This window comes from Gouania willdenowi, chromosome 11 (genome assembly GCF_900634775.1).
Source record: "Gouania willdenowi chromosome 11, fGouWil2.1, whole genome shotgun sequence".
Classification (NCBI taxonomy): Eukaryota; Metazoa; Chordata; class Actinopteri; order Blenniiformes; family Gobiesocidae; genus Gouania; species Gouania willdenowi.
Window position 1 is genome coordinate 18,895,637 of NC_041054.1, and position 117,489 is coordinate 19,013,125.

The 117,489-nt window shown below is 37.4% G+C and overlaps 1 protein-coding gene across 3 annotated transcripts; it reads right to left on the reverse strand.

Moving 5' to 3' along the window:
• Positions 1 to 3,355: 3,355 nt before the first annotated feature.
• fhod3a (formin homology 2 domain containing 3a) lies at positions 3,356 to 116,832 on the reverse strand. Of its 3 annotated transcripts, XM_028461953.1 has the most exons (28): positions 116,459 to 116,832; positions 105,201 to 105,310; positions 96,574 to 96,641; positions 70,695 to 70,762; positions 70,144 to 70,249; positions 50,584 to 50,678; positions 49,054 to 49,165; positions 48,844 to 48,938; positions 48,294 to 48,437; positions 47,979 to 48,214; positions 42,900 to 43,280; positions 41,481 to 41,540; positions 37,181 to 37,315; positions 36,289 to 36,339; positions 32,706 to 32,923; positions 29,642 to 29,968; positions 26,873 to 27,579; positions 25,150 to 25,290; positions 22,302 to 22,460; positions 22,036 to 22,218; positions 15,855 to 15,974; positions 14,736 to 14,897; positions 11,028 to 11,218; positions 10,738 to 10,942; positions 9,630 to 9,653; positions 6,976 to 7,180; positions 6,052 to 6,216; positions 3,356 to 4,349 (listed from the first exon to the last, which is right to left on the reverse strand). In XM_028461953.1, exons 1-28 carry the CDS (start codon positions 116,621 to 116,623, stop codon positions 4,267 to 4,269), a joined length of 4,716 nt encoding a protein of 1,571 aa, XP_028317754.1. In that variant the 5' UTR covers positions 116,624 to 116,832; the 3' UTR covers positions 3,356 to 4,266. The 3 variants fall into 3 exon arrangements, with proteins under 3 accessions (XP_028317754.1, XP_028317756.1, XP_028317755.1); XM_028461955.1 differs by lacking the exon at positions 42,900 to 43,280; XM_028461954.1 differs by lacking the exon at positions 9,630 to 9,653.
• Positions 116,833 to 117,489: the final 657 nt, after the last annotated feature.

The window sequence follows — 117,489 nt, forward strand, 5'->3', positions numbered from 1 at the left end:
CATTGAAAATGTGCTATTGCTCAAAGTCTCAGATTTCACTCATTAAGCTTGTTGAGGACATACCATTGTTTTCATACTAAATGCAAACAGAAAGGATTATACACAATTTCATACATATTTAATTTATTTGAAATTATTATTGTTATTTAAAGTCAGTCCAAAACCAAAAAAATGTGAATTTACACTACAGGCTAAAGTAACTGAATCCAATATTTTGCTCCTTTGTGACTCTTATCTGATATTTTATTGTTTTTTTTTTTGTTTGTTTTTTTTTTTTTCATGAGCCACTCACATGGAATGTAATATTTTCAAATCAGGTTATAGGCCATTTTACTATTTTTCCACTTTCCTAGCTGTTGTCGTGGCAGTAGTTTAACATATTATAACTTTAAACATGTATAAAGCTTTGTGTGTTTTCTGTTTTCTGTTCATTTATTTGACATTTGATCCACACACAGATATGATAAACTGTTTTATTGCATTAACAAACATTTTTTTTCTTCTTTAGATGTTTAACACGTTTTGTTGCTTCAACATATAAGGGAAATACCCATGTTGCAATTAATTCTATCATTTAGGGGAAACGGTATTATTACAGTGTTAGTTTTTTTTTTTTTTTTTTTTAATTTAGTGTGCCATCTTAATCCGAGTCTGAGCCCCCCTAACCAAAATTTCCTAGACCCTAGGACCTACTACAGTTAAAAACAGGTTTTCTATTCTTCACTGTTGCTTGGAGAGCATAATAAGCTCTTCCTTTACTGTCATTTGCCCAACAGTTTTGCCAACTATCATTTATTAAAGCGTTTATTATTTCTGAATATTCTGGGAGTCAATAAGTAATTGAAATATCAACATTGTCATTCATTAATGCCATTTTAGCAGTATACTCAGCCCCCTCATTGGTCCTCTACCCCCACATGAGAGCTGGTACTCATACAAACCCCATTTCAAACTCCACCACCAAAGCAGGAATTGTGTTAGTATGAAAGGCTCCACTACACACTTAAGGATCTCTGAGCTTTGAAAGCGCTTTCTCCTAAAAACAACAATTGGTGCCTAATTTCCATATGGAGGGGAATAAATTCAAAACACAAGGTAGAGCCTATTTGAAAGTCAAATATTGATGCTAACCTTTAGAGATTAGAAAACGTCCACACTTGACGATGTGTTCTCCAAAATCCACGTCCAAATCCCCAGAATTTCAAGTTTTTGAGGGAAAAATGGACGAAATCCCAGTTTTCATTTTTGTCCTTTGTTAAATACCAATACCTCTTTATTTCTTTTTTTTTTTAATACCATGTTTGCATATGTCATCAAAGATTAACATTATATGTTGTGCAATCTTGTTGCGACAGCTTTTTTCTTGCAAAAAAAGTTATGATTTTTTTACTAATTTGCTTAAGTCACCTCAGACCAGACTTTATAAAAACAGGAGGGCAATGTCACCCCAAACTTCAATTCGGAATTACTATTTCTATGTAAACACAAAGCATAACACTTTAATTCGGAATAATTTAATTTGTAAAAAATATTATTAAGACCACGCCAAAAAAACACACAGGAAGTTCAGAATCTTGAATTGAAAATTGTTGTATTTTAACGCATTTCTCCTCGGGCGTTTCACTGACAGGATTCAAAATCGCTGGAGATCATCTAGAGAAGTGGGACACAAAAAATAATCCAAGGATTTTTGATAACTTTTGGGGTGTTTGCAGGGCGGAGCCGTGAATTTTGGCCAAGAATGACAAAATATTTAATTTTTGGAAAATGCTCCCATTTGCACATACGAACTCCGATTTGCGTCAAATGTGAATCAGTTGTTAAACTCCAGGCACCTAGACCAGCTCAATGTGAAAAAAAGGACATTGACGCGTTCGCGCCCCCAACAGAGTGAAAATAATTTCATTATGAGACAAATGTCCTAATTTAGCACGCTTTTCCTTGGGCGTTTCACCGACAGGGCTCAACATTGCTGGAGATCATCTAGAGAAGTGGGAAATCAAAAGTCAACCATGGATTTTTGATAACTTTTATGGTGTTTGCAGGGCGGAGCCGTGAATCTTGGCCTTTTTTTTTTTTTTTTTTTTTTTTTAAATCTGAGCATTAACAGGAAAGAACTAAGAGTTTGGTCTGTATTTCTTGTCATTTTGTGAGTTCTTGGAGTCTGTTTGTATATTTTTCTCCAAGTTGTGTATTTCTTGTGTATTTTTCTGTCATTTTGTATGTTTTTAGGAGTCATTTTGTGTGCTTTTGTATATTTTTCTGATTTTTTTTTTTGTAGTAGGTTTGTGCACATTTATATTTTTGCAAGCTTTTTTGTTTGGTTTGTGTCTCACTTTTATTATCTTCGTGTCTTTTTTCTGTAAATTTGTGTTTTCTGGAGTCGTTATTGTATGTTTTGAGAGTATTTTGCTGTTTTGTTATTCTATACGTTTATTTTGGGGGCCACATTTTCGAGCCGCCAGTGGACTCTGACAATGATTCCAGTACAGCTGCAACTACACAATTTCTCCACTAGATGTCAGTAAAGTAGAACGAAAGGTGAGCTGTGGAGGATAGGTTTGTAGCCTCTCACCTCATTCCTCTGAGTTGAGCTTAAATCCAAATGCAGGCTTTGTTTGCCAAGTTCTTTGTAGAATAAGTTAACAATGTCAACATCAAACACTTTGGGATCCCAAATAACAAAATGTCATAACTTAACACAACAACAGCCCTGTTTTTTATCTGCAATTTTAATAAAAAAATTTAAAAAAACTGAGCCGGCTCCCGTCGTTCACGTCAAAGCTCTCAGAGTCGTTTCGTTTGCAACAGACACATCACTACTCCTTTGATTCCTCCGTGCGGCTGGTATAAGTCCACACACCGAGTACTGAGGCCAGGAGGTGGGGCGCGGGGGTGGGCTTTCCAGTGATTGGCTCTGGCGTGCACGTGGCTACGGCAACGGCATTTTCTGAAATCATTTCCTAATGGTATCATTGCAGTCCAAACAAATTCCACGTTGCACAACCTTGAACCAAGCAGCAGCCATGTTGAAAGTCTCATGGCATGAACAGAGCTCCCTTGCTTTTATCTAGAGATGGCAATTAATGTGCCCTTGGTTCCAAAATGAACAGGTGTGACAGCAGATTGGTGTCACAGATTAAAAGTGTAAGTTTGTTTGTGTGTCAGAAAACAATGACAAGAATCCACTTCATCAAAATCAGCCGACAGGGTCAGATTTCTTTTATTTGTCAGATGTCGGTTGTGACTTTGTCTCCATCAACCGGTTCAAGTCCAAACAAACCACAAAGTGACCACAAGTTTACAGGAATTGTTCAAATCCAGTCAAAAATAACAGCTTTCTGTCACAACAGCATTATCTTAAAAGTTTACTTTATTACAATTCACAGAAATACCCTTTTTTTGTACCGTCTATTACAAAAATAAAACAACACAAACCGCACTAAACATGCACACAGTAGGACTGAAGGATTTAGTAACTGGCAGCCGACATTCATTTACACATTTGATGCAGAACAATCTGCAAGTCCTTCAAAATAGTGTTTAATTTCTATGAAAAATCCATATTTATCTTGTTTTTTTTGTACAATATACAGACGCTTCCTTTGAGATAAAAAACAAAACAAAACTTCTTTTTATGTTTTTGTCATTGTTCGATCCAGCATGAGAGAATGCTGAGGTGGTTTAAGGTGCACGATGTCAGAGCTTTGTAAATAAATACTGAAAACGGCAACACTTCATAGATGAGAATTTAAAAAAAAAAAAAAACATCCAGCATTGTCCCTATTTTTTTTCTTCATTGAAAGGCACTCGGTTTGAAAACCTTTCGCGATGTTGGAAATCAGTGCCTCACACCTGTCATTTTTATCACCCACGCAGCTGCTGCTGCTGCTGCAAAAAGGGTTTCTCATACAGGCAAACGCTTCATAAGCCACTCTGTTAGCACGACCCATTGGGCTTCTCCATTCATTACATTTCACAGCTTAGATCATTGAAATATGGTGACATCACAGCTGCAGAAAGAAGCCAATCTCCCTCTGGATGAATTAGACCTTTAAAAATCTGTCTTTTATAAATACAAACATTTTACAATTCAGTGTGCACAGAATTCAGCCTATGTCGGTTTATTTCCCAAATTGCAAGCATCGGTCCTGATGCGACTCCGTAGAAAACACCAGGAAGGATGCAGATTCTTCTTCACTCGGGGACGTCATCAGGTCAGAGCAGCAGGTTCAGAGTTCAAACACCACGCTGAAGTAGTGGACGTTACATTTGCCCATCTGGAGAGTCCGTCAGGCCTAAAGCCAACGCCTCCTCTGGTGTGAGACCGTTTTTCAGAGTCCGCCTCACTGACAGGAGACACAGAGAGAGACACATTGTTATTATATGGTCATTAATCAACGCTTGGATTCAGGAGTGGACTTGCCATCTGGCATACTGGGCATTGTCCCGGTGGGCCGGGCCGGGCCGGTCCGCTACGTGTTTTTTTTTTTTTTTTTTATGAGCGAGTGAAGGCAGACATGGTTACAGGTGGCCAAAAATGGTCCAAAAGTGACAAAAACATGGTAAGAAAAAAGTGAAAAGTGACTAAAATGGGCCAAAAGCAGTCAAGAATGGCAAAAAAATGGGCAAATAAAGAGGAACCAGGTGGTATGTAATGGCAAAGGGTAGTTTTAATGAGCGAAATGTGGCAAACAATAGTGAAAAAAGACAAAAATGTTGCTCAAAAAAAAAGGCAAAATGTAGGGAAAAACTGAAACGAGTGGTATTTAATGGACAAAAGTTAGCTTACTTGGATTAAAAAGTGGCCCCAAAAATTGAATAAGGGTCAAACTTACAAAAAATAGGAAAAAAGGGGTATTCATTGGCAAAAGGAAGCTAAAGTCTGAAAAAGTGACCCATTAAAGAATCTAAGTTTGCTCATTTAAGAAGGAAAACAGTAACGTTTCAGATTCTTTTTGATTTGTCAGTAGTCATATACATCGGTAAATATGAACATAGGCACAAGGAGTGAAATTCTTATTTAATTTATAAAAATGCTTTTTTTTAAAAAAAATTAATATTAATTTTGAGAAAATCATCCCACAGCCCAAATTAGATGCTCTGGCAGGCAAGATTTAGCCCCTGAGCCTTTAATTTGAAATGCTTATAAAAAGCGGCTAGAGAAGCTGTGCATTTTTAACTTTCAATGAAATGAAAATGTGCTTAAAAACCAAATAAATTAGTTTATTAAGTCTTTTTCATGAAAATAGGATTACCTTAATTATTACATAAAATGAGAAAATAGGAACTTAGATGATGAATACTAACTGTATTTGGTTAAAAATGTAATTGTTGCTTGGCAATTTTTTATTTATTGTTGCCATGGTTACGGTAAATTAAATACGCATGGGTCATATGACAGAGAAAAACAAAAAAGGAAAAGTAACATTTTAATGACATAAAAATGCAGAAATAATATTTTAATATTTAATCAATTTAAGAAAAATGATTAGTTTAAAATGTATTTGTTTTACCATTTCGTCGATTTAAAGTGAAATAACACAAACTACAAGAACTTCACATAGAAAATATTTAACTCTTGTCATAAAGCCAGTAAAGTTTAAATTAAGATGTCGTGAAAGCAGCGTTTTTAAACCGTGGGGTCGGGACCCCATGTGGGGTCGGGACCCCATGTGGGGTTGCCTGGAGTTTAGATTGGGTCCCCTGAAAAGTCTAGTAACTGAAAAAAAAGTCAATTTGACATTATTATTTTTTCAAAATTAAAACACAAAATCTTAAACAACTGTATTTTATACTTTCACTTTGTCAAATATATGTAGTTAAATAAAAAACATATATCTAAGCTGACACAACTGTATTTCTAATACAGTATTACAAACATGATCAAAAATGAATTCTCGGAAGAAAAAAAAAGTCTTTGGGTTATAAAAAAATTATTGACATCACCTTCCAGAAAAGGTTGGGAACACGAAAGGTGAAAAAGTAAGATTTCCACATTAGTTTTTCTATGTTGCCACTGAAATGTTGAGTGTGCTCAGACAGCCGTACGTGATTTACGGTTGGCCCTGGACCTCCTCCTCTCTCTGGGCTGGGCTCTGGTTCCTGGCCCCTGAGTGGCCGATCGGACGATTCGCTCCATTATTTCATCCGCTGCCTCGTCTCCGCAGATCTGTGTGTCCTCGACGGGCGGCGTCCACGCCTGCATGCTGCGCCCTGCGTCAAACACACGACTAGGTTTTAACTAAATAATACTCAAAATAAAAGTTACTTTCACACCCCACTTGCATACAGTAAACATCTCATGTATAAACTTAAAAAGGAACAGACCAAATATTACACAATTTGAACTTAATTTAAAAAAAAAAAAATTGTATAAAATAAAAGATTTGTCAAAAAGTGCAATTTTTATTTATTTATTTTTTATAAAATACCACCAATTAATTCAATTCATAATAAAAAAAACTCTCAGGCTGAAATCAATGATAAATAATAATAATTATATAAACTATTTAAAAAGAAATAATAATAATAATAAAATTAATACATATATAATAAATACAAAATAATAATTAAATAAATAATAAAACATAATAACATATAAAATAATAATAACCGGCATGCAATGGTGTTCTGGTGCAGTGCATTACGTTTAATCTGATTGGTCGGCTATGATGTGATGCATTTAATTGTTGTCTGGTAATTTTATTTTTTGTAGTTTCACAATGTCCGTTAATCAATTTAAAACAAAAAATAATAATTTACTCAGTAATGGTTGGGTGTAGAAATGTAACTTATTACTTTACTTCTTTTAAAACATACTTAAGTACAATTAAAAGTACAAAAAAGTAAAAGTACCCATAAAAAAACTCAATTACAGTAACGTGAGTAATTGTAATCTGTTACTTTCACTTCTGGTTTTAACTCAAGTGATAATTTTTAGACTTCTGTGTCCACTGTCTGGCTCAGGCTCACCTCCCCGTCCGGGCCTGGATCTGGTGCGTGTCCGTAATCCGGGCACTGCGCTGCTTTCCTTATCGCTGCCACCGAGGCTGGTCCTCAGCATGGCCTTCATGTGTTCATGCTCTGCGGCGTCCTCTGCGTGACTCAAACCCTGAGGCTGCGTGCTGTCCACGCTCTCACCGGGAGCGCTGGTGCTGGTGGAACCCCTGCGACCACTCTGAGACACACAGCACAGAGGATCACACACCAGCCCCAATAACACCCAATTAAAGGGTAGCTGAAGTGGAAAAGTATGGACCAAAAAATGTGTTGAATGTATTACCAATAAACTAAATATGTGCACCTTTTTGTTAAAAAAAAAAACACAATAAAAGAACTTTTTAGAATGACTTTATACAATGCGGCTTAAACTATGGGGAGACGCAGTTTTGGACAGGATATGATGCACGTTCGTTGATTCCTGTTGGTCTACAGCAGTCATCAGGCAACTGGCAGCCCAGGGGCCACATGCGGCCCTCGGTCATATTTGGTGCGGTCCCCAAAACATAATTGTAATTTATGAAGTTGGAAGTTATATGAAGCCCAACATAACACACAAATCTCCAGAAACACAGAAAACTACAGCAAAATTCACAAATAGTCAACAAAAATTCACAAAATGATAACAAAGACACACTAATGAAACCGCTTAAACACAAAATGACTACAAAAACAACAACATAAACAAAAGGACTTTAAAGACAAACAAAATGCCAACAAAATTGCACAAAATGACAGAAAAATACACAAAAAGGTGATAAAAATTTGCCATATTGACAAGAAAATAGACAAAAACAAATTCAAAAACACACAAAATGTCTAAAAACTCAAAAAAACACCAAGAAAACCCATGGAAAAAGACAACAAAGACAAAACCCTTTGTTTTTTTCCTGTATTAATGCTCAGATTGGTCATTTTTCTAAACGATAACATTGCCCTCGGATCAGACAATCACATTTTTGTGGGTCCTGCTCTGGTCTACAGTGTAAAGCTAATGGTTGCTATAACAACAAGATAAAAAAACCCACAGAAACATTACTTTTGTATCTTTAAGCCACATAACGACACTAAGTCTGAGTTATCCAGAGGTTGGCTCCATAACATCGGTACGTGATACACACAAAACTTTTCTGTTCGGACAAAATTTGGTGATATGCGAGGACTGCTTCAAGCTGAGCTGCAATGAAAGGGATCTGTGGGCTAAGCTAATGGGCAAAGCTAATGGGCAAAGCTAATGGGCTAAGCTAATGGGCTAAGCTAATGGTCTAAGCCAATGGGCTAAGCTAATGGGATAAACTAATGGGCTAAACCAGGGGTGTCCAATTCCGGTCCTCGAGGGCCACTATCCAGCATGTTTTAGATGTTTCCCTCTTCCAACACACCTGATTAAAATGATTAGGATCGTTATCAGGCTTCTACAGAGCTGGATGAGGAGTTGATCATTTGAATCAGGTGTGTTGGAAGAGGGAAACATCTAAAACATGCTGGATAGTGGCCCTCGAAGACCGGAATTGGACACCCCTGGTCTAAACTAATGGTCTAAGCCAATGGACTAAGCTAATGGGATAAACTACTGGGCTAAGCTAATGGTCTAAGCCAATGGACTAAGCTAATGGGATAAACTACTGGGCTAAGCTAATGGTCTAAGCCAATGGCCTAAGCTAATGGGCTAAGCTAATGGGATAAACTAATGGGCTAAGCCAATAGGCTAAGCTAATGGGCTAAGCTAATGGGATAGACTAATGGGCTAAGCCAATAGGCTAAGCTAATGGCCAAAGTGAATGGTCTAAGCCAATGGACTAAGCTAATGGGATAAACTACTGGGCTAAGCTAATGGTCTAAGCCAATGGTCTAAGCCAATGGCCTAAGATAATGGGCTAAGCTAATGGGATAAACTAATGGGCTAAGCCAATAGGCTAAGCTAATGGGATAGACTAATGGGCTAAGCCAATAGGCTAAGCTAATGGCCAAAGTGAATGGTCTAAGGTAATGGTCTAAGCTAATGGGCACAAAGCCAAAGTTACTTAATTTCTTCACAGAAAGTCTCAGTGCAACTTGTGAACATATTCATTATTCAGATCACTACTACGTTTCTGGGTGTAATGGCACTGACCGCACCTCTTATTTCACTAAATGACAAACCATCAGGAGAACTTACCTGTTCGTTAGGCCTACTTTGCGCCAAAAGCCAACAGAAAAACTACACTTCCCACAATGTAAGCAGACCTATTATGCCTACCTCCTACAATGCACCATTTATTTAAAGCGACAGGCCAACGTCGATCAACAAACGTGCGTCATATCCTGACCAAAATGGCGACTCTCCATAGTTTGTCCCCAAAGATATAAAATCGTTCTAGAAAGTCCTTTTAATGTGTTTTTTTTTTTAATAAAAAAGGTGCATATATTTAGTTTATTGGTAGTAAATTATTAAACACATTTTTTGTTAAATACATTTTAACTACAGATTCCCTTTAATCAACATTAAAACATGCCGACTCACTGATTGGATGATTGGTTTAGTCAGACATGAATATGGAAACCAAACCAGAGTATGTGATTTATTAAAGAAGTCATGCACACACACACACACACACACACGCGAGCAGATTGGCACACACTAATACCTCCCGCTCCTCTTCATCATCAGACTACAGAGGAAAACAAAGAGTGTCAGTCAGAGGAAGAGCAGAGAGACGTGGAAAAGAAGAGAGAAAACGTGTGTGTGTGTGTCAGGGTCAATTATAATTGTAATCGAGTAATTGATATAATTACAATTAGGACGTAATAATAATTGCAATTGCAATTGAAAAATCTGTTGCTGTTTTAATCGTTATTGAAATTGGTAATTGAGTTCAGACTTTGTAATTGTCATGGAAATCCTATAAAAACTGTAATTTACAATTTCATTAAACACAAACCTGTGGAACCATGATACAGTTCTATGCAGGGTTGGGGTCAATTATAATTGTAATGACGTAATTGATAATTAATTGAAATTGTAATTGTAATTAAAAAAAAATCTGCTGCTGTCGTAATTGTAATTGAGTTTAGATAATTGACTTTGTAATTGTAATTGTCATGAAAATCCTATAAAACGTTATACATGTAAATTTACCACAAAATGGGGCAACCCTGTTACAGTTCTATGTACAGTTCTACAAATATGTAGTGAACAATTATTAAAATATGTTTCAAATCAAACTTTCCCACATATTACTATTTTAAAAAATTTGAAATCTAGGGGTGTACTAACAAAAAAAGCTCAGACGCCCACACCAAAAACATTAAAATCTATATTTTCATTGATTAGGAAGCCTAACAAGGTAATCAATAAATAGGAAAAAAATTAGATGATAGATATTTGTTTTTAGTGTATTTTAAAGCTGATTTAGGACCAGTTATCATTAGAGATGCTAACAGAAAGCTAACACAAGAGGAAGGTTAACTTTTATTAGGTTATTTGTTTCAGGCTCAGTAATTGAGATTAATTGTAATTGAACTTTTGTAATTGAGAACGTACAGTAATTGTAATTTACTTTAAGGGGAAAAATAATTGTAATTGGAAAAAATGGCGTCACATAATCGTAATTGAGTTGTAATTGTACATGGATAATTAAAGACGTAATTGACCCCAACCCTGGAGTGTGAGTGTGTGTGCGTGTGTGTGTGTGTGTGTGCGTGTGTGTGTGTGTGTGTGTGTGTGTGTGTGTGTGTGTGTGTGTGAGAGCTTACAGGAGAGTTCACGTCCATGATCATCTTTCCCCGCGTTTTGTTGCGTTCTCGATGATCCGCACGTTTCTGCTTCTGCTGCAGCACTCGGTCTCTGGTGGTCCGGTACTCCAGTGCAAACTCGCTGAGGATTTTACTGAACCTGTGCACGCTGATCTCCCTCACGCTATAGGCCGGATGGCCGAGGAACAGCAGGAACGAGTGGAACCTGCAGAAGTGGTGATGGTGATGACGAGGCGATGAAAAAAAGACGTTTCCTCCGCCGACTGCAGAGTCTCAGCTGGACCTCCTACCTGTTGATGATCCTGCGGTGGACGATCTTAAGGATGATGATTCTTTCGGCGCAGTCTTTGAGGAAGTCGGACATCTTCTGCTTCAGCTGCGGCTTCATCTCGTGCTTGGCGATGACCTTCAGGTGGTCCCATGAGGCTTTGCAACGCCGTTCCATCTGACACAAGTTCTCCTGCAGCTGGTCGAAATCCACCTGGTGGAAGAGACGTTAACACACAACAGAAGATAAACGAAAAACACAGAAAGCGTGCTCTGTCTGTGTTTTTATTCAGATTTTAAATAATCTGGATGTCAAACATGATAATCCTAAAATAAGCTCGTTGTCGACACTTTGCTACTTAAACCAGTTGTTCCCAAGCTTTTTTGGATCATTACCCAATTTCCATATCAGAAATGTCTGGCGACCCCAAAATCATTTTTTTCCTTCTTAAAAATAGTTTTTAATTCATGTTTGTTATACTGTGTTACGAATACAGAGTAGTCAGGATTATAGTGCACAAAGTGACAAGATGTGCCAATTCAGACATTTTTATGCTGCTTTTATTTGAACTATATTCATATTTGAGAAAGTATAAAATAGTAATAATAATAATATAATAATAATAATAATGTATTTTTAATCAGTAGTTGTTTTTTTTCATTTATCAAATACTAGACATGTCAGGCAACCCCACATGGGGTCACGACCCCAAGGTTGAAAAACACTGACTTAAACACTTTGCTATGTAAAGCTGTGTAAACTGTACCCGTATTTAATTCTCATCCAATACTAGGCATTTTTACCAACCAAATTCCTTCGGTACTACCTGGTACCGATTCACGTAAAATCATGATTAGAACCAACAAAGCTCCGGCACTAGTAATGGAACAGAACGGAAACTCAGTTCTTTTGGCCGAAAAAGGGTAAACGAGAGAGCTGTGTGCATAAAATGCACGTGAAATACTTGCATTTTTAATTTGTGCATTACTAAAAAAAAAAGAAAAAAAAAAAAAAAATGTGTAGTTGTAGTTAAGAGTTTTTTATGATGAAGAAATCTGTGAAACAAATGTTGCTACAATACAAACAGTTGAAAGTTGTTCTGATGCATTTGTTAAAGTTTGTTATTATTATTATCGTTATTATGAGAAACAAATATGGTAAAATGGGACATCTTGAGATTTTATTATATACCATTCATTACCACACAAAAGTGCCGAAAATTGGTGCTGTTGAGAACCAATCCACTACTGATGCCAACGTGCTCACAAACACGCATTGTGACAACTTTCAGATGTTGATATAGTATAGTGGTGTTCCACAGAAACACTGAACATGCCCGAAATGTAATGTCTCATGGAGTGACTTCATGCAACAGGGATTGCAATACACAATGCCAATCACACTAAGAATGAAGTAAGAACACTTCTTAAAGACAATTTCCTCACTTTGGTGCCATCTTTGCATTCTTCTCAGGGACTGAAAATCCCACAATGCATGAAACTTTTCCAAAGTTTAGGTCACATCATTTGTCAACAACAAACCCATTGTTTGCGAAAGCAGTGAAAAAGAAACTTGCGAGCGGCTATTTCAATCTTTAACATTTGTTTGTGAGTAAATTCTCACTTTTTCCGGAAGAAAAACCTTTGATTTATTGATCTATGAGGAATACACTGTGGGGTGGATTCACTAAAGATTTAGTGGTATTAAAACGTGCTAATAAGGAGTAAAAATCACGTACTGTATAACTGTATGGTACGGGAGCTGCACTGAGGCAGATAGGAGGAGGCTTCAGAGGGTAATAAAAACGGCTCAAAGGATTGTTGGCTGCCCTCTCCCCTCCCTGACGGACATCTACACCTCACGCTGCCTCAACCGAGCACATAGCATCATCAAGGACAGTTCACACCCTGGTTTCCACATGTTCAACCTGTTGCCCTCTGGTAGGCGCTACAGATGTATCAAAGCTAGAACAAACAGACTCAAGAACAGTTTCTTTCCGAAAGGCATAACCACTCTGAACTCTCATATGCACTAAATCTACAATACCATACACTGTTATGCAATATTATCTGACTGGTGCAATATACTGGGCAAAGTGCAATAGTTTTTATGCAATACGCTGGCACAGTATTATGTTAATACTGATATGAGTGTATGTGAACTTTTTTTAAATCTATTTATATTGTATATACATTGTTTATTCTTATGTTTGTATTTTTATGGGGAGCTCTATCTCATTACATGTTATGTAATGATAATAAAAGGCTATCCAATTCTATTCTATTCTATTCTAAAAGCCCAGGGTATCAGGAGTGCGCTGCTGCAATTCCCAATGCGCCCTCAATCCATTTAGTGCATTTCCCCAAAATGAATATGCATAGTAAGCGGATCTCCCAGGGGGAGCAAAAATATGGGAGGAGGAAATGCAAAAAAAAATGTATGCAGGGGGAGCAATGCCATTCATGAAATCTGGAACTGTTTGAGGTGATAGTTTTAGTATGAAAAAGCAGGTGCAAACACACACGCAACGATCACTGCTGCTGTAAATGTGGACAGAAAACACAGTGGAGATAAAAAAATAAAAAATAAAAAAAAATGTTTTAGTTTTGTGTGTGTGTGAGACAGAGAGAGAAAGCTGGATGTGCGTCCATCTCTCTTCCGCAGGTCACTGTCTCACAGAAGTAATCAGCCGCACACACATATGCACATCTCTCCTCCGTGGATCACTGTCTCACACAAACGCACGCAATCGGCCGCGCGCATGCGCCTATCCTTCACTTACAGTCACATCCACGCACATTTCTCCACTGCAGGATGAATAAAGAATATCTATTTATGTATCTATCTGCTGTAATTCATCCATTTTGTTATTTGTTTCTTCTACTAACACCTCCAACACCAACTCATGTTCATCCTCCATGTTCAACACGTACAAAACGCTCATTTAAATAAGGGCGGTCTGCACCAGCTCTGAACGTGCACTAAGCATTGCTTCAATCTTAGTGAATTCCGCGCAGCAGGTGAGGAAACCGCATCACTAAAGGATTTAGGGAAGCAACTGGTTTACCACCCTTTATTTCAGATCTTAGTGACTCCACCCCTGAGTCTCTATCTGTGTTAAAAAACAAACAGTTATCATCTCCAGCAGCTTTAAATACTTACATTTATCTTAAATAGGCACTAGGTGATGCTATACAATACATACATTAGTTTACATATTTGAGACACATATAGACCATAAACTGTAAAAAGAATGGAAGGGAAGCTTTTATTTTTAGAGCTCCCCCTGCTGACTGGCTGCAGTATAGGTCATAAACCCCGCTGTTGGTCGAATTTCCAGCGGGAAAGACACTTAAGTTCTTGGCGTAGCTGGGCTGCGTAAGTCATCAGGGCAATACACTAAATGGGTGGGGCATGTTACCAGGGCTCCTCCTGCCAGACCCGACTGGACAGACTTCAGAATGATGTTCCAAATGACGTCAAATTTGAACGATGGAAGCGCCCCTAAGTGCCGTATTTTGGCTTCAAGAACGATGAGTGGGAACAGCTACAGTGCACGCCCACAGATCTGGACCACCACTATCCTTCTATAAGTCCACCAGGCTCCGAAAACAAACTTTCTCTGTTTAAAATTCAATATTTCAGGAAATATAAAACTAAATGCACAGACTTTGCTGTTTTTTAGGGTTTCTATCATACGTTAAATCTAACTGGTGCATGTGAGGCGTACTTTTGCAGAACGTGTGATGGCTCCAATCTCCGAGTAGAGGTCGGTGCTGTGAGGGAAGTTTTCCACCACTGATGAGCAGGCGTGATGGAGCAGAGACTGTTTATGGACCGTGTCCTTCACTTCTGGAACCTTCTCCAGATACGTCAGCTCGAAGCCTTTTGCCTAAACACACAAACATGAGACAACGATGCGTCAGTCATCCAAAAATATCTAAGCACGAGTGTTGGCATTAACAGTCCATTAAAGTCACTTTTTTTGGGTGTTCCCCACTTTGACTTAAGGTGAACTTTCAAATCCCACCTGCCATTGCCCAAAAAAAAATCCTGCCAAATAACACATTTTCAAATGTATTGAACTAACAGGGAACAATTAACATCATGTTTCAAAATAAATCAAAAACTAAATTACACTAATCACTAAGGGTGTGACTAGTGCGTTAAAAGTCTGTCTCGCGAGAGGAGAAAATTATAGTTCGAGTTTCAATTTGTGGAAGAAAAAGTTTATTAACAGTTAAAAGAACATGGCTGTGTAGTTGCTGCATGTTGTTAATGACATACTTGGTCAGGCTCTGTTTGCACTATTTGCACTCTGTATTGACTTTGGTTTGGTTTTGCACATAATTTTGTTTGCACTTGAAAAAAAAGAAGGAAATGTAAAATATTTTAACTTTTATAAATTTTTGTTTTAGCTTCAATTTGCGGCAGAAGAAATTTATTAAAAGCTCATGCTTACATCATGCATGTAAAGAGTTATCATGCATGTGCAACTTGGTTAAATAAAAGTCTGTTCGTCCAGTCATATATACAGTATTGTCATTGTAGTTTTCTTAAACTCTCGTCCCGTCTCGTTTTCGTGAACCCAATATCGTGTCTCATCTCGTCTCCTGAGCTCCTCTACTCACCCCCAGTTCAATTTTTGGAAGGTTTTTTTTTTACAGTTTCCAAAAAATGTGCGTTTCCCCGCCAACGGGCCAAAATCAGACTCTACCTTCATGAGAGGCATATTTCTGGACTCGGGAGGACCAGGCCTATCCACTGATACCACTCACTTTGAGAAGCACTGCTTTAAGGTAACGCTCTTCTGTTGCACGATATTTGAACGTGTGATGTCAGGACTCACGTTTGTGCTGTTCAGGAAGTTTCCTATCGAGAGCAGCGTGGAGAGAATGTAGCGTAAAGTTTTGTTCTTCTCCAGTTGGTCCATTCCTTCTTTCAGATCTTGCAGTGGCTCAGCAACCTCCTGGAAAACACATACACACACACATAAATACACAAATACAATAAGGTGACTGACAGAAGAATATGGGCTGAGATTTTTGCCACGAGAAACTGAATTTCAATAGTTGGTATTGAATTTGAAAGTAATAACTTGAAATTGAATGTACTGTTTTGAAACACTACATTCCAAAATATTCAATATATTTCTGCTTTTCAAATTCAGATTCACTGAACATAATTCAATTACACTACACAGAGACACAATTCCGGTTTACGTCTACAAAAAAATCCTTTACGTCCCATTGAAGGTGTGACCATAGATTAGGGATGTAATGGTTAATCGTAAGGCAGTTGATTCATAGGTATCACGATTCACATCGATAGTGTGAAAATTGAATCGCAGTACTTTTAACTTTTTTTAATCCAGAAGTGTTGGCGGCGGGTGGAATCTGCTAATATTTTCTTTCTGGCTGCCATCTACTTTTAAACATGTTCATAAATGATTCATTACCCCTTTAGCACCAAAAAATATCTGTAATATTACGTGAATATCTGTAAAAGTCAAGTTTTTCTATTAGCTCTGTTTGCTAGCATAGCATCTCTTCTTCACTGCAAGAATATCTGCATGCCAACCGACCACTGGGTTACCAGCGCCCTCTGCTGGTCCAAACAAATATCTGACCTAAATACAGTGAAATTACTTTTTTTTTTTTTTAAAGTGCAATTGTTAAGGCACAAAATACATTTTCATTTGCACTTTTAAAAAGAACTATTATGCAGTTTTGCATTGTTTACTATAGGACCAGAATTTAAATTAATAGGCTTCTTCTTCATTTGTATTATTCCTTTATTTATTTCATTCAAGATTTATTTTTAGTTAAATTGCATTGTTTTGAATAGTTTATCAAGGGATTCCTTTGACAATGAAAAATAAAAGGCAAACAGTATAGTTTTTTTCCCCCAAAAATAAAGGAATATTTTTCAGTCATTTTTTTACAGTCCCATTTTGTAAAATAAATCGTGAGAGAATCGTATCATGAACCAGCATCGTGAATCGAATCGTATCGGGAGTTGAGTGAATCGTTACATCCCTACCATAGATACAAATATTGATCTCAATGATGATAATAAACTTAACTTCTAACAAAGAACAAAAAACAAAACAAAAGGGCGTAAGATAAAGGAAAACAAAAAACAAAATATTGCAAATCAACAAATAAGGTGCATCAGGGCACCCATATGAGTTGGACATGCAAAAAAAAAAAAAAAAAAAAAAAAAAATATATATATATATATATATATATAAATATAAAAATATAAATCAGTGCAGAGGCACATCAGGGTTGAATATATCAACAAATGGTTAGTCTGTAAACAAAAACTGATAAATCTGGGGCAATGGGACATAAAATGTAGTTGTGAGGGAAAAAAGCATATATGCACATAAACATAATTATATACATACACAGGTGAAGATAAACACACTTCAAAATAAAACAATAAATTATTAAGTCTAAACGTAACTTCCATGCAAATTTACTAGTCTGGAGTTTTTTCAGGGATGTATATATATATATATATATATATATATATATAGATATAATAAAGTGTAGTGACATTGAACTGCTGCAGTGAATCTGAATTTGAGAAGCAGAAATATATGGAATTTTTGGAATGTACGAAGAACAAAACTTTTTTTTTACAGAAAAATAATAATAAAAATTCAGTTTCAAAATAGTAAATTCAACTTCAAGTTGTAACTTTCAAATTCAATACCAACTATTCAAATTCAGTTTCTAGTGGCACAGATCTCAGCCCATAGTAGTAGACCATGTAGTCAGCAGTGAGCAGGTGCACATCATCTGCTTTCATTTATGCACACATGGTAAGAAGTTCACTCCTTGCTATAAAAGCTGTTACGGGGTTGCACAAATCATCTTCTTCTTCTTGTTTTTTTGTGCACGACAGTAACTGTGCATTCGTTCATGATGTGTTGCCCTTTATTTTATCCTGTGATCTGGGTCAAGAACGCTCTGCCTCGCTGAGGACTCGTTCCTCCCAGACAACTACATCCTGCTGGAAGTCGTAAAGTTTACAGCCACACTTTGAACCTTTCCTCCTGGATCTGATCTCTGCTCAGACAAACCAGGAGGAGGGGGAGGAGGAGAACAGGGCTTTGCTAATAAGCAGGCATATTTGCTTATGATGTGATGTCGTAGTTATGTTGTTGTTTTGCGGATGTTTGCACCGAGGGGAAGTTGATCCTTACTGATGGGAATAGAAAACACACACACACGCGCACACACGTGTTGTGCACATTTTGCAAAGCCTCTTGGGTACAGATCCATTAGAACAAGACTGTTTTTGATTTATTAAGTCTGCTTTTATTTCTTTTGTTCAATTTGGCATTTGGTAATGAGCGCAGTTTGATCCTCTCAGCAAGAGGTTTTTTTTAAAAAAAAAAACATCCATCCTTTATCTCAGCCTTTCCATGCCACAAAGCAGCACAAACACACAGCATGCAACGACTGGACTAAAACCTACAGTTTGCATGCATAGCACAAAGAACATCCTTAATGTAAAATTAACAAAACCACTGATTTATAAAAGGAATACCGTCATTTCCGGGCTATAAAGCGCACTGTTTTATTGGCTGTGTTAAAATAATTTAGCAATTTTCTAAGAAAACACAAATGTCGGATGTAAACATAGGCCGCACCCTATTGGCTGATGAGGGAGCCCTTCAGACAACTTGGCCAATCAGAACGGACAGGTAGGCGGGCTGCTGTACTCCAGTTAAGTTGCAGAGAAATGTTCGTGTTTAAACAGATAAGTTTCCTTTACTACATGAAGTCTCCTCCTCACTGCCCCACGTCTACATATCAGTCCATTTACAGCGAGTCGGACTCTGAGTCAGAAACGGATGCGATCGCTTCTGAACAAATCCAACGTGGTGATTTGCCAACTTCATGCTGTTATGATACTATTACAAACTGGCTGACTTTTACTATAGACGGAGCGGAGATCAGAAGAGCCTGGATCCAGGCTGTTCTGATGTCCGCTCCGTCTGTCCGTCGTCTCCATCAGCCTCAGAGTCCAGAGCACCGATCAATGCTGAACAAACCTAACGTGGTGATTTAACAACTTTATGCTGTTTATCTTTCTATTACAAACTGGTTGACTTTTACTTCATCCATGCTGATGCTGCAGCGGGCGCTCGCTCGCTCTCTCTCTCTCTGACAACATTTCTCCACGTCGTTGCTATGACGAGGCTGTGTGCATCATGACAAAATGAGTGATCAGAATGATTCAGTGAGAGCAAGAACGATTTAAATGTTAACAATTTCATTGTTCCACCTGGTCTAATGTGACGGAGCTCATTTTTGTGGCGGCATGAAGCTTATAAAACTGAGACAAATCCACAATTTAGCCGCGTCATTGTTTAAGCCTCAGGGTTCAAAGTGTGAGAAAAAAGTAGCGGTTTATAATTCGTAAATTACGGTATTTAACTCATTGAATTGCACTCAATGGGTTAAATTTGTTCAAAGTATTGGCCTTTCACTTTGTTAGTTAGGTGTTACTATGGCAACAACACATTATCAGTAGGGTAAACTAACCCGTAGTGTAAATTTTGAACAATGTTCAATATTTAGTAGGTAAAAAAAATCAAAGAGCTGACATCCAGCTTTAACTAAATTTTATTTTAACGCTTATTGGTTCCCTTATCCCTTCTGGAGCCCTATAGGTTTTTTTTGAATGAAGTTATTCGGGGTTCGAACAGTTTTAGTGAAACTACATTTTTATTGCTTTTTATTGACATTTGAAATTAAATTTAGGACCAACTTCACAGTAATCATAATTGGGGGGAAAAAAACGCTACATTAATGACATAGGGTTAGGGTAAGATGACACAAGATGACTACAAAATAGCCAGAAATCTATGGAATAACAAAAATTAAAATCATTAAGAAAAGCCATGAAGAATAATCTTTATTGGCAATTTTCTTTAAATTTACATTTCCCCATGTTGGTAAAAGTTGCTACAAGCATGACGCACATCTGCACAGACTCCTACTGCAACCACGTCACTGTTTTGTAGTTGGTTCCGCTGTCGTTATTGCGCAATGTTACGGTAAATTAAATATCTTTCAAAAAACAAATGTTACCATTTATTTTGAAACGTGAGACTAATTACAATCATAAAATCATACTTCTGTGTTAAAATTCAAGACTTTTGAAACCTTGATTTAAGACATTTTAATGACAATTAAGGCCTTATTTTTAGATTCATGAATTGAATGCGTTTTAAGACTTTTTAAGGATCCGCAGGAACCCTACTACAAAAATAGCCAGAAATCTCTAAAACAACAACAAAAATACAAAATTGTTGGACAATTTTTTTTAAACGGGCAGTATTATGGAAAAATCTACATTGCTACAGTGATATACATTCCTTTAACCTCATTCAGAGGGCTAAAGCTGAAAAAGTTTTGTTTCCTTCCTCCCTTGCTATTCCACATTTTGTAAAAAGTCAGTTCCAAACTGCAAGTTTAATTTTTGACCACTTTTGAGTCATTAAACCGTCCTTAACCTAGTGGTTAAGGGACGCTGGCCTTGTAATCAGAGGGTTCTCGGTTCAAGCCTCACCTGGGTCATCACTGTGGGATGTTGAGCAAGTCCCTTGACCCCGAACAGCTCCCCAGGCGCCACAAAATGGCTGCCAACTGTTCCCCAGGGATGGTTAGTGAATTTCTCCATTGTGAAATGTATATAAAAATTTAAATTGATATTACAGTTAATATCTTTACGTTCAGTATATAGATAAACCTAAGAGCGCTCACAATCAGTTTCACTTTTAGTAGCTGTTACACCGCCTTGTATCACCTTCATGGGATGCTCTGATGTGTTTGTGACCCAATGCGATATAGCAGTGGACTATCGTCTGAAATAGACTATTCCTGTGGTCAGAAGTGGTGCGTTTGAAAAGAAAGCAGCGTAGCAGCACATGTGGGTTTACTTCCCCGCTGCGCTGGGCGAGCGGTTACAATCACTTCCATTTTTAATAGCCATTATACCGCCTTGTATTACCTTCATGGGATGATCTGACGTGTTTGTGACCTAATGCGACACAGCGGTCGGAAAAAACAATGGACTATCATTTTAAAAGGACTATTTCTGTGGTTAGAAAAGGTGAGGAGGAGAGGGAAGACTGTTAAAGATTTACTGCTGCTGCTGCTGCTGCTGTTGCTGCTGCTGCGGTGATAAACACATGCTGAAGCAGCGCCTGAAGTCGCGTGAGTTTACGCCCACTCATGCATATGCATGAAGGCCCAAAACACAGCCTGTTTTTTGGAGCGCTCTGAAAGTGCCTCTTCAGAGGGCTAAAACTCCAGAAAAAAGGCAAGTTTGGGAAAAAAAACCTCATACCACGTTGGTGGGATTCTTAGAACAATTGGAGATGGGTGAAAACTTTTAAAACATTTTAATGACAATTAAGGCCTTATTTTTAAATTCATGAATTTAAAGCTAGGGTAGGCGATTTTCTCCAGATACACTTTTTAAGTTTTTGGTTGAAATTGTCTTTATGTCCTGACAGAAATTAAGATCTTATGTGCTCTGAAAAAGGAACGGAGAAAATCCATCAGCTATAAAACTGTAATAACTTAGACCAATGGAAATAAAGAACCGTTTTTTTTAACCAATCACGTCTCCTGGTCTCCCTGCTCGTTCTCGATCTCTCGCATGCAGAAGCTCACTACGTGACGTATATACGTCACTACATATATAATGGTAAAGTTTATTGTTTACTGACTGCTGAATGAGACATGAGACAACTAAGTTTCTACACAATACAAGCGATGAGCTGAGGTCTGCTTCTGGCGCAGTAGTGCTCATGCATGTGAGTGAGACAGAGCACAGAGGGGAGGGGCAAAAGTGTAAATTCAGAACCATCAGGGAGGCTACATTCAAAATCATGCTAGCTTTGGAAAATCGCCTACCCTACCTTTAAGCTCTTGTAAGACTTTTTAAGGATTGGCGGGAACCCTGTTATTATTGTAAATAAAAAATCAACTCTTGTGTACCTTCTCTGTTGCCTCGTAGTCCATCTTGAAGGCCCAGAGCTGCAGCCTGGCTGAGAGCTCACTGATGGAGGACAGCGTGAGGAGGAACTGCTCTGCAGAGCCCAGTGGGACGTCAGGGTTAGCCAGCTGAGCCTCCTGGATCCTCTGCTTCTCCTCCTCGGTTGGGATCATCGTCAGGATTTTCTAATAATGGAAGAATGACCGTGCAGGGAGGAGGGAGAGGTAATGCTAACTGTGTGTTTTAACATTGTGTTTAAATCGCTCACCTCGATGCCCTCCTTGTTAAGCGCGTACTCGTCAAAGTTGAGGATGGCGGTCTTGATGGTGCGAGGTGGAGGCAGGACTGTGAGGCCGATGTTGATGGCGTTACTTCTCTTAGAGTCCAGAACAATGATCTCCTGACGCTTGCCGTCCGCCGCTGTTTTCTAGGAAACCAAAACAGAGCGTGTGTGAGCGCTTAAGCAGCTCCAACTTTGGTTCTTCGCTCCCTGTGGTCGTAAAGATTAGAGGCATCATCACTCGGGTTACATTGGCTGCAGCTGTGACAACTATACGGCTTAGAGAAGCAGGAAATACCATTACAGGTCGGATAGACCTGATGATGAAGCCAGAATAAACTGTTTCAGGGAGGAAGTCTTACTATGTCACCACTACAGAGTGGCAGCCTCACTTGAACTGAGCAACTTAAATGGATTTTAGAGACATGCTACAATTTATTTTAAACCTGGTGAAAAAAACCAAAGGAAACTAATAATTATTTTGCGTAATTAACGTTAAAGTTATTTTAAAAAGTTTTATTTAAAACAGATGTCTAACTTCTATAACAGCAGAGGATACAACACTGTGATTGTCTAATATGAGGGCCACATTGTCAACATTCATGTGAGCATTTAGAGGGATGATCAATCAGCATTAATAAAAAGAATAAACAAAGGGTTTCTGTAAGTTTGTGGAGTGATTTTCTATAGTTTTTGGCTATTTTGTGGTGTTTTTGGCACATTTGTTTATTGGAGTAATTTTGTGAATTTTTGTTTTCCTCTTGTGTATTATTCTGTCATTTTGTGTGTTTTTGGAGTCATTTTTATATATTTTTGCTGTCCTTGTGTATTCTGCCGATCTTTGTGCGTTTTTGGAGCCATTTTGTGTATATTTGTTGTCCTTTTGAGTATTTTTCTGTCATTTTGTGTGATTTTGAAATCATTTTGTGTATTTACTTTGGCTGCATGCTGTTGTTGATAGCCAGAGGTGAAAGTAATGGATTACAAGTACTCACATTACTATAATTGAGTTGCTTTTATGGGTACCTGTACTTTTTTTAGTATATTTCTAAAACAGTAGTTTTACTTGTACTTAAAGCTGCGGTATGCAGAATCCTCCCTCCGCTCTGTTTTGAAACCTAAACTAAAACTCAACTTCCCATACCGTGTCTTTTGTGAACGCTCTTAGCAACTTTTTCTCAATATAGACTAGTGACAAATGCATGGAATTTATCTTGGGTTACTGGAGATTTTGTTGGTGTTTTAGAGACTAACATGAATGCACCAATGACTGTGTAGTTACTGCTCTGAGCAGCGGCTGATGCCGCCGGCTCGTCCCCGCCATAAGCACACACAGAGGGGGCTGTGATCCCAGCTGCCAGCCACTCTGAGCGGACTGATAACCATCACTCCACATCCAGACTATAACTGTGTCTTTAAACGGTTGCTTCTCCACCTCAGTCTGCCTTTTTCCTCTTGATTTGCTGTGAAACTGTTGTGACCCACGCTGTGATGGAGACTTTTGCTGGAACGTCCGTCATTTGACTTTTACTACCGAGGGTACCTGAACACGTCTGACTTCAGATGAGCAGCCAATAGCGACGTCAAAAACAGCCCACATGTTTGTAGAAAGCTCTTTGATTGGCTGACATCCAGATTCTAGGAGCGTCACGCTCCTGGATTTATAAAGTTCTTTTCACAAAGCCAGGAGAAGGAGATGAGAATCACTGTCCACTCAGAACACTTTGATTACAATGTGCTCAAAGATGATTATGGATTTTCTAACCAATTAAAACCAAAAAAAAAACTTACAGACCCCAGCTTTAAATATGCTTTTAAAGAAGTCAAGTGATTTCCTACATTTCTACACCTAAACATTACTGACTAAATTCTTAATTTTTGTTTTAAAATGATCAACGGACATTGTGTGTACATTTTGACAAAACTTTCATTTTATAAATAAATTAAGTCCCAATTGTGCAAGATTTCATCTCTTCTTTTTTAAGTATATACATGAGATGTTTACTGTATGCAAGGAAACCGTGGCAAGATTTATTACCAAAAAATGGGGGTGAAAGTAACTAGTAACTTTTACTTTGAGTACTATTTAATTGAGCTTCTTTTTAATTGTACTAGAGTATTTTATGTATGACTTACTTGTATTTGAACTTGTACTTGAGTACAATTTCAATCCAGTAATAGTACTTCTACTTGAGTAGGATATAGCAGTACTCTTTACACCTCTGTTGAAAGCTAATATAAATCCAAAACAAGGTCAGTAAACAATCAAGAAGAGGCAACATCTGATCGTTGATTATTCCATTACCTGGGCGGTCCTCGAAATCTTGCTTTACCTGACAAACATAGAGCTGTGCTTGATCTTTTCCCATCCCTTACAGACCACCATCACACTGTAGCTGGGGAGTTTTCAAGCTGATCCTAGGTGAGCTGCTACCTGGCTTTGAAAATTGTGACCATAAAGCACCAGCTTAGGAGCTCAAAGGGTGAGAGGTCTGGCTTTAGTTCCCCCAATCTTTGCAGGCTGTACTTATCCTATTCAGAGGCTTTGGGGGGAATCATGAAGCCTTTAAAACTCTCGCTGTGTGATCAAGATCAAAAACACACGTGGTCCTACTCAGTCATTAGAGCTAATGCAGATAACTGATGCAGATAGTTGACAGTTAGTCAAAGGAGATCATGATAAAGCTAAGTTTGTGTCATATTTCAGGGTATCACAGAGATGCCGTTGAGTGGAAACTGTGCCAACTTTGATCTTCAAAGGCGTTTTTTTTAAAAGGTTTTTGAAGCCACATTTACACTAACCATATTTGGTCGTGTCTGTTGTTCAGCTGCTTACCTTTGTCACTGGTATTTCTTTGGACTTGGTTTCAAACAGGTGCTCCAGTTTGGCTGTGTCTAGCTTGACCGGCTCCAGTTTGGTCCAGAATGAGTCTCCACTCAGCTTGTAGTCCCTGAACTGGGAGTCGGATGGACGCACCTGTTCAGGAAAGAATAGATTATTGCTTTTCAAATTAAAACATCACACACAGTCCCAAGCAACTGTATTCTATTCTTACACTTCCTCTAATATAACTATTAAAAACAATACAGTATAAAACTAGAATTAAATAGTTAATGAAATAATAAAAATAACAATTATATTTTTGTACATTTCTTATTCATTACTTTTTCAAATTAAAACACCACACACAATCTCAAGCAACTGTGTTCTATATTAATAGTTAATTAACTAATGATGAAAATAAAAATAATGTTTTTGTAATGTTTTTATTTTATTTTTTTCAAATTAAAATACCACATACAATCTCAAGCAACTGTATTCTATATTTTTACGTCCTCAAATATAAATCTAGTTAAAAAAAATACAGTATAAAAATGTAATAATGAATCTGACAGATTATCAACGTCCTGTGGGGTTCCTCAGGGCTCTGTTCTAAGACCTTCTGTTTAGCCTTTATATGTTTCCTTTAGGATAAATTTTACAGAACCGTAAGGTTGATTATTAGAGCTACGCAGATGACAAACAACTATATCTATCACTGAACCCAGATGACTATGGTCCCATTGGTCCCATTGTGACTGCTTAGAAAAAATAAACTGCTGGATGAGTGAAAACTTCCTTCAACTAAATCATGATAAGATGGAGGTGATTGTCTTTGGTAACAAGGAAAAGAGGACTGCTGTCAGCAAGTATCTTGAGTCTCAATCTTTAAAAGCCAAAGACCAAGTCAAAAACCTTGGTGTTCTGATTGATTCAGATCTGACATTCAGCAATCAGATCAAATCTATGGCAAAAACAGCTTCTACCACCTAAAGAACATCTCCAGAGTGAAAGGTTTAATGACTCAGAAAGATCAGGAGAAACTGGTTCCATGCTTTTATCTCCAGCAGACTGGACTAATATAATGGTCTTCATCAAACAGCTACAGCTGGTTCAGAACGCTGCAGCTCGGGTCTTAACCAGAACAAAATAAGAAATAAATATTTTTACTGATGATTTTAAATGTTTCTACTGCTGATTTTAATGTTCTTATTGATTATTAGGCTGTTAAATGTTTTCTGTTGCACTTTTTGATCATGTAAAGAACATTGAGTTGCCTTGTGTGTGAAAGGCACTATACAAATAAATTTGCATTGCCTAAAAAATAATACAAATAAAAAATACATTGTATTTTTGCATTTTTTCATTATTATTATTTTTCAATATAAAACACTACTTTCACTTCCTCAAATATAAATGCAGTTTAAAAAAAAATCAGTATAAAATCTTCACAATTAAATATTTAAATCATTTTTCAAATGAAAACACCACACATAATCTCAAGCAACTGTATTCTTTACTTTCACTTCTTCAAATAAAAATCTAGTTGAAAAAAAACAAAAAAAAAAAAACACTATAAAAACATTTTAGCTGGCGAATCACGTCACTATAGTGCTACTCGTAACACTATATCACAAACATGATCAAAAAGTAATTTAAAAAAAGTTAGTGATATCAAAATGAAGTCACGACACAAAAAAAAGTTGGGAACCACTGGACTAAGTACCGGTAGTCTCACCTCACTCCAGAAGAGCCTGATGGTCTTCTTCTTCTTGTTGAACATTGGTGGCTCTGGAGGTGGAGGTACTGGCATCGAAGCGCTAAAGGACGGTGGAGGAGGAGGCCTGGAGATGCCTATCATTGGAGGGGGTGGGGGACAGCTACCAAACATAGGCGGTGGTGGAGGTAAGTGTGGGAAGCAGGTCAAAGGAGGCGGAGGAGGAGGGAGGTCACCACACCCTCCCATCAACACTGCATCCAGAATGTCCTTGTCGTCCTCCTCGGTCAGATCAGTAAAGTTTATGTCCCTGATGCGCAGCTCTCGAGGGCTGGCCAGCAGCTGGTCCCAGATGGTGTCTGATTCCTTCTTAGGTGGAGGAGGGGGAGGGGGTGGAGGGGGCTCGGTGGCTGGGCCGTCCATGTGAGGGTGGGCTAAGTTCAGGTCTTTGATCAGGTCCCCAAATCTTTCCGCTAATGGACGGATTCCCTTGCGAACGTCAGATTGGCCGTCTTTGTTGTCGTCGTCGTCCTGCTCTACCTCCGGCTGTGCCTTGGCATCCTGCTGGTTCACTCCGTCCTCTCCCACTTCTTTCTCTTTTTCTACTTCTTCTTCCTCTTCGTCCTCATCGCTGGGCTTTTTGTTCTGGGAGTACAACATGTCCAGCATGAAGAGCTTGCTGTCTAGAAGTTTGCTGCACTTCTCATTTACCTCTGCCTCATTAATGCCTGGAAAAAAACAATTGTGGTCAGTGCAAGTAAAGGGGGCAATAAATGAATAAAGGGGCATTATTATGAAAAAATCACTTTACAATGATTTTGCTGATATAAATCCCTTTAGCCTCATTCAGAGGGCCAAAGTTGAAAAAGTTATGTTTCCTCCCTCCTTTGTTATTGCACATTTAGTAAAAAGTCAGCTCCGTATAGGCAAGTTGAATTGTTCTCACTTTGTGACGTCACAATGCGGAAACTCCTCCTCCTGACACTCCTAATACCCTATAAAAATGTGAGCTCCTCCTTCTCAAACTACCTCACAGGTAAAACAAACACTGCATTTTAATAAAGAATATACATTATACTTTATTGTAATATATGTAAAGCTACATACACAAAATGTGTTCTCTGCATTTAACCCCTCCCCGAGAAGCAGTGGGCAGCAACGGTCTAGCGCCCAGGGAGGAGTTAGGGTTAATATAAGGGACTGATCAACATCCTACAGTGATAGACCAGGGAGCCTTTGATTACAAACCTGCTCCCTTAACCACTAGTAATATATTTACATTCAGTATATAGATTATCTAGTATATAGATAATCCGAAACGCAGTGTGAGCGCTCACAATCAGTTCCATTTTTAGTAGCTGTTATATTGCCTCGTATCAATTGTAACATGATCTGACATGTTTTTGACCCAATGCAATGCGGTGATTGGATAAAACAGTGGACTATCGTTTTAACAATCATCTTAAATGGACTATTCCTGAGGTCAGAATAGGTGAGGATGAGAAAAAAGCGATGTAGCAGCTCTGGTGAGTGTTTAAACACACCGTGGAGCAGCATTTTGTCGGACTCGCGATCACAATAGCTCCTTAAATAGCCATGTGTTTTACTGTAATGTGCAGGGTTTTTTTTTTGGCTGAAAAGAATAACGAGTGTGTGAATAGCAAAAGACAATCACTGTGGTGATCAGCTGTGGTATGGACTCTGCGTCTACAGACACACCCACTCATGCATATGCATAAAGGCCCCAAAACAGGCTGTTTTTAGAAGAAGAAAAATAAACCTTCAATACTATGTTGTTGGGGTCCTTAGAACAAAAATAGCATAATACTGGACCTTTAAAACACTGGGAAAAAAAACTTTTATGATCGATTATTTCTGCAAACAAATTCCCCTTGCTCTGAACAGATATAGATCTATTTTATCTTGTTTACATTTCAGAATTATAACCTGGCAAACGGTAGGTAGCAAGGGCATTTACAGCATATTTTTCTACCATACATTTACTTTCACTGACCAAATATTACAGTTGAGCAGCTGTTCCCCATGTAATATACAGAATAATTTATTTTTAAAACCACATTTTCATTTAGTTTTAAAAATTCTATTTGATTCAGGGATGAGACAATGAATAAATGCACAAAAGAATGGATGAATGACTACATTAACAAAATAAATATATGTGTGACCAAGCCTATGGTTTGTTTCAAAAGCCCATGAAAATATAAAACAAAACAAACAGAAGCCAGAGAAGAAAGGTTCTAGAGCTGCTGATTAGTGTGTGTGTCTACGGCTACCCCTCAATTTTATTCTTGTTTTTAATGCATAGCAATATTAGTAGATAAATAATAATATCAATAATACATTTTATTTGTATTGCATTTTACATTTAAACAATCTCAAAGTGATAAAATATAATTAGATTTATTACTCTTTTTTTTCTTACCACTTAAACCAATGACCAATTAGCAATGCAATAAGCAAAACAATGGATTATAACTATTTTCCAACACAGATACAGAGGCTTCTATGTCTGTGTTATGATCGCAAACTGGGAAATGACACCAGTGACACGTTTATTTCTCCCTCAGCACAAATTCCAACCACATCCTAATAGTTTGTACATTTTTGTGCTATTCTGTGTATTTGGGTAGTGTTGAGTGTCATTTTTGTATATTTTCTATATTATAGAAGCCCCCCCCCCCCCACCACCAGCTGCCATTTGCCCATGTCTGCTTTACAGGATGAGCACTGCAGGTAAAGAAGATGAATGAGTGAATGTAAGCTACCCACCATCCTCAGCGCTCCCCCTCTCCTCCCTCTCCAGAGTGCTACTGGCTGAGGAGATGCTGGAGGCCGAGCAGTTGTCCTTCTCGTTCACTTCTTCATTCTGTCGCTCCTTGTCGCTCAGTATGCCGCTGTCATCCTCCGCCTCCTCTCTGTCCTTCTCAGGCTCCTGCTCGCGTTCCTCAACCTCTTCTTCCTTTTCTTCTGCTGCCACCGCTTCCTGAACTTCCTCTGCCTCCTCTTCTTTTTCTTCTTCTTTTTCTTCCTCTTCACCTGTGACTTCCGGCTCTTTTTCCTCTGTCTCTACACTGGCACTGGAGTCGTCTGCATCTCCTGTAACAACAAAGTCAGTGTTACATTTTGTTTCTCATGCAGTCATTTCATGGTCCACAGCAGAGATGTAAAGAGTTCTGATGTATCTTACTCAAGTAGAAGTACTGTTACTTGATTGAAATTGTACTCATCTACAAGTAAGTCATACATAAAATACTGAAGTACAAGCAAAAAGTAGCTCAATTAAATTGTACTTAAAGTAAAAGTTATTACTTTTACCCCCCCATGTTTATTTTTGATAATACATCTTGCAACGGTTCCCTTGCATACAGTAAACATCTCATGTATAAACTTAAAAAGGAAGAGAACAAATCTTGCACAATTCGAATAAAAGGTATGTCAAAATGTGCAATTGTTTTAAAAATAAAACAAGACCAATGAATTAAATTCGAAATTAAAAAAAAAAAAGTCTCGGGCTGTAAGTATAGCTACATTTATGAACTCTAAAAATGAGAAAACGTTTTGGTGAGGTGCATTGTTGTCTGGTCATTTCATTTTTTGTAGTTTTACAATGTCCATTGACCATTTTAAAGCAAAAAATTATAATTTACTCTTTTAAAACCTACTTCAGTACAAGTAAAATTACTAATTTAGAAATATACTCAAAAAAGTATCCATAAAAGCAACTCAATTACAGTAATGAGTACTTCTGTTACTTTCACCACTAGTTCACAGTACTTTTATGTTTAAACAAGTTACTTTTCCATATTTGATTTCAAGGCGTCCTTGTTCATGCCGCACATGGCAGAGCCTTTGATAAGCGCTCAGAAAAACAAAAACACACACACATGCACGCTCTAATGTAATCAATATGGAGCGTGCACAGAGTCAGGATGGTATACGAGCAGGAAATGAAGAATTAGATTCCTGTTGATGTCAAAAACACACTCGGATACCTGGTGCACAGAGCACTACAGTACAGTCCCTGCAGTGATGCAGGTAGGGTTAGAATAACATGACACGATGGGGCCTCCTACACTCCCATGTTTGAGCACAAGTCGCTCCACTCGGGGCTTTACATGCTACCCAAACAAGGCTGTTTTCTTGCACTACATGTTTGGGCATCAAACTTTCAAAAAGGTCTTTCAAACACACATTTGGCCCTTTCACCCACATCCTCCCTGTGTGACTTCCTTTCGTTATTCTTAGCATCCTAAAGTTATCCCCTTACTGTCCACCCACGACAGTATGTCTACCTAATCTGAACCTAAACTTTATTGTTGGATTATGACTCAAAAAGAATTACTGAAGATGACCCTGAAAGGTCTTTAATATTATAAAGTCAAACCTGATAATTCATCATAATCAAAACACAAACAGTTAGTTACAATAGAACATAAAGTACCCAGTTTGTACTAAAACATGAAGAAACTAATGATCATTGTTTTGTTTTTTTTGTCACATACAAACATGGCTAAAGTCCCAAAAATACTGAAAACCCCTCAGAAAAAATGTGTAAACATTTTATTTTCAAAATGTTTCCCTGTTAAAAGTAAAACGATCGTCAAATAAAAGAAAACATGAGGTAACCCGAGATATCTTATTAGCATTAACATTAGCATTAGCATTAGCATATCTAGCAACTGTAGTTGTTTTTAAGCCACAAAAACTTAAGTTTGTGGTCGGTTTTCCCTCCATGTGATGTGAACTGCAATTTTTTTAAGTAAATATACATTGCAGAATTTAGCAAGAAAGCTAAGCTACTGTAGCTAGCTAGCTTTACAGCCGATTAGCATAGGTCTAGGTAGTAGCGTCACCTCCTACAGAAGCACTATAATATCTAGTTCACATCTTACATTTTCAAATTAACTTTAGCTTCACTTCTAATACTTTTAAAGCTGCTACCCTCAATATTTTTAATTAGATAAAATCATAGTTTATGCCTCATAGATCAATGAATCGAACATCATTTTAAAGTTTGTTGTCATTTTCACCATAAACACTGTTTGTTGACATATTCACACATTGCATTCTGGGATGTGGTGTGCTTAGAAGGTTTTTTACTTCATTGTAATTTCACAGGAAATATCGGGAACAAACCAGAACAAAAATGGCATCGAGTCAATCAATTTTTTTTTTATGAAGAAGAAAAACAAGCAATTACGGTAAGAATCTCGGATAAACACATCCATGCATTCGTTTATGGGACTTCACACCCCACAATGCAATGCGCGAAAATATCATTTAAAGGAGTGTTTATGGTGGACATAACACCAAACTTTCATGCGGCAATTTAAACTTTTTCCTTTCTTTTTAGAGTAAATGATGTTCGATTCATTGATCTATGAGGCATGCATACATGGACTATGATAAATAATAAAAAAATAAATAAAAAATTAAACTATGAAAATAATAAATCAATAAAAATGAATGGGGTAGCAGAGCAAAAATATAAAAATACCAAATTTAGAGCCAAGTGACTTCAGTTCCTCATCCTTTGCCACACTTTTCAATGCATGAGGGTAGTGAGAGCCTTGTTGAAAGCATGGGGTGAAAAAGTGGCTCTCTGAGAGGAGTGACAAAGTTGTCACACAAAAAGCTCGGTTTTGACCGAAAACGTTGCTTCAAATTCCATGTCATCTGACACGATGATGAGTCACTAAAATTATTACTTTTACGCAAATATTGACAAGTTTTATTGAATTTACAATACCGTAATTTTTGTTACCTGGCATGTTATTACATCCACACGGCTACATCTACCTTCTTCGACTACATCTGTGGTCTTATACTGTACCTGTCTCTGGTGGTGAGTGGTCGCGAGCAGGAGTCTCAGTTTCCAGATCAGCCTCTGTGTCGTCCTGGGAGGCAAAAGACGACGGCGTGCTGCTGCGTGATGATGAGGGCCAGGCCTCCACGGGGTCATAGGTCGGGTTGGGGTCAGGGCGAGTCCTTGACACCTTGACGCGGTCCCTCTCGAACTCCTCTGCCGCCAGACGCTCAACGGTCTTATACCTGAGAGGGAAACGGAGCAAAAACAGAGTCTGAGGCACCATATGACTGTTACGGATACTAGATTTAAAGGATGGTTGTTTTTCAATCGCTGGAATACTTATACAGGGCTCCTACAGCTTCATTCAAATTAAATTCAAGACTTTTTAAGACTTTTTATTGCCAACTTCACAGTAAACATGATTGGGGGCAAAAACGCTACATCAATTACATAGGGTTAGGGTACATTTATTCCAGTGCAGACGTGCAACTGGCAGCCCCCAAAGTAAACACAATAATACACAACATGGCAGTAAAATACACACACACACAAAAAAAGAAAAATAATCAAAATCACTCCAAAAACACACAAAATTACTACAAAAATAGCCAGAAATCTATTAAAAAACAAAAATACAAAAAAAAAAAAAAAAAAATTAAGGAAAACCATTAAGAAAAATCTTCATTGGACAGGCAATTTTTGTTGAATTTACATTTCCCCGTGTTGTTAAAATGATGTTATGGTAAATTATCATTATCATTATTTATTTTGAAACGTGAGACTAATTACAATCATAAAATCATACTCGTGTGTTAAAATGTAAGACTTTTGAAACGTTTACTTAAGACATTTTAATGACACTTAAGGCCTTGTTTTCAGATTCATGAGTTTAATGCCTTTTAAGACTTTTCAAGGATCCGCAGGAACCCAGTTATAGAGAACTGATCTTTAAAAGGATACTTACATTTAAAACCAGATATTACCTGCATCCTGTGACTTTTTACACATATTTCAATTTTTAGCACGCAGAGCTGCTTTATCTCCTCATATCCTCAGTGATCAAATCATTCAGGAACATTTTCAACCCAGTTCTGTAAGATTCCTTCCCAATTCTGTCTAACAAAATCCAAAGACTCCACAAAAAAACTTATACAAATGTTGTTCTTGGTTTAGCTGCTGAGAGATTAACATGCGTAAGAATTCAGAGTAAACCTGTTCAACGATGGGCCTCAATTAATCCGTCCTCTCTGGTCCATGTCTTGCTTCCTCGTGCTGCTTCTCCCTCTACACAACTTCTACATTTAACCTGCTGAACTAGAGCTGAGATTTAGGGCAACGAGTCAACCTCCCACCATCTCCCTCTCTCTCTCTCTCTCTCTCCTTTCTTTGTAGCGTAACTCTCTTTCCCACCAAACCATGAATGTGTGGAGCTTCTGTTATGAGTTCATTAGCATTGGGCCACTTCAGATGTCTGAAGAAACCAGATATCTCCATATACGAGTGTGTGTGTGTGTGCGCAGTGAGGTAGGCGGCCAGCTGTGTCCATGTGCTTGAAGCGCTCTTTAATGATGATGATACGAGATAATGAGCTTGTGTGTTTTTAATTAGAGCGCAGCCTCTGCTTTATCGTGTTGCAGAACCAGACCCTGTATTTAGCGTTGTAATGCTAACGTTAATGTTTATTTTTGTAACTGATCACTTCATAGGATATACAGGAGGGGGGGGGGGGACTCATTTTCAGTAATATTGCTATTCTAGATCAGGGTATCCCCTTTCTCTTTGTCCGACTACAACATTTTTCTCAGAATTCTATTAAAAAAACAACAACTATAGAGCATAATGATGGCATGAATGAGTGATAACACACATTTTAAAGAATCTCATTGTAAATAAGTGGAATGAAACAGTATTTAGTGCCTCTTGAATAGATTTATTTCTATAATCTTTATCATTTACAGTCCTTTCCCTCCTGATGTGGGACCAACACTGACCTTTGTATTTTAGGTTCATGTTCTAATTAGGATCATTTTTATCATAATTTTGTGTCATTTTGGGTATTTTGTTGTTGTTTGTCTGTTTTTTTTTTTATTGTTCAGTATATTTTTCTCTCATTTTGTGTGTTTTTGTTGTCGTTTTTGTGTGTTGTTTGTATTATTTAAATGATTCTCTCTCAGCGTGTGTGTTTTTGGTGTCGTTTGGTCGTTTCTCATGTTGTTTTGTAGGTTTCTCTGTTATTTTTGTGAATTTGGATCTTTGTGTGTTTTTCTCTCATTCCGTGGGTCTTTGTTGTTGTTTGTGTGTTGCTGGTAATAGTAAGTAATTATCTCTCTTAGTGTGTGTGTTTTTGGTGTCCTCGTATTTTGTTCTTGTCTGTTCTCTTTATTATTCAGTATATTTTCCTTCTTATTTTGTGTGTTTTTGTTGTCATTTTGTGAGTTGCTGATAATATTCAGTCTGATTATATTTTTTTCAAATAAAAATAAACATGACAAAACCCCATAATTTTTATGTTTTCATTTGTACTATTTTCACTTTCTGTCTCTTAAGTACCCCCCGTATTTCTGATTTAACGGACTATAAATTATGTCATCATTCAACATCTGATAAGGTTAACTAACTTTTACAACCGCTATGCATGCTTTGTTCTTGCAGCAACTAAAAAACATATGGCATTTATTATATTGGTTTTTTAACTAAAAATAAACATTACAAAAGCTTATAATTATTTGTTATTTTCCACTTTCTCTCTCTCAAGTACCCCCTGTAGTGCCATCGCGTACCCCCATTTGAGAAACACTGTTTTAGATTATGTGAATAAGTAAAAAAAAAACTAAATAAAAACTAAATGCTACATCTGCTGACGCACAAAACCTCTATAAAGGACCGCCTGAAGCGTTTTTTTCCTACGTTTTGCTCGCCTTGGTTTGAGAATCCATTTTTTTTCCCACATCGACTTATTGAACCACTATATTATCTTAAGCATTGCTTTAAATGAAAACAAGTGTGAGGTAAAGCTAACACAGCAGCATTTGGCACACGTTGCTAAACTGTCGACCAAAGTCAAAAAGAAAAAGGAGCTCTTCCTCTTTTGAAACATGCAATGCATTTGGCTCTTCCATAGCCGTCATCAGTCCTGGTGAACACATGGTAGAATGAAGCGTAATCCATCCTAAATATGACCTCACATAGACCGTCAAAGTGAAATCTCTTCTTTCCCGTGATTCCCACATGCACACAGACGGGAATTTATTAGCCTCATGAAAATTCATCCTGAGTTTGAGGAAGTCTTTGGTTTAAAAAAAAAAAAAAAAAAAAAAAAAATGTTTATGTTTGCATTGAGTGCGAAAAAAGCTTGACAAATTTAAGAATCTGGATTTCTCTCAGCCAAAACAATCAGGCCCTTGGCTGCAGCACAGCTTCTTATAGCAGTGAGGAAAAGCAGAGAAAACCAGCGCAGCTCCCCCTCCCCAGCTTTTAGCATCAAGGACCACCTTTTAAACCCAAAACAATTACGCTATTACTGACCCAAGCGACCCCCCCATAGGAGAACCGTAATCCCAGTGGGTTGAGCTGCTCAGTGTTGTTTTGATTTAGTGCACACACTTACCGCTCCTCCCGCGCAAGCCGGGCCTCTTCCATTTTATCCACATGGTCACGGCTGGAAACACACACACACAAATAGAACAGTGTAGAAGACAATATTCAACTGTATCCAACGATACTTTAGTTAGTTAAGTACATAGGTTCCCAAAGTGGGGTACGGGTACCAAATCTTCATGAGGGTACGTGAATAGAAATTAAAAACAGCTTGACAACATAGGGAACCCCAATATAAATAGAGCAGCAGTCAGGAGCCTCCATGCATTGCCACAAATGACACATTGGCTTCTGTAAGACTACCCTCTAGACCAGTGGTTGTCAACCTTGGGGTCAGGACCTTATTTGGGGTCACGAGAGACTGGGAGGGGGTTGCCAGATGCCTTCAAGAAACTAGGAATACTTTTAATAGAATTTGAGCCCATTTTTACTTATTTTTACCCTTTTTCTGCAATTCCACCAAACTCGCCATATTTTAACCTATTTTCATCACTTTTTAATGCATTTCTGCCACTTCTCCATCAAATCTCAAAGCCTTTTCTGCATATTTTTTTTAACTTTCAAGACATTTTCAGCACTTATAAACCCTTTCCACCACTTTTCCACCTGTCACATATGTTGACCCATTATTGTCACTTTTAACCTCTTTTCACCATATTTCATGCTGATTTATGCCAATTTAACCACACAAAGTATAATTGTGCTTTGAATGCGTTTCCATTGAAGGTTGAAAATTGAAATTCCTCCCCATGAAAGTGTAAAAACTTTTAGCGATATTTGAGTGTTTTTCCATTACCAGTTTTTATTGCGCTATTCATATTTTGCGCATTTCCACGGGTGATGGAAACCCAGCTAATGTTAGACTTTGAATGAATTTAAAGTTTTAGTGATAACGTGCTCACCTGTGCTTGTTTCTTTCTTCTCGTTCTATCTTCTGCAGCCTCTCCTCTCTCTCCACGCGACGTCGCTCTCGCTCAGCGGCCAGAGACTCCTGGTGTTGTCTGTAAGAGGAGGAAAGAAGACCTCCCAACGCAAGCCTGAATATGAAGAGGAAAGATTAGAAATCAATTCATTTATTGCTTTTTAGATTCACCTTTAAAGGGGACATATCATGGTTTAAAATCCTTCCTTTTTACATATAAATCATACAGTTGTGGTCTATATAAAGCGGAACTGCAATGCTTGGGTCTGAATTCCTCATTATTATAGCTCCACAGGCCCCTTTTCTACCCTTTTCTGATGTGCTTCTAAGAGCAACTCGTTTTGGTGCTGTCTCTTTAAATGCAAATGAGACACTCCATACCCCGCCCCCTCTTCAGGTGACACTCGGTTCAACTCCACCCTGCTCGGCCATTTTTGTAGTTTGATAGAAGAGATACGGCTATGTAGCGGCGCATAAACTTTTTATTCAGAGGTTATTTACAAAATGTCAACAACAAAAGACTTGTCCATCCAGCCTTACATGTTTGAGCCAGAGTCTGACCCGGCGAAGCGAGATGAAAATGAAGATGATGAACCTGCAGAACCCTAACAAGTGAGCTAACACAAGCACCAAGCTAACGCTAGCGCCAAGCTAACGTCACAAAATGCATTTTAATACAGTCTTTTCAAAGACAAAAACGGCAAAATGAAATGACTAATGAAAACTTTAGACTTAAATTAAATCACGTAGGCCATATCATCAAGGATCTAAAACGAGCACACAGCGCTAACATATGAAGTCTGAAGACGGTGCAACTGCTAATGCTAACAAAACAATGACAGGGACGTCTTATCATCACACTTTTTAGCGTTATTTACAGCTTACCGAAGTGCTCTGTTCGTCGTCTCCAAAGATAGAAGGAATTGACCCCTCAATCAGACAAAGTCTTTCGGCAAATCCCTCTTTATACTGGCGGAGGTTGCTGAAGCAGTCATCCTTGAAGTGCTTCGCGCACACAAAAATGACCTTACCCACAGATGTGGGTACATTTCCGTGAAAAATAAAACTTAACCAGGCACTTCGAAAAGGTTCTGATGCCGGGAGACGGTGTAATGAAGCGTGTGGGTTACTACATCCAACAACCCAACATTTTGATTTCTCCTCTCGTAACTTCGGCATCCTTGAGCTTGGACTACAAAATAAAAGCGAGAAATAAAAATGGAGGATTGCTCGAAGTGTTGGACCTGGAGTTGATGTACTAATTTGGCAGTTCCGCTGCAAATACTGTGATGTAATAGTAATAGAGAATAGAAAAATCGAAACAGATTGAAAAATATGAGCAAAACAGAATATAAAGATATCTACGGAGCACCTGAAGAGACTAATTTGATTTTTTCTGTACTTCTAAGCACTCTAAATATACAACAAAATGCATTTAAGGGCTAAAAAAGTGGATTTAGCATGATATGTCCCCTTTAAATAGTAGAGAAAGGACCTGAATTGTTTTTAGACTTTATTTATTCCATGTATATGATAATCCCTGTATATATAGCTTTGACTTGTTTTTTGACCTTAAAATTAAAGATTTAACTTTAAGAATTTTTTTTTTTCTAATTTATTTCACTTTAATTTTGTTACTACAGTTATTTTCCTTCAGACAATATTGCACAATATTTAGTTTCTTTCTAAAAAAAATTGTTTCTTTAAATAAATGGGACTTTTTTGTTTTTGTTTTACTGTATTAAAAATATGTTTTCTTATATCTTACTGTTTGAGTCCAACCGCTACCCTTTTTCCTTGAAATAATCTTTTTTTTTTAATGTAAATTTAATCATGTTGTGTTGGATTTAGTGCATTTAAAAAAAAGAAAAAGAAGCTAACACAGCTGTGACCATGATCCTTATAGCATGTAGGCCTGACCTGCGCTACCGTATGGAGAAAATAGAAAAATCTGAGTCACTTTGTAATCTGATATCTGAGATCAAGTTCACCTCACAAAAGCTTTACCAGGCAGAACAAACAGTCTACATTTAATACACGACAAATTTTGTCTCACACCCCTTAGCACAACTTTAAACAGAGAGGAAATGATTCACTATTATATTTGTACTACACAGCAACAATTTGAGTTGAAATTAATTCATTTACAACCCAGTTGTAACCTCCAAATACATAATTTTTCCTCTATTCTTAAAATCAAACAAAAAAAAAAAAGAACAATGGCAGATTTTCCTCCAATAAACTCTTGTACCATGTACAATAACTTCTTTTAAATTATTTTTCAATTGCATCTCTCGCTGCTAATTAAGAAGAGTTGCTAAACTGTATTTCAATGTTTTAAACAATGACAATAAAGATGTATTTTATTTAATTCCAGTCTCTGATTTGGTGAGATTTTGTGTCTTATAAAGTCGTTTTATGCTTTAGGACTTTAGGGTACAGACTGGTGCAGACCTACATGTGAAAATGTTCTTATCTACAAGTTCAAAGACAAGGAGGACAGTGATTCACTTGACACCATCTCGGTGTCACAATGAAGTAAGAAAAAAAAAAAAACCTTTTATATACCTGTCTCTGTGACTCCACATCCCACTAAGGATGTAACGATTCACTCAACTCCCGATACGATTCGATTCACGATACTGGGTTCACAATACGATTCTCTCACGATTTATTTTACAAAATGGGACTGTATATAAATGACTGAAAAATATTCCTTTATTTTTTTGGGGAAAATACTATACTATTTTTCATTGTCAAAAGAATCCCTTGATAAACTATTCAAAACAATGCAATTTAACTAAAAATAAATCTTGAATGAAATAAATAAAGGAATAATACAAATGAAGAAGAAGCTTATTCTTTAAATTCTGGTTCTATAGTAAACAATACAAAACTGCATAATAGTTTTTTTTCTTTTTAAAAGTGCAACTGAAAATGTATTTTGTGCCTTAACAATTGGACCTAAAAAAAAAACCAAAAAAAAAACCAGTCATTTTACTGTATTTAGGTCAGATATTTGTTTGAACCAGCAGAGGGCGCTGGTAACCCAGTGGTCGGTTGGCATGCAGATATTTTGCAGTGAAGAAGAGATGCTATGCTAGCAGACAGAGCTAATAGAGAAACGTGACTTATATTCACGTAATATTACAGATATTCTTTCGGTGCTAAAGGGGTAAGGAATCATTTATGAATATGTTTAAGAGTAGAAGATGGCCAGAAAGAAACTATTAGCGGATTTTGCCCACCGCCAACACTTCTGGTTAAAAAAAGTACTGCGATTCAATTTTCACAGCATCGATGTGAATCGTTATACCTATGAATCGATTTTTAACTGCCTTACAATTAATCGTTACATCCCTACATCACACAATGCAATACATATTTAATTCCCGCAAATGACCTTTGATTTATTGTTCAATTCTTATCTGATAAGCAGTATAGCATCGGTAGCAGCTTGATAATAATTTATAAGAATTGGTGTAAGAGCTGCTTTTGATCCAATAGTGAGTATTTCCAAACAATTACATGTTGGTGCAAAATAATCTATTTAAAGAATCTCAACCCCTTTGGTTAGTGAGTAATCACGGACTGTTGAAGACAAACCCTGAGGATAGAAGTCCTTTTGGGTGGGAGTCCTTCAATCGTCCGTGATTACTGGCTAACTTCAGCCACCAGAGCGTCAGCAGTGCACTATTTAAGGGGAGATAAAGGCCCCTTAGGAGAGCTCTTCTTCTCTGCTTCACGGTCTATTATGAAACTGCAGAGTTCGACCTGTTTTTCTCTGGTCACAACAGTTTTTGTTCTCTTTTGGTAAACAAAAGAGGGTTACATTGGCATATTTAACTTTTCATGATTATTTAGAGCAAACAAAAGCAGAACAAACTGTAATTTTGACCAAAAAAAAACTGCAAAATTATCTAAAAAGCAGGCTGAATACTTCACTCCAATAGAAAAGAAATCAATGTTTATCAATCATCAATCACGTGATTACAAGATCATGGAATGCAGGCTCCTAAACTGTAAAGTTGTCCCAGTTTTTAAAGGCAATTAAAAGAATATGGTGCATAATAATGTCTGTTGTTTGGCATAAATCTTTAGGTCTTTATCTTTTTAACAGGAGTCAACCACATCAAAGTACTAATCCGATGATGAAACGCTAACACCTAACCAGAACCATAGCTCCAACCCTAACCATGTACGTTAAAAAATCATATATTCTTATTTATTAATGCACAACATTAGGATTTGGTCATGACCCTGGTGCAGAAAACTCTCACCTGGAGCTAGTAGGTGTGTTTGGACTGCTGAGAGAGGAATACGACCCGAGGCCACCATTCCTGGAGGGAGGAAAAGAGGTAGAGAAAAGGTGACAGTGAGTGACTCCTTCCTGCAGAGTTAAACAACACCACATTAGTGAACGGCTCCAAGGAAAAGATTTGGCAAGACGCCTGTGTGACATCTTGTTGCATAACTAGAATGTTGTTGGTGCGACACAGGAGCGACCCCGATTAGAAACTGCCATGGTGTTTATTCTAATAAATCTAAAGGAGGGTGGGGGGGTTGGGGGGTGAGGGGGTCTGTCCTCACCTCCCTTTCGAACAGCATGCTGATCTTGGGAAGTCATTAAGCTACTTTACAGTTTTGCTCCGAAAAAAAAATACATCAAACATTTATTCATAACTGTGTTTTAAAAGTACTGTAAAACCACTTGTTTTCTATAGATAATCTCAAAGTTCTCTGCTCATATGTGTCTTTATAAACATAAAGATTCCATCTTTTCTATAAACTGTGAAACGAGATATTCATACAGTGGATGGAGCAATGACTTTTGAAAACTTTTCCAAAACATTTAACCAAATTACTTAGTCCTGAAGCACTAAGATCTGTTTTTAAGTATGCATTTCCTGGTTTTTAGCGTACGCCAGCTGAAGTAATTTTACCTATGCACAGTTTCATAAATGAGAATAAATTTGCATGAATTTGTGAGATCTTGTGATTCCCACTCAATTATGTTGCCGGTATGCAGCACTTTCACTTTCAGATAATGCTTACCATCTTTGGGGTTTAACATATTTTAAACATTCAAATAAAAGGCTATATTTCCAAAACTTTTTCCATCCCATGACTTTTCAAGATTGAAAAAATTGTTTTTTTCCATAATTTTTCCAAGAATTTCTTGACCGTGGGGACCCTGATGGAAATAATATTGAATTGTCATGGGAAATTAGTAGGAATGCCATTACCATGATGTCAGTGTGAGTTTGAATTGGAGTTGCAAAGATAAGAAGTAAAAGGAGCTAAAAATATCAAACAGATGCTACAAAGAGTTCTCGTGATTATCTGTAAACAGAGCAGTTGTTGTTGCAAAGAGTGGAAACAATGACGCTAGGAAGCAGGAAGAGGCTGCAAACAAGTGTGAACACACTAAACTACAGAAAGGAATACAGGTGTGAAGGATGACAGGCGACAGGTGCTCAAAATACAATAGTGCCAGTGACGGATTGGAGGTGAAAACCTGTGAAGTTTATGAACTGAAGAACAAGTGAGAAAAGGGGAAGTAAAGAATAACCAAACAATTGTGGGGGAAAACTAGAGCTGGTGGAAGAAAAGAAGCCAAGAAAAAGGAAAAGTGAAAGGTGGAGGATGAAGGATAAAAGAAGAGCTTCCAGGGTGGTGCTCTCTGCTACACATCTGACCTGGGAGATGTGGATTTGGGGGGATCCACACTGGGGTTATCTGGAGCCGAGGGGGACGGCTCTTCGTCGAGGTCGTATGAGAAAAGGTGGAAGGGCGAGTGGGGCAGGTAGGGCAGGCGGTCGGGCGAGGGCCGGGTGCTCCCGCGCAATGGAGGGCTGACCTCCTTAGAGGCCGGTACCGTGACAACGGAACGCTTCCTGGCAAGGAGGGAAACCAGGAGGGAGGGCTGAGTGGGTGGGCTCAGAGGGGATGGAGAGGGGGGGATGGTAAGCTCTGTCTGAGTCCTCGGCTCATCCTCTTTGACACACGCTTTTCTGGTAGAGATGGTGATGGACTGAAGGGCTGTTCTGTGAATCATGGATGGAGGAGGTGTAGGTGGGCTACAAAGAGAGGAATAAGTACAGGGGGATAAGTGCATACAATCAACACAGCAAGGGTTCAAACACTAGCCCTAAGATGGGTCATTCCATGTCATTCAGGACATTCCACACACTTCAGTCGAAAAAAAATCTCAAATTTTAACCAATTGTTCTATGACTATTTAATAAGCACATTGTAAATCTTTTTTTCTGATCAGATTAATTCTATTTGAGATATGGCCAATTTAGTAAGGGGGGTATGGGTCAATTTTTGTTCGTGCTTATTTTTCTTCCATTTTCAGCTTCTAATATCTCAGGAAGTACACCGCAAAGGAAACAGAAATATATATGATTGGTATATTAATACAGCTACACCTACTCTCTCAGAATATAAAAAACATATGCTATACATCCTATCTGCCAGTACCTTAAATTTTGAAAAAAAAAGTTTGTTGGAGTTTCAGGCTCTAATGGGTTTGGGTCTTCAGTAAACCACTTTGCATATGCCTCAGCTCCCTGTAACTCTATCAGCTTTGAGCTACTGTATGTACATAGACTGTTAGAATCACTAATGATTCGTCAGATATATGCATTGGTTCTTGGGTGACAGTCTTTTGAAATCCAAAAAAATACTCTTTTACTATTTTCACAAGTTTTTATTTATAGTATAAAGCAGGCGTTCTCAAATGATCTCACCCTGGGACCCATATTTTGCCACGTTCATTAAATCACGACCCACTTTCTTTTTTAGAAATCAACAAACCAAATTTAGTTTTTCAAAAATAGCTGTTCAAAACCCACATATATAATCTTAATCTATATATTTTCCAGTGCAACATGCATTTTACAGCATTCCTGTCAATAAAAAAAGTGTCTTTGAAGATAAAAGACAAGTCCAACATGAGAGACTTTAAATATTTATTTATATTTGACCAGCTGTCCGCGGCCCACCCAGTATAGGTCCTCGACCCACTTTTGGGTGCCGACCCACCAGTTGAGAATTGCTGGTATAAAGGTTACTCTTTATTCTGAGAGAGTAGCTAAAGCTGTATTAGTATACCAAATTTCAGTTTCCTATGTGATATTGGAAGAAAAATTAAAATCCACACATACCCTGCCATCACTAAATTGTCCATATCTCAAAAATGTACAGTGTGCCTTTTGAATAATCACAGAATAATTGGTAACAATTTCCGAATTTTTTCAGACCAAAGTGCGTGTGCCATTTTAATTTGTGAAATGACATGAAATGACCTGTATATCAATGTGTCAAAACAAAGATTTGGTACAATGAATAGATAGAAGAACAAAATTGGATTCAAAACAGAAAAAAACATGTTTAACCTTTATTGTAACAGAATAGTAGTTCTGCACATTAAATAATAGACACATGATGGCTATTGTACTGATAAAATAATAATCAATGTGTTTGCATTATTTAAATATTCAGTGTGAGATTGACGCTTTCGGCCTCCGTTACTGTTTTTTTTTTTTTTTTTTTTTTACATTCTTTTTACTCAATGCTGTTACATACAGGTTTATTGTTTTGATTTACTGTGCAGACAGATTCAGTCAATTAATGTTGAAGACTGGAGTTTATGAAGAACCTTGTTCTATATAAATAAAGTTTGATTATTCAAAAATCATAAGAAAATCTTTATTGCCATAAAAGCTGTTAACGTCGGTGCAAAATAGGCTAAAAAGAGAGGAAATTCATATATAGTTACCAAACTTTAGTAAGTAATTAAACTTGCTAAACCTAACTTAAATTAACTTGACTTTATTTGCTTAAAACATCGAGTTTTTCTGGATCTTAGACCTGATGAGGGCTGGTCAACTCAGGATGATGCTCAGCGTCGTCTTCCAAATAAATTAAATTGTTAAAGAGATATTGCTTTAATAGAGCCCATCTTCCTTTTTAGCATTGATAACATCTTTGTTTATATACATCCTAAATGCACAAACCCAGTATATTTAAGTTAAACAGAACCCACAAAATCTTATTTTTTTAACTTGCAAACGTAGACACAGAACTACATGTGAAAATACATGAATTATGCTTTTATTCACAAGTTAAAAGAAAGTGATTTGTTTTTGTTTTTTTGCTCGACTTTAAGCTGTGCGTTGATAAACAAACTGAAAAGTCCTTCCCCTTCATTTGAGGTTTTTGAGAAAGAAATCCAACTAACCACGGAGCAGTTTTCCATGTTGCCTCAGTCTATTTTAAATTTGCATCTGAGAAACTTCCCAGATGCTGTTTTCGATAAGCTCCTTTATTTTCATCACTTTTGTTTTCTACGTTGCAACATTTCTTAGCCTTAAATCAACTTTCAATGTGTTCTTGTCCCTGCTCTCTTAATACGTCTAACCGTCACCTGTATATTTCTATATTGACGACAGACGTGTGGATGTGTAAATTTACTCTCGGAATTTAACTTCATCTTCATGTTATGGCTGCTTCCTAAAATACCTGGGGGTGGACACATCAGCCCCCACGTGCTCGTTCGAATCAGACTCAGTCACAGGATCCTCCTCCTCCTCCTCTTCCTCTACTGCCTCCTCTCTATAGAGGTGGAGAGTTGGAGGGATCGACGGATAGAAGGTTTAACATTTACGAGAGAGAGATCAAGTAAATTACAACTTGACACGTATGAACAGAAAACAAATAAAAAAACTGGTGGTGATCAAACAGAGGGAAGGACAAACCAGGATGTGACATCGTGTCAAACACAGTTAAAAATGAAAGGCAATGTTAATAGCTGGTTTTTATATTAAACCCCTGAGCCTGTAGTTAGGCAGTTTTGGATGTAAACAAAGGCCAAAGTGAGAACAAGGGATAAAGACAGAAACAACAAAGGAGTTTTGAACGGTTTTGCCTGTGTCGTGGAGTGAAACCAGATGAGCCCGTTAGCATTTGTCCTGCCAGGTGTTGCTCCACAAGATTGAAGCTGTGTGTGTGCGTGCGTGTGCATGTGTGTGACCGATGAGATAATAAAAGTTGGCCTCGCTTTTCTATGTGCGCACACATAATATGAGACACAGCTGGAGTCTGACAACAAACAAACAAACTTTAGGCAGTTTTGCTTGAATGTGAGGTGGGGGGGTGGGGGGGCACACTGTGGGCTAGTTCAGCAGGATGATGCATGCGGCAGCAGCAGCTGCTGCTGCTGCTTGGTTTCTCAGTTATGTTTGAACTTACATGGAAGGAAGGAAACCTGACAATGCTCTGGGGCAGAAATGGTCAGAGTCAGCAGCTCAAGTAATGAATGAATGGATCAAATGATTGAAATCACAAACATGTTTCAGATTTGGAAACCACCCAGGGTATTGTGTATTATGTTTTACCAACAAACAAAATATGTGCACCTTTCTATAAAAAAACACATTAAAAGGACTTTTTAGAATGATTTTATACCTCGGGACATAAACTGTGGAGAGTCGCCATTTTGGACAGGATAACAATGGCGGAGTGTAAAGCCAATGGTTGCTATAACAACAAGAAAAAACCCCCACATAAACATTTCTTTTGCATCTCTAAGCTAAATAACAACAGTAAGTCAGAGTTATCCAAATGTTGGCTTCATAATATTGGTACAGGATACACACATGTAAGGGCCGCTTCAAACTGAGCTGCTATGAGAGGGACCTGTGGGCTAAGCTAATGAGCTAAGCTAATGGGCTAAGCTAATGGGGACGAAGCCAAAGTTACTTCTGAAATCAGACGCGGTCCCGACAGAATTCCTTTGGAGAAAGTCTCAATGCAGCTTGTGAAGGTACTTGTTCAGAGCACTACTACGTTTCTGCTTACAGGGGATACAATGGGCGCCTGTCATGTCAATAACCGGACCCCCACCCGATCGTTCCCTCTTATTTCCTAAATGATTAACTGTCAGCAGAACATAACTGTTTGTTAGGGCCCCGTCAGGTGCTGGTCCTCGGACGTAGTGGAGCATTATCCCAGTCAATGAACAGATATCCTTTCACGCAGATTTCTTTGTAAGCCATAATTTTGCACTTCCAACACTTAACTACTCAGCCGTGGCTCATTCCTGCTGCTACCAACAGCTCTGTCTGTCAGGTAATTGCTGAGAAAGGTGATATTTAATCCTTTCGCAACCTGGATGCTGCACTTTATCACTGAAGGTGAGGGTTCACACGTCTGCTTTGTGCTGAGAGATAACAGAAAATTGACACTTCCCACAATGTAAACAGACTTTTTACTCTTCTACCTCCCACAATGCACCTTTGCCGATCAATGAAAGTATGTTATATCCTGACCAAAATGGCGTTTAATACCCAAGGTATAAAATCGCTCTAAAAAGTCATTTTAATGTGTGTTTTTTATCAAAAGGTGCACATATTTTGTTTACTGGTAATACATTAAACAAATGTATACAACATTAAACAAATGTATACTACATTAAACAAATGTATACTGCATTTTTGTAGTATACATTTTCACTACAGGTACACTTTAAGTCTAATATTCCTTTTCGCAAGCTTTAAGGTCACACTTTGTCATAATCGATAAGAAAGACCAAAAATCTGAAAGTTGAAAAAGGAAAGACTTAACTGTTCTCTCTTTTGGGGAAAACAAGTCAAATTTTGTAAGATGAAAGGATTTGAGAGAAGTGGAAACTTTTTTTTTTTTTTTTCATTTGATTTCTTTCCCCTTTTACTTTTAATTAATCTCCCTTGAACTGCATAACTCATCCTCACCTCTCAGTCAAATCCTCGGCTCTGTGTTTGCTGAATGGCTGGAGGCCGACTCTGTGTGGGGAGGCGGGGCTGCAGGGAGAGGCGTGGCCAGATCGTCCGAGTGATGCCCTGCGACTCCGCCTCCTCTCCAGGCCTCTCTTCTTGTCCCCGCCCCCGAGGCTGGCGCGTCTGCGGTCCCGACGTCCCATTGGAGGAGGATGGCTGTCATCGTCCCCATCTTCGTGTCTCAGGGTCAACTGGGAGAAAACAATTACGGCATGAAACCAAAAGCAAAGCTGGAAAGTAGTGTAAAGACTTTTTTGAATTTCTCCAAACCTCGTAATTGTTGAGCTGTTCAACCAAATCGAGATCTGTGCCTTTTCGCCCCAGGTGTCTCTGAGAGACCGTCTCCATGCCTTGTTCCTCCAGACCATCCACCAAATCATAGAAGGAATCCTGGTCAGGAAGGGCTGCCAGAGTCTGCAAAGAGGACCAAACCCATGTTCATCAACAATTTTCCAATGAAAAACAAGTGATCAAAACCTAATGTGTAGCAACTTTAGGAAACAGACAACGGATGTCAAATCTTGCGCAAAACCTTACATGGATTCAGCGCTAATATTATTAGCGATATTAGTGGTTCTTATGCAATTGTTAACTAACTTAAGTATGTTTGGGACTATTTCAGTAAGTTTAATAGCAAGTTATGACATACGATTGGGGAAAGCTGAAGAAAGGAAAAAGGGTAAACGGATGAACGAATTTGGAAAATTTCAAAACGGAAAATCAAAGCCATGTGTTTTAATCACACTGTGTTTTAACGTGCTCTTAACAACATGTTGTAGAGACCAATTACAGTACATGTAGAATATGTATTTAGTCCAACCTTGTTGATGAGAGTCATAGCATAGACCAGCAGCTCTGTATCCACTCCATCCTTTTCATGAAGGATCTCCATGGCATTCGACCATGGTTTGCAGTCTGGAGGTCACGTTCCAAAGTGAAAACAGAACAGTACCTTTAGAGAAGGGCTCTTAAAGCGTTCCTAAAATAGAATATGTAGAGGAACCAGCATGCAAGGGTTTTTTTCCCTGACCTCTCTTGGTGTCCACAGAGGTGATGGCTTGTATCAGCAGTGGAGCGTTGGACTCGGAGTACTCCACAAACACCAACAGCAGCTTCAGAGCCGTCTTTACCACCAGACGGAACTGAGTCAGTCAAAAGAAACCCCCAAAAAACACTTTAGTTTCCATGCTTTCAACTTAACACAAATATGACAATATGGGCCTGTACTACGAAGCTGGATAAGTATATTCAAAATGTATCTCTGTTAGCGGGCTTCACCTAATCAAACATTCTCTGTCAGAGAGCCTCTATCCTATGAAGCAGGATATAACTACGTTTATTTAAAGCTGCTATACGGAGTTTCTGAGAAACGTCTTGATGTCCTGCCCTAAACAGCCTTGTTTCCGTGCTCATTTCCGCATTCACTTTGATTGACAGTCTCAAAAACAGGAAGTTGAAGCCTATTGGTTGGGCGCACCCCTATACACTATTTGAATAGGGGTCTATAGGATGAAGGCGGGACTTATATACATTGGTGTATATGAATGACCACCAGCAGTAGACCATAGTAAAAGACTAGTGAGGTATTTTTTCGCATTTCAAAAGAATCATACAAAAACATAGATTTCTCAGAAACTCCGAATATCAGCTTTAAGCAAGGTGATTTCAGACAGGTTACGTGCGCGCTCCAGTGACAGGGCTGGGGAGTGGCAGCGTCAGACCAATCACAACAGAGAAACCATGCAAAGTTGTGTCACAATTGAGGAATGCTTCTTTTAAAAAAGGAAGAATTAAAATCTATATTTCAGACCAAAAACAACACTGCTGCTGCAGAAAAAGCAGGAAGAAAGGAACACAGGCACAAAGCTGCCGACACTGTTAATGTGTAAAAGCTAGAGATTATACAATATCAATCCATCAAATGATAAACTGACAGCACTCTGATCTACCATTTTCACTTTATTAAGGAACAGGATCTTATCCGCTTCATAACCTGGTCCCGAACAGGTTAGTCATTAAGCCTAAGTTACCACGGTAATTTAGCCCAGCAAGACGTTAGCCAGCGTCGTAGTACAGCACACACCAAACAAATCCTGGGAGTTAGCACGATAAGAGGAAATCCAGCTTCGTAGTACAGGCCCCAAATGACAAACAACACAATAACATGGGATAATTCTTATTTAAACATATTTGCATGTGTTTATCTGTTTCCCATCATATAGATAAACTATTTAAGTAATGTCAAAGGTTGGGGCTCAAGTTAAAAGTTAATCTTTGAATTTTGAAAATGTTTGTGTGAAAAAAAGGATGTAATCTATACGTTGTTCTTGAAAATAACAGTACAACCCTGAGAATGGTTGTACATCTGTGTGTCTACATATTTCATGATATTTGTGCTATTAAAAATCCATCTCTGCATCATTGCAATTCTAAACCATCTCTGGTCGTAAGAAACATTCTGTGCATGTATAGTATAATGTGTGTGCAAATACAGCTAGCCAAGGGCAGCCTGTTTGTAGTGTAATAAACATGAATGTAGTTTTTTGTGTGTTTGCTATACCTTTGACCCAACAAGTGTGTAGAGCCACTGGATTGTCTCAGGGTGACTGATGACACCATTCATTCCATCCACATAAAGCATGATCTGTCCCAGAGCTGAGAAAAAGGGCGGAGAGAACCAAAACACCATAAAGATTGCGCATATGTACATTTAACTTGAGGTAATTAAAAAAAGCAATTTGATGTGCTGTGCGGTGTCATAAAAAAAAACTAGAGATAAGAAAGATGGAAGCACTGTTGTCAAACTTTAAGGCGTGGCTGTGCTGTGCTCTCTCCTTTGTGAAATGCTTCAGGCACAAATGTGCACTAATCCTTGCATTCAACCAAGATGAAAATATGCTGCCAGTGGATAGACAACTGATCAGGCATTTCATTTTACATAGATCTAGAGCAGTGATGGGCAACTTTTATCTTAACGGGTGCCACAAAACTGATTTTATTTTCTGGTCGGAGTGCCACATTATCAACATTCACGTCAGCATTTAGAATAATGACCAATCTGAATCGGAAAGATTTTCTTGTGGATCTTTTTTGTTGTTTTGTGCATTTTAAGAGTAATTTTATGTATTTTTGTTGTCATTTTGTACATATTTCTGTTATTTATGTGTGTTTTTTGTAGTCATTTTATTTGTTTCTGCTGTCACTTTGTGTACTTTGTTCTCATTTTGTTTACTTTGTTGTGGTTATTTGTATTTCTGATGTCATTTTATGTTTTGGGGTCTTCTTTGTGTATTTCTGTTGTCGTTCTGTATTTTTTGTGTCTATGTGGATTTTACTACTTTGTATTTATTTTGGGTATTTTTGGAGTCATTTTGTGTGTTTTTGGTTTCCTTTGATGTATTTTTCTGCCACACAAAGGTTAAACTAGGGGGTCAGTTGTCAATTTATGATATATTTAGACGTAGTTGTATCCAAGAAAGCAAAACTGTGTTATAAATGGCAACACCATAAATGAAAATTGTAATTTAAAATAGATTTGAAATAAGGCTTTATGTTTTTAGGGTTCAGACAGGTAAACAGGTGCAAACACATTCAGATGTTTATGATCATTGAGCATTGTGCCCTGTGTTTTTGTGTGACCATTGAATACAGAAAAAGGACCAAAAAATTTAACTAATGGATGGGTTATCAAACCTGAGGGCAATAAAACAACTTCACCCCAGCATTAGAATTCGAAGCCATTTACAGGAAAAGATTGATGCAAAGCAAAAGCAATTTATTGAGGACAAAGTAAACAAAGGCTTAACTGTGAGTTGTTGAGCAGGTTTCAATAACGTCATAAAACCACTGCCGTCCAACACTTCATCCTTCTTTCCTGTCCCTCATTAGTTCATAATCAGTCCAACTGACCCTATATAACAGCTGATCAGGTGTATTCCCATACATTCAGAGCATATATTTGTGAATAGTTCACAGGGCAGGCTACACACTGGACAGGTTGGCATTCCACCACAGGGCAAACACACCTGTTGGAATTTGCTGATGCTCCATGCAATTTTTGTCAAGATTTTTGAAGCTGGAAAGAGTTAACCAAATGGAAACTTTCATAATTACAATCTGCACATACGTCATGTGCCAAGGGCTGCTTCCGGTTGGAGCATTTTATGGAAACATAGCTCCTCCTTCTTGTTGAGTTTGACTGGCAGCATTTGTAAATCAAGGGAAACACAAAAGCGGTGAAAACTGGACAAGTTCCCAATGCAGCGCAAATCGTTTTTGCTTATGTATCACATTTAATTTAGTTTCCGTGTTGTGTTACAGTTAAGTAGCAATATTCAGCTTTGGAGCCGTTTTTATTCGCCTCTATGTGTGTTTTTAAGCTGAGAAGAGGATAAAGCAAAGAAATAACGAAATGTATTCATCAGAACTCTCTAACTCCATTCATCACAACCCTTTACCAATTTAACAAATAATTTTTGGCTTTCAAGTAATGTAGTACATTTTTTCAACTTTATCTTTACTTCACTAAATTTGGCCCTCAGAGAGTTATATATTTCAAAATTTTCCAGGGGGGGGGATGTCCCCAGATCCCCTCACAACATTTGTGCCAGCGGCGCTGGCTCGTGCGCCACGCGATCCCCTACACTGCAAAGAATTCTGGTGAGAACCCTGATTTTCGCTTGCCCACAATAACAAAGTTATTTTACAAATGTTTTGGAGTAAATAAATGTGTGCCTTTAATATTTTTCATTGCAGATCTTGTCAAAACACTGAAACAGATGATGGGCAGGATGCTGTAGCAGTAGCTCCCAATGAGAGGAGTGCTATCACTGATGGATCAAAGCTTTGAATGTTTCGTATCAGATTTGTTTTCCTTTTTAATAAATGACTTTGTTAATGTCTGCACTGCCTCAATACTTTTGGGGCCAGCATTGTTGAAATGATCAATCGCAGAATTTGACACTACACAGGTTTATCTAAACAGTGAATGATCTGATGTTAAAAGGTGTGTACATTTGATTGACATGTAGCATCTTTTGCTTCCAAGTGTTTCAAGTTGAGAAATATGTGAGGAAGAAAAGTAATTTCCGTGTTTTTCATCTTGTTCAGCATCACATCTTTATTATTGTAACAGTGTTTTAGGTATTGTACATGTATGTAGTGAACCTTCCACTAATACTCAAGATTTCCTATTTAGAAATTCTTACACAAACCTGAGAGCAATAATAGAATGCCACCCAGCCTTTTAACTCATTGACTGCCATTGACGTCTAAATACGTCATTTGATTTAGTAACGTTGACTGCCAAAGACGTCTAAAGACGTCAACTGTGTTTTTCGACTGGGGTTGCTAGGATGCAGTGTGACGAAGTTCTCCCGTGAATATCGAGCTTGTACAATGATGTAGTGACCAACTGGTGCCATGTAAGTGGCAGCAGCGCACCTTTGGATGAGAGGTCACCAGTGATGGGCAGAGCTCAGAGGAAGAAGAAAAGAGTTTATGAGACAGAAAATGGCGCTACAAGAGTTGATGATGAAGTTCCCAGCAGCTCACACTCAACCAGAGCATGTGTGGAACTAAGTGGACCATTGAGTGTCGCGATGGTGAGAGAAAACGATCAAAAAATGAGGCAAGCGGTGACACTCTGCATGTCCGTGAGAAGGAGAAAGTTGCGTGTGTGGAGAATGACGGGGAGAGACTTGGAGGAACACCAAAATACAGTAAGCAAACCATTCAACTCTGACCCAGATAGCAAAATAATAACAATTTTGCCATCAAAACCCCGGTCTCAGTGTTGTTTTTGTAGTTTTTACAACGAAACCAATGTTGAGGTATCACTAACGCAAAAAAAAATTTAAAAAAATAGCTTCAAAGTCACTGACAGGTTTTGTCACAAAAGTGGCGATTTGTGTGAAACTTGCCTCTATTCAACTGCTGATTACGGAAGAATGAAACAAGCTATAAACAAAAACAAAAATTCTGATGAAAGTATAGAGTCTAATCTTTCAGAATCTGGTTTCAAATTTCAGATTTTCTGAGTACAAAATATTCTGTGGGTCTTGAAAGATCAGTGAAAATCATCTAAAATGCCTGGCAATATGGGGTTGGCTGCTCTGAAAATGGCTGGGAGTGAATGAGTTAATTGGGAACCAAAACCCTTATAAACCCTGAGGCGTGACTTGTTGAGCTGCACGTATTGTGCAGCAGCATTCTTTTGGAGAAAACAAATTTGTTATTTGGGTTCTGTTATGAGTAATCCATAAGATTATAAGCATTTTATTGAGGCAAAAAAGTAGAAGTAATGCATATTCACATGTACGCATAAACGCTAACGCTGCTTTCACACTCGTGTTTTTTTTAATGTAACTAAGAACAAAAGTGAAAGTGTAACTCAAATGTAACTATGCAAACTCATAATACTTAAAGGTTTGTGGAATCAGGAAACATACACACACACACAGATGGACAGAAGTAATGTGGAGGACTCTGAACAGTGATTTAAGAGCTGAAATTATATCTGAACTTTTGAAACAGAACATCACAGCTTCCAATCAGCAAGTTCAAAGACAAAATGGAGCTTGTATGTCTCTTGACGACTTTCATCTCAGCACGATCATTGGGAGGCAAAGCTTCGATGATGAACCTCGCATAAAAGAAGAAGAATTCTTTGATCCAAGGTTCGACTATGACTTCACTAATGAGTCCGATGTCTCAGAGTTTCAAAGAGGCAATGAAGTGTACCAACGGGCAACAGGTTGGTACCGCATGGCATTGAAGGTCAAAGGGAAATATCCAGATGGAGATGCATGGTTGGGCACTGATGGAGTGAGAAGTCACTCTGTACCTGGAGAATGGCCCGTTTCCTACCATGGAACAAGCCTTGATGGAGTCTCAGGCATCATCACAGAAAATTACAAAGCAGGAGAAAGGGCTTTATATGGCCGAGGGATCTACTCAACACCCAACCTACAAGAGGCTGAGAGATTGTATGCCAAGACCTTCACATCAAAGTCAGGAATGACCTTCAAAGTGATTGTTCAAAACCGCATTAATCCAGAAATGAGAAAGATCTGTGATTGGAAAGACTACTGGCTGATTCCTATCCCCAAAGGAACAGCTCCTGACAAGGAGAAGAGAATAGTGCAGCGCATCTTGATCAAGGCACAAGATCAGGGGTGGGGTTGGGGCTGGGGCTGCATCATGTCATAACGAAACATCCTCTTCAAGATGATTGCAGTGGAAGCCACAGACCATCAAGAACAGCTTTGCTCTTCAACTGAGAACACAACTTCACCATTTGCAACGGTGATAAATGTGACTGTGAAAAAGACTGATGTTCTTCATCTGTGACAAAAACGGATAAAGGATATGATGATGATATCGCTGACTCAGTGGTGTGTATAATTTCAATTTGTGGCTAATTGATAATTACTTACGACTGCAGCGTAAATATAATTGTAATTGCAATTAAAAATAATTGTTGCAATATAATTGTAATTCATATGTAACTGAGCTTAGATAATAAACTTTGTTATTTTAATTGTCATATACAATTCAATTACATGCAGAATTGATGAAAATCTTATCAAGCTGCTCAATATCCCGCTAAAATGTTGCAAAAACAATGATGTAATTAACAATAAAAAAAAAAATAATGCATTCACAACCAACAATCATAATCTGAGAGCTGATGTTTAACTTTAATTTGATACCTTAAAACAATGGCATTTGAAATAACAAAGGCAAAAATTGTATCATTCCTGCTTTTGAAAAAAAAAAAAAAAAACACTGGTAAAAATGACGCTTTGAGTTGAATGTGGCAGGAAAGCTGTCGTATGGGAAAATGATGTAAAAATGGAAGTTATAATAACCTAATGTTAAGTTTTGATTTCTGCTTGTGTGAGAGTGTAGGGTTTATTGTGAATATATGTCTTTAATGTGTCAATCAATGGGAGTGTATGGATTGTTTTAAACACACAAAGGCTCACGTAACAGTTCTTGACTCATGTAGCACACCATTGGAAAATAAAATGTGTATGTTTCATTGTGGGCACTTTTGGGTCTGAGAGTCATTTTAAACATGCATTTTTAACAATGATATGAAATTTATGTCTGATTTAATAAACTTAAACCACACACGTTGTTGTACATCTCTATTTACTGTTACTGTCTGTGCTGCTTCAGTAATTTTTGGGCCAGAATTGTTGAATTGATCAATCACAGCATTTGACACAACACAGGTTTATCTAAACAGTGAATAATCTGAAAAAGTTTTTAAAACATGCATGCATTTGATTGACATGTAGCATCATTTGTTGCAAGTTGAGAATTAATACTCAAGATTTCATATTTACAAGTTCTTACACAAACCTGAAAACAATAAAAGAATGTCACCCAGCCAGGACCAAAAGCCTTATGAGAATCGAGTGATTTACGGGAAGAGATAGATGCAAATCGAAAGCATTTTGTTGAGAACGAAAGGTAAACTAAGGCTGAGGCGTAACTTGTTGAGCAGGTTTTAAGATAAGACTTTATTGATCCCTCAATGGGGGAAATTTAGATGTTGCAGCAGCTCCAAAAAAACAGGGGAACAGGAAATATAACAGCATCGATCAATAATTAAATAAGGGAAGATAAATACAAAATAATTCAAAAATACAGTGCATAAACACTATGTAGGAAATGGGAAACAGGAAATATAACAATATCAAACAAAATTAAATAAAGGAAGAAAAAAAAACAAACAAAACAAAAACATTTTTAACCATTATTTCAAAAGAAGTGCACATAATGTGCAACAGTATTCTTTTGAGTAAATAAATGAGTGATTTTGGTTCTATTATGAGTAATCCATAAGAATATAAGCATTTTATTATGGCATGAAGAGAAGCAGTAGTAATATTTACATGTATGCCTAAATGCCAAAGCTGCTTTCACACTCATTTATTTCTAATGTATCCAAAAACAAAAGTGAAAGTGTAGCTTGAATGAAACTATGACTAAAGTTCAGGACGCATAAAAGTTTGTGGAATCAGGAAACACACACTCACACACTCTGTAAAGATGGACGGAGAAAGAATGAGGACGACTCTGAACAGAGATTTAAGAGCTGAAGTTATATCTGAACTTTTGAAACAGAAAATCACAGCTTCCAATGAGCGAGTGCAAAGAAAAAATGCAGCTTGTATGTCTCTTGATGACTTTCATCTCAGGACGATCATCGGGAGGCAAAACTTCGATGCTGAACCTCGCATTGATGTGAAAGAAATATTTGATCCAACTTTCGACTATGACTTCACTAGTGAGTCTAATGTCTCTGAGTTTCAAAGAGGCAATGAAGTGTACCAACGGGCAACAGGTTGGTACCGCATGGCATTGAAAGTCAAAGGGAAATATCCAGATGGAGATGCATGGTTGGGCACTGATGGATACAGAAGTAACTCTGTACCTGGAGAATGGCCCGTTTCCTACCATGGAACAAGCCTTGATGGAGTCACAGGCATCATCACAGAAAACTACAAAGCAGGAGAAAGGGCTTTATTTGGCCGAGGGATCTACTCAACACCCAACCTACAAGAGGCTGAGAAATCGTATGCCAAGACCTTCAAATCAAAGTCAGGAATGACCTTTAAAGTGATTGTTCAAAACCGCATCAATCCAGAAATGAGAAAGATCTGTGTTCGGAAAGACTACTGGCTGATTCCTATCCCCAAAGGAACAGCTCCTGATGAGGAGAAGAGAATAGTGCAGCGCTCCATTCGACCATACGGCATCTTGATCAAGGTGATAAACAACGGCAGAGTTGTCGTTCAGGAATCACAATCAGATTCAGATTCTGAAATACTTGACAGAATTGACAGATTTCTGAAAAAATTAGACTTAGATTCTGACAAAGTTGACACAGTTCTGACAGAATCAGAATCAGATTCTGACAAAGTTGATACAGTTCTGACAGAATCAAAATCAGATTCTGACAGAGTTGACAAAGGTGACGGGTGGAGCTGCACCGTGTCGTAACCAAACATCATCTTCAAGCCAACTGCAGTGGAAGCCACAGACCATCAAGAGCAGTTTTCCTCTTGGACTCCTTGTCGCGTAGACGCGCTGCCGTCCGGTCACACCCGGGATAAAGAACAAGGGTTAAGGGGACCAGCGACCTTCGACAAACGAGTGCGCGCCTTCGCTGCCTTGCACTTTTGAAACTCGGAGGAGCCACTCACGTTAGTTATTCTCAGGCGCCGCCATCGTTGTTTTGGGTAGACGACGCATTGGCGCGCACATTTAGCGTCGACGTCATTGATGACGTTGAAGCTAAATCATTGGCAAACAATGATGCTTTGAGTTGACTGTGGCAGGTAAAATATTGTTTGGGAAAATCATGTAAAAATGAAGTTATGACCAAATGTTCAGTTTTGGTTTTCTGTTTGTGTGAGCTTAAGTAATTGACTTGTATCTGTTTTTGACATGCAAATTAAATTGAAATGGTGAATTACAATGCAATTACATGCAGAATTGGCAAAAAACTAATACATTTTATTAATATGTTATGGTCATATTTGTGGACGTACCTGGAAAGAGATTCTTGAGCTCTAATGTTTACGCATTTAAATATAAATTTAAGACAACAAAGATGTGTGAGGTTCTCAAAGATGAGTCATTGATATCTTTTTTAATATTTGACAGTAATGCCAACAGATGAGGTATTTTTCCATCAGGCATGAAATATGTAAAACAACTGAATTTATTTGAGGCTTTTTAATCAAATAATTATTGAGCTTTAGTCATTTGTATCGTAATTGTAACTGATTTTATAACTAATTTAATTGTAATTAAGAAAATGTTGGACACTGTAATTGTAATTTAAATGTAATTGACCCCAAGCCACATCTCGATACAGTATATTTTTCTTTTCTAATTAAAATCGCTTTGAGAGTTTTACAGGCCAAAAAGCTTTAACAAAGTTCACAAAATTTGCATTAAATGACCTTAAAAGATTAGAGGTAAAAGTCAAAACAGAAAAACCTGGTTTGACAAAATATATATATTTTTGTACAAAAGAAGAGTCCTTTTTCCTTCAACGAAACCAAATGCTTCTACAAGCTGCTCAATATTCTGCCAAAATGTTGCAAAAATGATGATGTAATCAATGACAGAGAACAACTGTTGCCAAAGAAAATATTTTATTTTTAATGTTGCATTAGTAACAGTTCTTGGTGAAGAGCTTTATCTGACTGGAGCGTTCTCACCACCAACAACCATAATCTGAGACATGATTTTACTTTAATTTGATATCTTTAGGCGATGGCATTTGAAATAACAAAGGCTCAAGATTTGTATCATCTCTGCTTTCGAGAAGAAGAAAAAAACACATACATTGGTAACAATGACCCTTTGAGTTGACTGTTGCAGGAAAGCTGCTGTATGGGAAAATGATGTAAAAATGGAAGTTATAATAACCTAATGTTGATTTTTGGTTTCTGCTTGTGTGAGAGTGTAGGGTTTATTGTGAATATGTCTTTAATGTGTCACTCAATGGGAGTGTATGGCATAAAACAAATTGTTTTAAACACAGGTTCACATAACAGTTCTTGACTCATGTAGCACACTATTGGAAAATAAAATGTGTATGTTTCATTGTGAGCACTTTTGGGTCTGAGAGTCATTTTAAACATGCATTTTTAACAATGATGTGAAATTTATGTCTGATCTAATAAACTTAAACCACACACGTTGTTGTACATCTCTATTTACTGTTACTGTCTGCACTGCTTCAGTAATTTTGGGGCCAGAATTGTTGAATTGATCAATCACAGCATTTGACACTACAAAAGTTTATCTAAACAGTGAATAATCTGAAACAGATGTTAAAACATGCGTACATTTGATTGACATGTAGCATAATTTGCTTCAAGTTGAGAATTAATACTCAAGATTTCATATTTACACAAACCTGAAAACAATAAAAGAATGTCACCCAGCCAGGGCCAAAAACCTTATAAGAATCGAGTGATTTACAGGAAGAGATGATGCAAATCGAAAGCATTTGTTGAGAACTAAAGGAGAACTAAGGCTGAAGCGTGACTTGTTGAGCAGGTTTTAAGATAAATATAAGGAAATATAAGAACATCAATCAATAATTAAATAAGGGAAGATAAATACAAAAGAATTAAAAAACACAAGGCATAAACGCTATGTAGGAAACAGGATATATAACAATATCAAACAATAATTAAATAACCTTTAACCATCATTTCAAAAGAAGTGCACATATTGTGCAACAGTATTCTTTTGAGAAAATAAATGAGTGATTTGGGTTGTATTATGAGTAATCCATAAGAATATAAGCTTTTAATTATGGCAAGAAAAGAAGCAGTAGTAATATTCACATGTACGCCTAAAAGCTAAAGCTGCTTTCACACTCTGCTACTTTTATTGTATCAAAAAATAGAAGTGAAAGTGTAGCTCGAATGAAACTATGACTAAAGTTCAGGACACTTAAAAGTTTGTGGAATCAGGAAACACACACACACACTCAGAGTCACAAACGCTGTAAAGATGGACCGAGAAAGAATGTGGACGATTCTGAACAGTGATTTAAGAACTGAAGTTATATCTGAACTTTTGAAACAGAAAATCACAGCTTCAAAAGAGCGAGTGCAAAGACAAAATGCAGCTTGTATGTCTCTTGACGACTTTCATCTCAGCACGATCATCGGGAGGCAAAACTTCGATGCTGAATCTCGCATTGATATGGAAGAATTCTTTGATCCAAGGTTCGACTATGACTTCACTAATGAGTCCGATGCCTCGGAGTTTCAAAGAGGCAATGAAGTGTACCAACGGGCAACAGGTTGGTACCGCATGGCATTGAAGGTCAAAGGGAAATACCCAGATGGAGACGCATGGTTGGGCACTGATGGATACAGAAGTCACTCTGTACCTGGAGAATGGCCCGTTTCCTACCATGGAACAAGCCTTGATGGAGTCACAGGCATCATCACAGAGCACTACAAAGCAGGTGGTGGGGATGTGTTTGGCCGAGGGATCTACTCAACACCCAGCCTACAAGAGGCTGAGGACAGGTATGCCGAGACCTTCACATCAAAGTCAGGAATGACCTTCAAAGTGATTGTTCAAAACCGCATCAATCCAGAGATGAGAAAGATCTGTGATCGGAAAGACTACTGGCTGATTCCTATCCCCAAAGGAACAGCTCCTGACAAGGAGAAGCGAATAGTGCAGCGCTCCATTCGACCATACGGCATCTTGATCAAGGTGATAAACAGAGTTGTCCTTCAGGAATCAGAATCAGATTCTGATTCAGATTCTGATTCTGACATAATTGACGGAATTCTGACAAAACTAGAATTAGATTCTGACAAAGTTGACACAGTTCTGATAGAATCAGAATCAGATTCTGACAAAGATGACACTACAGAATCAGAATCAGATTCTGACAAAGATGACACCATTCTGACAGAATCAAAATCAGATTCTGACAGAGTTGACAAAGATGACGGGTGGAGCTGCACCGTGTCGTAACCAAACATCATCTTCAAGCCAACTGCAGTGGAAGCCACAGACCATCAAGAACAGTTTTCCTCTTGGACTTCTTGTCGCGTAGACGCGCTGCCGTCCGGTCACACCCGGGATAAAGAACGAGGGTTAAGGGGACCAGCGACCTTGCACTTTTGAAACTCGGAGGAGCCACTCAAGTTAGTTATTCTCCGGCGCCACCATCTTTGTTTTGGGTAGACGACGCATCGGTGCGCACATTTAGCGTTGACGTCATTCATGACGTCGACACTAAATCATTGGCAAACAATGATGCTTTGAGTTGACTGTGGCAGGTAAAATATTGTTTGGGAAAATCATGTAAAAATGAAAGTTATGACCAAATGTTCATTTTTGGTTTTCTGTTTGTGTGAGCTTAGGTAATTGACTTGTATTTGTTTTTGACATGCAAATTAAATTGAAATGGTGAATTACAATGAAATTACATGCAGAATTGGCAAAAAACTAATACATTTTATTAATATGTTATGGTCATATTTGTGGACGTACCTGAAAAGAGATTCTTGAGCTCTAATGTTTACGCATTTAAATATAAATTTAAGACAACAAAGATGTGTGAAGTTCTCAAAGATGAGTCATTGATATCTTTTTTAATATTTGACAGTAATGCCAACAGATGAGGTATTTTTCCATCAGGCATGAAATATGTAAAACAACTGAATTTATTTGAGGCTTCTTAATCAAATAATTATTGAGCTTTAGTCATTTGTATCGTAATTGTAACTGATTTTATAACTGTAATTTAATTGTAATTGGGAAAATGTTGGACACTGTAATTGTAATTTAAATGTAATTGACCCCAAGCCACATCTCGATACAGTATATCTTTCTTTTCTAATTAAAAACGCTTTGAGAGTTTTACAGGCCAAAAAGCTTTAACAAAGTTCACAAAATTTGCATTAAATGACCTTAAAAGATTAGAGGTAAAAGTCAAAACAGAAAAACCTGGTTTGACAAAATATATATATTTTTTTACAAGAGTCCTTTTTCCTTCAATGAAACCAAATGCTTCTACAAGCTGCTCAATATTCTGCCAAAATGTTGCAAAAATGATGATGTAATCAATGACAGAGAACAACTGTTGCCAAAAAAAATATTTTATTTTTAATGTTGCATTAGTAACAGTTCTTGGTGAAGAGCTTTATCTGACTGGAGCGTTCTCACCACCAACAACCATAATCTGAGACATGATTTTACTTTAATTTGATATCTTTAGGCGATGGCATTTGAAATAACAAAGGCTCAAGATTTGTATCATCTCTGCTTTCGAGAAGAAGAAAAAAACACATACATTGGTAACAATGACCCTTTGAGTTGACTGTAGCAGGAAAGCTGCTGTATGGGAAAATGATGTAAAAATGGAAGTTACAATAACCTAATGTTGATTTTTGGTTTCTGCTTGTGTGAGAGTGTAGGGTTTATTGTGAATGTGTCTTTAATGTGTCACTCAATGGGAGTGTATGGCATAAAACAAATTGTTTTAAACACACAGGCTCACGTAACAGTTCTTGACTCATGTAGCACACTATTGGAAAATAAAATGTGTATGTTTCATTGTGAGCACTTTTGGGTCTGAGAGTCATTTTAAACATGCATTTTTAACAATGATGTGAAATTTATGTCTGATCTAATAAACTTAAACCACACACGTTGTTGTACATCTCTATTTACTGTTACTGTCTGTGCTGCTTCAGTAATTTTTGGGCCAGAATTGTTGAATTGATCAATCACAGCATTTGACACAACACAGGTTTATCTAAATAGTGAATAATCTGAAAATGTTTTTAAAACATGCATGCATTTGATTGACATGTAGCATCATTTGTTGCAAGTTGAGAATTAATACTCAAGATTTCATATTTACAAGTTCTTACACAAACCTGAATACAATAAAAGAATGTTACCCAGCCAGGACCAAAACCCTTATGAGAATCGAGTGATTTACGGGAAGAGATAGATGCAAATCGAAAGCATTTTGTTGAGAACGAAAGGTAAACTAAGGCTGAGGCGTAACTTGTTGAGCAAGATAAGATAAGACTTTATTGATCCCTCAATGGGGGAAATTTAGATGTTGCAGCAGCTCCAAAAAAACAGGGGAACAGGAAATATAACAGCATCGATCAATAATTAAATAAGGGAAGATAAATACAAAAGAATTCAAAAATACAGTGCATAAACACTATGTAGCAAATGGGAAACAGGAAATGTAACAATATCAAACAATAATCAAATAAAGGAAGGAAAAAAAACAAACAAAACAAAAATTTTTTTAACCATTACTTCAAAAGAAGTGCACATAATGTGCAACAGTATTCTTTTGAGTAAATAAATGAGTGATTTTGGTTCTATTATGAGTAATCCATAAGAATATAAGCATTTTATTATGGCATGAAGAGAAGCAGTTGTAATATTTACATGTACGCCTAAATGCCAAAGCTGCTTTCACACTCATTTATTTCTAATGTATCCAAAAACAAAAGTGAAAGTGTAGCTTGAATGAAACTATGATTAAAGTTCAGGACGCATAAAAGTTTGTGGAATCAGGAAACACACATTCACACACTCTGTAAAGATGGACCGAGAAACAATGAGGACGACGCTGAACAGAGATTTAAGAGCTGAAGTTATATCTGAACTTTTGAAACAGAAAATCACAGCTTCCAATGAGCGAGTGCAAAGCAAAAATGCAGCTTGTATGTCTCTTGATGACTTTCATCTCAGGACAATCATCGGGAGGCAAAACTTCGATGCTGAACCTCGCATTGATGTGAAAGAATTATTTGATCCAACTTTCGACTATGACTTCACTAGTGAGTCTAATGTCTCTGAGTTTCAAAGAGGCAATGAAGTGTACCAACGGGCAACAGGTTGGTACCGCATGGCATTGAAAGTCAAAGGGAAATATCCAGATGGAGATGCATGGTTGGGCACTGATGGATACAGAAGTCACTCTGTACCTGGAGAATGGCCCGTTTCCTACCATGGAACAAGCCTTGATGGAGTCACAGGCATCATCACAGAAAACTACAAAGCAGGAAAAAGGGATTTATTTGGCCGAGGGATCTACTCAACACCCAACCTACAAGAGGCTGAGAAATCGTATGCCGAGACCTTCACATCAAAGTCAGGAATGACCTTTAAAGTGATTGTTCAAAACCGCATCAATCCAGAAATGAGAAAGATCTGTGGTCGGAAAGACTACTGGCTGATTCCTATCCCCAAAGGAACAGCTCCTGATGAGGAGAGGCGAATAGTGCAGCGCTCCATTCGACCATACGGCATCTTGATCAAGGTGATAAACAACGGCAGAGTTGTCGTTCAGGAATCAGAATCAGATTCAGATTCTGAAATACTTGACAGAATTGACAGATTTCTGAAAAAATTAGACTTAGATTCTGACAAAGTTGACACAGTTCTGACAGAATCAGATTCTGACAAAGTTGATACAGTTCTGACAGAATCAAAATCAGATTCTGACAGAGTTGACAAAGGTGACGGGTGGAGCTGCACCGTGTCGTAACCAAACATCATCTTCAAGCCAACTGCAGTGGAAGCCACAGACCATCAAGAACAGTTTTCCTCTTGGACTCCTTGTCGCGTAGACGCGCTGCCGTCCGGTCACACCCGGGATAAAGAACGAGGGTTAAGGGGACCAGCGACCTTCGACAAACGAGTGCGCGCCTTCGCTGCCTTGCACTTTTGAAACTCGGTGGAGCCACTCACGTTAGTTATTCTCCGGCGCCGCCATCGTTGTTTTGGGTAGACGACGCATTGGCGCGCACATTTAGCGTCGACGTCATTGATGACGTCGAAGCTAAATCATTGGCAAACAACGATGCTTTGAGTTGACTGTGGCAGGTAAAATATTGTTTGGGAAAATCATGTAAAAATGAAAGTTATGACCTAATGTTCATTTTTGGTTTTCTGTTTGTGTGAGCTTGAGTAATTGACTTGTATTTGTTTTTGACATGCAAATTAAATTGAAATGGTGAATTACATGCAGAATTGGCAAAAATCTAATACATTTTATTATGTTATGGTCATATTTGTGGACGTACCTGGAAAGAGATTCTTGAGCTCTAATGTTTACGCATTTAAATATAAATTTAAGACAACAAAGATTTGTGAAGTTCTCAAAGATGAGTCATTGATATCTTTTTTAATATTTGACAGTAATGCCAACAGATGAGATATTTTTCCATTAGGCATGAAATATGTAAAACAACTGAATTTATTTGAGGCTTTTTAATCAAATAATTATTGAGCTTTAGTCATTTGTATCGTAATTCTAACTGATTTTAGGACAAATCTATAACTGTAATTTGATTGTAATTGGGAAAATGTTGGACACTGTAATTGTATTTTAAATGTAATTGACCCCAAGCCACATCTAGATACAGTATATCTTTCTTTTCTAATTAAAATCGCTTTGAGAGTTTTACAGGCCAAAAAACTTTAACAAAGTTCACAAAATTTGCATTAAATGACCTTAAAAGATTAGAGGTAAAAGTCAAAACAGAAAAACCTGGTTTGACAATATATATATATATGTATTTTTGTACAAAAGAAGAGTCCTTTTTCCTTCAACGAAACCAAATGCTTCTACAAGCTGCTCAATATTCTGCCAAAATGTTGCAAAAATGATGATGTAATCAATGACAGAGAACAACTGTTGCCAAAGAAAATATTTTATTTTTAATGTTGCATTAGTAACAGTTCTTGGTGAAGAGCTTTATCTGACTGGAGCGTTCTCACCACCAACAACCATAATCTGAGACATGATTTTACTTTAATTTGATATCTTTAGGCGATGGCATTTGAAATAACAAAGGCTCAAGATTTGTATCATCTCTGCTTTCGAGAAGAAGAAAAAAACACATACATTGGTAACAATGACCCTTTGAGTTGACTGTTGCAGGAAAGCTGCTGTATGGGAAAATGATGTAAAAATGGAAGTTATAATAACCTAATAGGGATGTAACGATTAATCGTAAGGCAGTTAAAAATCGATTCATAGGTACCACGGTTCACATCGATGCTCTGAAAATTGAATCGCAGTACTTTGTTTAACCAGCAGAGGGCGCTATATATTAATCCTTCCAGAAGCGGACATGACGGGCGGAATCTGCTACTATTTTCTTTCTGGCCGCCATTTACTGTTAAACATGCTCATGAATGATTCTTTACTCCTTTAGCATCGAAAGAATATCTGTAATATTACGTGAATATCTGTAAAAGTCAGGTTTTTCTATTAACTCTGTCTGCTAGCATAGCTTCTCTTCTTCACTGGTGGAATAACTGCATGCCAACCGACCACTGGGTTACTAGCGCCCCCTGCTGGTCACAACAAATATCTGACGTAAATACAGTAAAATGACTGTTTTTTTTTTTTAAAGTCCAATTGTTAAGGCACAAAATACATTTTCAGTTGCACTTTTAAAAAGAAAAAGAACTATTATGCAGTTTTGAATTGTTTATTATAGAACCAGAATTTAAATTAATAGGCTTCTTCATTTGTATTATTCCTTTATTTATTTCATTCAAGATTTATTTTTAGTTAAATTGCATCGTTTTGAATAGTTTATCAAGGGATTCTTTTGACAATGAAAAATAAAAGGAAAATAGTACAGTATTTTCCCCCAAAAAATAAAGGAATATTTTTCAGTCATTTGTCAACATTCCCATTTTGTAAAATAAATCGCGAGAAAATCATATCGTGAACCCAGTATCGTGAATCGAATCATATCGGGAGTTGAGTGAATCGTTACATCCCTATAACCTAATGTTGATTTTTGGTTTCTGCTTGTGTGAGAGTGTAGGGTTTATTGTGAATGTGTCTTTAATGTGTCACTCAATGGGAGTGTATGGCATAAAACAAATTGTTTTAAACACACAGGCTCACGTAACAGTTCTTGACTCATGTAGCACACTATTAGAAAATAAAATGTATATGTTTCATTGTGAGCACTTTTGGGTCTGAGAGTCATTTTAAACATGCATTTTTAACAATGATGTGAAATTTATGTCTGATCTAATAAACTTTAACCACACACGTTGTTGTACATCTCTATTTACTGTTAATGTCTGCACTGCTTCAGTAATTTTGGGGCCAGAATTGTTGAATTGAGCAATCACAGCATTTGACACAACACAGGTTTATCTAAACAGTGAATAATCTGAAACAGATGTAAAAAGGTGAGTACGTTTGATTGACATGTAGCATCTTTTGTTTCAAGTGTTTCAAGTTGAGAAAAAATACTCAAGATTTCATATTTACAAGTTCTTACACAAACCTGAGAACAATAAAAGAATGTCACCCAGCCAGGACCAAAACCCTTATAAGAATCACGTTATTTACGGGAAGAGATAGATGCAAATCGAAAGCATTTTGTTGAGAACAAAAGGTGAACTAAGGCTGAGGCGTAACTTGTTGAGCAGGTTTTTTAAATATCATTTCAAAAGAAGTGCACATATTGTGCAACAGTATTCTTTTGGAGTAAATAAATGAGTGATTTGGGTTCCATCATAAGTAATCCATAAGAATATAAGCATATTATTATGGCAAGAAAAGAAGCAGTCGTAATATTCACATGTACGCCTAAACACCAAAGCTGCTTTCACACTCATTTATTTTTATTGTATCCAAAAACAAAAGTGAAAGTGTAGCTTGAATGAAACTATGACTAAAGTTCAGGACACTTAAAAGTTTGTGGAGTCAGGAAACACACAGACACACTCAGTCACACACTCTGTAAAGATGGACGGAGAAAGAATGAAGACGACTCTGAACAGAGATTTAAGAGCTGAAGTTATATCTGAACTTTTGAAACAGAAAATCACAGCTTCCAATGAGCGAGTGCAAAGACAAAATGCAGCTCGTATGTCTCTTGATGACTTTCATCTCAGCACGATCATTGGGAGGCTAAACTTCAATGCTGAACCTCGCATTGACTTGGAAGAATTCTTTGATCCAAGGTTCGACTATGACTTCACTAATGAGTCCGATGCCTCGGAGTTTCAAAGAGGCAATGAAGTGTACCAACGGGCAACAGGCTGGTACCGCATGGCATTGAAGGTCAAAGGGAAATATCCAGATGGAGACGCATGGTTGGGCACTGATGGAGTGAGAAATCACTCTGTAACTGGAGAATGGCCCATTTCCTACCATGGAACAAGCCTTGATGGAGTCTCAGGCATCATCACAGAAAACTACAAAGCAGGAGAAAGGGCTGTATATGGCCGAGGGATCTACTCAACACCCAACTTACAAGTTGCTGAGAGATTGTATGCCAAGACTTTCACATCAAAGTCAGGAATGACCTTTAAAGTGATTGTTCAAAACCGCATCAATCCAGAAATGAGGAAGATCTGTGATCGGAAAGACTACTGGCTGATTCCTATCCCAAAAGGAACAGCTCCTGATGAGGAGAAGAGAATAGTGCAGCGCTCCATTCGACCATATGGCATCTTGATCAAGGTGATAAACAACAACAGAGTTGTCGTTCCGGAGAGAAACAACGAGGAAGAAGTCCAAAAAGATGACGGGTGGGGCTGTACCGTGTCGTAACCAAACATCTTTTTCAAGATGATTGCAGTGGAAGCCACAGACCATCAAGAACAGTTTTCCTCTTCAACTGAGAACACGACTTCACCATTTGCAACGGTGATAAATGTGACTGTGAAAAAGACTGATGTTCTTCATCTGTGACGAAAACGGATAAAGGATATGATGATGATATCGTTGACTCAGTGGTGTGTATAATTTCAATTTGTCGTTCACTGATAATTACTTACAACTACAGAGTAAATATAATTATAATTGTAATTGAAAAGATAATTTACAATATATTTGTAATTAATATATACTTCAGCTTAGATAACTGACTGTGATTGTATTTGACATGCAAATTCAATTGAAATTAGCAATTACAATTTAATTACATTCAAAATTGGTGAAAATCTTTTCAAGCTGCGCAATACCCCACCAAAATGTTGCAAGAAACAATGATTAAAAAAAGAACAATGGTTGTCAAAGAAAGGATTTCCTTTTTCATGTTGCATAGTAACATCTACCATGAGGTCGAGTTTGATGTTTGACTTTAATTTGAAATCTTAAAGCGATGGCATTTGAAACAGCAAAGGCTCAACATTTGTATCATCCTGTTTTTGAAAAAAGAAACAAAAAAGAAACAAAAATACAATGACACTTTGAGTTGATTGTGGCAGGAAAACTGTTGTTTGGGGAAAATGATGTAAAAATGGACGTTATAATAACCTAATGTTGATTTATGGTTTTTGCTTGTGTTGAAGTGTAGGGCTTATTGTGAATGTGTGTCTTTAATGTGTCAATCAATGGGAGTGTATGGCTTATTACAGATTGCTTTAAACACACATAGGCTCATATAACAATTCATGACTCATGTAAAACACCAATGAAAAATAAATTGTGTGTATGTTTTATACCTTTCTATGGTTCCAATAAATATAGCGAGTATTATCAGAGGTAGATAATAATACAAACCACAAACTGTATAGTAGGCAGTACCTCTTAGTATGTAGTTCTGGTAGTTCTGGTCAGCTTCTGCTCCGACTTTGATCAAACACGTCAGACCTTCAGCCATCACAAATTCATGGACAAGGTCCTTATCGTCCTAGAAGAACAAATTTGTGATCAATATGAATTTCACACAAGCTTTAAACTACCGAAATGACACAAAATTATATTGCTGATGTTGCAGCACATTTATTGACCACATGGTGTCAGCACTGTGCAACAGTAGGATTAGAGTTGTCACTTAACCTGATTTATGGCTGAGGCTTTAGAGTACACACACTTTTCTTGTCAACAAACGTGTGTTTGACCATGTGCAGGATTTGACACACTTCTCCTTACTAAACCAACACATTTAAAGGACATGAAGTACATTGCAATCCAACGTCTCATGGGACTAAATGAAAGTAAAACTAAAAAGGTGTGTTTTGGTGCTTGTTAATAGCGACTGTACTTAATGTTTTTATTCTGAATGATTTGCACACATGCAAAAACGTACACACACAGGTTTCGTATGTGAAGTGTGTGTGTGTGTGTGTGTTTACCTGAAAAATTTGCTTCAGAGAGAACAGAGCTCTTCTCAAGTCACGCCCATTGGAGTTATACAATCGTTCTGCAGAAAGAGAGAAAGTATTTAATACCTGTTCATGTATTTTATTAACACATCTGTTTTCATTGTTGTTGCCTGAACAAACAGTACAAATGCACTTTTAAAGCAATCTCTGACTATAATAAATGTTTTTTTATACACACACACACACATTGATGATGATTTGTACATCCTCATCTACGACTCCTTTCATGTCACACCAGCTTTTCCACTGATGAGTTAATCAATAAAACTTTTATGTAAAAATGAGACTCAGCTGCACATTTCCCCTCTGATAGTTGCTCTGATCGCCTCAGGCACGCACGCACCTCAGTCACAGTCGCACGCACGCACGCACGCACGCACGCACACACACACGCACACACGCACACACACACACACACACACACACACACACACACACACACACACACACACACACACACACACACACACACACACACACACACACACACACACACACACACACACACACAAGTGATTAGAGCTGTATCGGAATGTTAATGAGCCACTGGCTGGGATTCAATGTTGAAGTATTCGGGTCATAACACGGAAACTGTACTGTAGGATCAACGCTGACAGCTTACATGCCACTGACAGTAAGGTGAACATTTTGTTTCCAGTGGACACAAAGATATGAATAACGTAACTGTGAAATGTATATAAGGCTCAATAATATTTAGCACATATATTCTAATTTATTAAGGGAACATATGTGATCTGATAATTACATTATTATTATTATTTTACATTTGACTGGCTGGTAACACACAATTTCAAAATTAAATGCTTGATTTTAAAACCACAAGTACTTGAGGGTAGTCAAATCTGTCTGTGATTTTCTATTTAGTAGGGGTGTGCATTGCCATGAATCTGACGACACGATACAATTCACATTTCAAAATACGATGTATCCCGATATACATCCTGATACTAAACAAAACAATACGATATACATTACGATATTTATAATTACAAATTTCAATTACAATTTTTTAAGCTTAAACTTAAAATTCAATGGTAATTTACTGTAATTCAAGTACCAATATCAAAAACAAGTGGTATGGTTATCAAACTGTCAAATTACAGTTTTGCTCATATATATCATACATCATACATTTGCTTCTACAACAGATTCAGATTCTGTTACGTTTTTACATGCTGTGCACATGTAGCGCAATTAAATGTTTTTTCTTTTTAAAAAACGTGACTAAAAAAATCAATTTGGACATTTTTCTTTGGATCTATACAATAATTGCGCAGTGAAATATATATCGCCGAATTGATTTTTTCTTACACTCTTACTATTTAGTAATATAGATCACTTTAAACTAAATGTATATTGAATGTATTTTTTTTATTTCAAAATCTATTTCAATTAAAATAAAACTAATAAATTATTTGAGGAAATAAAACACTAAAAAACATATTTCTCTACCCAGAATGCCATCTAAGCATGAGTCCAAAACTTCCCAACTCTAAAGATGCCAGTGGTCTTAAAGTGTATTAATTCCTGATTAAACGTTTGCACATATGAATGCAAATCATTTGAAAATGATTTTCAAAATAATTTTCATTTATTTACTAAGCATTAAAAAAAAAAAACATTAAAGGTACAAGGAGGGAACAAAGCGCCACCCCTTTCAATAAACACAAACAATTTAAAATAAGGGTTAACAAATAAACACTTTTAAAATTAGGAGACAAAATGCACAATCAAACTTTGACATGAGGAAAAATAATACATAAAGTACACAAAAATCTATATCAAAAGACAATGAAAATATTGACCAAAATATTAATTGAAAATCAAATAAGAAATACAAAATTAAAACATATATACATATACATACATATATACATGTGAATACAAATGTACATAATACACGTGGATTGTAACCATGGTGAAAAGGCAAACAGTAAAGTGAGAGAGGGCATGAAGTAATTAGATGTACTTAATGTAGGAGGACTTATTTATGAAATTGCATTTTAAAACATGATATATTTTTAAACGATTTGAAATATTTTAGAGTCCTTAATGCAGCATAATATATTTTTCTCTAACCCATTTTTTGCACCTGTACGGTATAATGCACCACTATCACAAACGGCACCTAATCTTGCACTTAGTGAAATTATAGCTGTGTGTTTAGTTTGAGCAGTTGTGCATTTGACTAAGTGTCAGCAGGAGGTTTGGACATTTTCTGTATATCCACAGTTTGCGTGTTGACAATAAATCCCCTCCATGCTTCAGAAAGAAGGCGGGGTGGGTAATGGTGGATGTCAGGGCAGGGAAGGACAGGCTCGCCCCCTGATGTGCTGATGTGTTGTTTTCCCACACATGGGCTAAGCCTCAGCTACAGAGCCGTCCGGTCTGTCCTCTCTGTCTGTAGCGCAGAGGTAATGGCTGCTAGGCTAGGCTAGGCTAACCCAAGGCCAGGGTCAAAACCATTATCATTCCACACTCAGAGGAAGATAATCAGGCCTGTCTGTCTATCCTGTACATATAAAGGAGAGCTTTTTTCTGTGGGTTCTGCAGTGAAATAATGAAAGACCAGAATAGATATAATCAAGAAGACATCCAAATTATTGTGGAAAAAGGCAGTTAGCATAAAATGCTAAAGAATTACAGAGAAACTTTATATATAGGACAATAGGGAAACAAAAAAAAACATTTGCATGTACTAGGGCTGGGTGATATTTCAAGATTCAAGATATATCAAGTTTTCCATTTTGGTGATTTAGAAGATTACAATATTGCCTATATTGATATATTGTATATATATTTTTTACAGCTTATTTTGTATTAAAATACTCATTTTAGGAGTCACTGCTTTCACTAATTGTCAGAACTGCATTAAAAGCACATTTACAGTAGATGGATTTCTGAGTAAACAGTAAACATCCACACTACAGAGCTCACTCACACGTGCTGTCTCTTATAGTAGTCTGGTCTGTTAGAGGAAGAATTGTGAAAATTTGTCTACAAGCCAGAAAGTTGGCATGAACTGCTGAATTCAAATCTGGTGGAAGCTGGAGCCAAATCTCATCAGGGTTACCATATTGGAAATTTCAAAATGGCGGCCACCCAAAAACAGGTTTATCTGTTACTACCCAACCTTCCATCCATCCATGCATTTTCAAACCCATTTGTTCCTGTTTTTTAGGGTCACGGCCCGAGGTCTGCTGGTGCCTATCTCCAGTTCTCAATGGCCGTTAGGCGGGGTACACCCTGAACGCAGATTTCAAAAGTTCTGGACCTCAGGGATTCTAAATATGATGCCTGTTTGACAGTAACTTTTACTGGCATCGCCATATTAGAAAATCCAATATGGCCACCTGTGAACCAAAAATGTCTTTATTTCACAACATAGAAGCCCAACATCCCAGATCAAGGCATCCTTAATAAATCAACCAAATGTGTCTTTGTGGCATTTTGCATCAGCAAATTGAACCCTGATCTTTCTGGTCAGACTTTGTTTTAATTTAAATTATCGAGATTTATATTGTATATCATCATTTTGAGGAAAAATATTGAGAAATGAGTTTTGGTCCATATCGCTCAGGCCTAACATGTACTGGAAGACTCAAATGCAGACAAGTGGTTCCACTAAGAAATGCCTGCTACACCAGTCGGCCCAGTTTATTTATTTAGACATTGACGTGTAACGTTATTTATTATCAGTCATAAGAGCAGCTGTCAGGGTAACCTTTTCCGAAATGTCTGCTGTGTATCAGCAGCAGCGATAACAAGGCTCGAGATGTGAAGACAGCAGCAAGCTAATGCTATCTTACAACTAAGGCTAAGCTAGCTCGTTTTCCCATTCCCAACAACTAGTTTTTCCTGAATGACACAAGTGGAATAATAAATTAACTCTCAAACAATTGTGACATGATTATTTACATAGCAATTCTCTACAATTACTTTAATTATTAGGTTAATACAATCCATTACATTTGTACTCTAGGGAATGAGGTTTGACAACCTGAGTACTGGTACTTGAAAACATCACTCCAAAAGTCCAAAATGTCTCCAGCTGTTACACCATTGCAGGAGCAAACGAAGATATAATTGAACATAAATCATTTTCACTGTCAAGCACTTTGGACGAACAACACTGCATGATGTCAGCGGCAATATATTCAACATGTATTTATTGGTTTGTTTGTCTGTTTGCAGGATTACATCAAAAGTACTAAACAGATTTTTACAAAATTGGAACCAAAGATAGACCTGACACCATGCACTTTGAAGGAGGTCTGGATCAATATACTGATTGTGGATAATTTTCAAAACTCCCTCTTTCTCAAAATTGGCAAACATTTTAAAATTCACTTCTCAGTTCATAATTGACCAATCTTTATGAAATTTGACTCAGTTATGTTGGGTTGGTTCCTCAATTAACCCACTAAGTTTCATGTGAATTTGATCTGGATTGTGTATTTCATTGTGATTTTTCTGAAAATTGGTGACACCCATAATGGGGATAGAACATTCTTCCACGCCTTTAAAGTGTGAATGATCAAGTAGCGCTGGGCGGTATACCGGTTCATACCGAATACCGGTATATATTTTTGTTACGATATTAATTTTTTATATACCGCTATACCGGTGCATTTTATTACACAACTTTCAGAACGCTACGCTGCATCGCATTTCAGACCGGACTCTTTTCAAAGTTGTACTTCTAAATAGGAAGGTAAACAGTAGCGCTTTGGTGTTAGTTGCAGTGTAAATTGTAGGTATAAATGGATAAGAAAGACACAATTGGAAGCTCTGAAGCTGCATGTGCCTGCGTGCACATGCTACTGCTACAGGAGAACAACACTCAGGGACACGGAGGCACGGTTAGCTTAGCGCGTCGTCAGTTCGGCAGTAATACACAAAAAAAGAGAGTAAAGGATCGCAATTTTTAATTCCTATAACGCGGAAATAAGTCCTGGTGGAGCTACAAACAAAAGAAGAAACCACCACACCACTGAGTATGCAGCATTTACAGCTAGAAATCAAGCTAATGCTAAAGCTAAGCTAGCGCAGCAAAGAGCCATTGGGCTGCTGATGCAAACTTGTATTACTACTAGTGTGGAATTATTCTACAATATTCACTCACCGTGACAATAAAATAGACCATCCTAAGTCAATCTACTGCAGTAAATACAGTGATATACATTTTTGGTCATACCGCCCAGCCCTACGATCACAGTATCATGATCAGGATCACTGATCCAGATAACTGCCATAATCGGCAAAAAGGATATATAGTACTTGGTGGACGTTTGCAATCTCTAAGTGCTTTAGTTGTTATTATTACTATTAATCCCACCCCCAACAGACACTACCACACATAGAAACAAGTTGCTAGCAAGAAAAAAATATCTTCTTTCCCGTCTTAATGATGGTAGGGGCTGTAGTTCTCGGTTTATTTGATGTTTCATACATAAGGCTGACATTAGCATGAATAAGGTGTCGTGAAGGCTGTCATTAAGTGTTGTACGCTAAATTAGGACACCTTTGGAACTATGTTGGCATTTTTTGGGTTAGGTGGAGGGATCGAGTGGAGTTAGGGGTTAGGGTAACAAACAACACTTAAAGAGTAACTAAACCCCTGCTTTCTCCTGACCTGCCACTAGGAGGGAAATTCAAAAAAATGCCTTGATTATGGGCAGGGCTCCTGGAGCTCTCAATCCAACCTACTCACCACAGATTGGAGAGCCCTCAGGGGCTAGTTTTTACAAAAGGGGCGGGGCTAACAGTGCTTTTTTTTGTAATGCAAGATGGTCCCAAAATGTCACATGATCTTGTTCTCAGCCAATAGCAAAAATCCATTGTAATAGCTGGGTTTCAACACATAGAGGGCAGTAACTTACAACAAAATATGCCAAATTGAAATACTTTGACTAAAATGTAAAGAGTTGGACCAGAATCAATCAACAGCACTACTTCATACCCAAATGCATTTGTATTCAGCAAAAAAAAAAAAAAAATGGTTTTGGGTTTTTGCAGACAAACAAATAAATAAACAACAAATTGCAATAAACAGTAAATGACAATAAATAAATGCCCGAGTACATATTACATCCTTGGTTGAGCTAATAAAATAGAATACATTTTCAAATGTATTTGTACACCACTTAAATGTGACTATTGCACGGAAGTACCACAAGGTGAAATTGAGAAAGTCTAAAAATTAGGTTTGTGAAGCTAGTAAGAGTTGAGAGATGGACCAGAACAGCACTACTTAATACCCAAATACACTTGTATTCAGCAGAAAAAAATGGTTTTGGGGTTTAGTTACTCTTTAATGACAGCCTTTATAATACCTTATTTATACTAATGACAGGTTATGTATAAAACTTCAAGTAAAGTTGTGTAACCTAGTTCTCTTATTGTGCAGCAGCGAATCCAAGGTGTCTGTTTATTGTTTCATATGAATTGCATATTTAAAATGGGGCGAGAACAGGTAAGAGTCAGCTACTACAAACATGTGTGCTAACATTCCACGATGATTGTCTTGCTGTTCCAAGGAAATGCTCATTTATTCGTACGCAGAGATTGACATATCTCAATATTTTTGTGCGTGCAACATTTTCTGGATTTATATGTACAACATTTCCCACGCCGTTTTCCAAGCAGGTCTTTGCACATGAAGCCCCAGGACTAAATTCTCTCCAGAAGGCAGATTGGTAGACAGATGTGCAACAAATATACAGATTATATCTGAGAGGATGATTTGTCATGCTCTCCATAGTCATCACAAGCTCTACTTTTTCTTTTTCCTGGCACTTTCTTTCATTATTGTGACAAGAAAAGCTGAAGCGCTCACAGGGATGTGTTATTGTGGCCTGAGCTTGGTTTATGTGCACGTGCACAGTCCAGCGTGCACAGGATGAAGCCTGTGCTCAGTGTTTGCCGAGTGAAGACAGACAAACGAGGGATTTTATGGTTTTGTTTTGGAAGATTTTGGGGAGTTTCAGCGCTTGTTTCAGTCTCACCATGTTCTCACATAAACTGTATATAAGTGTTAGTCAGTTGCATCTAATTCCATGGAAAAGTTGTAGCTTTTGTCTAAAAAAAAGTTGCCAGGGACCAAATGTCAATTTGATATCCTGTTAAATCACATTTATTTGCTCTAATATCTGCAAGCTGTTTATTTCTATGACAAGATAATGAATAAATGAATATACTACAGTATTTAAACACTCGAGAACAACTTATAAATGATGTTTCAAAGCTGTGTTTTCCAAGCTTTAGTGAGCCAAAAAAAACCTAATGCATTAGTAAAGTCCAGATGCACCATATCAGGGCAGCTACACCACATGGTATGATACACACTGCCACCTACTGACATGGAAAAGTTATCAAATATATCAAATGTATTAGCAAAATATTTGTATTTATTGTCAGTAATAACAACCACAGCAAATTTTTTGACCTGCCGGTGTTAATAAATTTAGATCAAAAGTAAAAGAACTTCCATCTTTTTAAAAAAAGGTATTTCATTTGTTAACTTCCACTTTAAAGCACTTTAATAAGATCTGCAGTCAAAATTAAAATGTAATTTTCTCTTAGAGTGATTTACCTTACCCAACTTTAAAGATCTTTGCAGAACTCATCATATTTTGCACAAATCATAATTTCAATCCTAATTCAAAAGAAACACAACACTAAAACAGTTCGATTTCTACAAAACTGTAAAAGGAATGTCTGCAATAAAAGAGAGATTCCTCAGTGCCCAGGGCTGTTTGTTAAGTCATTTACGGGGGGTCAGATCGCTTCTTCTCTTCCTACCATAATGGGATTAATGCCCTTCATCTTTGACTAATCCCTCAACATTTACTGCACCTGCTGCACATCCGTAAACAGAATAACGCAAAAGCCTGCACACTCAGCACTAATCCAAAACACAATCTCACTCATTTTTAATATGGTATTCTACAGCAGGCTTGTAGTGGAAGCACATTTTGTCACGCAATAAGTATTTTCCCCTTATTTCATTCAACGTCTTCTTGCTGCGAGGCCACACCAACAGAGCTGGCCATTTGCACCAAATGTTGCAGCAAAAATATTTGAGATCATGTAAAAATGTTGAAGATTATGTCATTTTCCTCCCATGACAGCACTCAAGCGTATTTACGTTACGGTCAACCAAGGGTAATATTATTCCAGAGAGAAAAACTGTCTCTGGGTCAGGCGGGGGAGGAGCTGGCAGTACTGCGCTTATAGCCGATTTATAACTGCTGACTCATGTTTCTAGAAGATTTCATTGCAGCTAAAAAAAAAAAAAGAAAAAAAAGCTGGGAGTGGGGGGGGGGGGAAGGAAATCGACCCCCTACACGGCTGTTTCGACCAATCAGCCAACTGTTTTTAAACTGGGATCTAAAAAGAAGAGGTGAGGTGTGGGTTAATCCAAGGGAAGTCTCCCATTCTCTGTGCTTGTTCCAGGCTAATATATAGCAGCAGTGAACATGAAGTGCACTGTAACAACCTGAGAAGCAGGGATCAGTGTTTGCAGGGGTCATTCAGAGCATTGCGTGTGTGTGAGCACAGCCCACTAAACTGAAATCAGTCATGGGAAATGTAAGAGATCTAGATGCATTGGATCCATGATCAATGTGACCCCACACAGGCTGTGGACTTTAAAATAGTCCCACTCTACATGTAGGACATCAATAATCCCGGATTGAAGCTTGCTGTTGATGCAGAGCATACAGTATATTGTGTTTTCAAAGCCTTTGGCGCCAGTGCACATGTGCAAAGGGCAGACCTGGGTGGTAGTTCTGACATTCATGCACACATCTGTGGTGTGAGGAAGAAGAATAAACACTCCATCAATCTGCCACGGGCTGTTATTTGGGTAATGATCCACGATTTCACTCTCTTGTCAAGTCAAGTAGAAAAGAACAGTTTGGCGGACGCCAGAGGTCAGAATGCTGAGGACAAGTCGCTTATTTTGCGACTGTCTATTTTTTCTCTGTTACTCTTGGCGTGCAGTGTGAGCGCTGGAGGCCGCTGACGGAACAGATGACAACCAAGGCCGCCTGAATTCAGAAAGTGTGAGTGAGGAACGTGAGGGGAGAGATCTACGGGAAAAAATTAAAAAGAAAGAGAAAAGGATAGGAACAAATTGAACACAAAATACAGGCTCGAAGGCCGATGCATGAGCCTCGGTGAATGAAAAAACAGTGTAAATGTGACTTATAAACTAAGGGCTAGTACACTGAAATACATTGCAAACAGTCCATTGAGAGACGTGCTGTACACGCAGACCACAAACCCTGATTCAAGATGGATCCACTGAGAAAGAAGCTGAGAATGCAGAAGTCTTGCAGAGATGCATTCAGAGTATGGACACTCATGACAGATAGGTCATACAAACACAAACTTTAATGCATTGCAACACTAAAAAATTACAAGCTTCTAATTTTACATTAATAATATATAATACGAGAATAAAATAACACTACTAAATGTATAAAATATTTATGTCTGCTCACTTCCTGCCCTTTTTATCTGTGTCTTCTACTAGCTAGTGTGGCGTACCCCATGTTTCCTACCTTTATTGTTACAAAGCAGGGGATCCCAAACAACCCCAATGACTAACATGGTAAGGTTTCATGTATGCAGACAACTGTCCTTCAGGATATTTACTTTGATCTCCTGATTTGTTTTGAATGTTAACTGCCAGTCTTCTTCAGAGGTGTCTGTTTATCGCTTTGATGTTACCTTGACTTCCGGGTAATAATTCCAGCAAGTTACTTTTGAATAATATGGTTTTTTTTATTCAGACAACTGTTCTTCAGGAAATTGACTTTGATCTCACATGTTTTGAACGTCAACTGCCAGTCTTCTTCAGAGGCGTCTGTTGATCGCTTTGATGTTTCTTTGACATCCACGTAATAATTCCACAGAGTTAGTTTTGAATAATATGTTAAGGTTTCATTTATTCAAACAACAGATCTTCAGGAAATTGATTTTGACCTCCTGACATGTTTCAAAAGTCAACTGCCAGTCTTGTTCAGGGGCATCTGCTGATCGCTTTGATATGTCCTTGACTTCCACGTAAAACTTCCAGAAAGTCATTTTTGAATAATGTGTTATGTTTCATTTATTCAGGCAACTGTTCTTCAGGAAATTTATTTTGATCTTCTGACATGTTTCGACTGTCAACTGGACATGTCTGGATGCTGGAACCCACATGACTGACTGAAAACTGTTGGCATCACCAGGCTTTCCTGAAGCAGTGCTTAAGAAAGTCTTCTGTTGACAAAGCCGAACCAGGGTCATTGCTCGGGGTACAACCTCCTCCTCCCTTGACAGTAAAGTAGGGCAGCAGCTGATATCATGGCACGCACTGAGCATGGCGAAGAGCTGTTTGCAACCTCCACAAATAGAAGTCACTTAGATCTCATTAGGGATTTTTTTTAATTTTGCTAACCTGATGTAAACAGTTACTGTAACGTTTGTCATTGAGTGAACAAAACAGTTATTACAAACACAAACACTGGTATACACTACACAAAACACAAACTCTTTCAATATTACAAAAGCTGCAGAGTTGGATAGACTTTTCCAAGCAATTTTGTCTTTTAAAACAGATATAAGAAACTTCATAAAACAAGCGTACAATAAGTGAATTTATTCTATATTAGAAACATAAAATAAAACTCCTGCTTTTTCTACTCATTGTTTTTGACAAACCTATTTCTTTAAGGGTTTTGGTCTGCTGGGATTCTGTCATGGATTCGTTTTTAGCAGATTATAGTTTTATTTGTTGTCCGGCAGCAATAAATTAAAAACAAATTAGTTAATCACACGACACATGATATTGGGTTTGCTAGACTGACAATACATTATTTTTAGAAGAAAAAAAAAGACAATTGGAAAAATAGCCATGCTTTTATTTGACTTTGAATTCTGTGTGAGCGCTATCAAACTGAATATTAAACAAAAATAATCTAAACAACAAACAAATAGCACCAAGTTGAATGTGTTTTTTAAGTATCCATCATAATACTATTATTAATTTTGATACGTTTTAATATAAAAGAAAAAGCAGGTGCATGAACACATTTTTTTGTCAAACTTCATGTAAAATTCTAAATTTTACAACCTGCTCTTTCAGAACTGTTGTGGCAGCATTAGCACATTCCCATTGACTGGGATGTTTTTGAAGGACACATGCACAGAAGTTGACGGTGGGAATTATCGACCCATTCGATCCCACATACAAATCAGCACGTGTGAAACAAGTGGCCAGTGTTTCCACCTCCCATCCCCCCAGGTCCCACCCTTTGTTGTTCACATTCATTCATGCATCCTATGTCTCACTTCTCACGGTCATTGTCTACAGTTTAATCTCAATGCGTAAGTGAATTGATATAAACCGGCAGACAACATGCAAGACTGAATTAAACAACAGCTTTTTATTTGTATCACTGAGTTTTTCTTTTCCTTTTGGCTTACAATGAGTGATTTCAAAGTGGCAGTTGGTCCAAAACACACGTTTGCAGGATCCAATACATTATTTTAGTGTTGTTTGCTTATATAAAAGCTGCAAATTGGAATAAAAGAAGTCAGTATACAAGAAAAAAATGACACACTGTGGGAAAGGCAAATAGGGTGAAACCAAAGTCGGCAGTGAGTAAACAAAGAGGATACAAGAGTATGCGTCCTCTTTGAGTGGATTATCTAAATGAAATCCTGCTCTGACTCAAACTGCACTTGTATTCTCCTCCGTTGTGAGCGAGTGTGTATGACACTAATACATTGGACCTAGTGATATATGACATGTAGCTTAAAGAGGCTGTAGCAGAGATAACTTTAATATCGAAACTTTCATGTACACATCAAAATACTACACTAATTCAAGTTAAGACTACATTTCGTGTTAACCATTTTTTGTTTTCTTTTTCTTTTCTTTTTTTTTAAACAAAGCTTTTCATCTTTTCGTGAAACTTTTCTTCTTTATAAGTTGATGAAACAGTTTCAAGTACGCCTTCACACTGGTGGATCCTAGAGCAGTTAAAGCACTCGAGGATTCGTTTGCTCAGACACCTTCCTGTGATACTATCAGGTAATGTGCGCACAAAATTTTATATAGCACTTTAAAATCACCGAGGTAGTCCCAAAGCGATTCACAATATCAGCTCATTCAACCACTCACCAATGGGACAGAGCAGCCATGCAAGGCACTAGTCAACTATTCGGAACTATACTTGTCTTGCCGAAGGACACTTGGACAGGTATGGCACTGGGATTGAACCCACAACCTCTCAATCAGAAGATGACCCCTCTACCACCTGAGCATTTATCAGCTTAAACCAACAAAATAACAAAACGCTTGAACAGCTTTAACCAATCAGGGATGAGTCCACTACCATGTCAGAGTTTATTATAGTGGACCCAAAAATGATAGAGTACGGGTCCCCAAACTTATTCTGCTGTGCCATCCTTTGAATAATGAAAAATGTTCAACTGTTTCTGATTCTGAAAAAGTAGAACACTGTATGCCTCTATACTGGCTAACTATAGACCAATTGCCAACCTTCCTGTCAAGGCTTTGGTCTTCAACCAACTGGGTAAATTCTTCTTACAGAATATTTGATCATTTTCAATCAGGCTTTTGTTCTCATCACAACACAGAAACAGTGCATATCAAAGTGCTAAATGACATAAGATTGATTCACTGATTCAGGAAAAGTATTATATTGGATCTATGTACTGCATTTGACACTGTGGACCAGAACATTTTGATACACAGATTGGAAACGTTGGTTGGACTAAATGGAAAAGTATTGCAATGGTTGAGATTGTACTTGGAGGAAAAAAGTGATTTTGTAAGCATTGGAAAGTTTGAATCTGACAGATTAACAATGTTCTGTGGGGTTCCTCAGGGCTCTGTTCTTGGACCTGAAGTGAACACATTGCTTAGTTTTTAAGTATTGGTCGGGATAGTACTCTGCAACACTTAGCAGCTTTATGAATCATACAAAGTTATATTGTAGGAAAAGTACAGAGGTAATGAATGAACAAACATCCATCAAACCTTTAATGAACTGGAATGTAGATCAGGGTTATTGGCCCAGGAAAAACTAAACTTCAATGTCACTTGTTTACTCTCCTCACCTGTAAGTCAGCTGATTTCTAAGCTCTGATGTAACACTGAAAGTCACCAGCTTGCTGCTTCTGCTTAGTCTGGCAGGTGCATGTCCTCACTGCTGTGTGTTCCCCATGTGTTTCCTCACTTAAGTGATCCACCATCCCCCTGGAAACTGTCCTTCGCTTTGTCTTTTTCCACACATCCCCTAAACCCATCAGCTCAGGAAAAAAACAAAACTAAAAACCTATGGTTTAACACCATGCCAAGTTTGCAACTTTGCAGATTCTCCAGTGTGTGCTCACAATGTTTAACTTGTGGTAATTGTAATGTTTAATGGCATTATGTAATACCTCAAAATTATTAAAACAGACCAGTTTGAGGTTTATGCAGCCACACTGGTGCATATGTGAACAGCCCCAGACATACCACTCAGACACACACACGCACACACACGTCTTAGTATATTTTTCTCTCTTTCAGTAAGCCTACTGAGGCTTGGGAGAGCAAACCCCAAACAGCAGCGTGCTGAGCCGCAGTACAACAGTTGGCTTCTACTGTTTGTCAGCATAACTCGAGCCCTGGGAAAACCCTGCCACATCTACAGACAAGCACAGCGCTATACGATGCAGCCACAGAAGCCTCCTCACCACAGCAGAGGATCAACCGACCAGAGCTGGACGGTACACAACAAAACCATAAAAAGTTATAAATACTCAAAGTACTCTGTATATTCTTAGTATACATATCTTGACATCTGAATGTAAACAGGACACGGCAGTTATTGTTGCAATCAAAATATATCTTACAGCTGCTAAGGAGGAATAACATCAATGGCTGGAACTCGACAGTAATCTCCACCTCTCCAGCTTCTTTCTATTCTTAGAAAACCAGTCAGACACCAGAATATTAAAAAGAATCCAAACTTTCAGTCACAAACAAATTAACCCAAGAACAGCTACAGACAGACAGTGAATTTTCTGGGGCGGTAACTAAATGCTGTAACAAAAACATTTCAGCTCATCCACCACACTTCTGCACCTTCATCCCCATGTGCCTCCTTGGCCCATCTCTCCATCTCCCACAGCAGTAAGTCAAGCGTGACTCATGCGGGCGCTGGTGAGGGTGGATTGGAAACTATGTGAGGGATTCTCTCGTTCCCGAGATAAAACTAGAGAGGAATCAAATGCTGGTTTAGATATTGAACGGTGGGACCGTAAATCTAAGATATGGACACATGAATTTGGACAACATGGTGGCTCGACTGACAAAACAGAGTGACTTGTCTGTTTTTTAAGTACAGCAGATTTTCACTGTTGACTCGTGGCTTCAAAGGGACCAACCTACTTCACAGAGCATGTGAAGCTGAGCTAAGTAAATAGAGTTCAGTGGCATAAGAGGTGAAAGTAATGGATTACAAGTACTCACGTTACTGTAATTGAGTTGGTTTTATGGGTACTTTCACTTTTTTGAGTATATTTCTAAATCAGTCATTTTACTTGTCCTTAAGTATAAAAGAAGCAAAGTAATTCATCACATTTCTACACCCAACCGTTACTGAGTAAATTACTATTTTTTGTTTTAAAATGATCAAGAGACATTGTGAAACCACAACAAATGAAATGATCAGACAACAATCAACTGCATCACATCATAGCCGACCAACCAGATTAAATGAGCATTTATTAGTTATCATTTTATATATTGTGTATTTTTTTAATAATTATTTTGTCCTTATTTTGTATTTATTATGTATGTAATTATTATTATTTTTATTTTTTTAATATATTTTATATAATTATTATTATTCATCAGTTATTTCTGTATAAAAAAAAATTTCATTTTGAATTGAATTCATTGGTGTCGTTTTATTTTTAAAATTGTACATTTTGACAAACTTTTTATACAGATGCCTTTGTGGAAAATGAATTAAGTTAACTGTGCAAGATTTTGTCTCTTCCTTTTTAAGTTTATACATGAGATGTTTACAGTATGCAAGATAGGGGTGAAAGTAACTAGTAACTTTGACTTTAAGTACTATTTAGTAGAGCTACTTTTTATTGCCGCCTGTTTTCATCTCCACCATTAAACAATCCGATATTTTTGTGCATTGCATTGTGGGATGTGAAGATGAAAAGAAGTGTTGATACCATTTTTGTTGGTGTTTGTTGCTGTATTCCCTGTGATATCGGAATGAAGTAAAAACACTTTGTATACACCCGTCTCTGCAACTCCACATCCCACAATGCAATGCACAAAAATGTCAACAAACTAAGTATTTATGGTGGAGATGAAAGCAAACTTTCCATTGGCAATTTTCACCATTTTCCTTTCTTTGTGGAGTAAATGATGTTCGATTCACTGATCTGTTAGGCATAGAAAAAAAATCGGAAGTAGCAGCTTTAATAGAAAATAAAGCACATGGCAGATTAAAAAGTAGGAAAAATCAGGTTGGCTAAGGTCAGCACGGACACAAGATTTGTATAAAACATGCCAGCAAAACCACCAAATGTTTCATGGCTTTGCCAGCCACACACCCACAGATGGCCCACTGTCTGTGGATGCATTACTGCCCCTCCCAGGGCACCCATTACCAGGAATTATCTCCTGTCACACCGTGCCATTACCAGGCCTTATCTCCCACAGCAGGAGGATGTCAACACAGTATACTGCTGTTAGAACCAGCTGCAGTCTTCCTTTTCTGCAGCGTCCTAAGTCCAGACTTCTGTCACTAACACCATGGCCTAGTCAGCAACACCAGAGTGGGCCTTTTTTTGTTTTAAAAACATTGCAGACCACCCTGTCAGTAAGCCCATATTTACAAAGAGACAGTAACTGATCAACGTAATGCTCACTGATGCCTAAAGATCCCTGAAATAACTATTTACAGTGTTTATATACAGTAGCTATGGAACTCCATAACATTAAAGTCTATCAACACAGGATAAAAACTAAACTGGAACAAAAAGGAGTGAGAAGTTTTCAGATGTGATATGTTTGAAACACAGAAAAGAGAAGAAATCAAAGACTGGAAAAGTTAACTCCATCTGAACCTCTAGCCCCCACTTCTTTACAAAACGTGCAGGGGGTGATTAGAGATAGATAATGAGGGTGCTGAAATCTGCAGCGTAGGATAAATTCCAGAGTTTGCCAAGAGATTGAGCTGACTCCAGAACACATGCAAGACCCTTTGTTCCAAACTTCCACTCCTTTGTTTTACCTGCTGTAGCGCTCATTACAGGAGCTTTACCTGTCAGATAGCATTACCAAATCTACACTGGATCACTGCCTATTCCTTGACTTCAGCAGAGACTGGGGAGTAGAGATATCATGGGAAAAAAAGACTACAATACCTATGCAGCGGTGTAATTTTCAGCTTCGTCACTGTACATATGTATATATTCAGTTTTTACCGTGCAATGCAGAGGTGTAAAGAGTACTAATATATGTCCTACTCAAGTAGAAGTACAAGTAAAAAGTAGCTCAATTAAATAGTACTCAAAAAGTTACTTTCACCCCACACGTTCATTTTTGGTAATAAATTCTGCCGCGGTTCCCTTGCATACAGTAAACATCTCATGTATAAACTTAAAAAGGAAGAGACAAGATCTTTCACAAAGATATCTGTATAAAAAAAAGGTTTGTCAAAATGTACAATTCTTTTTAAAATAAAATAACACTAATAAATTCAATTCAAACTAGAACTGCAAGCAGTTATGAAAGGGGGCCAAGCCTTCCCACGCGACTCGGCCCCCAGGTTTCACGGAGCCCATAGAAGTACGTCACGAAGGATGACGGGCTTGAGGCGAGGGTCAGAACACAGGCCAACGTACCATTTGCTGTGAACAGGTGGATATGAAGTTTTGGGAGATGTGATTTAAAATGTTAAAGTTACAGGCCGAAATGTGTTTGCACCCATTATAGCGCCACCTAGTGGCGCACATTTTGGTATGGGTGATATGTGTGCTCTAATATATGTACCCTGTAAATTTCACAGCCCTCAACATAATACTTCAGCTGAAATAAAGGTTTGTTCATTTATATGTTATGTAGTAATAAGCCACGCCCACTTTGACCAATTGCAAATATTTTTGACGTATGGGGTCAGGAGCGACCCAAGGTCATACCCACCAAGTTTGGTAAAAAACCAGTCTTGTCACTTAAGAGATATAAATTTCCCATTATTGGAGCGCCCTCTAGTGGCGTAAATTATTAAAATTTTGCTCATACCCTCACAGTCACATGCCAACCAAGGATCTCAGATTTGGTGTTGTTAGCATTTATTTTGACTAAGATATGCACCAGTTCGTGTTTTTATAGCTAGCTAGAAAACTTAACTCGTTAATATTTTGCGCATATTTTGCCCGAACAAAATTCTTTGCAAAACTTCAGAATCGATTGAATACTCTATGTGCCAAGTTTCACGCTGATTGGACAAAACCCCAAAGAGGAATTCGAAAAAGTAGGTTTTTGATATGTCGTGACTTACAAAGACCAATGTGCTGTGGGAGTAGGCGTGACCTATGTCAGAGGATGCGACTCTATGTAGGGAACATGTGGATATAAATTTTATGAAGATGTGAATTGAATTGTGAAAGTTAGAGGCAAAAATGTTTTTGCAATTATAGCGCCACCTAGTGGCGCAATTTTTGGGATGGGTGGTCTGTGTGGTCTTCTATATCTACCCTGTAAATTTTACTGCCCTCAACATAATAATTCAGCTGAAATAAATGTTTGTTTATTTATATGTTATGATGTAATAAGCCACGCCCACTTTGACATATCGCCTCAGGAGGGACCCAAGATCATACCCACCAAATTTGGTAAAAATTGGTCTTGCCATTTAAGAGATATAAATATTTGTTATTTGCAGAGCCCCCTAGTGGCCTACATCATTCAGTCACATTCCAACTAAGGATCTCAGATTTGGTGTTTAATTTGACCGAGATATGCGCCAGTTCGAGTTTTTATAGCAAGCTAGAAAACTTTACTCGTTAATAATTTGCGCATATTTTACCCGAAAAAAATTATTTTGATAATTTTAGATCAAGTCAAACTGAAGACTCTACGTGCCAAGTTTCATGCTGATTGGACAAAACCCCAAGGAGGAGTTTGAAAAAGTCGTTTTTTTAGTTTGCCTAGCCCAGGTGATTCAGTGCTATTCAAGGAATCTGTGGATAACAAACGGTGTGGGAGTTATGGGCCAAAACGCGTTGACCTTTGTTATAGCGCCACCTGCTGGCAGATATATGTAATTTTTTTGCGTCCAAGGTCCCCTGGGAGTTTTGGACCCACCCATCAAAAGGCACCGCCCTACCTTGCACGGTTTAGCCTGCAGCACCACTTTAACCAACGGAACTATAAAAGGTAACAATAATAATCGGAACAATTACAATAGAGTTCCTAGCACCGCTGGTCCTAGGAACCGCGTATGCTTACATACAAGGTTCCCTGGCCCCGGGGGCTTGGCCCCCTAAATATTACAATCCTCAGGCTCTAAGCATAGCTATGTGTATGAACTCTAAAACTGAGAAAATAACCTGGGTACCTCATGATACGATGCGATACGCGATACAAAGCTCACGGTAACGATTATCTCACGATATGATGATACTGCAATTATCAACATATTGGTCAGGAATCAATTCTACAATAATCTATGACCTAACAAGAAAAAAAAAAGATTAAGTGAAAAAATAAAATTTCTATTTTATATCTCTGAAAGAAAATACATTGAAAAAATGTCCTATGAACAGTGACACTATTTTAGTGAAACATTTCTGTAAATAAGTGTCAGTATCAAATAAGTATCTCCAATAGAGCTTTCTGTAAACAAAAAATAAGGTCTTTCTTACCAGTGACACCATTATAGTGCAATATTCCAGTAAACAATATATTGGTTCCTTCAACAAACAGTGACAAGATTTCTGTGAAGACCTACCTGCACATTTTGGTGAAAAAGCAGAAAAAGTTTTGAAAAAATAAAATACAATAAATTTAAAAAATTTAAATTTTTATTTTTTCCTAAATCGATACTCAATAGTGCGAAAAAATATCGTGATATATCGCCGTACCAAGATATCGTCACACTCCTATTTGGAACCGTGAATTACGTTTAATCTGGTTCGTCGTTTATGATTTGATGCATTAACTATGATTAGCATTCTGTTCTGGATTAGCAACAAAACTTTCAATTAACTGGAAACTTGAATGAACTTTAAATGACCATATCATAATAATAAATTATGACAATTTTTATATGATAACACTTATACACAATGACAATTTAGACAAAAAAAAACGCACAAGCACAAACAAACAAAAATGAATTATCAGTTGTTTACATATTTTTACAACTAATTATTATGATTATGGCCACAACTTCTTTTATGAAGGGATTAGAAGCAGTTAATGAGACAAAAATTAATCAGTATTTCTTTTTTAGTTAAGTTTCAGGAGCAATCAGGAGTTAAACGACCTTACACATCTCCTTGCTATTTTTTTTTTTTTTTTTTTTTTTTTTTTTAAATCACTTAGTAAGTTGTATTTAGAATCAGACAACAGGTGTCCTGTAAATTGGGTGCATATATTTGTGTTTATGTGAATTCACACATTGGATTAGCTTTCTAAAGTGTGTACTGCCTCCCTCACGTGTTGCTGCGCTGTCACCACTTTCTAAAGATAACATCTCAGAATAACCCCCAACTCTGAGCCACCTCTCTGCATACGTCAGCCATGATCCACAACTCTGCTGCTGCCACGATGGAGACAGCTAAAATTAACCCCAAAGAAACACTCCATCAGGACTGCAGACCTCGTGGTCAGCCGTTGGGAGCGGTGAGAGCATAGAGTGAACCAAAAGCTGGGCAACAAGAAGAAATGTGCCTATCAAACCCAAAAAATAATACAAAAAAAAATATTTAGCACTAATGAATATACAATCTGAGCAGAAGGCCTACTGCCATAATGCCCAAAACATTGAAACGAAGAAATTAAATAAAGAAATTCAGCTGACGCAATGTGATTTACCAATCAAACCGATCTGAAATGCGGTGACTGTTTGACAGCCAGATACTAACTGTCAGTATGTTAAGTTGAGGTTTTGTTTATTCAGACAAGGTTTTTTGGGAAATTTTCATCTCCTGACATGTTTTGACTGTCAACTGCCAGTTTTCCTCACAGGAGTTCTGCTGATCGCCATTGATGATTCCTTTGATGTTTCACTTGACCTCCATGTAATAGTTCCAGTGATATTCATTTCGTCTTCTTTTTGAACAGTATGTTATGTTGAGAATTAGTTTATTCAGACAATATACTAAGTGTCAACTGCCAGTCTTCCTCACAGGAGTTCTGCTGATCGCCATTGATGATTCCTTTGATGTTTCACTTGACTTCCATGTAATAGTTCCAGTGATATTCATTTCGTCTTCTTTTTAAACAGTATGTTATGTTGAGAATTAGTTTATTCAGACAAGATACTAAGTGTCAACTGCCAGTCTTCATCAGAGGAGTTCTGCTGATCCCCTTTGATGGTTCCTTTGACGTTTCACTTGATTTCCATGTAATAGTTCCAGCGAGTTGACAGTCAAAACATGTCAGAAGATAAAAATGTCCTGAAAAACACACTTTTAAAAAGATGACAAAATGAATCTCGCTGGAACTATTAACTGTCAGCTTTACTGGCTGCAATGTTGTAAGAAGAGGACGTAAGTAACACGTAGTGGACAGATTTTCCTTTGCTCTTTTTCTTGTATTTTCTCCATATTTTCTTGACTTCACCTGATTTTCTTCTTTTTTTCCCCACAGCACTGACTATCTTACACATAACCTACCATATTGCTTTTCTTTGGGTATATTTTAAATGTGTTTGCTGTAATCGAAGAATACGTTTATTTTCCTTTTTCACTGAAACCTTCAAAATGTAAGATATCTGCTATCATCTACGTTGGCAATTTCAGTAAATCCCTTGCAACAGGTGAACAAACAGCACATCTATCTGTGTGCTTTTTGCAAACCTAGTCCTCAAAAAAACAGACTCAAATATTAAATCAAGTATTCCTAACCCTTAGGACTGATAGGCCTCTCAATTGCCAACCAAAGCAGCTTAAACTGGCAGTCCTTGCCTAGAGCAAAAACTCATTAACTTATAAATGTTGTCACAGTTTCACTGTCACATGCACACATTGCAGGGTCTTCCTAATTCCAAACTGGCCAGGCCGGATGTAATCTGATCATCCCTTGGATGTGCCAAGAAATGACCAGAAAAGCTACAGTTCTCATACTCAGGATCTAGATTCTCACTCTCGAGGTCTTGAATGAAAAAAGCTCTAAGATCTCCATGACATTTGACCTTAATACAATGAAATCCTGATCATTCCTAATCAAACCTGTAAGCTGATGAAGGCAGGAAGATTACAAAGATCTGTAAGGAACTGATTATAGTGTCTTCATTCACCATGAAGGTGAGAAACCTTTGCACCTAACTCAAATATTCAGAATTGATAGATACAGGAGGTACGTTGAAAATAAAAGCTTATAATACTGTTAGCAATTGCATTAATGAATGTTTTAGCTGCTACTCTGAGGCGATTTGAAGGTCAAGGACTAGGAGGATTAATGAATGGTAAACGCTAAGAGGGGGATGGACCGCAGATCTCTTAAGTAAATGGATCCCTCGCTTACACTTTCTGATTAAAGGCTCATTTAATGCATCAGAATGACACACTATTACTTCAGAAGACCTGCTTTAGTTTAAGGATTGGTTACAGATGTATTTCTGTAACCCACTGAAAATAACCAAGATTTCATGTCAGGGAAAACGGTATCAGGAGGCTTATGTTTCCAACACCGGATTTCAACTGGATGCGTAACTTCTCCATAACATCTCCGCTACGGAACGTCTCCATGCTCTGCGGTTTGTCAATCCCCCCGCCTCCATCTGTGATATGTATTGTTGCGGTTTGTCTCAAGAGATCCCACTAATTCACGCGATATAGTGAGTTCTAGTCAATACAAAGAGAACCACAAAGCCATACAAACAGTTCATTGTGTCCTTGGAGAGGAGCAGAAGGAAAGTGACTCAGCCCTTCCCTGCAGATCTTCCGCTTTTGTGGAGATTATTGTCATTCAACCATGGATAAGAGCAATATTTATATGTGAACTATGATCCACTGCCACCCTGTCCAGGGTGTAGCTCTGCGTAGTGCATGAAGAAAGCTGGACATAGGTTCATGATGTGAACCTATTGGTTGACATAGCACTTATTGTTCAGTTTGCATGGTTACTTCGGGCCTACAATTCTATGCACTTCAGTTTTCAAACACATACATATTTAATTTTGCTGAAGAGGTTTGAAATTCAATCCTATGGTATACATGCCCATCTGCCAAAGCGAGATGGATGCACCTTGCATGGCAGGTGGACAGCCATTGATGCGGAAGCTTGTGCATGAGCATGAAGAGTGAAATTGCTCAAAAATGTCTTGTTCTTCACTGCAAACATACCGTTTGTTGACCTCGTCTGAAAGGTTTTGTGCATTGCATTGTGGGATGTGGAGTCATGTAGATGGAAGCAAACAAGTGTTTTTACTTAATTCTCCAAAAACTCTGCCAAAGTGACTCCCAAAACATTTCTGGTGTTTTCACAAACTGTGGATGTTCAATTTTGGGTTTACACGGAAAAATATGAATCCAGTAGAAATGTAATGTCCCTGTGAGTGAGGTGATATCATGGAAAATACAGAGAACAAACATCATGTCAAGCCAATCATGGTAAGAATCAAGGGAAAACACTTCTATATTCCACAATGCAATGCACATTGAGAGTGTTTACAATGGAGATCAAAACAAACTTTCAAACAGCAATTTCAACCTTTCACAACTTTTTTTGTACCAAATGATCTTTGATTTAATCTATGAGGCCTACACTATGAATTTATCTGATAAAAAACAATTTAATCTCTAGCAGCTTTAATGGATTCCTCATTTGGAAAACATACACTTCTATATTCTGCTCCAAGCAGGGATCATTTTCACTGCATTTTCATAAAAAAATTAAAATAAAATAAAGTCCCCGCATGTCAGCAGAGACCCATTTACTTAGAGTGATGACTTAAATGATGCAGGAAACCATCCAGTATAAAATGGTTCCTCCTACACATAAACTCTGTTGTAATATAACAGCAGATGCATGAACATGTTTTGTCAGCCATACTCAGGCTGACCTTTCACCTCAGGATCTTCTCATCCAATCAGAAGAGCTGAAACGAGGATCCAGAATTAGCTCTGCTATCATTGGTACGGAGAATGCTGAACATGTAGAAGAATAATGGTGAAGACAAAAGAAAGAAAGAAAGAATTTGGCTAAACAAATGATAATAAATGTGGATTTAAATGTTTTTTCAATGTTCGTAGTGTAATTGTACAGTAGTTGTTACAGTAAAAATGACTTACATGGGGCAGTAAGGAGGTGAGTTCATATGTGGATGGAAACTCAGTTGAAACTCATCAGAAAACAGTAATTAAAAAAAATACAAACCAGAGTATCATATTATATTTAAGAAGGTGCACCGAGCAGGCCACATACATTTATTTCTACAATAAACAGGTGGTCCATTCCGACTGAACAACAGCATCACAACCTGAACATGTTGTTTTCTATCTTTCTACTCACACTGTCTAGTCATTTTTTTAAATTATAACATTTTATGCAAAGCCTCCACTTATCACATATTTATTTCATATTAATAAATATTGATTTGGTACTTAATGTATATTTCACTTTTTCTTTTTATCTGCTTACTGCTGTACCAAGTAAATTTCCCTGTTATGGGATTAATAAAGTATCTCTCTATAAAAGCAAGGAATCTCTGTGTGTACTGGATGTGTGTGTTCCTCAAATATCCCTAAGGATCAGGCTGACCTGAGAGTTTCAACATGGCTGCTGCTTGGTTCAAGGGTGTGCAATGTCGAATTTGTTTGGACGCCCCACCTCCTGAGTCGATGGACTCAGTGGTGATGTCATCAGTCCTACCTCTACAGTGGTGACGTCCCACCTTCAAACACAACCTCATTTGGCCATCCATAAAAAAGCTACTTACCCTCCCACCTTTCTATAGGTATTAATCAATAATCGATCAATAAAATCCATAAACACCACGGAGCTAGGCTAAGTGATGTTATGGTTATAATGTTACGTTGTCCATGTATTTACACGGCAAATTAAGAAATGAAAAAGTAAAGTATAAGTAATGAAGTGATCTCATTACACTTTACAGAATTAACAAGTAACTAGTAATGAATTACTTTTTTTGAGTAACTACCCTACAACTGGTGATGGGTTGTGTATTGCTTTAAACACTCATTTTAAACTCTCACACCACATTAGTATCCCCAACTTTCCTTTCTATTCCTCTCCTTGCAATCACTTCTTTCTTCTTGCCTGGTCGACACAATAATTCAGATTTTGTGTCACCATTATCTTCTCCTTAACCGCCTAATAACTAGGGCTGCCAACTTTTGGTCGTTGGTCGATGTCGTCGTGGTTGACCAAGAGCAATGGTATCAGTTTCATTACTATTTAAAAAAAAATGCAATGCGCTTACATAGGTGATTAGGATTAAATATCAAATATAATTTATCTAATGCATAAACATGATTCTATGTCCAGCAACAGCTGTGTAAGTGCGAGCCGCAAAGCAAAAAAAAAAAAAAAAGGGTTGCACTTCAGCTGTCAGTGCGCTGTCCTCAGAGCAGAGAGGGAACAAATTAAGACAGGCTTGAAGCACAAGCATCCATTGGTAAATCAATCCTTTTTCTGCACAAGAACATGGATTCTACTTATATTTGATACATGGAATAAGTAAATAGATCCACTGTGCACCTGTGTTTGACGTGCGTTTGTTTCCCTGTGTGCTGATCTGATGTTGACATCGACAGTTTATTAATAAAAGCAGGCTAATCACTAAATCAAAAGTAAAAATATGTCATTTGTATGAGGAAAAAAATAGGTTTTAATTGTCGGTTTCAGGTCGAGCATGGATATAAATACATAATGTCTGTCGGACCTCTAGGTTTCACTTTTGCTTTATGATATGAACCTTATTCAAGGTTCATATCATAAATGGTCTGTGTTTAAAAGCAAATTGGCACCACAAAACGCCAAAACAAAATATTTGTCTCTCTGTTTCTTCCTCCTCTGCACCTGCTCATTTATTCTCTGATTTTTTTTTTTTTTTTTTTTTTTTGGTCGATTAATCACTACGTGTGCCATAGTCTTGGTCGACCAACCATTTCCTTGGTTGACTACAGCCCTACTAATAACACCAACATCTCCCACCCCAATTCCTCTACTCAGGGGTGACCAAGCAGTAAAGACTTTACCAGAAGGTAGATAACATATACCGTTAACACGTACACACAAATCGTCGCTTCTCTCCTTCTTTTACTCAACATGTTTCGACTCCCACCACACATTCATAATGAAGCACAACGTGATGACTTTACAAAGTTAAATTCAGAGAGATTTGACACACATTTGTGAGTGGGAGGTCTGTAGCACACAAATCCCAGGACATTCATATGAACATGTCTGTCCTTGGGGTTGCTGAGGACTTAGACTGTGTGGGTGTGAACAGAACATGTGAGGGGGGGGGGGGGACAAAACATGTGTGTGTGTAAGCTGTTAGGCACATACATAAATTTATCACACAGCACTCACCAATGCAGGCGTGTACTCGGACTGTCAGCTGAGTCCGCAAAATAACACTGTGCTTCTTTCCTCTGGATCTAAAAGAGAGACGGGAGGAAAAGTTGTTAAATCCTTACCCACATGATTGAACATCATAAGTGGCTAAAATTTAAATAAATATGTTTTTCTTAGCATTTTTAAAACAAATCAGTCCTAAAAAGGATATTTGTTAACACTTTATAATAATAACACATTAAAAGTAGTTAATAGATCATTAATAGACTGTTATAAATACTTCGCTGAATATTTGCTAACAGTTTGTTAAGGATTTATAACTGTGGTTTATAGATAGCTAATAAATACTTACAAGCTGTTAGTTAACAATTTATTAATCAGATGTTAACTATATGTTGATGATGTATAACTATACCTTATGAATTAGTAACAGAACTACTACTACTAAACTACTTACTAAAGGCTTATTAAATATCAGTTAAAACTTCATATACGTTATTGGGATGTTATTCTGAAGTTGCAACTATTCCTCATTTATTAACGTACATAAAGTTGAATAAGTTGGTCAAAAATGACAGGAAATGTCTGACATCTGTAATTGTTAACAAAGGTTTCTATACTGAATATTAAGTTCCATTTTTTTATTGTATGAAATACTTATTTAATGCAATAAAATTAAAATTAATTATTTGAAAATCATTCAATGTACAATGTATTTTTTTATTATTTTTATTGCGTGCTCACGTAAAGATACCTGTTCAAGTAAAAAGTTTGTTTTTGTAGAATTTTTTTTTGATATTCTGTCTCTCATAGTTGAAGTGTACCCATGATAAAAATGACAGACCTCTCCAGTCTTTGGAAGTGGGAAAACTTGCAAAATCTGCAGTGTATGAAATACTTATTTTTCCCACTGTAGTTAACATGTAAATTATAAATTGTTAAGTAACAGCTTGTCAGTTACCTATTGGCTATCTGTAAGACACAGTTATAAAAACTGTTAGCAAATATTCAACAAGCAATTTATGAATCATTAACTAACACTTTATTAATGATCTAATAACTACTTATAACGAAGTTATTATAAAGCGTTGCCAGATATTCATACATTTCATACCAGCAAACAACTGAAAAAATGGAAATAATGCAGAGGAAAAATAGCGTACATTCCTTTTTTCCACCCCTATATACTGTATATATATATACTGATACATATCTTAGATTTGAGGACTGACAGCTGGATCTAACTAGACACAACACATGGATGCTTTACACACACAAATCCACATTTCTGTGCCGGTCATACCAAAGCAGCACATTTCCTTGAAGGCATCCATTCTAAAGAGCAAACTGTCTCTTCGTGTTATTCAAACTTTGGGGACTAATCAGCAACACTTGTCGCCAACATCCTGATAAGAACAAGCGTAGAAGGGAAAGAACTAATCTGGCACGTTTGAACCAAAACACACGGTTTGGTTTTCCTTTGTGTTATCTGCTTTGCTCAGAAATACAGCTCAATTATATCATATTATATATCAATTTACTGATAGATTTTCCATTTTGGTACAATTTCAGATGATACCCAGTGTGGAAAAGTTATTCAAAGCAAATACTTAGGCCTTTTTTATTTATTTACCAAGAAAAATATTGTTCAATTGTTACATGCTAGTCCACACATTAAGCATATACAGATATGATGTTGGTGTTAATACTCCGATATGAAGATCGTAGAGTTGCAAAACACAGCACTTCACTTCCCTTTGTACCCTTCACTTTCTATGAAAGCTAAGCCGTCTTTTTCACAAGAGAACTTTGTTTACCGTCAGCTGTGGTGAATGATGTCCAAACAAAGCTCATATTACACCATATAATCTTACTCTGTGGGAAAAATTAGTTCTCAGTGAAAGTCCTGTACAAAACAACAGTCTTTCTAAACTTAACCTTTCAGTGGGTAGCGTATTAAAATATAGATATTATATTTTCTAAATATGGCATAAGTAGACCTGGATTGTTCACTATAACCAGAAGAAACAACCAGCAAACTCAATAAGAGCTCTCAGAGAACACTAGCCCCAACTATCCTCTTTTTCAGATATTGGCAGTTATCTGGATCAGTGGTCCTGATCATGGTACCATGTTCATTCCTTCCCCATTAATAACAATATAGTAGGTCCAAATGTATGGGTGTTACCATATTTTTTTTTAAATCACGTTGAAATGTGCAATCCAGATCCAATCCAGATGAAACCTGGTGGGGTAATTAAGGAACCAACCAAACATAACCCTGTAAAATGTTATGAAATTTCACCAATATTGAGAGATAAGGATTTTTCAATTTTTGAAACAGGTCAAATTTGGTCAAAATTTATTAAAGAGTATCTAAACCCCTGCTTTCTCCTGACCTGCACGAGGAGGTAAATTCAAAAAATGCCTTGATTATGGGTGGGGCTCCTGGAACAGTTAAGACACGCCCAGTCTTTACTATAAAATCTCCAATGAATAATCTATGCAATGTTAACTAGCTACTCATTAGTCAATATACCTCTCCATTCACTCTTCTCTCAATCCTACCTACTCACCACTGATTGTAGAGCCCACAGGTGCTAGGTTTTATAAAAGGGGCGGGGCTAACAGTGCTCGTTTGTGATGCAAGATGGTCCCAAAATGTCACATGATCTTGTTCTCAGCCAATAGTAAAAATCAATTGTAATAACCGGGTTTCAAACCATAGAGGGCAGGGAAATTTAAAAAATGCCTTGATTATTGTTGCTCCTGGAGTAGTTAAGACACGCCCAGTCACAGCAGCCCCGCCCCCACAGTGCTCCACAGTTCTGCATGGAGTTGTCAATCAATGCTCACTCAGAGCTGAAAGGAGGAAAACAGTCCCTCCTCCCAACAATAACGGTTAGTGATGTCACTGATCCAAAAAGGCGTCAAAATTAAATTGCAAAAGCAAGCGTTCAACCCATAGAGGGCAGTCACTCTGACATTTAACTAAAAACTCTAAATTTAAATACTCAAAATAAAATGTGAAGAGTGGGACTACAATCAATAAATTACATTAATTCATACCTAATCATATATGTATTCAGCAGAAAACAGTGGTTTTAGGGTGTACTTATTTTAAGCTTATGCCAAATGCCAATTATAGGAAAGTTTTTGGGATTCTGACTCTTTATCTGTAGGCAATGAAAAATGGAGACCTCCAAAAAGATTTCAGCTTTGGAAAAAAAATCAAAAAATTCTGTAAAATCACACAACCCTTTAAAGTGCTGATCTCTTTGACAGATTTGTATAGGTTTATAACCAAGGTTCCTACAGCTTCAGTCAAATTAAATTCAAGACTTTTTAAGAATTTTTATTGCCATTTGAAAATAAATTTAAGACCAACTTCACAGTAAACAGAAATGAGGGGAAAAATGCCACATTAATTACATAGGGTTAGGTTTTATTTATTCCACAAAGTAAACACAAAATGACAAATAAAACAGACTAAAATAATCAAAATAACTCTAAAAACACACAAAATCACTACAAAAATAGCCAGACATCTATAAAACAACAACACAAATACAAAAAATAAAAACCATTATGAACAATCTTCAATGGACAGGCCATTTTTGTTAAATTTACATTTCCCCACATTGTTGAAAGTCCTGCTGCAAGCACGTCACAGTTTTGTAGTTGGTTCTGCTGTCGTAATTGTGCAACGTTACGGTAAATTATTTTAAAAAAAAAACAAATGTTAGCATTTATTTTGAAATGTAACACTAATTACAATTCATAAAATCATACTTATGTGTTAAAATGTAAGACTTTTGAAACACTGATTTAAGAAATTTTAATGACAATTAAAGCCTTATTTTTAAATTCATGAATTTAATGCCTTTTAAGACTTTTTAAGGATCCGTGGGAACATTCTTCTAAATAGGAAACAAAAATGGTGGAATCCCTTCAGTACCAACAGTTAGTCTAGACAAAGTGACCCTCTGTAGATGACACCAGACCCCTCCAACCTGACCAGTTTCTCAGCCACTTCTAAACACACACAGTGGACTTCATTCACCTGCCAATCATTTGTCTAAAAGCCTCTCAAACACACAACACAAATACATTCTGTCACGTGTACAAATCAACGTCCTCGTGGAAACGAGCACACAAACAAACAGACACAAGCAACAACTGTGCGCTGTAGACCCGCCATCACTTATCAAGCCGCCGCCCCAAAACAGATTAGCACAATTCTCAGCAGACACCGACTGTCATCTATATGTAGCCAGTTAACAACAGCTGTCCAGTCTACAATTTCATGACATCACAGTTCGTGTACGCAAAGTAAAATTATTTTAGCTATCAGCTAAAGCTATTGGTAAAGTACCTTTGTGAAACAGTGCCCGGAGCATTTTCATTTCAAGCTAATGCTAATAAATTGAACTGTTAACAGCTCAACATGATTTAGGAATTTATTTGCTAAATACATAGTTTACAGTAAATCGAGCTAGTCTGCTAGCTGGCAAATATTATACATTAAGTTCGTGTAGCAGTATGCTAACATGCTAAGATTGCTGCAAAGGACAAAGTATAATTTCAAAAGATTCGGTTAGCTGAATTTTCCGAAGTGTGTACACATATTTATTTTCTAGACTATATTTCTAAACTTGTTTTATGTATTTTCAACATAGTGTCCCTTTATAGCTCTGTTATATTTTGGCCAGTGTACTAGCTATTAGCTATCAAATGTATTTAATTGAGTTTTTGTTTCTTGTTTCTATGTTTATTTTCTTAGATAATACATTTACATTGGTTTCTGTGTCTTTGAGTATGTTTTCCATGATAATATCACAAAGATATTATGGACCTTGGTAATTTATTTTCAGACCTAAATACCATGAAAAATGAAACACTTAAGTACCGTAACGTGAAAAAAATTCCCAACATTCCAGATACATCTGTATCAGTGTTAATTTTGTCTTCAATAACTAACTTGACTTTTCATCTACGACTCTTTATTGAGTGACTAATTTGACGATAAAGAATAAAAACTATGTTAATTATCAACTGACAAGTAAACGCAACATAAAAAGTGAAGCTGGTTGGATGGACAATTTAGTTTACAACCATCCACAATGCCTTGATTGTTTTCCTTTTTAACAAACTTAATATCTTTACTGTAGGAATGTAACGATTCACTCAACTCCCGATACGATTCGATTCACGATACTGGGTTCACGATACGATTCTCTCACGATTTATTTTACAAAATGGGACTGAAGACAATTTTTTTTTTTGGGGGAAAAAACTAGAAAATACTGTACTATTTTCCTTTTATTTTTCATTGTCAAAAGAATTCCTTGGTAAACTATTCAAAACAATGCAATTTAACTAAAAATAAATCTTGAATAAAATAAATAAAGGAATAATACAAATGAAAATGAAGCCTATTAACTTAAATTCTGGTTCTATAATAAACAATGCAAAACTGCATAATAGCTCTTTTTCTTTTAAAAGTGCAACTGAAAATGTATTTTGTGCCTTAACAATTGGACTTAAAAAAAAAAAAAAAAAAACGTGATTGCACTGATTTACATCATATTTGTTTGAACCAGCAGAGGGCGCTGGTAACACAGTGGTCGGTTGGCATGCAGATATCTTGCAGTGAAGAAGAGAAGCTATGCTAGCAGACAGAGCTAATAGAAAAACGTGACTTTTACAGATATTCAAGTAATATTACAGATATTCTTTCGGTGCTTAAGGGGTAAGGAATCATTTATGAACATGTTTAAGAGTAGAAGGCGGCCAGAAAGAAAGTATTAGCAGACTCCGCCCGCCGCCTACACTTGTGGATAAAAAAAGTACTGTGATTCAATTTTCAGAAAATCGATATCAACCGTGATACCTATGAATCGATTTTTAACTGCCTTACGATTAATCGTTACATCCCTACTTTACTGAAATTCAAACTCTCAGTCAATCTTTCTGACTGGATGTCCTTGCCCTCCAAGTGGTAGCGGCAGTGCGCCACACGTCCAGTTTTGCCTCACAGATGCCTTGGCTCCACAACAGCGTGAACAACAATGATAGTAACTATGTGGGGTGATTGTGAATTATCTTCATCTGCGCTGAGCTTTAGCCAACTTTAATATCTTTAACCCTCACCTTACGGTCAGAAAAAGTGGCTACAACACACTCTGGGTCTCTACTATCTCCATTTCCTATCCACTTTTCCTTAACCCCAGGAAGTGTTTAAGTGACGGCCATGATAAGGAGCATTCCAATTCTCTAAAAGCTAAGGAAAGGAGGTTCAATACTTCCTTTATAACCTCCTTTAGCCTAGGAAACACAAATGCATCCTTAACCAAAGGAGACGAGATAATGCTGCCCCACAATTCCTTGCGGCAACAACATTTAAAGAGACCCGCTCATCCGAGCTTTCACGGAAACTCACAATGACTGAAAACAGATTACTCTGTCTTTCAAGAAAAATGGATCAGAGACATTTTTAGCCACATTATGTTTTATTCTTCATATTTCAATCACCTAGGAATGCTTTGTGTGGTTGTACATTTGTTTGCCTACAACGTTATGTAGGCCTATATCTTGCATAAATAAACAATTTCATAAAATTGTACTTATTTTAGATTAATTGTCATTTCTGAGTGCAAGGTGAGTGTGAGCAACCATTCTCAATGTGACGTTCTTTACTGTCACTTTTGTTCCTAATAGCCTGGTAGCCTCTTTATCACCTTGTGATATTTGAGATTACATCAGCAGTTAGAGGCATAGGGGAAAGTGTTCTAAATGTGCTTTTAGTAGTCCATTATTGGAAATTTGCAATTTTTTTTAACATGGCAGACATCACTAACCTTTGCCGCCGTCAGATTATTGCGTCACCTAGTGAAAGTGTCTGATTGTCAAAACAACATGATTGCTTTTCCTTTACTCCTTTAGGAAGTCTCCAAACACCTTTTCTTAATCCTGTGACATCATCGACAGAATTAAGGAAAAGTGGATAGTAAAGGAGACAGAAGGGACTATTCGGGCACAGCCTCTGTGTGAACTGTGGTCGAGCGGGGTAGACAGTGAATAAAGAGAGGGAGTGGTGGTCATTAGCAAGCCACCTGAATCAAGATCAATAACACATTATTTTAATTGGACATATTATGAAAAATCCAGTCCTCTGTTTGTGGTCTGTGTAAGTCTTACAACACAGAGAAAAGTGCTCCGTTTCAAATTGTCTCAGTTTGTGACGTCACAAGCCAAATCGCGGAAAAGAGGGGCGGGGGGAGAAAAACGGAGCGCTCTGAAAGAGCTGGTTTATACAGGGTCATAAACCTCCTCGTTTGCTTGATTCATGTTATGTTTTGACCAAACCCCAGTACAGATATGCCATTAGAACCAAAGGTGAAAAATTGGTATAATATGTCCCCTTTGATGATTGTTTCACAGCGGTTACGTTCAACAGCACGAAACAACTTCCCCACACACCTCCACCCAACCCTGCAGCTACACCTCAAACCTCTGAATCTAAAACGTGCTGTGCTGTTTAATTAAACCACAGCAGGCTGTCACACAGTGAAGCAGGTGAAAACTGGAGGTGACAATTAAACTTGTTATGTTACTAAGTGCAATAAAATCTACCAGGGTAAAAAGCCAAGAAGAGAGCTTATAGTTTGATCAACAAAAAAAGTCAGTTGAATTCAAATAATAATTCAAAGAAAGAATTCATTTTTCCTCAAACCCTGAATACGTAACGTTTACATTCAAGTTATCAGTGTTATGTGCCCAACCTGTACAATGAACATCCATGCCTGTAATGTATGTTAAAGTGCTTAACTCCACGGCTGGTGTTTACACACAGTTGCCGCTGCCAACCACATATTGTTTACTTGTTCTACAACTGTGTGACCAGTGCTACAAAATCCTTAGCTTCCCTAGTACCAGAGTTTTAAGGTTTTTAGTTGGAATGTTATTTGAGATGAGCTTTATTCTTGCAGGTTGTGAGTGATTTGTTCAAATATACAAAAAATAAACAACTTGTGAAGAACATGATTATGTATGCACTTTTCTACAGGCCTTGGACAATGTAATGTGGCACATTCTTAGTTTAAATTATTACACAAATAGTTAAAGTTATGCTTACAAGGGAGTTTTCACTACCATGAAAAACATCGTTTTGCAAACTCTATTAGTAAAACAAAATAGTCAAATTACTAAAAAAAAAAAGAGACAAAAAAAATACTCAAAAGAGACTTAAAATGAGAGTAATAAAACTAAAACAAAAGAAAACTAAAAGACTAAAATGCGACTGGTGAGTGACTGAGAGTAAAAAAAAATTTCAATGTTTTTGTCCAAATTAACACGGCTCTCCATTTTATTTTATTCAAAGTAAACAAATATGGAAACAGGAGCCTTTTTTCACAAAAAAGAAGAACTCTTGCTGTAAAAGTGAGGCCACAATTGTCCTGCTTTCCTCAGCATTTCATAGTTTCCAATGACCTTGTGTTTCCATATAGAGGATAAGCAGCAACGTGGAAATGGGAAAGTCAGAAAAGGTTCATGGGGGATACAGGGAGGGCTAAACCCTCAGTTATCGTAGCAAGATTCTGAGAATGAAATAAATGGCAAATATTATGAGTCAGTCTCACCCTGTGTCATCCTGCTGAAAGCCCTCAAGCTCGTCTCTTTGCTCAGCCAGCGATGACTCCAAATCCAGATAGGTTCCATTGTGGGAGAGCTGAAGTGCACAGTCATCAAGCTGCGGAAAAAAAAGGAGAAAAAAAAACTTAATATCTGAATATTTTTTCACACGGAACAAGTAAAAGGTACGATATAGGACTTTTCACTCAAATTGGGAGAAAAAAACGCTGCCTTTGAAGAGTCTTGAATTTACATTGAATAAGAACTTGTAAAAGGAATGACAGTTCTCTGGAATCTCTAGCCATGGTCAGAGAAAAGCACTTGTACTTGTGCTTGTATGCTAGGCTGCTCTGCTTTTGGCTTTAAAAACCGTTGAAAGAATAACTGGTTATAAATGCAGCATAAACATGAAACCAAAACCCCAGTAGAAGGAAAAAGTAGAGAAACACAGTTAGACTTCAGCACTAAATTACCATTTGTGAAGAAAAAGGACAAGTATTAGGTAAAAAAAAAAAAGAGAGATATTTGAGCACATTTAATTCTCCATATGTTTATGAAGGAATCCTTCATAGTCCCTTATCATAGATGTCATTTACACACGAATGCTAACGTGCAGAAATTAGTACAGTGTTTTTGTTATTGTTTTGTACTTGATGTAGGGCTGGGCGGTATACCGGTTCATACCAAATATTGGTATATATTTTCGTTATGATATGAATTTTTAATATACCGCCGTACCGGTGTATTTGATTACACAACTTTTGGAACGCTACGCTGCGCTGCGTTTCAGACCGGACCCTTTTCAACGTTGCACTTCTAAATAGGAATGTAAACAGTAGCGCTCTGGTGTTAGTTGTGGTGTAAATCATACGTGTAAATGGATAAGAAAGACACAATTGAAAGCTCTGAAGCTGCATATGAGCACGTGCCTGTGTGCGCATGCCTCTGCTACAGGAGAACAACACTAATGGAGGCACGATTAGCTTAGCATGTCGTCAGTAATACACAAAAAAAGAGAGCAAAGGATCGCAATTTGTAATTCCTATAACGCGGAAATAAGTCTTGGTGGAGCTGCAAACAAAACGCTACCTTATTCACCATAAGAAACCACCACACCACTGAGTATGAAGCATTTAAAGCTCAAAATTAAGCTAATGCTAAAGCTAAGCTAGCGCGGCAAAGTGCCATCGGGCTGCTGTTGCACACTTGTATTACTACTAGTGTGTAATTATTCTACAATATTTACTCATCATACCGTCATATACCGTGAAACCGTTAGAATTTTGAAAAGTACAGTTATATACATTTTTGGTCATACCGCCCAGCCTTAACTTGATGGCAACAATGTACAGTAAGTATTCCACATTTTCCCATTGGTGCAGCAGCTTGATGAATTGAGAAACTGGAAAGGGCTTAGTCAGAATTTACCCACAGCATGGTGTAACTGGAAACCCAGCAAAGTTTGAAACCAGGTGTTCAGTGATATATCTACCCATTGGCATTAGCAAGCAGGCATCACAGGGACAACTATTTCCTTTAAGTTCATAGCTTGCAATAGCTACTGTTTAATGAATAGGTGAAGGAAGTCAGGGTCCTGCAAAAGCACTTAGTGCCTGTGGTATTGCTGGATTTAAATATATTTACTGTGCTCGCCCCAAACACTAACGTCGTCACCCAACTTTGGCCAACATTTAATTTGGGTGATGGTAATTTCTGACCACGGAACAGAAGACTCGCCTCTGACTTCAATAAGTCTGTCTTCTTTAGTTGGAAACAGAGAGACGGCCTGTCGGATGGACTCACAGCATAAATATAACCTTGCTATATTTACTCTGCTCTGAGGCAGCATGCACACAGGAGTTCAGAAGTGGGTGTGACCGAATGGGCTGGGAGTTAACGGTAGGCGGGATTTCATTTGGTACTGCCAAGGCCAAAACATTAGGAGAAGGCAATAATGTCTTCAGGGGGTTATTGTAGCATATTTTTTAAATTTCACCAATAAAAAAATTATGTGAAACATCCTTCACACTAATCTCAGGAACGTTATTATCATAATTATAATTACAACTATTATGGCCAATTAATTGCATTGGCAATATTATTGCGACATGATAAAACAAGATTTCCTAAGCGCAAAGGTGTGATTTAAAAAATAATAATAATATAATATTTTTATTACTGTCCAACATAACCAAAGGGACCTTTAGGGGGAGCGCTAAGCGCAAGTTACTTAGTTCTGCTTTAAACAATACCAATAAAACAATACAAATTTGTTGTTTTAACTGCACACTAGGTAGTTATCCAAAAAACAAATGAAAAGTTTAGAGCATTGCTGTCCAAACTACTAAAATATATCAGTTTCTTTAGTCTTTCATCTTTCACATTTTTAGCTTTAGCATTAGCCTTAGCTTGATTGCTAGCTTCAAATGCTGCACACCCTGCAGGTGGTTTCTTGAATGGTGAATGAGGTTTTGTTACTCCCTTTGGTCTAGGAGTAAAGGAGGAGTAAGTTGGAATGGTGTAAAATCCAAACAATTTATTTAATAATTTAACAAATGGAGCAATTAAAACAAATAAACAAGTGGAAACAATCACAACTCTTTGGCAAAAAACCCAATTAAGAATAACACCTTGCAATTCAAACAAAAAGTTACAACTAAGGCTGCACAATTAATAGAATTTTAATCGTTATTAAGATTTTTATGTTTAAAATGCGGGCTATGCTGCATATATATATATATATATATATATATATATAATTTTCATTTTACTTTGCAACATACGTACAAGACAATGTTGAAGTCAACAGTGTAATATCCTGAAAAGACACCCAAAACGACATTTACAAATCCTTTGCTTTACTTTAAAGTTTTTCTTTTGCACTCTAAACTGTTCACATATTGTTTGTTGTAAAGTAGTTAAATAAAAAATACTGTTTTCCTTAACAGTACGAATAATCGTGATTAAAATTATGATCAAAATGATCGTAATTATCAATTTGGCCATAATCGTGCAGCTCTACAACTAAGAAAAAGACTATACAAAAGTGTTCAAACCAAAAACGCACTGCAAAGGCAAGTGGATCACAATCAAAAAGTTCTAATAATCAAAATACCCTATTTTGCACTTAACACACATGAATTCTTCAGACAGTCACCCCAAGCAAAGGTTGAATGAGGTCCTTTTCACTGCTAAGCTGATTGAGAGTGATTGTTTGGAGGTTGGTCAGGTTTCTGGTGCAATGAGGACAAACTATCGACATGCTTGGTTGACCGTGCTCCGGGTGACTGTTGTTGTTAACCCGTGTAGCAGACGCACACCTTGATTGGTGCATCCTTATTCACAATACCTACTAGGGATCTTGTTATCCATGATGGTTCTACTGACGCACAACAAGTGAAAGGACAGTACTTTAGGAGAGTGTTCTGTACTCTCTCTCCCAACTGTCAGCTTTTTAATCTGAGCTCTGTTGTTTTCCCACTTTTTTTTCATGCTTTTTCATGAAATTTGTTAAATCTCAGGCGAGGGGGGAGACAGTTGTTAGAGGGGGTTAATCATACAATGCCCCACTGACCCCATTTTTAAAATGCGGAACAAGACATCAACGGGTTTTGATAATAGGCGAGCATTATTCAGCATTTTCTGACAAGTCTCGAGTAAAAACTGCATATGCTACAATAAAGCTAATCTGAATTAGCTTCTGGGCTAGGCTTTAGTTGAAAGGTTTATTTCTACACATTATTCAGCTGTTCAAAAACAGCGATAGGTGATTCCTGCTGATTACAACTTTCCAAAAGATGATGTTGTCTTTCCACATGGTTAGCAATTCTCCCAAAGTCAGTATGTTTTACTTAAGTGAAGTAATAACAGATTACAAACCCCTGGATGTGCGTTACTACGAGTGCTGCCAAAAGACAACCACAAGCACTTTACGGGCTGGGACTGGTTGAGGATGGGACAGGGAAACACAGTGGTTCATAATCTTTACAGTCAGTTAAGAGAATTAAAAACGGAGAGGAGATGGTGTGGGAGTAATTACTTTCCAAATAAAACAACATCTATCCCAGCACGTCGGCAGTAATGGTACTATTAGCTAACATAGGCGAGCATTTAAGGAACTTTGAGTCACAAGCTCATTGGGAAAACAATTTGGCCTCTTTGAAAAGAAGAGAGAAGGGTGTGTTGTACACGGCTGATAAACTCCTTTATTGTGAGGCAATTTATAACAACAAATATTGAAAGTCTTAGAAACAGAACAAGAGTCTTCATGGTAAGTTGTTGTTCAGTGTTCAGCTCCGAGCAGAACATCTGATACATTAGCTTTCATTAAAGAGTAACTAAACCCGAAAACCACTTTTTCTTGCTGTTGATTAATCCTGGTCCAACTCTCAACATTTTAGTCAAAGTTTTACAATTTGTGATATTTAGCTGTAAAATGTCAGAGTGACTGCCCTCTATGGGTTGAAACTCAGCTGTTACAATTGATTTTTGCTATTGGCTGAGAACAACATCATGTGACGTTTTGGGACCAATCTTGCATTACAAACAGGCACTGTTAGCCCCGCCCCTTTTAAAAAACTTAGCACCTGGGGGCTCTACAATCTGTGGTGAGTAGGTTGGATTGAGAGAAGAGTGAATAGAGGTATCTTGAGTAATTAGTACCTAGTTAACATAGCATAGATTGTTCATTGGAGATTTTATAGTATAGACTGGGAGTGTCTTAACTTCTCCAAGAGCCCCGCCCATAATCAAGGCATTTTTTTAGTAGCAGGTCAGGAGAAAGCAGGGGTTTAGTTACTTTTTAAGGAAATTATTCTTATATTCTTATTTGCTTTGCTAATGCTAGTACTCACAATATTGAATACACTGCCTTTGCTTAGCATATCTATCTATCTTCGTCAGAATCCAAGAAATTGTTGCATCTAGCAGACGACATAACCCGAAACTATGTATGCAAGGAACCAACACTAACCCTGGCAACCCACTCTAAGCTTGTGTGTTTGTTTGCTTATGCATTGGTCAAATAAGAGGTAATGGAGAAGAAGGAGGAAGAGGTCAGAAAACCACAATGGCCAAAGTGAAGAGAACAAAGTGTCGTAAGCATCCAAGACCTCAGCCACAGGAATTCTGGGACAAGTGACCTATACTTTACAATGAAGCCCAGCCAGAAATCCACACATCTCCGCTGTTACATTATAATAACATACAAGAGGAGAAAATGGCAGGAAAAAATTCACTTTAACTGGGAAAAAAAAAAAACTTAACACTAAAATTTCCACTAAAAGCTGATATCCGGAGTTTCTGAGAAATCTTATGTTTATGTAACATACTTTTGAAATGCAATAAAAATGCCTAACTCGTCTTTTACTATGGTTTTCTGCTGGTGGTCATTCATATACGTCAATGTATATAAGTCCCGCCTTTGTCCTATAGACCCCTATACAAATAGAAAATTGCACCACGATTGCCCAGCCAATAGGCTTCGACTTCCTGTAGCATAGACTGTCAATCAAAGTGAATGCGGAACTGTGCACAGAAACAAGGCCGCGCTTCCCAACAGCAAACAGGTAAATATGATTTTGGCTCTTACCTCAGAAAGTTTATCGCCAAAAAAAATAACGATGACCCATAGGCCTATATCAATGTGACCCGATGCGACCTCGTTATGTTCCGTGATGTGCGTGCACAAAAGTAGAGGCGTGACTTCTGGTAGATTGGCAGAGGCAGGGGGAGGAAGTGGAGCTGTTTACGGAGGGACATCCAGACGTTCGCTTTTGAATTTCCTCTCTCTTTTCATCCTCCAGATATCAGCTTTAATTATGTTAATCCACTAAGGCTTGTCGACACAAGTTTCTTAATCTGGACAGCCAACTGGGAATTTTTTTTTTTTTTTTTACCACCACTCCATTTCATCCCTGTAATCTAAAGGCAATATCCAGTTGCTACAGCGAACAGTCGTCCTCCTAATGTGAACAAAATTGCTAACATGAAGGCGGGCAGTGCCATCTGTCAGTGCATACGGTGTAATCATAAGCTTTTCGGTGCTGTGGGCCATTTTTCATTTGTTATGTGGTTTTTAAAGACGTGCAGCAAAGAATCTGCTGGTTTGGGGAAAACCATTTCACAGTCCCAGGCAGATTTACCCTGAAGACTGCAACAAACAAACAATTCATTTAAAATTTCAAAATCATTCAATCAAGAATTCAAATTCAACTACCTTCATGCAAACAAGAGCATTCAGAGACCACAAAAATGTTTAAATTGCTATCCCGTCAATAGTGAACTAAAAATTTATGTGCACCCTCATTTCTTGAAAAATTGCGATAAAAAATGCAAACTGGATCCAATTTGGATGAAACTCAGTGGGGTGATTAAGGAACCAATCCGACATAACTCAGTGAAATTTCATCAAGATTGCTTAATTATGAACCGAGAAATGATTATTCTAAAATACTTCGCCAATGATGATTGGAAATTGTAATGGCATAAGAGATGTAGTTAGTACTTAGTAAAGTTAAATACTACTGATAACATTTTAGTATAGGGATGTAACGATTCACTCAACTCCCGATACGATTCGATTCACGATACTGGGTTCACGATACGATTCTCTCACGATTTTTTCATTTACAAAATGGGACTGTAGACAATTTTTTTTTTTTTGGGAAAAAAACTAGAAAATACTGTATTATTTTCCTTTTATTTTTCATTGTCAAAAGAATTCCTTGATAAACTATTCAAAACAATGCAATTTAACTAAAAATAAATCTTGAATTAAATAAATAAAGGAATAATACAAATGAAAATGAAGCCTATTAATTTAAATTCTGGTTCTATAATAAACTATGCAAAACTGCATAATAGTTCTTTTTCTTTTAAAAGTGCAACTGAAAATGTATTTTGTGCCTTAACAATTGGACTTTAAAAAAAAAAAAAAAAACCGTGATTACACTGATTTACGTCATATTTGTTTGGACCAGCAGAGGGCGCTGGTAACCCAGTGGTCGGTTGGCATGCAGATATCTTGCAGTGAAGAAGAGAAGCTATGCTAGCAGACAGAGCTAATAGAAAACCGTGACTTTTACAGATATTCAAGTAATATTACAGATTTTCTTTCGGTGCTAAAGGGGTAATGAATCATTTATTAACATATTTAAGAGTAGAAGGCGGCCAGAAAGAAAGTATTAGCAGACTCCGCCCGCCGCCAACACTTCCGCCCTCTGCTGGTTAAAAAAAGTACTGCGATTCAATTGTCAGAAAATCGATATCAACCGTGATACCTATGAATCGATTTTTAACTGCCTTACGATTAATCGTTACATCCCTATTTTAGTATGTAATTAACTTTATCTTTGAATGTTTATTTTCACACAAACATTGTGACAAATGTTTTTAAGTATTGCAGATCTGGTGTGAGGTCAGTGGTATGTTAGATAAGATATTTTTTTTTAAAACGCAAGGTGAATTTTCAATAAAATGTAATCAATATTAAACGATTGCAGGAATTGGGAGAAATAAAGTATTTCATGTTGAAACCTCAACATTTCCTACCTTTTTCATCCTTTTATTATTCTCAAATTATACTAACACATTTTACCTTTGGGGTCAATCCTAATTTTTGTCTCCAGAAAGTGATTTTCAGATAATTGCTAACCTAGTTTTCGTGTCAGGCACTTTGTTTATTTGTTGAATACATACATAACCTTTTGTTAATGAAACACAGCTAGAACAGCTTGGGGTCATATTGACCCCAGAGGAACACCAATGCATGCAATATGTGTTCAGCACATTGAAAAAAAATATCATCATAATAATTTTATGTAGTGCTGGGCGGTATACCGGTTCATACCGAATACCGGTTTATGTTTTCGTTATGATATGAATTTTTAATATACTGCCGTACCAGTGTATTTGTTTACACAACTTTCGGAACGCTACTAAACAGTAGCGCTCTGGTGTTAGTTGTAAATCATACGTGTAAATGGAAAGACCCAATTGAAAGCTCTGAAGCTGCATGTGAGCATGTGCCTGCGTGCGCATGCCTCTGCTACAGGAGAACAACACTCACGAATACGGAGGCACGGTTAGATTAGCATGTCAGCAGTAATACAAAAAAAAAAGAGAGCAAAGGATCGCAATTTATAAATCCTATAACCTGGAAATAAGTCCTGGTGAAGCTGCAAACAAAACACTACCTTATTCACCATAAGAAACCACCACACCACTGAGTATGCAGCATTTAAAGCTAGAAATCAAGCTAATGCAAAAGCTAAGCTAGCATGGCAAAGAGCCACTGGGCTGCTGTTGCAAACTTGCATTACTACTAGTTTGGAATCATTCTACAATATTCACTCATCATGACAGTAAAACAGACCATCATAAGTCAATCTACTGCAGTAATTCCTCTCTCAACCAGTAGAAAATGCTGTGAACACCTGATTATGCATGAAAAAAAAATACCGTCATATACCGGGAAACCGTTAGAATTTTGAAAAATACCGTGATACATATTTTTGGTCATACCGCCCAGCACTAATTTTATGCTTAATCAATTGTACCCACCAAATGAGGAAAAGTCATGAAATATGAAGGAATAAAAAGTAAATTATTATTTGGAACGATAAACATTGAAAGGGGTCATATATACCCCAAGGAAAATAGGAGGGTTATCTTAGCTTACCCTCTGATTGAAGTGAAACTGTGACAATGTAGTATTTAGAAAGTGCTTTTCTAACTGGTAGAATATACAGTACCTATGAAGTAGCTCACAGTTTCAGAAAGGTTGGTGACCCTTGGCATAAGGTCTATCTTTGATTAAAACATGGTCAACATCTGTTTATTACTTTTGATGTAATCAAGATTTAAAAAAAAAAAAAAAAATATATATATATATATATATACTGGTGAGACTATAACCTCCTTGGCGAATGTATAATAACAGTCCTGGGCTCACATGAAGCTAGTTTATTTGTGAGTCAGATTTTTCCAAAGGAAATGAAGCTTTAAATCCTAAAAAAACAAAAGAAAAACGCACACACAGACACAAAATCTTCTCATCCATCACTCATGTCATAGTCCAATCCTGTTCACTAAACCTGATCATGTGACTTAGCTTACCCTAGCATCACTGCTTGCAGATGAATGACAACTCAGGATATTATTTTTAGTTGCACTAATACTGTTGAAACCATCTGTCAGGTTGCAAAGCAGAGACCCAGAGTACAATCATCTGGTTTATTCTCTTTAAAGTTACTAGAAGGGGGGGAGGGATAATGCTGCATTTCAGAAACAAATTGTTAGTGGGTTTGTTTTGGTGCTGTCACTGAATGAGGAGGAACGAAGCTAAAAATATGTTTTCAAACTCCTGCTTAAGGGTGTGAGAAAAAAAAATCGATTCAGCGATATATCACAATATTTCACAGCACGATATTCATATCGATCCAAAAAATTCCCAAATCGATTTTTTTTAATCATGATTTTGAACAAAAAAAAGGCCCGGTCACTAGGTGTTAGTGAACAACATCAGACCTTGTTAAACTTCCTCAGTACTCAGTGTACTCAGTACACAGAACTTTTATAGATGTATGTGGTTACTTTAAAACAAATTAAAAAAAAATATTAAATTAAGAACTTAACAGAATCAGAAACTGTTCTAGAAGCAAAAGTTAAACTTGTATTAAAAACGTAATTTGACATTTTGATAAACATATCACTTGTTTTGAATGTTGGTACTTGAATTACCGTTAGTCACCATCAACCTGTTCTTGAATTGGCAAGTTAAAAAAAAAAAGAGAGAAATACATTGTATTTCGTACCATTTTGTACTTTTAAAGGCGAAATTTGTAATTAATGATATGATATATCGCAATGTATATCGTACTGATTAGTATCAGGATATATCCAAAAGTGAAAGTAATGTGATTACAAGTACTCATGTAACTGTAATTGAGTTGCTTTTATGAGTGCTTGTAATTTTTGGAGTAAATTTTTAAGTCAGTAACTTTACTTGTAACTTAAGTGCGTTTTAAAAGAAATAAAGTAATTAGTTACATCTCTACACCCAACCGTTACTGAGTAAATTATTGTTTTTTTTTGTCTTGAAATGATAAAGAACATTGTGAACCTACAGAAAAAAAATGAAATGACTAGTCAACATTCAAATGCATCACATCATAATCGACCAGCCAGAATAAACATAATGCACCGCACCAAAACACTACTGAATGCCGGTTATTTTCTCAGAGCATTTATGTTATTATCATTTTTTATAATATGTATTATTATTTATCTAATAATTATGATTTTTTTTGTAATTATTATGCATGTATTTATTTATTTTACAGAATTTCTATAGAATTTTTTTTTTATTTTGAATTGAATTCATTGGTGTAATTTTTATTTTTTAAAGAATTGTACATTTTGATACAGAACTTGTACTTCGGTATTCTAAGTAGGCAGTGGCTATCCGCACGTAGACGTATCAATATACCAACATCCTACCCGTACGTAACACCCCTCATTGGCCAGTATAGGTAACGTGATCACGTGACTAAGACGCTACGTACTTGTACTTCTCTTTGCTATTATTACATAGATTATTAAAGTACATTACGGACATGCTACGTATTTATGAATTGTTGAAATCATACGTAAATGGACTTGGACTTGATGCTAGTCGACCACTGGGAGCAACTTAGGGTTCAGTGTCTTGCCCAAGGACACTTCGACACATAGTCAGGTACTGGGATCGAACCCCCAACCTCTCGATCAGAAGACGACCCTCTACCACCTGAGCCACGTAGCGCCCCTCATTGGTCAGTACTTCTGTTTGCTATTAATGCGTAGATTCTTGAACTACGTTACGGACTAACTCACCCTAACCTTCTGAAGTGGATTTGAATTTCTTGCTACCGTGAATTCATACGTGTAGCGCTTCTTCAACCATTACGGAATGGTCACATGACTTCTGGTAACTTCATCGACCACTTAGCACCAGGGATTGTTCGTACTTCTAAGTATGGCTACCCACTTTGTTTTAAGTTCTACTTGTACTCGAGTACCATTTCAATCCTGTACTAGTACTTCTACTTGAGTAAAATATATCAGTACTCATTAGACCTGTGGTCAATATCGTCACATGCAAATTGTGTATCGTATCGTCAGATTCATGGCAATGCCCACCCCTACTCCTGCTTGTCTCCAGGGTTTCCTTTCCTTTACTCTTGAATGTTTCAGACTAAAGACACCAGTCTGACCCTGGTCCTACCTTGTGTGGAGCTTGGAGCAGCCGGTGGACTCCTGCTAACTGGTTAATGAGAGGGATGTCCTCCCTGAAGGTGAACAGCGGGGCTCGGCTCGGCTCTGGGAAGTTGGTGCTGTTGAACGGATCGGTGTCATCTAAGAACTGAACCCGGCACACAAACGTGGCCATGGTGCATCCATGCAAGTGGCTTCAGTGAGGGTAGTAACCGTAACGACAACAAAACCCGCCGGGCGTCTCCAAGCTCGTGGAGGTCCTGCTTCCCTCTGTATGTGTGTGTGTGTATGTGTGTTTTAGGGAGGGCAGGTGGCTTCAGCTCAGCTGGGACAGCCGCTCCACTCTGTGTCTGAGTCCCACTAAATCCCTCCTCCCCCTCTCCCTCCTCCTTTCAGATCACTGTCTCCAGCTTAGCTTAGCGATGGCTTTTTATATCAAATGAACGGCGCTTATCCTCTGATAAATATACATTGACAAAGAACACATAGACTTTATTTAATGACTCATGTTGCTACTGTTGTGACAATAGACAAACAGATCCACACGAAAACAAACCAAATATGTATCGATTTTTTTTTTTTTTTTTAATAATTACATGTTTTTCAATCACATTTTCAAAGTGAGAAGATATGTATAACAATTTTAAGTGCATTTGTCATCATAAATATTTTTAATTCACTTTACAAATGTAAGTTTGCCGAGACTGGCCTCGATTGATGCGTAAGATTGATCAATGGCGACACCATGCGGTCAGAGGGTGTAAATGCAGATACTAACGCAGAGTAAAGAGGACGATGGTACTGATAAAAGCCCATTACTGCGGTGGCTGAGAAGCGCAAAACACATTTACAAATGTCGAAAAGAAATGTACAAATCACTGCAATAATTTTACAAAAAGTCTAAACAAATTAATAAATATGGAAACACTTTTACACTTGTAATGCGCCACTGTAAATCTGTTTCATTATTTGTAAAAGTGTTTTACTAAAAAATGTAAATTTGTTGTGGTATTTGTACATGTGTTTTGCACTTCTCAGCCA

Excerpts from the sequence above, each read along its gene's own strand:
- fhod3a (XM_028461953.1), bottom strand. The coding sequence starts at position 116,623 with ATGGCCACGTTTGTGTGCCGGGTTCAGTTCTTAGATGACACCGATCCG. Across the intron at positions 48,939-49,053 it reads CTCTGTGGACACCAAGAGAG|ACTGCAAACCATGGTCGAAT; the intron begins GTCAGGGAAAAA and ends CGTGACCTCCAG. Across the intron at positions 15,975-22,035 it reads ACTACGAGGCAACAGAGAAG|GAGGTTGCTGAGCCACTGCA; the intron begins GTACACAAGAGT and ends TGTGTTTTCCAG.